The following is a 144,179-nucleotide window of genomic DNA, read 5'->3' as shown; positions in this document are numbered from 1 at the left end:
AGAAAGAAAACACTTATAATGATTTTAGTTTATTCCATTTCGGTTTTGTACCCCCCCCTTCCTTCCTCCCAATAAAAAGTGGATGGTGGTATAACTAATCAACTTTGCAAGGCCTTTAATAAAAACAATTGGTGCAATGAATAAATACAACACAGTCCTGTTTCTTGTCAAACTACATGAAAATGTGTTTATTAAACTTATACTTCTGCAACATGCAAGTTGGATCTACACAATATACAAGTCGACATAATAATCAATGAAATGGAAATATAAAAACGCGAATACATTTAGTTCTTGAAATAGATCTAATTTATGATAATTACAAAATATAATTACATAATTAAAGAGAGGACATGAATAATAAAAAAAGATAAAGAATAGGAATTGAAAGGAATATCAGGAAAATGGGAGCAGAAGTACATTAGAACACATTTGGTAAAAAAGACTCGGGTCATATCCAGTAAAAAAGAAAAAAAATCGTATAAAGCAATGCATACATTTGTAGAAATAATACTGTGTTATTAAGAAAATATATTTTGTTACACTACCAACGAAAATAGTTTGAAAATATTTTACATTCAAATCAGTGTCTTTTTATCAGGCAGGGAAAACAAAATTTAATTTTTGAAAAAAAGGTTTCCGGCAGATTTGAATATCACTATACATAATATTTTTAATACTTTACAAAGAAGAGCCAAAAGGTAAAGAGAGGGGAAATATGAAAAAAAAAACTAAGAATAGACACATGTAGGAGAAAAGTGTGTGTGGATTTGTGTTCAAAATTATTTGCGCTGTTAGTGAGTGTGTGTGTGTGTGTGTGTGTGTGTGAGTTTGTATAATTATGTATGTTTGCAAGTGCATGCTTGTCAAATAAACAGTTTATAAAGAATGGAATAAAATAGTACAAAGCATTAATCAACCATCATCAATCACATCTCTGTATAATAATAGCTGCCCGAACTGTTCACATAAATGTTGTCTATATCATTTTGTCCTGCCATGGAACGGCACCGGCTTCGGAGTTGACCCAGTGCTTGATAAGATTCCTCTGCCTTTTTCCTTCCCTGCTGGAGGTATTGCTGCCAGCGACAGAGATGGTGTCTTGCATGTTAAGGCCTGATCTCCATGCTCCTGGGACGTAGTCATGACCAAGGTTCTCGGCACGGTCAAGCTGCTGGTTCTGCATACCTGGGTACCTTGTCCTCATCAAGTTGTGGAGGATGATGCATGCCGTGACAATGAGCTTGACGGTAGCTGGCTGCTGCTGCATTGTGGTCAGGAGAACTTGAAACCTGTTGGACAGAATGCCGAAGGCATTTTCGACAACCCTTCTGGCTCGGGAAAGCCGATAATTGAAGATGCGCTCCGACTGCGTCATACCTCTAAGATTGTACGGCTTCATCATGTTAGGGCGTAGAGCAAATGCATCGTCGCCGACGAAAAAGTATGGTACATCCTGGTTGTCGTTGGGAAGAGGATCGGGATCCGGGAGGCCTAAACTGCCATCTTCAACACATTCTCTCAGCTCAGAAGCATTGTAGATCTGAGCGTCCGATGCCGATCCCATACCACCAATGTCTACCCAGATGAAGCGATAATCAGCATCTACAAGCGCCATGAGGACAACGGAGTAGAATCCTTTGTAGTTATAGTAAAGAGAACCACTGTTTGGAGGACATTTGCAGCTGACATGCTTTCCATCGAGAGCACCACAGGTATGGGGGAAGTTCCACTTCTCCATGAACTGGTCAGATATGGCACGCCACTCATCGGGAGTGGTGGGACACTTCATCATCTCACCCTTGTACTCTTCGATGATGGCCTGGCACACTTCTGGGATGAGCAGGGATATGGTATTGTGAGGGATTCTCCATCCATAGGACATTGAGCGATACTTGGTCCCAGACGCAAGATGTCGAAGGGTGAGAGCAAGCTTCAGGCCAGGATCGAGGGCATCTCTGTAGGTTGTATTCTGTTTGGTGATACTCGGGCCCACTCTTGTTAGCAGTTCGTCGAACATCTCTGGTGGCATTCGCATGAAATTTTTGAAGGCTGCCTGGTCTTCGTTGCGAAGCTCTACAAGAAGTTGATCATACAAGCCAAACTGTCTTCTCCTTCCGATCCAGGGTCGGACCCAGTATCTTCGTTGACTTTTTTCCTTTCTCCTTCTGGAGACTTGTAGTTGGTGAATAGTCAGTGCCATTAGGTTATGCTGATGTTGGAGAACTGCAATTTTATATTTCAATTGAATGTCAGGATCATCCATCTTCCGAGGTGATTCTTTCGAGGGCTGGAGGAGAAGTGATGAGGAGTTGGTGCCGAATACACGCTAGGCACACGTCAGGTATATGTTAGGAACACGCAAGAAGAACGTTGTGTGCGTTAGAGACATGTTCAGCACTCGTCCAGCACTCGTTCAGCTCGTTCATATTCGTTGCGTGTTCGTTGGAAAGCACGTTATGTGTGCGCCAGTTGTTCGTTCGAAATCAGCCGCCGAACTTGCGACGGATAGTCAACGTAGGCTCAGCGTATGTCTAGCGTTGGTCTAGCGCGCTTTGCGAATGTATGGCGACTTCATGGCGTATAGAGTCATGCGTCGAGCTCTGCGCATATTTTTGAGCATGCTCAAAATATCACGACGCACAAGCGGAGAGCGTCGAATACATAACGTTGGTAAAACGCGCTCGTCGAACGCTTAACGAACAATTGCGCAGATCTAGCGAGTAACAACGCATTGACCAAAACTGCAAAAATTCAACACGTGGGCCATGCGCCCCTCGTGCGTCGCCTATATGTGACCGGGCCTTTATGTGTGCGCCAGTCGTTCGTTCGAAATCAGCCGCCGAATACTCAACGTAGGCTCAGCGTACGTCTAGCGTTGGTCTAGCGCGCTTTGCGAATGTTTAGCGAGTTCATGGCGTATAGAGTCATGCGTCGAGCTCTGCGCATATTTTTGAGCATGCTCAAAAAATCACGACGCACAAGCGAAGAGCGTCGAATATATAACGTTGGTAAAACGCGCTTGTCGAACGCTTAACGAACAATAGCGCAGATCTAGCGAGTAACAACGCATTGACCAAAACAGCAAAAATTCAACACGTGGGCCATGCGCCCCTCGTGCGTCGCCTATATGTGACCGGGCCTTTAGGTACGCTAGTGACTGGTATCCTTTCTTACGCGCTAAACTATCCCAAATGAATCTACCATTTACCACAAGAAAGGATCACTAGTGGTTCTTTAAGTCGCTCTTAACTTATGAACAGCTTTATGAAACACCCACCCGGCATCCGAAGAAAGTTTGACTCCATTTGAATCGGGAAATAGTGTCACCTTTTATATACAAGTATAAATGAAGAACTGTGAGCAGTTAAAGGAATGTATGAAGCCATGATGCTTGTAAGTATTAAAGAAATAAATACGTGGTATCTGCTCTGATACCTGTCATTTTGGTACCTTTCCACTTTGGCATCGCGTAAAAATAGATGGAAATAAATGACAAGCTAAAGAGGGCACTTCAGACAAGATAGAGCCACATTCATACTTCATAGGCAAGAACTGGTGCCACAGTCACAACAACGACACCTACTCCAAACCGACCGACGGTATGCCATTCAAAACAATGTAAGAGCTATGATCGGTGTACAGCCGGTTTCCTAGGTGTGGCTGCATCGCATTGGGAGCGAAGCAGAGGAGACGGTCGAGCCGAGATTTCACCAAGTTTTGCCCCGAGCCGTGCTTTCGGTAAATCCATCCAATACTCCCCGTCCATCAAAGCCGTTATAAAACGGGCTTTTAGGTTTAAAACCTTCCAGCTATCCGAGGATGAAGTGCAGGGGAAATCGAAGGGTCTTTAAACCGGTGCTTAGGAGCCCCCATCGATCGATGGGCCTGAAGACGCAATGGGGTTTTCATGAACATGCATACACACACACAACAACGACGGCTTCATCTTTGCTGATCAATGCGATGTGTGATCAGACTTCTGTCCTAGAACTGCAGCATTTGAGTTAGGCGGCGACACCATTAAAGCAACTTTGTAAACGTGTTATGTTTCGATCTTTTATTTATGATTTGGCAGTATATCACATCTTTTTAAGTGCGATCATGGAATAACATTCATTTCGTTTCTTGTGTGGTACAATACTGAACTCTTGTTTTATTTTTTGCTCTTTATCAATGACAGTTGCTGCTCGTGGACATGATATGATTTGATCGACCGAAATCAAATTTGGATAATAAACTTGATGAAAATTGATTTGATAGGGGGGAGGGGTGTCTAGCGTCGAGAAATAATTTGGCGTGATTATTTTACCCGACACATAAAAAGGGAAACCATGTTTGGTTGATAATTCCAATCAGCCTGTTCAGGTGAGGCATTGGGACCGATGGTATCAGATATGGTGTGGGGGGGGGGGGGGATGCTTCTTTGCAATAATCATTGACTGTTCTACAAAAAAACAACAACTAAAGATTGGATAAGAAAGGGACCATGTTGTTTCCATTGAATATATATATGAATATATTATAATATATCACCACAACTTCACATCTTCTAAAGATAAGGGTCCCGTTTCGTACAGATTTGTTTTATAACAATTGCTCAATTTCAATATCAAATTTACTCTCATCCAATCAGAGCGAATAAATTCGGTAGCTTTAAACTGTTATTGGAAATTTCGTATAACAAGTTTTATGAAACGGCTCCCAGGTCTTTAGTAGATGTGAACGTAGTTTTATGTAAAAATTGGGGAAAAAGCTGAAGAAATAAGTGTGTAAACATATAGATCCATGTAATACAATGATTTAGTACCAATGGAATCACTCCCCCTCTTATTTCGCTGTTTTTTCTCCCTCTGTATATATATATATATATTTGAATATGCAAAATGACGTCATTATTCTATTATTGCTAATCAGAGTCGACTTTGTCATTCTTTGTTTAATCATTCACTTCACTTGCAAATTTGTTTGAATTATTTTCCATTCTCACTTATTTTTTTATTCATTTATTTATTTTTCATTCATTAATTTATTTATATCTGTATTTATTTGTTATACACTTATTTATTCATTTTTTATTATCAATTTTGATTATTGATTTTAATTCATTTATTCTTTTAATTATTATTATTTTTTTCATCATTAATTTTTATTCATTTCTTTATTATTCATCTATCTATTTATTTACTTTTATTTATGCATGCATTTATTTATGTTCTGTTTAATCAGTCATCTTATTTGCACCGTTACATTCTGTAATCCTTGATCTGAAACTGGTAAACGCCAAAAAACCTTTCTTCGCATCGTTCATGTAATTTCCTATAACAATACACCTAACATCCTAATTACAGATTCGAGGCTATACTAACAGGCTTTCTAAGTTGTAAGTTTATCTATGTAGGCTTCTATCGGTTAATAAAGTTATCGTAGTCCGCAATTGAGCAACGCCATCCATCTTTGAGGAAGGGGGAGCTATGTAACGATGTAAGAGGGATAATTAAGTCATTTTGGGGCCGAGATTTAGCCAGTGAATAGGAGCGAGGAAGAGGGGGACGCGTGTGCCCCTATGGGGACCGGGGTACTAGCTACTGCCACCTGTTCAGCTGGTCTTTTATGATGCTAAGGTGGATGGTGTGTGTATGCTGAGAGATGAGAGGGGAAAGAAATATGAATAGGAGATGCATGAAAATAGATAAATAGACAGATATATAAAGAGAGTGCAGAGTATGTAGCTGTGTGTGTGCGTGTGTGTGTGTTTATGAGGATAGCACGCTGAATACAGATAGAAATAGAAATATATACGGGGACAGAGAGATATAAAAAAGACAGAATTATAGAAAGAAAGAAAGAGAGAGACGGTAAAGAGAGGCTGGTAGAAAGACAGAAAGAAAGATAAATTATCTATTCATAGACAGCCAAAAGATAGATAGATAGATAGATAGAGGGAGAGAGGGAGGGAGGGAGGGAGAGGGAAAGAGGAGGAGAGATAAGTGGGGAAGGGATGGGAGCACTACAGAATGTAAAGTAAGAATTTATTACTGTTAGAAAATTTATCCTTAACATAAAAGAAGTTCCTACAGCAGAGTCTCGAGAACACCTATAATCTTACCAGATTGCGTAATCTGACAGGAAATTGGTACCTGGTCTATGGAATCTTACAAATTTCCTTTAATAAAACACCCCTTTTCCCTTTTTAAACAGACCTCTTCTGTTAAATTGCAGAAAAATTCATGTTTTATAAATTTACAGAATGATTCTGTTATTGCTTTCTGCAAAATCTTCTTTTTTTCTGTAAAATCAAGTTTTTTATAACAGTGCAATCTTGTAAAATCTTTTATCATTTACACATCTAATAGATTTAGAAGACGGAGTGCAACTAAAATGCAGAGAATCTGTACCGTAGCTCATTCACTCACACCTAACAATGCTCTTAAAAATGAGAAACCCAGTATAATTTCTTATGTCTTGAATTAAGAATTAAAATTGTGAGATGTCGCAAAACATCTAGTCGTACTTCGTGAACCAATGGACCTTGGTCCATAATATGACCGGGGGTGGTAGCAAGATTATTGTGGGTTAGCTCGTCTAACTGGGTCGCTGTGTTGCTACGTGACTCGAAAGAGATATTTTTCGTTGGCAACACATCGAGATCTTTCACCGCGAGACGAAGAAATATCAAATAGTTCTCTCTCTTACCCCTAGATGTGTCAATGTACTCTCTCCAAAGAAGAAAAAAAAATCTGAGGGGATAAATGCAATGGCATATGTACATGTCATAATTAAAACATTGATATTACCATACTTCAACCAGCAGCGGTAGTTAAGAGCCGTCCGGAGATAATCGAGGGAGAGTGGGGGGGGGGGGTGGCGGTTGATACCCATTATATTTTTTATTGTTGGAATAAAATTAGGAAGGTTCATTCCATAAAATTGCTTTTACACGTGAAGCTTGATGAGAAGTATTTTGAAATCCTGCTCTCGAAGGGATTTTGAAATTGAAATTCAATTATCATTAACAACCCCCCCAAAAATCACTTTTAATTATTTTTAGTATGATAACGATTAATCTGATTGTTTACATTTCCTTTGTTTTATACCGCGGCTAATGTGCCTTTTACCTTCTGTATATTCTTATGTGGAAGGATTAATTTTTATCTTTCAGCTTATAGTATCCTATCTTTCACACCTTCATGGAGTCGCTCTTCCTCCCACCTCCCCTTAAACCCAGAACCCATTCCCTTCTTCTTCTCCACCGCTCCCACACCATCTTTTCAATTTCCTCGGCGAGAGAGTAGTATTATGAGCTAAGCCTGTTGCGTGCGTGCTCTAGTACTTCCAGCTCGTATCCAGTTGCAGAGACGCTGAAAACTCCTGCTCATTTTGGGATATGGAGGCCACTTAATACACGCTCCTGTTTCCTTACCTGACATGGGGGGAAAAAGAGGGGGAAAAGGAGATGCATCCACTCATCTCTGTAACAATAGATGGTCTCTTGTTTGAAGTAGTTCGTTTGCTCCTTGATTGTATCCATGCATCTATTGAACATCCAAGATGGAATTGGCAGAGGGAGAGGAGAGAGAGGGGGGGGGGGGGGGGGGGGGTGAGAGGGAGAGACAAAAAGAGAGGGAGAGAGGAACGAAGAGTGTTCTTCGCGCGCCAAATCCCCAGGCCGCCGAAATACCAGCTGAAGATAATGCATCCGGGACATCCATTTCTTATTCTCTCTCTCATTCACAGTATCGTAGGAAATCAGTGGTTTTCTCACTAGAGGTTTTTTTTTCTCTCCTTCTACTCTAATTGATTGAGAATCTAGTTCTGCTCTGATAACCTGAGTACAAGTATGATGCAGTGTATCCTTTTTAGGTATGAACCACACCATTAGTGCTCGGGGACTGGAGACATGATCACGCTCTAAATTACACCTGCAGAAAAATACTTTCTCCATCTTGTATTGGATATATCATTTCCCGCAGAGATCTCATTGCGAGTTCCAGAAATAATTTCATTAACTGCAAGTTTTTACATCAATGCATCAGCAAAGAATACAGTTCTTTAATATGATAGAATGATATTAATATATTTTTATTGATTTTGTGTATCAACATGAAGAAATGATTAAGTCAGCATTTATTATGATATAGTAGTAAATCCCCTTCAGCCCCCTCGAAAAAATTCCCTCTGAGCAGGGGCCGAGGGAACAGGGGTTGGGGGTGGGAGGACATTATCAGCCCCCCCCCCTCCCACTTTCAAAACCGTTCTGCGGCCACTGCTGAGTGCCTGCCCAAGTATTGTTCCAGCCACCTAATACACCGAATATAGGTGTTGTAAGTAAAGTCATTAACTATGAGCTGGGGACAACCACAAGTGTTGAACCCCCCACCCCCTCCGTGGTCAGGAGAAAATGGAACATGGCCGATACAGATACACCCTCAGAGAGTAGTCAGTGACGTCATTATCGATCTCTGCTATCGCTCGTACAGAGTATCGTAAATGTAACCCATATTTGCCATCCAGTCTGTCATATTTGGATAATTTTTCGATATTAAACATATCTGGTTACCTCCAGGCTCGTGGTCGCCAATTCCCTACCAAGTCGGAGCTGTATCAGAAGCAACATCCTATCTGAGCCCGGTCTCTTATGAAATGTAATGTCCATACCTCCGTCGATTTCTTGTCTATGTGTGCCAGTGTACTTATAGGGTGAACTTTTTTTTTGCTTTGGGACCGGGCCATGTGTACTTTTTGGATGCACTATCATGGTATAACCTACGTGTTGGTTAGGTTTCTTGGTTGTAGGGTGACGAGGGTGGAGATGGTGGGGGGGGGGGGTGTGGAGGGCGATAGGGAAACTGAAATGAGACTCCTCGACAACCAAATAAGAAAAAATGGCAATTTCTGTATTCCATGAACATGATGAACGTCGCCTATAACATTTTTTGTTGTAGTATGTTTACCCGAAACCATGCATCCTCCAAGATTTCGAGATTATCGCGAGACTCGACGAAAGGACATCTGATTTGCCCCCATAACGAGTTTTTAGTAATGTTTTTTAGAGAGATATGGTTATTCAAACACAAGGAATGGTTTATATTATTAATGTGTTTATGTACTTTTTGTTATGATTCATCTTAATGTTCTTGTTTTATTTTTTTCTGTTTAGTCCCTTTCTCCGTCCTCTACTCGGTCTCTCTCTCCCCTCCTCTCTCTCAACTTTCCCACTTTACATTCCTTTTCTACTCCTATTTCTTCTCTGCTCCTTGACCCGTTCTCTATGTTATCCATCTCTTTGTTTTAGTTCATGAACTACATGTAAATCTTGATGCAATTCAATGATAAAGCCCCGCATTTTTTAATACTCTATAAGCATAATTTCATGCTTATAATTTTACTTCGCAGTTAGAGTGAGAATTGACCCGTTCAGCCTCTGCTCCTGGCTAATATATATATGAGTATATACCCATAAATAAAAATGAATGAAAAAAATATCCCTAGTGAATATTGATTTGAGCCATGGAATTATTTACTCCATAACATATCTTTTGTTTCAAGAATTAACCAAACAAGTCCCCTGCGTTTTAGAAATTGTCAAAACGATACCATCTACCGTTATCCCAAATACAGATTTTTGATCGGTTGGCATGACTATCTCTATCTCACGATAATGTTAATTGTCTTTAAATGGATATTTTTTTGTGGAAAAATGGAAACCATTCATGACTGGTGAGGGGGAAACAACCTCAAAGTTGTGGTGAAAAGATGAGCCCCTTATCTCCACCTCGACCATGGTCTTGCCCCCGGGAGATCAGGCGGGCAGTGGCGGCAGCGTGTCTCTCTCTGTCCGGTATTGTGAAGCGACGGTAGGAAATAGCTGGATTTATTCCTAATTGTTGCTGATTGCACTTTCATATTTTCTATAAAAGCACAATACAATATGGGATTGTGAAAAGAAAATGGCGACTGTCTTAATGACTAAGGAACGGCCTGCATTCAAACTAGTTAAGATTCGGAGGATTTTTATGATAGAGTCAGAGGTTTTGTTTTAATGTTGGTTAGACCACTCGGTGAAGTAATGACAGAAAATTCAGGACTTCCACATTTCACATTTTATATAAGGTTGTAGACTCGCGGTGGTATAATGGTGTTGTATTTGTGTAATCAATGTATATTATTTTTTTATTATTTCTTACTTTTAGTCGTTTGCTCCTTAAGAAAACACATTTGATAGCAGCATAATGATTACAAAAACTATTTCGTGTAAAATCTTGCCAAATTATAACTTTGCATTTTATGTTTTTTTCCCTAAAAATAGCAACAGGTTACATTATACGATATTTGTTATTTTGTTTGATTTGCCCTTTTTGTTATATTTCTTTTCATATGTGTTTACTTTTGACTGTATATGGACCCCATCGAAGAACAGTATTATCTTGCTGACAAAACTGAATATGGGCTATCCACCCGGGTTTTTTTTAACGGAAAATAAATTCCATACTTTGCTTTGCTAATTAACACCCCATAAGTCGCTGATGTGTGTATACAGTTTACCATACACTACATGTATATTGAACATTTGGGAGGGAGCGAGGCGTGCGAGAAAGTATAATTGTGTGTATCAAATGTGATTTAAAATGTAAAGGCTGAATATTCGAGGATAAAAATGGAAATAATACACATTTTGAAGACCCCTAATCAAAGATTTCCACGGCAAAATATAACGTTTAAGAAAATTGTTGAGTTCTGTCCCCTGATGCCCCCACCTGTATAATTTTGTTTCCTATTTATTTATCACCGCCCCTCGTTCGGTTTTTAATAAATTTTCTTTAACATATGCATTCAATGATGTAAATTGACCCACATGTCTCCCCATAGAAATACACCCTCATTCACACAAACACTTTCTTTTAAAACAAGTGCACATGTTACCAATAATGCATAAAGCATTTCCATTTATTTGAAATCAGGATAAAAGAGCATTGTAGATTAAATACCTTTCTCACGGGCATATGTGCCGCGGCCGGGGATCGAACCCCGGACATTCCATGTATAGCCAGGCGCCTTAGACCACTCGGCCACGGCACCTCTACACACACAACACCCTCCTTCACCCCCACACACTCAAGTATGTTAAGACAGTGAGCTTAATTAGTTAAACAATTTTGTCAGTGTTGATATCTTCAAGTCTCATCTTAGATAATTTTCTCAAAAAGTGATTTTTTTTAATGCAGAAGACTGGTTTGTATTTACCTCGTTCATTGTGTATGGACAGTGATTCCTATTTCAATACATTTCGCATTCATTTCTCTTTTGTAAAATCGAGACAATTTTTGGCGTCAGACAATCTGGTAATGTCATTAAACCGATATTGGTTCATATCCCGGCCAATTACGCTGCACTCGGACTCGAAGTGAGATATTGCAATTAGCACGAGGAAGCGATATAAGATTGTGAATCATATAATGGAAGAGGTATAGAGATATGAGAGATAGAGCAGGAGAGAAAGAGACAGAGATATATAAATAGAGATATAGATTGAGAGAGAGAAAGAGAGGGAGAGAAGAGGGGGGGGGGGGGAGAGTGGGGATGGGTATTTAGGGGAGATGGAGGGGGGGGGGATGGCGAGATAAGAGATAAGGGGATGAAATAACGGTACTGTCATTAGTGTAAAAATGTAAATAAAGAAAGAACAGAATGTAGAATATGGAAGAGAGGAGAGGGAGAAGGAGAGAGAGAGAGGGGGGGGGGATAAGTAATTCTGTGCGGAGAGGAGGGGGGGGGGGGTAAGGGAGTGAGAGATACAAATGGAGAATTGATAAAGATGAAGTGTGTGAAAGAAATGGGAGACTCTACATGTAGAGCGCCTGCTAATAAAAGAGCTTGCCTGTTGCCCGTGCCTCGATGATGAGACGTTTAAGACATTATCGTAATTACGGAACAACGATTGCCTCTCAATTTAAGTCGCATTAAAAGCTATGAATCTAGATACATGGATTTTAGAATGGAATTTGATGTCTTTAGGTTCACTTACACTTTAAATTGAATATATTAATAGAGGAATACGATTAATTCTTAGAGTGAAATTGCGTTTCTATCCTCCAATTTTAGGAAAGGAAGATGTATTACCCCAACAAAAGACATTAAATGTCATTAGACCTTAATTATGTGAAAATTGTAAATTAGTTGAAAGTAATTGCTCGAAATATCGTTTTGCATTCAAAAGAGTCTATAGAGTGAATTTTAATGTAAATACATCAAAAACTATTGGTTCTTTTAAATCTTGGGTGTACTTTATTATAGTTTCAATAACATTCATATGGCGCTCAACTAAATCATGCACGGCATTTCTACAGGGTAATTTCATGCCATAGGCTCACGTGCTATATTTATTCATTTGTTTATTAATTTTGTTTTATCTATTTCATATTATGTAGGATTGACCCGTTTAATACTAAAACCTGCTTCACATTGTTCTTCTTGACGCAAATACCGTAACAAAATTATTTTTAGTATGTGTACATAACGTAGGACTTATTTTGTGAATCTTGATGAAATGACTATTCGATCTATATTGAAAAGCAAGACCGATTGGAAGTGTAATCCGATCTGTTTTTCTTGGCGAAATATCGAGTTATGAATGTTGTCCAGAGTAGCGGCCGCCCCTGAATCGTTAATATTCCTACCACAGATTTGATATAGTCAACATTGGAATAAGGGTTTTTTTCTGACGAAGATTTGATGCGCAAAGTCATCCGTTTCATGTCGGTTATGGGTTAACTGTCTACTGTTCTTTTTGTTGAAAGGAATAGAAGACAGGTAAATTAAAACCGACTGCATGGAACCGGATGATTTTACTCATCAAGTCCCCGTCAGAATAAAAAAAAACATTCCTTATTTCATCGGTCAACATGGAAATTTTTGCACGATACATTTCGTCTAACAGTCAATAGATTAAAGATATTTTTGTGTATTTCAATTCAATCCTCCTTTTTACAGAACCCTCTTTATAGAAACAGACTCTCAATACAAGAACTCGAGATGCATAGACCGGGAGGGTATCGATACAAAATTTCCCGCGGGAATAGGAATTCCTGCTTTGCATTTTCATTTTTTATGGAAAGCCGAGTAATACCAATACCAAATGAAAACAAAATTCATAAAATCCATTGCCGGGCAATGGTGGGCCACCCATTTATCTCAATATACTATAAATTCAAAGTTGAATATGTCCATGTTTAAACATGGACATATGAAGAGATGGACAATCATCGCTCAGATAATGAATTCAATAACAGGTGACTGTTATTGCCATCTGAATAACATTCTCTTTATACTTTATACTTTTTATACTCTACTTTGGTCCTATATCGTTTCCATGAGAAGGGACTGAAGCAGTTCGTGATTGGAACTTTATATTTCACAGATTGTATGCGCAGTTGAAAACAAATCACTTCAAAACATGGAACATCGACGTGCAGTTCTTGTTTACCTTTGGTAATCTTAGTTCCATGTGTTTCATTTGGGAAAATGTCTGCATATTTTAATGTAGAGGCAAATTTGTCATCGATTGTTAACCATTTGAAATTCCATTTTCCAAGTTTCTCCACAATATTCCACATTATACGTGGCACATAATGTGTATAGATCGTGTATCTCTCAATATTATGGAGGTCCTTACGTGTGTCCGGATCGAATAATATCATATTCTATATCACAGAAATCGTCTGCTTCTCAAGTTTGCTGCTCCAAATATGAAACATGCTGATTGAAAGACACTAGCTGAAACAGGGTATCAGCCAACAAAACCAATACAGGGGAAACTGATCCGTCTTTAAGTGATCAGATACGTCTTGGTAGTCATGGCAATTGCTATTGTCACATCACCTGTATGTTCTTATTAAGATGCACATACCAGGTGACGGTGACTATCATTGGATCAAAGAAATGCTCGCGTTAATCGCCCATGGCTTAAACAAGTCATGAAAAAGGACATTTTTGACATCTCTTTAAAAGAGTAAAGATTGCCTGTTTGACCAATTTATTATAAGGTTTTCATCCGAGGAAAAAAATTGGAGGTGGCCAGGCAAATGTGCAAGCGAGAGAGGCGAGCAAGCAAAATTTTGACAATTGGTGATCTTCCCTCTTTGTTTTTACAGATGCATTGCTATTTTGTCTAAGAAACCGGGCATGGTGGCTCAGCGGTAGAGCGTCCGCCTCATGAACGGGAGGTCGTGGGTTCGATCCTCGGCCGAGTCATACCAAAAACTTATAAAAATGGGACCTTCTGCCTTCTTGCTAGGCTCTCAGCATTTAGATTGGAGAAGGGTAATAATAACATGTTATGTTATGCAGGGCCCGCTGGTAGAGCAGTTTCCTAACTGAAGTGGCTACCCTGGGTAAATAAAACGTTATTATTATTTATTATTAAAGCCATGAAAATGTAGAATGGAGAAGTATCGTTGGAGGATGCGGTACAGAGGAATAGATTTGGTTGGTCAAAACTAGTAGATTAAATAATGATAATAATAATGATAATAATAATAACAATAATAATCTATTATAATCTATCTAGAAATAATCTATTCCGAGGCACATTGTTCTTATTATTATTACCCCGGCTTTAGCTCGAGCTGCCTATCAGCGCTCAGTACATTCAAGGAATTAGTTCTGCCGGGCAAGAAGGAACAACATCAAACTTCCACGATTATAATTATTTGCATTACCCAGAACGTTCCCGTCATGTATCGTGTTCATTGTTGAATGCGTGAATCACCATTACCATCGACAGTTTGATGATTTCAATGTTGGTCATATTAAGAAAAATTTGTACACATTCCTGTTTATCATAATCACGGTGAGCATGATCTTGAGACAAAGATCACGGGGACACCGGTTTCATAAACACTCAAATTATTCAGAGGGTATAGACAGAGGATAATCATCAACAGCCCGAAGGAAATAAGGAAAAATGTAACGGAATAAAAACAAATCTTGTAAAGGCAAATTCCGAAAAAAGCGGGATATTTAGGCTTCAGGAAGTAGGATGAGCATGGAAAATTGAAAAACCTATAGGAGACGGGAAGAAGAGAAAATGAAATGGAATGAGGAGCTCGGAACACCTGCTCAGTTCTCAAACGTCTGTCCTCGATGTCAGGTTATAGAAGACCAAGAGCGGGGGAGAAGGAAGGAATTAGGGATAGAGGGGGGAAATAAAGGAAAACACTCTCGCAAATTGTATTTGCTTATCGACCGGTCGAGAGCTCTAGATGGAGAGAAATAAAGATGGAGGGGAAAGTGGGCGAGAGAGAGAGAGAGAGAGAGAAAGAGAGAAGATAATGGAATTGATAGATTCCTCTGCTGGTATTCCACAGGTTAAAACTGACGTGATGCCGCACTAACACGCTCAAAAAAAGCAAAGCAGTGAATCATTTTGGATTACGATATCAGGAAAGGTAGAATCGGGCTTATCATGTTTATTGCTTCGTTTGTGACATGATTGTCTAATATAATATTATAACAGCCGACGGGAAAGGCGATGGGAGACCTCCACACACATAATACCTAATGCCAAATTCATCTTGAGCAATTACTTCCGATTCGAGAGGAATGATAAATGGGTCAAACCGAATCGACATTATCATTATCTGAATAATTAGAATCATGATGGATATTTTTTTTAATATTTGTTTGTCCATCATTTATACATTAATCAGCGCTTCCAAAGAAAAATAAGGGCCAAAATAACGCATCAACTTGAGTGAAATTGAAGATTACAAAATATGTACTTTAAAATGGTAATAATAAAATGAAAATCAAATAACAGGTCATCGGTACTAGATTTTTATGTAAAATGCACTCATGACCATTGTTTATGTATAATCATTAAATATCCCAGTTTGTGACGATGACGATTTATCTCTTTGTTTGTCCATACAGGTATTTCCAAGTAAGATCTATATAGGCCCTGTCTAGATCAGAATACTGCCATGATCAACAGCACATGACTTGAGTTTCTGTACTTTTACTCCAGCTCTGAAACCCGTACGTCGATCTCAGCCAACATTTAAAAATATATTCTCATATCATGTATAATATTCTCGATTTGATACACGTATAGCGCCTCTCTTAAGAGCGATATCTAAATCTCATTTAGGTTTGATGCTACGTGCAAAACAGAAATTAATCAAGTTACACTTCCATGAATCAGCGTACGCCACATGAGGACCCCAGGGATATTGACAGAGAGAAAGGTGGAATAAAAATGTAGGAGGGGTGAGAAAATCAAGGATGGCAGGAGAATGAGAGGGGGTGGAGATAAAGAGAGAGAGAGAGAGGGGGGGGGGCGGAAAGGAAAAATTGGCAAATTATTTGATTTGAAGGTATGAACAAAGATGACTACAGCATAAGTATTTGAATAAACAATTAGGAAGGGTTTGGAAACTGTAGCGTCAACAAATACATTAAAAAATCATGAATATTGTGTATTAAGGTAGTCGTGGGCATTCGCAGACCAGGAACGAACAACCTTAAAAAAAATATATGACAAATCGTAGGTTTTTAACAAAGGCCCATCACTTAAACAATAATACCGGCATTATGTTATCAGTACGGATATAGAGCGACATACATTTAAAAAGGTTAAGACTATGCATGAATTAAGCAACTGAAAATTTTAGCAAAAGCCAGAAGAAAACAAGTTAGAACGATTTGCTACATTTATTTAACATGATAAACCTCCACTGAAAAGAGTTATTCTGGTCCTAACTGCCCCCACATATATCCAGGCCTGCACGACTGTGGCGTCTTAATCCATATATTCCACAGGTTAGCTTGCGGCGCCAACATCGCGCGTGTTTGCTAACAGGTAGTCGACGGACAAGCGAGTTAAGAGAGGGAAAGGGAGAGAGAGGGGGGGAGAGAGCAACGAACGGACGATTTAGTGTGTGCCAACACACACACCCTCACCCACACACCATCTCGCACAGTCTCAGCTGTGGTACAAAGTGAATAGCCTTGTAAATTATCTAACTATCACAGGGCAGCGTTAACTGGTATGTCATATTTTGACTCCATGTATCGTATATTGTTTTGATTACAGGGGTACCTTGACAAAGTCGTCATAATTGTATTACATTTTCCACAGACAAAGAATTGTAAATTTTCCCATAATAAAGAAGCAATACACACACTCACAAGCACACAAACATACCGAAATGGAATCACAGCTTAATAGGGCTTGAAAATGAATAATTTTTCCATAGAAAAAGGATCATATATGAAATGAGAATAAATCATGGGAAATGAAAAAGACAAAGCGTAATGGACGAAAATCATTACAAATAACGAAAAGAGAAATTGAAAAAATAATGAAAATTAAATTATTTCATATATCTAATATTTTCATGTTCATGGTACAGAGATATAAAGAGAGAGAGAGAGAGAGAGAGAGAGAGAGAGAGAGAGAGAGTGCGAGATTCAATTGGTTAGATAAAACGGAGAATATATCTGCCTTGAGCTGTGTGTATACGACAGACGGTAAAGTAATTTATAGGTGAATAATTTACGCGCCATGGGAAATGCGTTGTCAAGAACCAAAAGTGGAGTGTGTGCGTGGAGGGGGGGGGGGGGGGTGTCTGAGGTTGATAGTGAGCAGTGGACAAAGTTCAGCCGGACCTAAAACTTTTCAAAATGGTACTCGAAAAGGAGATATTATAATTATGTTACCTTGGTTAGCAAAGAGGTACAGAGAGAGAGAGAGTGAGAGAGAGTGAGGGGGGATCGTGTATATAGTATTTAATAATCATTGTGATACTCATGGAGATATATTAACACATTCCTCAAAAACTGCAATTCTAAAAAAAGGTTCCCCTTATAACTATTAAGAACAGTTATTACAAGGAAAACGTTTTCATCGAAACCCCGACTCTTTGGCGCTTTCAAAAATAAGTTCAACACTTTGAGAGATGACTCAAGATTCGTGTTGTTTGGCAAGGTGAAATTCGCTGGAAAATCCGAAGGTGACAAAAGATGTGAAGGTATAAGAGATAGGGATATAGGAGACCGATAGAAAAAAAAATTAGGATGTTGGCAAAATTGGGTATACAATTTTAAGGTCCAGTCGTCGAACCCTGGTGCGGATTCCCCCAGAGAGCGAGGAGTTCACGGTGTTTCGTGATGAAGGTTCTACACTCTGTTGCGTTTGGAAATTACGGCACGAAGCGGAGCGCATCTAATACCCTCTGCCGTCTTCACCCCGCCGCTTAATCACAGCAATACCAGTTAGGCAAGCTGCAACCTCACGTGTGCTCAGTGATCAGTGATGCGCAGCTCACACACTCTCTCTCTCTCTTTCTCAATGACACGGGGAAGAAGAGGGGTTGTGGGTGATGTGACCAAAAGGGGGGGGGGGGGGGAGATGTTGTTGTTGTTATCATTTATTTCATATTAATCTCTTTAGCCCAGAGTGAAGTTTAAAAAAAATGTTACAGGACAAAATTTTAAAAGCATAGAAAAAATATATTAATTGTACGTTCAAGCCTCCTTTTGTGTAACTATATCATGTAGAGTGTATACAAAGTATGAAAATACGATATACAAAAGAAAGGAAGGATTTCGGATACCGAAGAAATTTTACTCAGAGAAAAAATGGAGAGAGAAATGGAGACATCGAAGGGTGTGTTTTTGTGTGTGGGGGTTATGAATATATTTTTTGATTCATTTATTTGTCTTATACAAAGTCTTTTCAAAGTAGGTGGGGGGGGGGGGGCTTACCATGCAAAAAAATCACAATCATATGGTCAGTTTTACGTTTTTGTACACGGTTTTAGAAAAAAAAGTGTGTGTGTGTGTGGGGGGGGGGGGGGCTGAAGCCCCCGAGCCCCCGCTTCCGAGGCCCCTGTTATAGATAAAAGGTTTGCCCTTGTCAGTTTTGAACAATTTTTCTAAGGGCCCTGCGAAACGAATGCAATAGACATAACATACAAAACGGAAAAAACCCCGATTATAAAACATCTTCGTCCAGCTTATCAATACTATCGATATATTTTACTGATATTCAAATGATAATTCTTTAGAGGAGCTAGATACTGTAAGCACGATGATTGTATTTAAGATATGTGAATGTGCTGTACATTGACATAATCATAATCATGATTCATTATTAGAAGAAGGAGAAGCATTTGGCAAATAGCGTAATCTAAGGTAGATATTAATCAAAATTTGGTTTATAAACAGTCTCACATTATTTGAGAGCATCATCTACGCGTAGTCAGCAATGTTGTTACCTATTCCTTTTAATTCAAGGAAAAGAATAAAGCGAGTGTATTTGTATGTATGTGTGGGCTTGTACTTGTACACCCCCACACACGCACACGCGCATCCACACACATGCAACAACGCACGTCGATTTTTCTTTCTTATTGTGTGTTTAATGTTTTCTCTTTATCTAGAGCTGTCATTCTTTTTCCATATTATTTTTGCCTCTTTTTCTCGCTCTCTCTCTCGGATTTATCTCTCTACCTCGAATGCATCACTGTCTTCTTTCTGCATATCGCATTAACTCTGTATTCCATTTCGTGTGTGATGTCAACTGAGCCACCAGACGCATCTCCGTTATTTTCTGCGAAAATAAGTCAATTTCCATTAATTTTCCATCATCACTGGGTTTGGAGATCTTAAAAACATTTGCCTCGGGACTGGTAACAATCACATCCGCGCAACATTCATGATATCATTCCTTTCTCGCGAATGTGTCATTCATTGAACAGCCTCGAAGATTAAACCTGAGTTTGGCGTCTGAGAAATTGGTTGATGGCTTTCCAAAGCACATGATTATTTTCAAAATATCCTTGAAAATTGAAACATTACCATGTCATGCACTGTCTACAGCCGAACAGATATAGTATGAAATTAAATATCAAGTTTGAATGTGCATAAGGAATCCTTTTTTTTCTTGCTGATAAAAAGAGGTCCCAATCGAACGACATGGGTCATGATATATCATTTCTAATTATTAGAAAAAGATTTTTTTTTAGCTTTGGTATCATTAACACCTACTCATTACCACGATCAATAAGTCCTTCATTTCTACTATTTTTAATGTTACTTCTTCAAAAGTTGCTTCTGCTGCTGCTGCTACTATTTCTACTACTACTACTACTACTACTACTACTACTACTACTACTACTACTACTACTACTACTACTACTACTACTACTACTACTACTACTACTACTACTACTACTACTACTACTACTACTACTACTACTACTACTACTACTACTACTACTACTAGTACTACTACTATTACTACTACTACTACTTCTATTACTACTACTACTACTACTACTACTACTACTACTACTACTACTACTACTACTACTACTACTACTACTACTACTACTACTACTACTACTACTACTACTACTACTTCTACCACTGCTATAACCATCATTACTATTATTACTATCGTTAATGTAGTAATGTTTATTTTCTATATTAAAATTTCTATCAGTATCATTTCCTATTTCAATCATCAATTCATCAATATCATTACCGTTAATATTATTATCATTACGATTTCTTACCTATTTCAATCTTTTAAAATTCTCGTCGTCCTAACAATAATGGTTTTTATTGTTTTTATTGAAGGGTTAGTAATATCATTATGGTTTTTAATTTTGAAATCTAACATTGTGAAAGCTAATGAATTAGAAACCTGATACGATCATGCCTTGACATTATGACATAAACGGGTTTGTTTCGTCATTATTTCCCACGCCTGGCAAAGGGAAGAGGGCAATAATCTATGATGAAGGCTGACTCTCCTTGTCTGGTAATGTCGTTCAACACACAGCAGGAATTGGTATCAATTCCAAAGCTTTTTGCCTTAATTTGCCAGATTTTATCATGATTAGTGGTATGACGTCACGGTAAGGTGCATTTGGAGGAGAGAAGAAGAGTCTGAGGAGAGAAAAAATTATGAAAAAGACAAAGAAAAATGGAAACAAATGTAATAGAGGTATACTCACAAAGAAAAAAAAATGATAAGAGAGCGGAGGAGATGAGATGAGGAGGAAATGGAAATAAATAAAGAAAGATGGGGAGAGAAGAGAGAGAGAGAGAGAGAGAGAGAGAGATGGAGAGATGGAGAGAGCATTAGCCATGTTAGCCGTTGATATTTTTCTCAAGTGATTTATCATATCAAGAACTTCAGTATTTGTTTTGATTATACTTTAATTACTATATGTTTCATGTATATGTATATACTTTTTTTCTTCTCCAGAACATTTGCAAAAAATAAACATTATCAGAGTCAACTCAGGAGACCATTTTCATGGCATAGAGACCATATTATAAAACATACGAACTATGTGAACGTTAATTGTCCAGAAAAATAACGCAATGAACTTTGTTAAACTTCTAATGTTGCGTTAAGTTACAATTGAATTTAGAACATTCAAACAGGAAAAAGAGCATCCCCGCGAAGGTTTTTGTACTGTAAGGTATACAATGAACGAATAGAATAGCCTGGCACACAAGAGTATGACAAGATACATAATGCACTGATTTCAACAATTCAGATGAAAATCTTCGTCATCGGAAAAAAAGTACGATGTAAATCAATCTTCATCTTTATGCCTCTTCGTAATTAGATCAAGTTCATTCAAAAAATCTTTCAATACAGTGCTCCAACAACACAGGAGAAAGGGGATCGCAATTACTGGACGAAATGCCAACTTGTAGAGCAGAGAGATCAATCGGGGAATGCATTATGCCACAGCATCTCTCGAATAAGCAAGACAGAAAATAATATCAAAATCCCAGAAATCAGCCATCTTGAATGCATTTGCACTAATGAATTAGTCGGCGTCTTCAGTCATACGAAAGGAATCACGTGATTGAAATCCTGAATGAAGTTAGACGTCAATTATTCCTTTGGGTCGCTCTTAAGAACCAAGAAGGAGCAGTAATAAGAGATTCAACGTGCCGCATTCTTGTTTTTGAAGTCAAATGTTAATCAATGCACATATGAATGCAAAATATTGTCTTGCTAATTGTCAGCATGTCAAGGTTTTAAGCCATCAAAAACATTTTTTTTTTCTGAAAATGCTCTCGCTAGTTCTAATCAAAGGAGATTTAGGAAGTCATTTTGAGAATTCGAGAAGAGGAATAATGATCAAGGCAAAAAGTACACAGGTCTCTTACTTGATGTTTATTTGAAATCACATAGGAAATGTACGTTATTGGAAATGTATGTCAATAGTTCTTTTTCGTATTATCCTACCCTCATTTTTCGTAATGCCTCCCTAATAGGGAGAGCAGTCTACTCTAGGTTGTAGTCCTTTTTCCTTCTACTAAAGAGACAAATAAGGGTCGAGAAAGGCAAAATTCGGTACGAGTATTTAACTACATGTTATGCTCATAATGAATCTGTACTTTTTGTCGTGCATATGATATCATCGGTCTTTTATATGAAAAACTTTAGCATGCATTTTTCAAAGATTGATAAACCCAACTCTTTTCGATGTGGATAGGAAATATAAAAAAGGTACGTGTGAATGTCTGTTGATTCTTATGGTTTGCTTCATTCGAGATTCTAATACCAGTATAAACCTCTGCAGTCAAGCGAAGACAAACCGTCGATGGGTTGAACTAGGCGCCCCTCTCTTTGTTTTGATAAATGATGAAAACACTGTTTTGGATTGATTAGTTTATTGTTTACGTTAAATAATTATGTTTAACATTTTAGCGTGCTTCATGTCGTCTACCTATTTTGGAGCACATACGATCTCATCGCCAATGTCTATACCAGTTCATTCTCCACGCGCAGCGCATGAGGCAGCGGCTCTCCGCAGGAAAATCTCTCGCGCCATCGGATGTTAGTTTAGCTGTCAGGTGGCGAAGCTTTAATTTGGTACCTCTTAATTATTCACTGGTGCTAATAGTTCTCATAAAGAAGCCCCGACGCACTGGCGTGTTAGAATCGGCTCAAGGAACCGGCGTGATTCGGCGAGGCAGTAGCGGCAAGTATGATAAGACCATGGACCTGATACACACTGGACGTTCGTTGATGTGACAGCGCTTTCCTGAAAGTCCCTAACCTAGTAGCCAAACGCATATTGTCTTATGTCCGGGGAACGTGTTCACCTCGAGCGTTAGAACCCACCAACGCGGACCAGTTTTCATTATTCTATTTTGTTTAATCGTTGATTTAATTTTCATCTAGGTCATTTCTTCCGTTTTCCCGTTTTCAACATATCAGTCGCCCCCTGCCTTGCCTGCCGGCAAGAGCTTGAACGATAACAACTATCCCGCTTCCATCTCCTTGAACACACTGGCACTGTTTTTAAGGATTTAATTCTTCGCGCGAAAAATGTATCGTCTGCATAGCTCCTATCCGTCCGTGCGCGCGCTCCAACACGCGACCAATCGTACGATACCTCTAAAAAAGGTGACGATTCACTATCCGGTTTGATTAATAATCATGCAACCCTGTGGCACCCTTCATATCGCAACAACCGCAAAAAATGGGAACAATATTGGATGACGGCCGCGGGCACATATTTCCCCCTTTCCCATTCTTCTCTTCTCATCGAAAAGAGAGCTGTTGCTGAGCTGTGTGTGTCCTGTTGATGTTGTTGGATTAAAGAAAAAGTTACAGGTTGTTTTGGAGGTTGTTTAGGGTAAGTGTGCCATCGAGCACGCGCTAAAAAATGCCTGCTTTCAACTGCTGGCATAAGACACCAGGCAGACGTTTCATGGGGGCGTCGAACATTCGAAATTGGAAAATAAAGCCGGTTACAAAATGTGTGTAGGGGTGTGAGGGTGAGGGCGTGTGTGTAGGCCTATGTGAGGGTGTGTGCGTTTGGGTTGTAATATGTGTGTTTGCTGAATGCTTTACATGGATCTATTTATTTTATGAAATAAATTCGATGGTGGATAAGACGCGATCAAAGTAATATTTTGTTCATTGTTTAGAATACAATAAAAACAATAAGTTAGGGGCTTGCCTTTTGTACAAGCTTTTTTTCGGCAAGACCCTCCGTTTTATTCAAATGTCATCTGAGATAACTTTATTTATTGAATTGTGTTCCTTAAATCTATGATAATGTTATATATGTGTTATATTATGTTTTGTAGTATTTTCGACCTTCTTATGTTATGTTTATCATATTATGTACAATTGTGAAACGGAAATCTGTGAATCAAATCAAAATAATAATAATAACAATAATAATGATTATTGTTATAATAATAGTTACATTTACTTCGCGCTTCATGTATGTAAGTTTTTATTACCCCGGTCATTGTATCCATCAGTGTTCCCCGTATAAAGTACATCATCCCGACTTCCTGGGGATTACCCTGGACAGACAACCGTTTTTTTTTTACCGGTGCACACATGCTAATCTAATGTCTTTCACGCCATCCCACCGGGTACCCATTTAATACCTGGGAGGAGAGTGGCCAACTTGGATAAAGGACATTAGCGCCGTGTGGGATTCGAACCCTCGAACCCTAGTTCAAAAGACTTGAACCACTACACCACAACACGAATATCGCGAACCTTGGGAAGGATCACCATTGGTACGTGTCACGGAACAACGGGGAAAAGATAAGTCACTGTAAGTAGTGCATGTGCATGTTTGCAGCTGTTTCACCTGTGTGAGGGGGTGTGTAGGAGGGTGTGTGTGTAAGGGTGATGTGTGTGTGTGTGTGGGAGGGATGAAAATAGACGGAGAGGAATGGGTTAGTGAAATAAAAACAGAGAGGGGAAATAATTTATAACAAGGCTGTCGATTAGGCCTACATAAAATAGAAGTGAGTTTTAAAAAAAAGGGAAAGCGAAAATTAAGATGCAGAATATATAATTGACCTGTCTTTACTATTTCCAATCTTTACCAAAGAGCGACATAACAATTAACATTGATTGGGAGATGACACTATCATATCTTAGCCAGATTAATCCTAAGACGCCGAATCCATCTGTTGCTATTATGAGAGAGACATGGCGATAGTTTAAGGGAGGACGGGATAGCTAAGGGAATGAAATGTTTTGTTCATTTGCCATGTTTGCAGCATCCGTACTTGATCTCTAAACGATTGTATTCAATAAAACTTAATTAGTGCCACTAGGAGGACATTAAAATCAATCAATCTATTTTTGTAACATATGGAACATACATTTCTCACAATATTTCCTTTAAAAATAAATTTCCGCTGTCATGAAGCATGAATAAAATATAAAAAAAAACTTATATAGACCAAAATGAATTCTCCTTTTGGGTATTGGAGTTGTAATGCTTAAGTGGTTTAAAAGTTTCGTTGATGGCCAAAACCATAGTGATAAACCAACCTGCACGATTATTCTTTTCCATTTGCATGCACATGCTTATACGTTTCTCTTATGATCATCTTTGCTCTAATTAGTGATGAACATTTCTTTTCTTTTTATTTCTTTTTCAAATGGCTTTTATGGCTTAATGTATTAATTTGTTGTTTTTTCGGTATAAAAAAGTCACGACAATGTTCCGCTCGCACCAAGAGATTCTGTCAAAACCAAAAGACCGTCATCCCCCGTGCATTTCTCTAAAATCCCTTATGAAAATGGGTTGCTATCATAATGGAGTGCTATTACCCTGTTGATTGTAGCTTAGTGAGGCAGACTCTAATCCCGTCACTCCATGTATCCGGCCCAGTTTTCACCCTTCGCCCAATCCTAATATTGCTCGAGAATGAAAAAAAAATGTAAAGAAAATTCATAAACCGCTTCAACTCCCAGACTTGGGGTTGCATATTTTCAATTATAGATGCTCAACTTAATACTTTCCTTTCATCTCTGTATACATTGTCTTTACGCCCGATTGAACCGTATGAAAGATCAAGGGTTGATTAAGCGGTCTTGACATTCATAACTTTATCCCCCCAATCCCACATATCATGAATATTTCATGAATGTGTTCATCAAGTTGAAATCCATTCCCCCAAAAAAAATGTCTTTGAAAAACTAAATCCATATATTTATGCAGTGTTCTTGGTTAACGTGTCGTTGCATTGGCCCTGTCTCAAGCATTATATGCCAACCATCCCCCCCCAAAAAAAACCCATCGTCACTCGATAATGAATTAATTTGCACTACATGCCAAGACTCAGTTTCCTCATAATGACGCTTTGTGCCGTATACAACATGTTTTTTTTTCTGTTTCCGCAAATCCATCTAAATATCTTTTTCAAGTAATGTTTAGTGCTTTTGGAGGTGTGAGGATAAAAGAAATGTATTGTGACATCATCATACCAACACCAAAATCATTATCAAGATGATCGTCACATCGTCATCATGATTATTATCATAATTATCATTATCGTCATAATAATCATCATCATCGTCAACATCATCATCATCATCGTCAACATCATCATCATCATCGTCGTCAACATCGTCATCATCGTCAAAATCATTATCATCATCATCATCATCATGGTCATGATAGTCATCATCATCATCGTCATCATAATCATAATTATCAGCATCATCCTCATCACCATCATTGACTTGCTTAAAGTTACCATTTGACATGTTTAGGATAAACATACTGTATGCTTCGAACATGATGATCCTTGCGCTAGGATCAAAAGGATGAATGTATCGATATATCTATTGGTATTTCACCTTTTTTCACAAAAACTCTACTTCTTCTTAATCTTAAATGTATAATTCAGATTAAAAAGTAAAGCTCATTTTGTCTCAAAAATGGTATAAACATATAACAATATGAAAGTTTTACATCATTAGATTTAAGGGAAGCATTTCTTGATAATAAAAAATCTTGTGTCTTGTAATGTCCATTGTATCCTCTTTGCGGGTGATTACTAAGCTTCTTGATTTTTTTAACTTAAAATTTTCATAAAGATTTTGAAAGTTTTCAGATGATATAGGGTGATCATTATGCATTATATATGATATAAATGATGTCTACAATTGAATTGCTTTGAACAATATGTTCATAAGGTTATTCTTCAATAAATATTTATCATGCTTCGGAGCATTCTGTTCTTTATAAATGAAAATTAAATCACAATGACATAATTTACACAATCTTAAGAGGCATTTAGATATTGCATTAAAAAAGTTACCTCTAGTCATGCTTTACGATCGATTTCAATGCCTTTTTTGTCAAAATTAGCTCTGTTCCTGTTTCTGGTAACTCCCGTAGGAACTCGGCAGGACAGCATTTCTGCTGGTAAACGTCAAGCTGGTATATAACCAATTACCTATGAAACATTTTACGTCTAAGTTTAGTTTCAAACGGTATGGAAGACTTCTTTGTCCCCGAAAAAAGGTACGTAGCCAAACCCACATTCTTTGACCAACTGTCGGGTGTTATTCAGCTAGTCAAATTATTTGACGGTATACTATCGGGGGTGGAAACATTGCTGACCTTCTTGTATAGGGCGTTGGCCGAGCTGGTATCGCGTGACCCAAACGAGGGGAATTACCTCTAAAACGTGTTTACATACAAAATATTACCTCTTTGCCTATTCTCAGTTACACGCCCTCCTCTATCCCTGTGCCCGGAGTCTAATCTGCTTATTAATTTCATGAATACAAGAGAAAGGTTCGATGGCCAGTGGACAAACCGCCTGGCCTGTCCGAGGTATAATCAGGGAGTTATACCCCCTTTGGTCAAGTGTAAGAAGAAAAGAACGAGGACAAAGAAAATTGGAATGATTTTTTTTCCCAGGCCGGCGTTGCTTATTCTTCTTGAAAGTGGATAGGCATAAATCGACGGAGATTTCGTCTCTGGTAAAAAAAATGAGGAAATATTGAACAAGGAAGATATCAAGTTTTATGATGACTGATACATTTTTCATATAAAAATATCGTAAATCATGCTTACAGAGATAAAGGAAAATAATTTTAGCGAATGAGGGTGCTTGACTTCGCGCTTGCGTGCATTGGAGCGTGTGTGTTGGCGTGGCAGGGTGTGTGCGTGTGTGTGCATGGGTTATGTTATGTTGAAGCTTGATGTAAAATGGGATGCAATGATAATACATGTATGTTGATTTCTGTTTTCCTGCAATCATTCAGTCATTCAATATCAATTATTATCAAAATACATAGAGGGTTGGGGCTCAGTTTAGTTAGTTTTTTTTTTTTTTTTAGATATAAAAGTATATTTTTGAGGAATTTAATTCCACCCTTATTTGCTTCAGTTTTGGGTAAATATTTTTTGGGAGAATATCCTTGTTGATATAAAATGAAGATTTGTCATTTTTTTGTATTTATCTTCAGTTTATGTAATCCATCTGAATGAAATCCTTAATAAAATCATGTTTAAAAAAATGGGTGACAATATGAATATTAGTTGGGTCACTTGGGCGGTTTGCATGAAGTTGAAAACGGGGGATATAGAGAGATAGAGAGATTGGTTGTAGATATGACAAATGTAATTTTATGTAAACAATTACCAACTGAAATCAAAGTAGACGAAGTAAAAAAAAAGAAATACCGATGAAACACTTTCGCGACAAACGTTAACTTTATTCTCGTCAATTCGTGCCACTCCTATAGTATACACAAACATTGTAGAATGATATGAGATGCTAAAAATATTGCACGTGTATCGTCCATTTCTCTATAAAACAAACACATCTTGCAGTACAAAGTATTTATTTGCGGAAAATAACACATACTAATTCCCTTTACCATATTCATATTCCATTTCGCTCGATATCCAGGAATGTTCGAATTGTCAAATTTACAGGACGACGAAAGGCCCTATCGTCATTAGTTAATCAACGACAATATCGATATCAATGATGATAGTGATTTGAATTGCAATAAAATAAAGGATAATAATGTTAATAACAATGATAATGATAAGAATAATTATAATCAGGGATAATAATAATAATACTATTGATAATATTAATAAGAATAATAATTGTACTTCCAATATTTCTACTCCTAATACTGAATGTAATAATGTTTATGATGAAAATAGCAATGAAAATAATCTTAGTAATTATAAGGATAAAAAAATTAATAATCATAAATGAGTTTTATCGCACTTGTTTAGTATTACCTGCATCCAAAACTGCCAATGCATCATATCATAGTTTCACTGGTATCATAAATAATTTCTAAAGATCATTCATTTATAGAATAGTCAAATACTTGATACAAAGGCATTCTTTGGTTAGTTTCAATTATACCCATTGGAAAAGTGAGAGCTGATGTGGCTACTTGATTTGACTCAATTTGTTTGTAACTGAAGGGATCGAGACACCAAGAAAATTCTGTACCCTCAATGCGTAGATAGCACCACCCTTCTGCCTGTTAACTTGCACACCACATGAACATTGTGCAAATATGTACCCTTTCTCTATCGATTGCACCCCATTTTGCACCTTAAATGGTACAAGGTTGAACCTTAAACGGTACACGTTATACGGTTACACCTTTAAGGGTTCCAAAAGATGCATTCAAAAGCGTGTTATTTTTTTACCTTTCTTACAGTAGAGGGTCCAACTCTGCACCCTTTACGGGGCAAAGTGTTGCTATAAACTACACCCCTATGAAATAATAAAAAAAGTTTCTTCAGTTGCAAATTAAGAAGATCTATTTGAAGGGTGCAAAATTGAACATATTCCCAAGTGTGTTCTAATGTGACAATTTTCTTAATATTGTTTGCGAATTCGATGCAAAATTTTGGAAGGTCCATATCGATATATGATTTTTAATAGACTGTATGGAGGAATATTTATGACAGTTTTTCAAATATCATAATGATTTTATTATTTTCATAAACGAAAAACGTTCTCAAGCTATCTGGATATCACGAAATATTGCTTTCTCTTTGCTTAAAAATACTTTACATACTGGTACATTTCAGCTTCGAATGAGTATCAAAAAGTATGAAATATTATACACAATATTTACAATCAATCATTTGAGAATAAAAACAATCTTAAACTTTATCGATTTATATAGATTTAGCTTAAGTAGCTGTCTACGTCTATCTATCAATGTGCCCCGTTATTTTGGGTCTTGGAAAATCGCCAATGTGCGTTGCAAATAACAGTGCAATGGGGACATTTATTGCGTTTTCTGCAAAATGACATAAAGAAACACATTTGCCAATCATGAAAAATACAGATCATAATTTACACCAAATCACTTATCACGCTATTATCAGGCCCGGAAATTCTCAAATATATATATACATATTGAGTCACATGCTTTTGTACGATTTTATTACTTTATCATGAAACAAGTGGTTTTTTTTAGCAGTTTGGGATAAGAAAGTTCATAATTTTCAAGAAAGTTATTTAAATTATATAACATATTATTATTGAACTTTGTGCAAATTATGAAAAAGTGATTTCACTGGTATTATTGTTCAATAAAATTTGTATATGTCATTGGATCATGCTAATTGTAATACTGTAATACGTTGGAAGCATACAAATGTTCACTTATCATGAGCCAGAGTATCATTTAGAGCTATTGATGACCATCGCACACTTCAAGCCCGAGTCTGAACTCTCGACATCATTGACATTTGATTACCAATTGTGAAACGTCTTATTGATTTGTGTCATACATTTTCTTAATTAACTGCGAGCTACCCTTTTTAAATATGCGACATAAATAGGCCTAAATAAAATCAAGAAAAGACTGCTTAGCACATAGTATTATACACTGTGAAATACGATGTTAAAGGTACCAACCATGCCAACAGTCCATGTCTAACTAGACTTGATCTGGACGTTAGTACATTAAGTTTTTTTTTGTTTGGAAAAACCCTACTTACATTCACCCCACACACTGTGCACACACCCACACACACCGACATTTCACTTCCTGTTCGTGAAAGGAAGTGAAAAGACGGTGTGTTTACACTGTTAGAGGTGAATGGGTGTAGGGTTTTCCAAACAAATAACTACTAACGTCCAGATCTAGCCTAGTGCCTGACAGGACTACACCCTAGGACGTTTTCATGCACCATGCAGTTTGAAAAAAAAAACACACCAAGTAGTGTAGTGTTAAAATTACAAACATAATCAGTGTGTAATAATAACACCATTGAGTGTTGACGCAACCATTAATGTTGTCACTGGTGTAAACTGCTTTTATGAAATGTCGTGCACATTTGACACCGCTATTCTGTTTTTGCAGTGCTTGGTATTCAAATGTTTATAAACTTCTTATAGCGAAATTTCAGTATTTGAAGAAAGCGATGCGTTTTTAAATATTTTTTTACATACAATTATCTGCTGAGATGATTGATTTATTTCATATTCTATTGATATAATATTTATTGCACAATGCTCTTAATACAACCCCTGGTTGTCTACAAACTACTATGTTTATTGCTTGCATACTCGTCTATCGGAAAGTTAGTTTCCAGATAATTACATTTACAACACGAATTATACATAATAGTAACACTGAAAAATTTCAGAAAAAAAATGGAATTATGAATGCCTTCCATAGAAAATGATTATTAATTGCACCATCATAAATATAACAATTTATTTGATCAATGTTGAAAAATACTTTGTCTCATTGATACATTACCGATGCTAATGTCAGCAAACATGTCTAAGCTGTATCTCCTCACTGAAATATTTTCTTATAAAATCTAGTATTCGTATAAAAGGCGTTTGTTCGTATTGGATTGTAAGATACTTATTTGCTTGTTCCATTGTTCTCTCCTAATTTGATCACGTAGAAATGTTTCCATCGACCGATATATTTTCAGCATCAGACAGGGGCGACGGTGTACACGTCATCATGTCGTCTCTAATCTCTCCATCCAGTTTGAAGCAGGCCGATTCGTAGTGTTTGTTCAGATATGACTTGAGGGCAAACGACTTGTCGCAACGCTTGCACTTGTAGTTCTTGTAAGCCGAATGCGTCTGCATGTGGGCGCGGAGGTTGGAGCGGTCGGCGAATGCTTTGCCACAGTGTGCACAGCCGAAGGGCTTCTCGCCCGTATGTGAACGCATGTGGCCTTGGAGCAACCAGGGACGGCTGAAGGACTTGTGGCAGACATTGCACTTGTGTTTCAGGTTGTGCGTAAGCACGTGCATGGCCAGGGCAGGCATACTGACGTACACCTTGCCACAGACCTCACACTTCTTGGCAAGATGGCTATCGAGGCTGCGATGGGTTTGCTTGTGCCTTGAAAGATTGGAAGAGGTCGCGTACTGCTTCCCGCACTCATTGCACTTGTATTTAGGTCTGTTGGCTACGGCGGCTAAGGATCCATCTATCTGGCCGTGCTGTTGATCAATACCTGGTCCGATCATCCCACCGCTGCCACCGTTTTGTAACGCGCGACGGCGTGATCGTCCGTCCGTTATCAAAAATGCTTCATAGGACAGAAAAAGCTGTCCTTTGCTCTGAACACTGAGGATCCCGCTGTCCATGTCAAAGTCTCTAGACGTGGAGTCTGTAACGGTTTCTGGTGAGCTTGGTAGAGACGGTGGTTCTTCATGGTGATGGTTGAGAAGGTTGGTGATCATCAACGGCTCACTCGGAGGGGATGACGGTGATGGAGTGATGTCATGGATGTACCCTGCATTGTGTGAGAAAAATAAAGGTGTTGACAATTACTCAATGACATACCCTTTCTATACTTCTATCTTTTTTCAACTTATATCTTTACACACAACTCGAAAGTTTTGGACCATGGGGTTTAATCAGCCTGAAATATAAAGTTCATAATATCTAGTATCCCCATTCCTTATGTACTAGAAACCAAATATTAATCGAGTTATTTTAACAGATTAAAAAACTGCTCGAAACGAGCATATTGAAGAACAATTATTACCTATTGCTATAGATTGCAAATAGAATAGTTCAGTTTGCACTTCATGAATTTTCCCCTCTTCATTTACACTTACTTTGATATACTGCTTTTATATTCTTAAAGTCGTCATAAAATTATGAAATACAGTCAGAGCAGATTTAAAGGATTATCTGCCGAAGAAAGTACAGGTACATTTGCACATAATGTGTGTACTGGAGTCCATAGACTGCGGGGAGCTCAATACGCCTGCTAACATGGCCAACGAGTGAATTTATTTCATTGCGGTGGTGCACCATACATATGTTCATTTTGCACGCCTGATTGGACTGATATCATTAAGGGAGAAAACCGAGAAGGAGATTTGTGAAAGGAGAGCCTGACAATCATTTTTTCTTGAAGTATGTTTGGCTGCGGTCAGAAGAAAAAAAACCTGTGGAGGGCTGCCTGTTGTGGGAGTTGGAGAAAGCAAGGAGCTTCGAACAGAAGCATGCTGCGCCTACTACCAATAACAACCGCATCAATAAGGATAATAGTGCCTGGTAGTTAATGACGATGTGAAATAACTGCACTTCGCTGCTATGTTATTAATGTAATGAAACATGTATCAGAATTAAGGGAAAGCATAAAAATGGGTTAATATTAGTTTCGATAGAATGAGTGAATCGAGCAATTGTTATATATTGGATTATTTCACTCTAACCCCCCCCCAAAAAAAGTAATCCACTTTATATTGTTGTGAGATATGTCCGTTTGTTATTGGGATATGTCATGTATACATGGATTCATGGATATAGAAAAGCAGCTTAAGATGGGCAGAGGCGAAGTTAGAATATCTTATTAGTATACATTACAATGTAGAGAAAGGGAATGGAGAGAGAAAGAGGGGTGGGGTGGGGACATCGATCTATTGGGATAGATTATGGAAGAAAAGGACATGAAATAGTTTGTGAAGCTTGATGCATAGATTGGGAGGATAGGGAGATAGCAGTAGGCGGATGATGGATGTAGCTGGGATGCTAACCTTTTCCCTCCAATTTGAGTTCGCCCGAGCGTGAGGATTGATCAACGAGCTTGCCCGGCATCCTTTTTTCATTATTCAAGAGACTTGTTGCGCGCGTGCTTGTATCGCCAAGCAAATACAGGCATCTGCTGCCCTGGGAAGATCGAACTAATGCCTCTTCCACCAATTATAGGTGGCTCTTCTTCTACACCATGACTACTTCAAACAAGGTCTTGATGTGAGGATGATTCTAGAGTCCACCTTCCTATCATGTTTACTTCCATTCTCATTGCATTCCCACTTTCCCCATTCTGTCTCCATCTCAACACTCAACGTATCGCTTTGCACGGAGAACGTTCTTACGAATCGTAGGCTACGGTCACACCAACGATACCATATCCAAAACCGATCGATGCTTTGCTACTGAAATCAACGTAATAATTTCGATCGGTCTGGAGTCGGCCTCGCCAGTGTGACTGCATCGGGCATCTCGATCTTTGGACAGCTGTTTGGAGTTCGGTTTATAGTCCCCAATATATATACGCATCTTAAAACGTATTATGATTGCATTGCAAACAAGACGAGGCCAAGAATGCACTCATTCACATAAATGTAACGATATTGTGAGTCATACCTCATCTTCCAAGGCTTTGATGTGTTTTTTTATTGCCTTTTTCGAAAAATATAGTTCTTAACAAATTAATCATGATTTAAAATCTGGCTATAGATTTGAACCATGTTGGAAACCTTGTGGATCATATAGAAGCAACATCTTTTTTCCATAATTTATGTACTCATTTATCAATCGCAGCGAAGACGATTAGATATACAGAATGCTGAAAGCATATAAATAGTACAATCAAATTCAAATACTTAAGTGTGCGTGTGTGTGTATGTGTGTGTGTGAGAGAGAGAGAGAAGGAGGATGAGGGGAGAAAGTGGGTAAAATATAGTATTCATGAATTATTCATGAAATGAGATAAGAACTAGAAAAGAAATCGATCAAAATGAGAAAATAAAGAAGGAACAAGAAAAAACAATGGAAAGGAATATGACAGGATCTCCCAAAATGGAGAGGCGAACAATGATGTGACTAAATACTGTCGTCAACAATATGAACGAATGCATTAAAATTGTTTGAAAATAGTAATTTTACTTCTTTTAAAATCTTTGATTAAGTAATTAATCAATGAGCTGAAATTCACGAACACGCAGAATGCTGCTTATAAATTTACCAAGCAATAGCCATTTCTGTTCCATGTACACCAGTCTCCCAACTTTTCTTGTTTTCCCTCCATTTAATTATAAATTTAATCCAGTTTTCAATACATTAAAACACTCGCCATCCCCGAAGACAACCACAAACAACGATATATAGAAGTGAAAAAATATATTGTTCCCTGCTTGCTTTCCAATACGTAACGATATAGGAACTCTTACAGATTATCGATACATTACTCGCAGTACACTAAATGATTTTATATAATATTTTTTTTTGTTCTTCGCGACCACATTGTTTTGTATTTCATGTATGTCAGAGATGTAAAAACAATAAGAGTGAAAAATCAGACGTTATAGAAATGAAGGCTGGGTTTACGCTTAATACCGCAAAATATGAGAGCCAAATTGCTCACTCGAACCGAGAAATCCCATATTCTGCTCATAATACATCCATTATTAGTGCGCCAATGCAAAGCTAATGACGCGTAACGAAACAAGATGCTTTTTCCTTTTTAATCGTCAGTTTGTCAAAGCATCCTTTTGCCTTCGCATATTTTAATATTGGGACCCATGCGGTCATCTACTGTCAATTTTACCCCCACTCCGCCTTTCTTCTGTAGGAGTTCAATGCTCTTTGACCACATGTCTGATTGTTGGCAATTCAGATGTAATTGGGGATAATCGCAAGGATTTAACTAGTTCCGTTCATAAAGACCAATGTCCGTCTGTTCCAATATTTCGGTGGGCGGCAGGTTCAATAGGCGTTTCATAATTATTAAGGAATATGTTATTGGGTGGCACACAATCGCCTGTAGAGAGGAAGCCTTTGTTTTATTTTTGAGAGACAAGTTTCTCTGATTTCTCTCTGATTAACTACGCAATTAATTTAATTCTAATGTAAAAGGCCTACAACGCAAGACAACTTGATTTAAATTTATAAAGACGTTTTCTTTTGCAAATCAAACACGTCATACGTAGTCATAAATGTTCTAGTAAATAAACATGAATCCGAAGTGCTATATTTAATAGTTTTCGAAATTATCAATACAAGTTGAATGATATTTTACCCCATTGTGCCCGCATTAATTTAAATTATAGCCCTTATGTCGCTTGATAGATGGTTTAAGAAGAATTTCCCATTTCACAATACAAAATCCTATTAGCCCGGAATACACCACAGATTATTTAGAATAAATACATATTTAGAATAAAACCGATGTTGTTGTCTTTTACCAGTTAACACAATACTGGTTTCGTTTAAAAACCTATTTGGTGCACCCCTAAACTGCCGAACCGGTATTGCTCAAAAACTCTGATTTGGTCACATTAAAGATACCGGGTTGCATGGGGTGATTTACTGTAATTTTGTGTGGTTGTTTGTGATCTCTTTTGCATGATAGTCATTTTCAAAGACTTTGTCTCCGGTAAAGTTGTGGGTGTACCAGCTTCATAAGTTCGCCATTTAACAGACGCCGCAAAATGACCGAGTCTACAATGCTAATGGGGTGTCACAGAAACGTACGATTGATCGTAAGTCAATCTTAGGTCCCCAAATCAATTGAATGTATGGCATTTCATTGCCAATTTGCAATTGATCGATGGTCTCCTTCTTGCAGCAACAAGTCTAAATCGACTTGCTTTAGGTAAAATCGATCCATCATATTTAGATTTGCATCCGAATTTTGAAACTGATTGCAAGCGTTTTCTTAAAACGCAAGCGTTTTCTTAAAACGCCCCCGTCACATCGGCTCCACTGGCCGATGGTTTAAGGTTATTTCCAATGGCGTGCCATCGGTCGCTTTGGGGTTCGTTCCGATGGTGTGGCTGTTGCAATTAGCAACATGGCGCCAATTCGCAGGCAGGTTGCTACACCCACTCCTAATTGGTACTTCCTCAAAACAAAGAGACGGGCCTACGCAAACCAAGTAGTTGCCGATATATGATAACTGGAACATGTTCTCTTTGTCATTTGGAGCATGCAAAGGTTGACCTTTACATGATAGCACGGTTAGTGGCGCATCTTATCTTCAAGTATCTTAATTTCCTTGGCGAGACTATAGTTCATTGCATATTCAAGGAGAATAATTACTGCTAAATTACATATTTTTTTCTTTAAAGCTCTACTTTTAGCAATACTGATGTCTTGAAATCAGCAGAGATGTGTTCCCTTTTGCAGTTAAATTAGGAAATTAGATAATAGGAATTACATAGTTTCGTCCGTTCTCGTTTCATCTTGGAATAGAATATGAAAAAACCCCGCATATTAATTATGCAGCGATTTTAACAAACAATTACTTCAATAATCAGAGATATTGGTTGTCTCTCATGTGTTCTTCTTCTTTTTTTCTTCACCATCTTCTTCGCTAGCCTGTATTCTTTCCATCTCACATTCTTTCGTTGTCTTCCATGAGACAGCTTTCGGCAAAGCCTGACGAATCACTCAGATTTAGTGACGTCATCTCAGAGCGCAGGTGTGTGCCATACTACTTATCGTTAGATCCCCCATCTCATGCACTCTTCCCGGCTCTCTATACCGACTAAATAATCTTTCTCTTTCCTTATCTTCCCCATCTTTTCAGAAATATTTTATTTTCTCATTATCTTTCGTCTTCTCCTACTCCCTGCCATTCCTTTTTTTCCTCTCTCTTCATCTATCCACCCAAATTCAATGGACGGCTCTCGGAAGATGGATGGGGGATCAAACCTGTACACACACTTCCATCGTGCCAGGTATAAATGAGACACTTCCAGTTCTATTCGCATACCAATCTATAGTCGACATCTTTGTATATACTGGTCTCCCATCTCCCGTGCGATCCATATTTGCAGTATTGGTAGAGCTTTCTCCGAATCCCACCACTTTGACAGTCGATAATTCATTCCAAATATTTTCTACCCCCTTTTTTCTCTCAAAACGTTGAAGGCTAAAAATGAGTTAACCCTGTTGATTGACAATGAACTCTCACTGCCCTTTGCTGTCCTTATAGTCTATCTTGGTCCATGTCTATACTGATCCGTTTACTATAATTGTTGTCCTTAAAATAACCCTTTCTCTATATCAATCTCTTTAATATTAGAATGATCTCTCATCCTCTTCCCTTGGATCCTCCCCTAACATAAACTGTTTTAATTTTAAAATATTATTGAATGAAAATGTGGTGTGATGACATTTTATGAAATAGCAATGCAACATGTGTAATTACTTAAATGGAGAAAGAAGACTTTGGTCATTATTCAGCATTCTTTCCTTGCCAAACGTACACATGACATACAAGTCATAGAAATGATAAAAATAATATTAGAACTTTTTAGTGAAATCACAGCTGTAGTAGGTAAGCAGAAAAGGAGGCTTGCATCGGGGTAGTATATGCATTGTTGTTTCGCACAGCTGTGTTTTAAAAAACATGGTTATTCTCTAAGGAAGAGGCAAAATTACAAAATTATCTTCCCTTGGTCTGTTTTTATCCTGGCACGATCTCTAATCATGATGCAAGGATGACATTTCTAATAAATTCTGTATCTTGCGGCCACAAAACCGTCTTTATTGCTCTTTTACCCCACTCCTTTGTATAGCATTTCATGTTATCTTATTCCTTTCTTCACAGAATTTTGCTCCGCTACTCTGCCCCGGTCCCCAGGGGGACACACGACCTCCATTTATATCAATTCACCCATCTTTTTTTTTATCTCCGTTAATTTTTGCCTGATTTTGTTTTGTTTGCGGCAATGGAGACGTTCGTAAAGAAGCAATTGAACTTGGACAAATTTCTGTTTTGAACCCTTTCGCTAACAACGATATAAGATGGAAATTAAGTGCGAAAGAAAGGGCGGAAAATAGAAATGATAAGAATCGAAAGCTTGCGGCTGAGAATGCCGTTGATGAGTGCACGGAGAGGTTTTTTTGGGCCGCGAAAAAATAGGAGCCCCATCTTGGGTTACATATCTCTCGTCTGATTTGCCCGGAGGCGGTTTTTGGCGGGAAAAGGAGGAAGATCGAATGAACAGAGTGGAGTGCCATTAAAAGCAGACTACTTGTTGAATTCAACCGTGCCGTGTCGGGGGCGAGCCTGTGAGGAGACTTGATTTACATACCAAGACTAGCGGCGGTGAAGATGGGTAACTGGGAGTCATCACGTGTTGCAGATGAATTAAGAGATAACAAGACGAACATGGGAATATGTTTTTGCTTTTGAAACTCAACCAAAAGGCAAAAGCAATAACGGTAGTGATGTTAGATTACAGAAGCGTAGTATAACAGACCGTGTTACAAAAATGTTGGAAAATCAATATAGGCTCCTATCATGATTATTGATTGGAGAAACAATTTTGAATGACTTGATTTTTCGAGAAATGTTGACCCTCCTGCGATAATAAAATAGAAAGTATCACATAAAAAGCATAATACCTATCAAAATGATAGGAAGACGCTCGATAGGAAGTTTAAAATACGAGAGGAAACATCTGACCCCCTCTAGTGAAATGTGAAATGCTGAAATATTTCTTCATTACCATTAAACCACATAAAATTGTCTTTGAAAAGTCAAAATTTGAAGGAAAATAACAATCGAACGTTTTTCCTCTCTTCATGGAAGTTATTCCTCACTTCTACGAGCAGTTGTAGTCCGATACGCCTCCTTTTCCGTTGGCGTTTATAAGGACGCTCTCTTTTTGTAAGATGTGACTCTAAGTGTGTTTATAACCCCACTTGTAAGGGGTCGACCGCAGTGGGTATGTGGTTTCTTTGAAAAGAAATTTCCATCTTCTATATTTTGCTTCAACAGTAAAATAAACTCTGGACGATGATGTAAAGTCAAATGTCCTCTTTCATTCTGCTCCCTTCTACTTAGCCTATCTTCAGAGTATAATAATGAATATATATGAGAAATAAATCGAAGGTCACGTGAAGAAATATTTTCTGCTTTTGCCCAATCAAGTTATCGGCGATGCGCATCCAGTATACGCAATGTTGAACAATGATTAAAATAATGAATAATTGGAGTGTTTTTAAATTAAGAATTAAATATTCATTCTCGATTTGACCTATATACTTGAATTATATGATTTACACCTTATGCGAAGATTTTTACGGCATATTGCTTGCTATAAAAAAAAACCCACCAAAAACAGAATCGAAATTTGCGTTTTCACCTTTTTTGAACTGTCAGTCATGCGATTGGACACGACAGGTAGTCAGTGAAATCGAATCCCTTCGTATTAAAGAATCGAACACAATGATGAGGATGTAAAAACATTTTACACCCTCAGCAAAATCAAGCTATGTTTTTTTCTTTAATTTTCCTGATTTAATTGTCTAGAATCTTTCCAGATATCAGCCGCCAGATTTTTTTTTGGAGTACCCTTTCTCAAATCGGTTTCACTCACTGATACGCAAAAAATATTATACACCCTCAACAGTTAGTGTTTCTACTAGTTTGCATCAGTTTGATTTTAGCCATCATTTACACGAATGCATTGGGATGGATAATTAAGGACCTTAAATCAATGTTAATACTTTGAAACTAAACATCAGTCTGATAGGTAAATACCACGCTTACCAGAAACTTGAAAAATCATATTCAATATCGAGAAGTAAAGGGGGTTTGGAGGATTTTTTAATTTTTGAGAATGGATGATCTTGTCATCGACAAGATTAATGTCCATTAAGACAATATCAGTAGAGCCATTAACATGTTTACTAGATAACATCTTGAACAACTTGTTTTTATAAAAATAAATAATACAGCATTGTACTATATTGTATTATAATATAAATTATAATTTATCATTTCAAAGAATCATAATCAAATTTTCTCATTCATGAAAAATATAAGGGCTATTCAGACTTAGACGTTCTTCAGTAGTGATCAGACTTTATTTTCTGACCGTGCCAAAGGGTATTATCAAAATAACAACCTTCCCATATTTGATGCCCTACTCGACTGTATTCAAGAGATAGGAAGAGGAGAAAACCCTTACAGATTGTAAAATTTGATTACCGCACTCAATTTTTTGGTTAATGCCAAGGGCAACGTGAATCGTCTCCAGAAGTTCCTCACCTCTGGATCTGGCCAGCGCACAGGTGAATTATTCGGGGTGCTAATTTTGATTAATAATGTATTTCTCCACTTTCTCTCTTCTCCCCCGTTGCCCTTCGGATTAACGGGGAAAAAGAAGGTCTTTTATTTGCTTATGGATCGTGCGTGCCAATTTGTGTTATCGTTGACTTCTCATTTAGTGGCGGAGAACTCCTGATTAGGCACGGAGCAGGAGAAGCTATCAATGCGATGCATTGCCATGCGCCTTTCCACTCGAAAAGAACAAGAAGAAAGATGTCATATCGCATAAACACGAGATCAGAGGATGTGAAATGGCGGGGCAGAGTAAATTTGTAGTAATATAACACGTAACAGATGGTAATGGGTAAGCTTTAACCTCTTAATTATCAACGACTGGTAGTAAATTGCCCCACTCATTCAATCTCTCGTAGAGTAATTAAGTTATTGATTTGAATAGTAAACTGTTAAAAGCAACATGAGGATAACATGGCTGTCGATGTTTTTCTTTCTTTCAATATGTTCAACATCCAAAGTCATGATTTATATGTATTTTTTAATTTACCAATTATAGATTACCTTTCGTACTTCATCCCTAATTTCTTTTTTAAAAGTCACGTCGAATTAAAGTTCACTTAACGGCGCACCGTATAGTCATGGTAATTGACTGCAAAGTTCAATAGTCTATGAATAATTCTTTTAGCGTATATATATAAAATAAATGAAAAATAAACTAAGTAGTTTGCCCTAACCCTAAGATTCTACTATCGTAAAACCATAATCACTGAAAATTGTGCAAAGAAATAGTCTGTAAATGGTTTCCCGAATCTACATTTCATTCAGAGATGACAATACATAGCCATATAGAACTTGCAATGTAAAAAAAACATACCCATAGAGTACACAAACAAATATCAAACTTGTATTTAACACATTAAGACATAAAAACCACAAACTAAAACGCAATACAGGATTCCTTTGAAAAGACATTACATTATTACCGGAAGTTTGCATTTTCTTTTCTTAAATATAGCCCAGTATTCTTGCCTGCCTTTAAACTTCAAATATATTAAAAAATATATTTTACATTAAAAGAGCGAAGCATCCAATATAACTGGAACATATTTGAAATAAATAACAAAAAAGCAGAGCAATATCGAAAATGATGATAACTGATAAATATTTACAAGTACCATCATTATCAGTGGTCGAGTGCATACCTGAATTATGGAAATTCTGCTATACATGTAAATCAGCCAACTTTGAAAAACTTGTGATTTTAAGCATTCATATAGACCTAATCATTGACACAAATATTATTAACGTGTGTATTTTGGTGTCATCCACGTCTTAAACTACGGGAATAGGAATATGCCGTAAACTGAGCTTGAACATGATTTTATTTTTCATACAGCAGATGCATTTTATGCAAATTATTTGGCATATTTAGTAAAAAGAGCACTATCAATGGATCTATTTTTTTCGTTCATATTTTTGCTGCCTCAAATACAGAAATAGGAAAAGACAACTTATTTTGATAAAGCAAGAATGGGAGAAAGTGGTGTGTTACAAAATGATAATCAATTACTCAAAGAAAAAATATAAAAATATTGAACTATGGGAAAAATATTGAAAAAATACTCTGGTAACAGGTAATAACATTTTCGGGTTTATTCACGATTTGTTCGCACCAACTATTTTGAACATCGAGCTGGACACTCAAATGATTGTTGTTCCGTGTTATTCAAACCTATTGCCGTTCTTCATATATAGTCTAGATTGTCTTACTTTACTTTTAATTACATGAGATTACTATAAATTTGTCCTAAGGGACTTACAATTACAAGCTTCGCTTTTTAATAAGTCCCTCATTTTCATTTTCACATGCTAACTGTAATCTATAATTTGTCTAATCATCAAAATGTATCTGGAACAAAAAGAATTGTATATATTCCATCTATTTCCTACGAATTTGTTAATTAATTATTGAAGTATTCTTATGACACTTATTCTGTTTTGTACATTCATACATATGTTTATATGTTTGTTATCAGAAAATGGAAGTGAAATAAACTAAACTGAACTGAAACTGAATGATTTATGATGATGTGCAGATGATACGTTTCACAAGATTTGAACATTGTATTATACTATTAAGATCAAATACATACCATTGTTGACTGTGACGCTGACACCATGATGAGGCATGGTAGGGCTGCCTGGGGTTGCTGGATAGTAAGGGTCGATATCCCGGGGGCACAGCGCTGAACATGATGAGAATTTGGTCTTCTTTACAAGGAAAGAGCGAGGCATCTCGGCGAATGTCAGGCAGGATAATTACCGTGTAAGAAGACACTTTGGATGAAGACAACAGTTTTGTTTTTGTTCCTTTAAATCAGGTTTAAATGTCTCGAATCTGTTTCTTCCTTCAAAACTGGAACTTAACCCTCAATCAACCCAATGCCATCATAAAAAAATCTAATGGGTGCTATTCAGTTTATCAAGTCAGGAAGCACGATTCGGTGGGGTTTTTTTCTCCTCGAAGAATTTAGACAAATCGTGGGATGATTAGACATTAATTATCAGACGAGATTGTTGTTCGCTATTATGTCATAAAATCACCGCGGCACTCACGCGTTACAAAGGATTCGGCTATCTGCGAGCTCTTCCTTGGATATAATACGTCCACATCTACTGTAGCTAGCAGAGCATTGATTGTGGGCTAGAGTGCATGGGGTTGAAGTACGCACCAAGCGAAGGTAGCACCGATCGCTCACTCAATGATATACATCACACGAAACTGCCACTTTTCAGCTGAGATACCATAATTGAAGTATTTATCAAAAAGATGAATGAATCTTCTAAATGTCCGTGGCTGCTTCGTAGAGCTGGGAAGGTTTCTTTACGAGGTGAGGGATAGAGTGTGCGGTGTGAGTGAGAAGCACGTTCCAAGGAATGTTGATAGGGTATGGAGATACTGGCAGGTGGCAGGCGACGCTCTAAGTACGTCTTCGCTAATCCATCTAGAAATTCAGAGTCCCGCGAGAGAACGAGAGCCTACTTCGTCGGCGCAGAGTAAATTGCTCGTCTCGCTGCTCGAACTACGTCGCTTATAACTGTCACGGGCTAGAATTTATGACGGGAAGATAACGCAGATGAAAGCAACGGTAAGGGTATTGAGTTGATGGGGGCCCTGAAATCATGTAGTGCTTGACGGAGCGTTGTAAAAATAGGCTATCACTTAAATTGGAGAAATCTGATGGCAGGTCTTGGCGTTTCTAAGCAAGAGCTTCAACTTTGACAATATCAGAAGCACGAAATATGATCATAAATTGAAATGAGTTTCGGATTCTGCCAGTGTTTAATGATGTTTGATCATATCTCACCTCTTTTGAGTTTGTCCTCTAATGAGGTGCTAGCCGCCAGTTTGTGAAGCACTTCATGTTAAGTGGTCGGCAGGAGGGAGAAGGGTCTGGAGGACTCGAAAACCAGGACACTGACTGGCTTGCGATTTCCCAATATTGGCGGGATATTACGACGCAGACGGTAATACACACTGAAGAAGAAAGTCAGGCAATCGAACGCGCGCGTGTGTGCGCTTTCACTTCACTCCTACAAGTGTTCAAGTTCAAGCGATGCCGCAGATTCTCGGCCGACGAGGTGGACCAACAGACGGAGAAGTGCTGCTCTAAGAGAGGTGTATACATGCCCAACCTTTAAGTACGAGCGCCTTTCAAGAATGACATCACAAGTACTCCAGGGCGAAACGGACGACAAAGGCAAGGCAACCTGTATTGCTTATTGTTTTGGCACGAGCGAGGCACGCGACGATACGGGGCTCTTGGTCGGCTAATGAGATTAAGTCAGGTCGATATGAATCCACCATTTAAAGTGGGTAGACCTTTAAGGCCTCGCAGAATCGCGCTCTCTGATTGGTAGAAGACCACTTGCTTTTTGTTGGAAGGGGGTGTGGCCTGTGACTCCATTCATCACCTCTACAAGACGACCTTCATTGTGCAATGTACGTCTTGACATCAGTTCGTTACATTGGTGTCGCATCATCTGGCATCTCCGTCTCTATTTAGGTACAACACCAAGGAACAAAAGGTTCCATTCCATAAGGAATATTTATAACGGTAAAGGAGCACCAATATGCTCCGACTTGATCTTATAATTTCTTCACAGTCAGTTCCTTCCTACTTCATTTTAATGAATAACTGTTTAAACGTTGCCTTCAGAGAGTCTTTATCACGTTATTTTTTTTTATAGCTAAATTGATCTACATGAAAAAAAAATATACAACTTATCTTTTGAAATCAGTTCATTTTAAAACGACTATATTTAATTTCTTGATATCATACCATAAATATACAACATACATGTAATGTGATTATCATACATACATACATCATTCGAATTTTCCGCTATTCGTTCTGGGGGATTGTCACAGGGAGAGAGAGAGGGGGGGGGGATAAAGGGTTGTAACTGCCCATATGATATTACAACTATTGAGAAGAAAAAATGATAAAAAAAGAAAAGAGAGAACAAAGGAGAGCTGCGAAAATAAAAAAAGTACATCTATAGGTCGTCAAATATAGTATAAAACTACTGTAGGTTGTCATGCTCCTATCAAAATATCACACTTGTGCCCCTTCCTTCATGCGTTCACAATACAGAACACTACTAATAGGGTGTGTGTGTGGGGGTGGGTGGGTTAGGGTGTGTGTGGGGGAGGGTGTGTGTGTATGCTCTCATCGAACTATCTACCAGATTTAATTTTCACCACTCCCTAAAATATATTCGTGACATTTATATACATGATTCTAAAAACAGGACAGAAGGTTTTCTGGAATAAATAAGGGTTTTTTTTCGAGCCACAATTGCTTTAAGCTTCAAGCAGCCTTATCGATTCAACAAGTCATTGTAATCATTCCATTCGATGCCCCATCACATGTTGATATTGATCGTATAATATACACATATGTCTGTCTTGTCACTCACTCGACATCTTGTATTCATAGTCATTGGTGATTAGTTTCATTATGCTTCCATAAAAGAAGAAAAAAAATCGTCGGTATGAAGAGAACAAAGAAACGTACTTTTCTACATTGTGGCATTATTGTACTTTTCAAGCATAATACATTTAGATACAATTATATTGATAGGTATATTAAACATGCTCATATTTACTGATATTACTTACAAACCAAAATGTAACTTAAAAAACCTACCTACAACACAGACTCTCATTTTTCTCTGTACAGAACAATCTCAGCATGCTATTTCATTTTGCATGAACAGCAGAAACAGCAACTTGACATTCAAACCATTATTGTGACAAATGTTTTATCTTTATTCATAAAGAAACGTCGCCAATAATTATGCTCGTTATGATTTACCCGAGGAATTGTAAAAGGACCTAGTTGTATTTGTTCATGGGCTAATAAGAGTCTGCGAAGCTGTCTAGCTTAATCCCACTTGACACCCTTTCTTCTTAATTAAGGCGTTTTCGCAACGAATACGCAGACGCTCTCTGGAACGTAGAGAATCTATTGTCAAATGCCGTTCATGAGAAAGCAGCCTTTGTCGAAAATCGGTGAATCAAAATCGCAGTGTCGTCCTAGAATCTGGAAAAAGGAAATGTTTGCAATTATTTGTCAGCTCCGAATCTTGGGACGATCTCGGTTCACTAATTTTCGACAAAGACCTCTAAGCTATTATTGCGATTTGACCGGCAGTTTCAATACGTTTACTATGTTGTAGTTGCGAAAAACTTGCTAATAACATGTTGTATTACGCTTGGTTTAATCCTATTTTCAATATTGTCTGATCCTTTTTGCTAAGATGACAAGGAAGCTTTCTATAAGATTTGGCATAAATTTTATTTCCCAGCTTTGTGTACCAGTTACATCTAATCAGATTTTAATTTTTGTTTCTTGTTTGATATATTCATAGACATATTCGTACTCCAACGTCATCAAATATTCATAGCAACAGGCGAGTCTGACTAGCATGATAACATAGCACCACAGTGCAAATATACGGCGTGTTTGGTTGTTTGCATCTGATTTGCTTGATTTATTACGGATAATTAGACCCTTCAATTTGGTGTCAGTCTGCAATCTAAATGATTATAAGGGTTGAACGAGGCTAGGTATGCATACTTACCGTCGTGTGTCCCGCGGCGTTGAGATAATAGAAGCGTAATTGATGAAACAATGCCCCAGGTTCATCAACAGATGAATTGAAAACTGACCCGTTAATAAAATATGTCCCTGGTTTCACGCGATATCAAGGCAAAGCACGTTACACTCGATGTGCATGCAGTCAGTGGTTTAATGAGCCAAAAAAGGGGCACAATTAATGGCATTAGATGAAAAATAAAGACGCGAGCAAGCAAATATTTGATATCTTTAAAATGAAAATCTAATTCGATTTTGACATGATATTTTAGAAAAATCACATGTCACCATATTTCCTTTCCTTAGCCTTCATTTTCTTCTTATTTTTCTTTTCTCGGTCGTGGGTCGTTGTTTAATATTGAAAAATTTCCAAAACCAATTCACAAACCTGGCTGTTTGAAAATAATTTTTGTTTAAATTATTTAGACTGAGACGTTCATCAACGACAAGATGTGCAGCTTTGAAGACAATAACCTCAACCGAGAAGAAGATCTCTTTTCGGTCATATCTCGTCATTTTTATGAATACTCCTTGTCTTCTCGTTAGCATTTCGTGTAAGGACTTATCAGACGTTTTACCCGACAGGTCCTATTTTATCTGACAGTTACCATAGTAACACTGCTTCTTAGCCAATCGACATCAAGGAAAGTTGTCAGATCTGACAACTTGTCTAACAAAAATGTTGATGATTTGTTGTACTACGTCGATATTACACAGAGTGTTGCAAACTTTCATCTTACCTGATTACTGAGTGAGCTAGTATGATGAGAAGACGAATTTGTTTAAAAACGAATTCTTTCCATCCCTTTTCAAAGTGGTCTTCAATTTAGTTAGCTTTGAGCGTGAATGTGTTTTAATGCAAGTTTGGTAATTGTTCACCATTTTCGAAGCTGCGGAACGCAGTCAGAAAAATGGGAACACAATTGAATTATCGGTCCATTAAAATTGATTTACAAAGTTTTATTTCCATCATTATATCATCCCCAATGAGTTGTTAATTTTGTGTCTGATGTCATAGATTCACAAGTCTTCGTTTTTCATTTTAATCGACGTGATTTTGATTTTTCAAAGAATATACTTTGATATGAATTTATGAAAATAGTGTTGCAAACCTCGGCGTTTGCTCTACCCTGTCCTCTCTACCCCACTCACGATGCGTTTCACGTTGTCCTTTGTCCTCTCTATTACCGTATTATTTTGTTTTCATTGTGCCCCCATGTTAATTGCTCTTCTGTAATATTATCCATGAAAATGCATCTATCTTCCTTAAAAAACAAATTCTACTATTTCCGCCTTGCTTTAGCTTTTACCTAGTTTCCTTGTGTACTAATCAACAACTTGCATTTAACCTGTTATAATGGCCAGTGTTTTCACAAACTTTTTCGTTTTTTTTTAATTTTATGAAATACACTAAACATGCCAAATAAATTCTTTAATAATTATAATTCTATTGAATAAAACCGTTTTTTGGTTTTTTATGACTTTCGTTTGCATCATTACTACACACTAAGACTTATATGACTAGCGACAGTGCTCTTTGAATTTTAGTTATTACTGACTTAAATGTTGAGAAAATGATATACATATACCTAAGGAAAAGAACAAAAAATAAAAAATAACATGACAATGATATCATGGATATTAAGATAATTTTGGTGGCTACTAATGTTACTAAAATATCAGTCATGGTTCAAGATTCAAAGTTAATAACCATGTATTGTACAAGATGTTATGAACATAACAACACAAATTAATGCATATACAATCCATATTCTTTTACAATAACTCTCCTCGTGCTTTGTCATTCTTCTATTCTCTCTTTATTTCCTTGTGTTTGTCTTTCTTTCTTTCTTTCTTTCTTTCTTTCTCTCCTTTTTCGTACTCTTCCCCTTTTTTTATTCCTTCTTTATTCCCCCTTTTTCTTTCCTACTTCATTTGTCATTACACTTGTTTCTTTTCATTTGGACAACCGAACTGAATTCCATAACCATCCATTTACTTAAATTCATGGTTGATTTTTTACCCGTTTCGTGATCATAAAGGCCGTCCTCTTCATCAGACACCAGCTCAAACAAAATCTCTATTACGCTCTAGCTTTAAATATGCCTCAAAGGAACACTACACGGAAGAAACTTAGCAGCAAGATGCTAATTCTAAAAGCAAAATGTAACGATGTAATATAACAGTATAAAGTGACGACAAGGAAAGTGTCGAGGTTATATCGGCTACGTGATAAGCTTTGGGTATAATATTTGTTCGCTGTTTTCAAATTTGTTTTTCTGTTCGTTCATTTGGTAGGGCTTAGGATGGGGACGGAAAAGAAGCGCAATTAGCGCAGACTCGTTAAAGTGTGAACGAGTATTGTCCATGTGTGACCTAATCTGTATACATAGCCCATGGGTCGACAGACAAAACCCATGGAACAAGAATGGAGATTGATGCATCTCGGATGGTGACATATTCAGTAAAATTAACACATTCTTTAAGGAGATCTTAACGTTTACATCTTAACTGTCTCAGAATGATAACTGAAATATTTCGTTTCATTATGAAGCAAAAGGAAACAGTACATTTACGAAATATACAATATAAGCATAATTTTGGGGTTTTTGGCTCCCCATAAAATTAGCACAGAGTTAGACCATGTTCTAAATTAAACCTGACTTCAGAATACGGGATTTGTGACATCATAAACGAGCAGCTGCCCTGTATGTTATGCAATATAGAATGCATAAATTTCAATTTTCTAATGGTTCGTGGTGACTTATTTTTGTTTTCTTTTTAGGAACTGGTGCGAAATAATTTGTCTATTGATATACTGAATGTACAGTAAAAATCATTTAAATTTTCTGAGAAAATGACATTACATTGATTTTTCAAAACCATTTGATATGTAGGAAAGTTGCTCGCATATGCTGTCCTCACAAATCAAATAATTAAAATTCTAATAACTTTTTCATTCCTTGATAGATTATTCCCAAACCTTCGGCAAAGTTTTGTATTATTTTTTCCTGCTATTTTTACAATCAACTTTTTGTCAAGGTGAACTTCCTCTTAATTTGGCATGGGAGTTTTAATTCAAGTCTTATGTTCATTTGTATTTTTTTCTTTATCAACAACTTCTCGTTGGGGATGATCTTAATTTTTTTTTTAAACAATAATATAGCGACCAGAGGATCTATTGAGACGTTATCACATCATGCACCCCCCTCCCCCCAAAAAAAACAAGGGGGGGGGAGAGAAAGAGCTCATGGAAAATGACTTTTTGGGAGAAAAAAGGAGGCGAAAGGGAGAAATAAAGGGTTGAAACGACCCATTAAATAGCCTTACGTGTTTTTACCATGCCGTAATGGTCGCTTTTATTGACCGCAGTCCGCGGATAGTGCAGTAGCCCGACCCGCCTCGGGCCGCAGCACTCGGCCTGACTGACACGGGGCGCGCGTGCGATAATTCGATGAACAAACGAGAGGCGTCTTTAAAATAGCAAATAGAAAAAAGAAAAGAAAGACAGGGGCACGCACGCAGGATGGACGAGAAGACAGAATGCCGTGTTTACTGAACAAATGTATGATATGTTGATGCGATTCAGAAAACAATATTGAGGTTCATGCTCTCGCCCAAGGGAACGTGAATTAGGATTTCGGAATAACGACAGGGATTAGGCCTCTGCCACGATTAGGGGATAGAAAGAGTAATTAATGTTTAAGACATTAAAAAGGAAGATCTATTGTTGCACTAACTTATCACAAAATTTCATTCTACGGCGTAGAACGTATATAGATATATATACAGTATATGTATACCATTGTATATAATTGGCATGAATTGCAAATCAAGACTTGAAAGATATGTTTTTTGGGGAAAGTGGAAGTACGCCCATGACGGCAGGTTATTAGTGATGGTCAATCACAGATGAACTTGTTCCTGAGACCAAATCGAAGTTTTCACTAGAATATTATTTCTTCCGGTTGTGTTATATAAATATAAAAATAATTAAACTTTAAACCTTTACTAAAGCATCACTCCCATCGATTTTGTATGCTTTCATAATGCTTCCAATAATCTGATAAATCAGCCCCCTCCCCCTTACAAAGAGTTACAACTGATCCAATCAATCGTAACTCTATGGAAATCCAAGAGTGTCATGATTTTTTATTTCAGGAAATTTTGCAAAATGTCCATTTCAAACAAAGGAGAACAAACCAAATTGTCAAGAAAGCAATGAATTTATGAATATACATCATATCTAGAATTTTTTTGAACAAACATGCATTTTATATGTTGACTTTGCTGGCTTTCCATAGTTGCTATTGATTGGATCAATCGCAACTCTTTGTAAAACGGGCCCATGCATGTATCTGTTTTCGAGGGGGGAGGAGGGAGGGGCACACAACTCTGTTCTGTAATACATTGACCATCCTCATTCTCTCCATTTTCAATTTAAAAACACATGTTTAATGATTTTATCTTGTCGAAAATCTCGACCTGTTTTCGTTTCCCATATATATCAAATCTTATTTCATGACAAAGTTGACCCCCCCTCCCAAAAATAATAATAAATTATAAAAAAAGATGAGGGAGAAATGCTCCAATATAACAATGTAAACATCATCAAAACGTGGAAAGGACAGAAGGCACACAGAGGAGAAAAAAATGAAGAACAAATGAACTACAATTATAATCTTTGGGGTAGTTTCTAGGTGCCAACAAAAACCTATAAGATCAATGATTAATAAGTTAATTTTTCGTTTAGGTAATTTTAAAAAATCATATGTATATTTTCATGCATCTATTTCGCTTTATGTATTTGTATTTGTTTTTTAATAGCTTTAACTATATTTTGTGCAGATTTGATTAGTACAAGGGCGCAGGTCACATAGGCGTGTCTGTAGCTGTATCCCAGAACCCCCCCACACACACACTCATAATTATAAATAGAAAAGACGCATTGTGATCTGACCTCTAATCACCCAAATCTTCCGGGTTGGTAACGAATACACGCTCTTGATGACAAACATAATCAAACACACTAAATTGCAAATTTCTCTGCCTAATATGGACATTTTCAATCTCCAAGACGTAATTAATGACTCACGTGGAATAAGTGCTTCCATTGTCCGAGCAAGAGGACCACGAAGTTGTAAACTAAGAGTTTCAGACACTTCATAGATAAATCCTCATCGAGACGGCTCTGAATGGGATGGACCCAGACGCGTGCATCTACAAATGAATGATGAAAATGGGGTGATGTATATATACACAGCTCGTTGATGGGAGAAAACGTCCGATGAGATCTAACCCAGAATCGGTTGGATTTCAAGCTAAGTCTATACACCAACAGCTAGTTGATAACAAAAAATTATGACTTAAAAAGCATCAACAAACCAGACACTCATCATAGCCGGTTAAACGAATGTCATCATAGCCGGTCAAAGAAAGTTGTTACGTCTAAAATTTTTGCTTAATTTAAGTCAAAAAATAAATCAACAATGCCTCATTTTAGGCCAAAATCGTCAAGAAATGTAATTTATTTAGGAAGATATACCCATCCTTTTTATGATTACAGAAAGTTCATAGAATATCTGTTTTCTTTTGTCTAAAATCTTAAAAGAAATTGCGCTCACAATAATTGTTTACTAAGATACACATCACATTTTCAGTAAAAACGTGCTCAAACTCGCCAGTTTCTCAGGTCCAAATATATATATATATACATATATATATATACATATATATATATATATATATATATATATATATATCGTTTATGAAAATGACCAAAAAATACTTATGATGTCCAGTTTTCAGAAAGGAAAATCAAACACTTTTTAGCTCGCCTTTCGCGCTCGCATCATTTGATTTGTGAGATATGTATCCTCTTCATGGGTCACGACAAACATTCCTTATCACATGAAGTTCGTCTCTTCTCCTATTGATTGATTAGTTAGATATGCATATATGCTCCAAACGTCCAACATTTAGGTCTAATATCCACAATTTAAGCTCTCATCTTGTTTCGCGCTCGCATTGATTTTCATTCTAACGAGATACCTTATCTTGTTCGTAAGAGTAAAGCAAAATGATAAAAACTACAGTATTTAGTTAGGACTACCCAATAAAAAAAAATCCGCTTCTAGCGGCAGACCGATCGGGGAAAATGTGGATGAAAATATTTTTCCATCCTCTCCCCAATGACAGAATCTGGATCCGCCCGTGGAGTACCAAATGTATAACGACTTCAGTCCATATATTGCACTTTCTATTTCAGTATGCAACTGGTTTGATGCCTGTGGGCTAGGTATCAAACTAACACGAGATGAAAAATATAACTGAAAGCCTTCCGATTCATCTCTGCCAAATATCATCAAAAGAACAATTTTCTTCTCGTCGTATCCAGAATGAGTTTGTGATTGAAATGACAATATTTGTGATGGATGCCTAACGTAATTTCACTCATCGTTTGTATGCCCACGCTGAATATCAATGCATGGGTCCAAGGAGTGTTTTTTGATTGATTTCCATTTCTTTTATCTCAAAACCTTTCCCGCTTTGCATTCCCGATGCAGGACATCAGAACATAATTCCCCTATATTTCAAATCCCTTTTTGTTTTGCCTGAGGGGACTATGACAAAACACAAGACGACAACTCCTTTCTAACTGCGGAACATTTCTTGTTGCAGACCGATTTCTGGTTTGCATGCTTCAGACAATTTTGGAGTGGAATTATGCATTCATACCGCGGGCACTTATAAGACTTTTTCTTATTATCCGTGTTATAGAGTAATTGGTTTCGAATAATATATGAACATGATGAATATTGAGAATGTCTGAAAAATCAGCAGAGTACATTACAATGGAGAAGAACAGTGCATTAACAGTTTGTGTCACTGTATGTATATACACATTTCCACCCTTTTTGCTTTGCAAATGCTCCCATAGGGCAGCTTTGGATGGTCGAAATAGAATAACAAATAAAATTAAATCAAACAAGCAACATGCAGGGATTTGTTCAAATTGGATGAAAAATAACGAAGGTTTTATGAATGTGCATAAAAATGTGAAAATGCTTTTAAGTGCTAACCCATGCCAAATCATTAACCCCCCTCCACCTTCATTTTTTTTGCACACTGTAGGTTACATTAAAAAATGAGCCTGATTTTCCCGCCTTTCTTTCTTAAAACGGCATGGGGATTCGTACTCCACTCCCTTTCTTTGGCCAGCGGGCACTGCATGGCGTTGCATGTAGCTGAATGGTATTTATTGATGGTTTTTACCGTGTTTTGCCAGCCCCCGAACCCAGAACATCAAGCGCTATCGATTCCCTCCTCATTTCCATTTTCAGAGCACAAAATCGATACACTGCTAAGAGGCAATCGGACGATCGTTTGTCGGTTAAAGGTTCGTCCGGGTGAATCTCCATTGTTTTTGTTTTCCCCCATTTTTTTTTGGCCTCCTCCAAGAACTTACTATTTCTGCTAAAAATCGTTAAATCAGCACATTTGGGTATTATTCTGTCGTTTTATTCTCCCCATGAGATTATTTACTTTGATGTAAGTCATCAGCGTAATTGTTTTATGAAGAGTCAACTGTCATAATAAACATCTTTACGACCCCTCCCCCCGGAATCAGCATTTGCAGAGGACATTGATAATTGCCCCCAAAAGACCCCAAGTCCCACGGAGAGGATTGTAGATGAAGGTAACCTATAGTTATACTCACTGGTTCAAAGTTACCAAATAATAAGAGTGAATATCCCATATCGTTAAGCCCAACATCACTTATTGAATACCAAGGGAAAGAAGGATGGAAAGAGAGAGAGAGAGAGAGAGAGGGAGAAAGAGGGGGGGGGGGGGGGGTAGAGAGGAATGAGAGGCGGTTATGACCCATGTGAAGAGGGCTTTGAAAGACAATCCGGACAGAATAAAAATGAAATGAGACGGAATAAAATATTTCCTGCTTGCTAAGGTGCCAAATAAACAAGTGGCGACGCGATGCGTTCGCCTTCCCCCATAAATTTGACAAATGGCTAGCAATCCATCTTATTATCTATATTTTAATCTCATTCCTTGTCCTGCTAGGATGTTTTTCCTCAGGTGCTATCCGGTTAAAGAATTCCGAATCCTGTTAAATTCGGGAACTATTAGCCTGAGTAACTGTACGGAGGGCAGTGCACAGAAAGGCGAAAATAGCTCTTACATTTAATCAAGCAAATATTAAAACGGTTTAAAGCACCGGAGTTTCCGTTTGCGAGATCCGAGGTTAATCCGGAAAGTAGGGGGAGGATTGTGGTTAATTAAAGGCACTTGCTGTGCTATGTGAAGAGAAATAGAAGCATATGTCCGCCATCATCTTCAGCTCAATTACTCACTCTTCTCTAGAAATATATACTTCGATCTAATTAATCCACAAACCACCTTTAACCGGATATAAATTGTATTTGAAAGGCCTATACGGACGGTATATAGTTTCAGAAGAAATTGCACCCAGACTCCGGTCAAGCAGACACTTTCCTGCTCTCATAACAAGTTCAGATAACTCGTTTTGAGATTATAAACAGATACGATTTCTTACTTAAAACTGTGCTGAAGAGCAATAAAGATTTATAACATATTATTGATATACCACAACATCTACAGCAATAGATTCATGCAGGTCATGAATTAAAGTTTTGTTTATTTTCAGAAAATAGTTTATAATCCCCATGAAAAATAAGCAACTTTGGGAGCCGATGTCGTCACAAATACCTTAGTATAACTTTTATATGTTATTATTTAAAATTTAAATTAATTTTTCGACTTAATGTACGTCTTGGTTGATTCCTCTTAGAAGAAATATAATAAGAAATACCACAATCTACTATAATTAAGTTAGGAAGTTATTGATTATCGAACCATTAAAATTGAACAATTCTATTTTATTAAAAAACAAAACGAATTGTGAGTTTGTGTATATCATCCTTCATTTGCACACTACACTGTGTGCATGCATATACATGTAAGTGTCAAGTGAAGATAAACAAAGATTTGAAAAGTCACGTAGGTGCTATTTCACTTTGATTTTTATCTATTAACTCATTAGACAACTTGTAGTAGGAGAGACTTGGCATTTTGAAAAAAGTGATAAAGCGATTCTAAATATGGGAAAAATAATTTATATTCGTATGTTTCGTTTTTGAACAATTATGACGTCTTTTCGAAGTTCTTCGAGCTTCTTTTCGAAGCACAGAGCCGTCACTGCCTTAAAGTCGTTTTTGTAGAAAAAAATTACCCATCATTCTCTGTATCTTTCTCATATGGGGTAATGTCTCCAATGCCTTCGACACCATCAATCATGAGATCTTACTAAACAAACTGTTTCAATAGGAAGACCTTGGAGTAATTCAAGAGTTACAGGAAACGATGTGCATTTTTAAATGAATACGAATTTGAATTATGTAATATTTGTAACGGCGTACCACACGGAAGTCTATTGGGCCCGCTGCTTTTTTTATCATTTGCATTTAATGGTTTCTATTTAGAATATGAAACCCCTTATCGTTTATAATGTTTGGTGCTGTTACCAATCTTTTTTTTCACACAAAGCCCCATTTTACTAGTAAAGACAAATAATACAACAAAGTATATCGCGGTGGACAAGAGCTAACAAATATTCACTTAATAATTTCTATATTCTAAAAACTACTTACATGATATTCAGCAATTCTTTGGATTCATTACCATCTAATATTGTACTTGATAATGCTCCATTAAATCAAGTTTTGCACACTTAATTCTTGGGGAAATTAGTTGACAACCAACTTACATAGAAACTGCACATTGATAGCTTTTGTAAAGTTATTTGAATTCGAGAAATATTGGTATCATACCATAATCTATATAACATATGTTTTATTCTTCATTGATTTTACCATACCTAAATTACGGCCTTCTAGTTAGTGGAAATACTCTGCAAACATTAACAGAGAATAATTATATTATAAAAGAGGGTTATTCATATAACTTGCTCTCCCTTTCTGATCCTTTATTTGTTGAAAATAAGATCCTCAAAATAAAGTATTTATTTTTTATACAATTAGGTCGAACTACATATCAATGTACACTGTTAGAAAAAATAAAAGAAGTTCCTGCAGCAGAGTCTCGAGAACACCTGTAATCTTACCGAATTGCGTAATAATCATTCTGTAAATTCATAAAACAAGAATTCTTCTGCAATTTAACAGAACAGGTCTGTTTAAAAAGGGGGAAAGGGTGTTTTATTCAAGGAAATTTGTAAGATTCCATACATCAAATACCAATTTCCTGTAAGATTACGCAATTCGGTAAGATTACAGGTGTTCTCGAGACTCTGCTGCAGGAACTTCTTTTATTTTTTCTAACAGTGTAATGATGACAGTTTACTCTTTAAAAAATTAGAACGTTCATAAGTACCAAACTAGGCAGTCAAATGAATTCCATTAACCTCCTCTTTTTGAACACATTAAAAGTAAAAGAAATACATCAATCTATGAAGGACCTAAATCATGAAATTCCATTGACGGTGTCCCCTTCCCCTTCTCTCAGAATTTGTATATTGAAAGTATATTGAAATCAATTACTCATACCTTATGATCACGTCTAAAGAAAGCAAAAGAAAAAAAATCGTAATCACAGCTCCGGTTAATTTTCCTTATTTTTCCTAATAAAAATTCTTGATAATTTTGTGCGCTCACTACCTTTATATTTCCTTCTACTCTTTTAATGATAATGTAATCCACATACAGCTTACATCTTTGTTTTCACGTAAAAATTATTTTTATTCTCCTATGTGACCTACCACCCCAAACCACCAATAAGTCGCTAGGTAATGTTCTCTGTCAATAGCCAAAATTGCAATTTAGTCTCCAATATCCCCAAAAAGGACAAAATAGCTTATCGGAAAGAGCAATTATTTCTTAATACTGTGAAAATTTGTAGTCGTGCAGTCAAATAAAAGAACAGATACAAGAGTTTCTTGGACACTGCTTTTTTCAGACTGCTTGGAAGTTTCACTGAGATTACACAGTATGGCACATCATTTTCATGCTTGAGTGAACCCCAAACTTATTTCTCTTCATTTTTCAGGTCCTCCTTATTTCCTCTGCATTCAATCAAGTACATGAAATGGTTATTGTTGGTCAATTTTAACATAATTATCATAGTCATTTTAAAGCTTGGGAAATGGATTTTTCAAGCTCGATAAAAATCTCAATATTCATTTTGGACGACTTATTGTTGGTTTTCATTGGGGTGGAAGGTCACATATGAGTAGCCCACGATATACAAGTTCTTAGTGCGCTTTTTCACAAAAATACAATACACAACGCTCTTTTATTGATGTTATATTTTCGGTAATAACATTTATTTCATACATATTTATTTCAACTGTAATGATTGCATATCGTATTGATTTGTATTGACTTGCCTCTATTTACTTGATTTGTATTTTTTTAATGAAATAAATGAAATGAATTTTATGCAACCGTCACACAAAGGAAAGCGATCCCGAATCGGCCAATGATATGGCATTCGAAATGACGTAATTACTTTTATCGGTATTGAGTCGGTTTCGTTGATGTGACTGAGCATGCGCAAACTCCCTGGTACTGCAGAATCTCAAGAAAGCACCGAAAAAAAAGAACAATGGACTTGTAAACAAAGGCTTGGAACACGAAGAGAAGAAGGGGGTGACTCACCCGGGCTGCAGCAGCCCGGCCGGCAGAGTCCCGGTAGTATGGCCTCAGGTGGGCTTAGGATACGGAGCTTTGGCCCTCCACTTACGGGGATAAACTGATAAATTAGGTAAAATATGACGCGATTTAGACATGATTCATTCATTCATGGTCCATCCGTCTCATACACGGTTTTAGGAGGAATTTGGCTAAATTACTTGCTAGAATGGAGGTGTTTTGTTCTCTGAGTTTGATAATGGAGCCAAGAGTTATCTTATTAATTTCATTCAACCGACGCATTGTTGGTTGTTGCATTTCCCCGATCCTTTTCTCTCGAACACAAGCTTATATTTTTATTTTGAAACACACACACACACAAAATAATCTTGAAACATTGTTTTAGTTATTTTGAAGATGTTCGAAATCTTGAATATGATATGGTGACTCAAAAAGTAGTGTTCCCTGGTACACAATGTGACGTGGCTAACTGGAAAACATTGAGGAATTAAGGAATATATATGCGTGTGTGTGTGTGTGTGAAATAAAGGACTTGAATTGGCGGGATTTATTTGTTGGTTTGTCAGGCAATACAAATAGAATAAAAAGTTGTAATACTATTATTTTTTTTATAAAATATATATTATTTATATCTAAACAGGAGGAGTATTACCAACCATTGACGATATACATAAATTTATTTTAGAATATAAGGATCAAGAAAAGAAAATAGCTATTAAAATGGGGAAATTATGGCGGCACTTGCAAAAATGGGAAACAGTAAAATTATGACAAGGTTAAGTCTTTATTTACTTACAATATATGTAATGCTTCTCCCGTGAGCTTGTTATATTCAAAATTGTTAATCGAATTGTTTTGTACTTATAAACATGATTTATTTATGATGAGTGTGAGCAGATCTTTTGGACAGTGGTGTGGGTGTGTTATGTGTTTTGTGTCTGTGTGTTGGGGAGGGGGAAGTTTGGTGTTCAATGTGATTTAAAATGTTAAATTGAAATGTTATGTAATTATTTGTTCATGAAATCAGAATAAAAACAGTATTAAAAAAAGTGTGTGTGTGTGTGTGTGTGAAGGTGTGCGGGGGAGGGTATGTGTGTGCGCGCAGTGGATTTGTGGTGCGCCTACTGTGTGTTTCGCGTACTGTGTGTTTGTGTGATGGGTGTCAGTGTGTATGAGGTTTGAGTGAGTGATCGTAAATCTATGTGAGGGTTCATGATTTCAAAGTTTTCATTTTTTCTTAGTTTTTATTTTTTTAATTGTTTTAGGCATTTCCTTCCATCACTATTTGCTTGCGTGGTTTCTTTCAACCAGAATGAAGATTTATGAATTAATAATTGTTGTAATTATTTACCTTGTGTTTATGTCATGTATTTTGATGATATCCTCGATAACGCATGTTTAATAAAGTTTATTCGGGGTGATGATGGGGACCTGGTACTGTGCTGCAACCTCTCCGTCCTCATCCCTGTTTAAAGAAGCCTTATTTCACCGAAAGCTAATTTACCAAAGGTCATTCAACCATCTTTTTTTTAAAGAGGAGATAGCTAGCATCTGCTAAGTACACTCAGTGGTGTACAGATGGGGGAGGGGGAGGCTTGGGGCGCTTGACCCCCCCCCAAAAAAAAAAAAAATCACGACCAAAAAGGAAAGGATAAAAATTAAAGAGAGAAAGGTAAAATATGAAATTATTTTCTGAATATAATGTCTCATCATTATATTCATTTTCATAATTTATTACTATTATTATTATCATTTTTACTATTATTTTATTATTATCATTGTTATTATTATCATTATTTTCATTATCATTATTATTATTGTCATTATTCATATGATTAGAATTATTATTACTAATAGTATATATTCAATTTTGTAATTAAAAATACTTCTTATCCATTACCTTCTCCCCAACATGCCTTCTGCCATGTCTGCATACAGGTACAGACCCAAGTTCAACTCCTCTTGTACTTTGCTTCAAACCCTGCTCTTGCGTCTCCTAAAACGATGGAGCCTTCACCTCACGGGAGCGTATCGGATGATCAGCTGTGATGACGAATGAGAGCCGATCATCAAACACGGCGCTGGTCGATGCCCAGTTCTTCGATGAAACACGATCTCGTCTGAGCACCAACTTCTCAAACATTGTCACTTTCTTGCCTTTTCTGTGTTGTTGTTTCGCCCGGCTTGATCGACAGGTCAGGAGTTCGATCTACTTACTGTACGTGTTCTGGAACCAGTTGAATTGATTGACAGGAGGGGACCGTCATTGTGTCTTGACTTGGAGTAAAATCTTGCTTGGGATTTTGCTGTATTGAGCGGATTTGACTTTTCAATTAGACATTGTGTTAAAAGGTTTTTTTTTAAATATCACAAGGATATCACCAAATGCATGTTTTACTAACCGTGTATGAATACGGCAATTTGAATTTGACAACACTTGTAACTCGAAGAAATATTTCGTTTACAATCAGAATCAAATCCATTTTGTAAATCCTAGTTACCGTCACTGAAAAAAAACACATTCCAATTTATGAAATGTTAGTAAATCTAAAGAAATGCCTTGCAAAATAAACAACAATTAAACAAATCAAAATAGTGCTCTACCAAGTCTAACAAGTTTGCTGAAGAAACACTATGCAGATCCAAGTTTGTTATGGTATGATAGCTGTGAAATACTTTGTTATTTTTTTTATATTTTTGTTTCCCCTTTAATTGTACATAATTTATTATTTCATATCATATACAATTTAATTTCATTTATATTTTTGTATGTTTATTGTTCCTTAAACCATGTATATGATGTATGGTAAATCTTTTTAAATATCTCCTTGGTTTCAGTTCACTAAGTGCATTTGCGTGATTACATTAGGATAAAAAAAATTGACTCATTGCCATTTTTATTCAAGTTTATACCCATTCTACATCCTGAAATCAATTTTTATCAATCTACATTGAAACCTGTAATGATCATTTATTTTACTAATAAACCAAACTCATTCCGAAACCCCCATCTTTACCTCTCCTTCATTCATCTTTTTTAAAGATAGTACACTGCTCCACCAAATTTACATGAAAATACTTCTTACATACATTCTTAGTCGTCGTGGAAACAAAGAAATGCAACTACATGTATAATATTAGAAATCCATATGTTTCTCAGAGCTAATCATTTAATACGATTCGTTTTGATTTAATTTGTAATGCTTCTTTGCAATCTGCCTGGATTACAACAAACGCCGAAGGCGATCTCTTTTGGTCTCTATCTCTCTCATCTAAACCCTTTGTCCTTTCCAAAACTGTGGCTGGATTTGGAACTCACCAAATTTGTCCTCATTACTACTTAATCCAATTTCTCTTACTACATTTGTGTACAGCGTCTACTTGAAGAACTCTCTGGACAAAATTAACCACAGTTTCGCCTTTAAGTGCCGTTTCAAACACGACGTCTTCACATTGTGGAAAGGAAATTATTCAAATCGCATTACCTCATTCATCTCTTTTTTTGCCAAACCTGAATTTGCCAAATTTCACAAATTACCCCCCTCTTCATCATGTTCATTTTAGTTCCATCTCACCGTTTCGTTTGTACCAAGACCGACCAGCCGCAATGGATTCGCTGGGAATATCCATCCGTATTGCCAAGTAAATGGGTAGACACCATTTCTAATTTGAAAGTTCATTTTCCTAATATTTGTTCCCAAATTATATATAATATTCAGATTTTATTATAAGAAACTTTGGACTGTGGATTATTGTGTGTGTATTACCGTTATTTCACATATCAGACCAATATGGGGTTGTTTGTGTAATAAAGATAACATGACTCATTTACATGACGTTGCTTTGTTGGTTTATATTCCTTGGTCTGAACGCAGTTGGTCTAATTTCCACTACGTATAAATAATATAATTACATCGTCGCATGAAAATTTGGATCATAAACAATATTATACCGAGGTTTTTTTTTTTACCTTACTGCTAAGAAGCACGAATGCCTTTGAGCAAGCAACCAGGGGACAAACGGCTTGAGGTCCTCTCCGAGGGACCATCTGGCATTGGCGGCGGAAGCCAACAATTTTAGGAGGGGACAACCCACAAAAGAAAGGAAAAAAATAAAAAAAAAGGTTCTCAATCTAAAAATTTTAGGGGGGACGAGTAGGAAAAAAAATTGACAAGCAAAAAAAAAAAAAAAAGGTCATCAACTAAAAAATTAGGGGGGGTCCGTCCCCCCCTCCTCAAATTTAGGGGGGGACACGTCCCCCGTCCCCCCCGCTTCCGCCGCCTATGCCACCTGGTAATAAGGATAAATGCCTTACCAAAGGGCCCTTATAACGCACCACTTGGGAATCGAACCCGGGTCATCGGAATCCGAAACCCCCGCTCTATACCGACTGAGCTATCGCGCCTCCCCAAACAGTTTGTCTATAGACGAAGATGTGTTCGACCAAGTGGGAATAAGACGAAGTGGCTAGTTGGTGTGATTAGACCGAATGCTTAGTAGATGGACTGGTTGTAAGCGAGCTGGGAATAGACGAAACGGAAAGTTGACAAAGGGGATGTTGACCAATTGACAATATACCATTTTTGTTGAGCGCAAAGCAGATCGAAACTATAGGCGCCGCTTTTCCGACGGCGTAGGCGGCGTCGTCGTCAACATTGAAGTCTTTCCCAAGGTTAAGTTTTTTTTTTAATGTCATCATAACTTAGAAATTATATGTACCTATTATATGGAACGTGGACATAAGGGTAATCAAGTTTCACTGAGTAATTTCCTGCCTGAGTTTCAGGTCATATGACCAAGGTCAAAGGTCATTTAGGGTCAATGAAGTTAGACCATGTTGGGGCGAATCCATGCTTGAAATCTCAACCATTTGCACAACATTCACCTTTAATTCACCCGTAATCATTTTTATTGTTGGTTATAATTTTTTTTCACATGACTATTCAATAGAACTCTATCATTTTTGTTGCTCAAGCATTCATCTAAGAGACTAGAAATTGCTGTGGAAATATCCCGTACGGCACGTATGGAATCATCCATCGGGGGGAAATCAACATTGAAATCTTAATAAAGGTAAATGCTAGTTTTGGTAACGATATCAAAATGAGTTCGTACAGAATCCAATGAAATGACCACCAAAGTGTCTGTTTTTATAAATAAAACGCATGTGCCAAAGGATTCTGGAAGAAATTGTGTAATTGCTGAGAAATCAGCAAATAAGCACAGGATTCGGGTAGAGCTAAGCAATAATTATACACTGTCCCACGTGCGCTTATCTGTGTTGGGGATCTTCGATGTGAACATTAATTTTTTCAGCGTAGATTGGCAAGATTTCACAACGTTCAGTTTATGTTACTGTACCAGATCTAGATTCTCGATGATATTCTGACAATTAAACCTTGTTTACAGACTTTCTCATGAAATCAGTGTTTACTGCAACTACTGGAATTTCTATTTAACCTTTTTAAAAGTCGTCATAACTTTAAAGTATACTTGGACAAGAGAGTGAGTAATCAAGCATTATTGATCGTTTCATGTTGCATGATTTTGGTCAAAGGTCATTGAGGATCAATAACTCTGACCATGTTGTATTTTTTAAATTGAAATGTCATTACTACTTTGAAAGTTTATAAATCTAATTCATTAAAAAGGGAACATAAAAGTACTAGTAATCAAATATCATTGATCGTCTTGCTCAAGTCTTAGTTCTTTAAATCAGTACTCAGCTGCTTTAATGAATCGTGCAATGCAGGCGAGAAATTCAAAGCGCTCCACTTGTTAATTTTATATTTCGGTTCTGATACAGAGAAAAAAAAAAAAGAAATATTAAAAAAATCATTCTGAACACTTATAATATATCTTCTCTCTCTTAATGTTTCTTAATGAATAGGTCATTCGTATAATGTTGGGTTATAAAATACCCATTGAGGAATTTGCAGGAATTGTCTAGCATCTGTTGAACTATTAGGTATTTTTTGTCTACATACACAATACAGTGTAGGATCGTATGTTGTCCGTTTAAATTTTGAAAATTTACTGAAGAAAGTGTTTTAGTGTCATTGAGAACGTGATTTTCCATTTCCTTTTTTAAATCTAAAATTGCATGAGAGCCGTAATGATTGCATAACCAAAGCTTCAAGCATAAGAGACATTATTCCGGAATGAACACGGACATCTCGAGACTTTGGACCGTCCTTAACGAATTATCAATATAGAAGTAAGGCGAGACAAAAATGGAGAGTGAAAGTTTGAAAGACATCGGACCAGAAATAAAGTTACTGCTCTTTAATTTTTAACATCTTTGTACCAGGGAAATGGGAGTAAAGAATGGATAATATTGTACAGAACATTACCCAAAGTATTTTAGTCAGCGGTTGTAGTGCTCCTTTGTATTTTAACCCTTTGTCATGTTTGCACCTAACAAAGATTAAGTTCTTTAATTCGCGAGCCAGCCATGGCGCACAACGTCATGAATGTCTATAAGCATAATTTCGAAAGAGATCATATTGATCTGCGCACGCGCGATGAAGGATCTGCGATCGATTCAGTCAATATGACAATTTCGTTAGCATAAAGCCAATCGATTCAACACGCGCGACCAGATTAAAATTATAGACATAATTAGTCTGGTACTTGTTTGGCACCACCTGTTGTAGATGTATTCATATTCCGACGTATTTCGACTTTTGTCAAAATACATTTTTTGGGGGTATTTTGTACTGACATATCTCCCCAGCATCAATTCCGTGCATTTTTGCAATGATAATTCTTTACTCCGTATCTTAATTCATCAAGACCAAGATATTAGTAAGATGTTATGCATGGTAAGTTCTTTCCGAATCTGGAAAAAGGAGGGTTTTTTTTCAAATAAAACAAAACAAAAATGAAAAGCACCCATGGACAAATCCCAGTCGGGCTACTTAATTGCACCTTTTCACCACTACGGATCTGACCATTAGTGGGATAAGGTTTCTGTTTTTAAATAAAGATAAGAGAACTTAGACATGCATAGACATTAAAAAAGTGTGTGCTTTCTTGATGAGTTCCCTCTTAAGAAGTACATGATGCCGCGCCCAGAAAGTTTAGTGAATATTAGGACAAATGAATCAATAACAGAAGAAAGAAAATAAATTCCGTACGCAAGGGATGTATACGAAGATGGGGAAAGATGCACATGGAACAAGTATATTATGCGTCCATATGCTGAAAGATATGCTCTGATTCTTATCATGTCAAGTTAATCAAGACCAATTATCTTGACAATTATACGAGATGGATGATCAAAGAACGCACCCCAAAATCATACTGAGAAATAGGATAGCCAAATTACAAATAACAGAAGAAAAGGGAATCTCTTTTTGTTGTTTGCCGTGATTTCAACTGCTGCTTCGTCTTCTATTTCTTCGTCCTCGTTTGGGGGATTGATCGATTGAATGACGGGGTAATAGATTTGAAGAATGGACCCAACGCCAACGCAAAGTGCGGAATGATGGAACGCACAGAACATCGGAGGATGGTCGCCCCTCTCGCCACGTCGCCCCCGGGCTATGTCATCGGCGGCCCTTCTCTGCGCGAGAATGGACAAGAGCGTGCGCCATGCAAATTGTCCATTAGAGGCCAATATAAACTGGTCGAAATTGGTTGAAAATCTCGTGTCATCGCTTTAAATGAAATATGGATCTTCCGAGTCGTGCTTATAGCAAAATCGTTTTCGGATGTACGTTATGAAATCGAAAGAAAGCATTATTCTGCCATGGAGCTATATTCTGCGCATCTAGAAGTGCCCAGCTACGAGTACGGGTGAAACTCCATCCCTCATTATGAATTCTCGTATAGACTTCTTGCCCATTTCAATTGATATCAGCGAATGAGCTTAGTTTGTAAAATTGATTAATATTGTCTCGAGATAGGCCTCTCACACATTTCGGAATCTTATATAAAAAGTAGAATGACCTATCTTATCATTACGTTTGAGTGTAATCACCTTTCTCTAAAACAAGGATATACACACATATCAACAAGTATTGTAGATACGGAAGGATCCATAACAAAATTTGAAATTCAAAGCTAAACATTCATAAATCGAAGTATCAAAGTATTTCCCTGAAGGCTGTATAAAATACTGCCCCGCTTTGGGGCAGTATTTACCCAATGCGGGAAGCATATTGTCTAGTAAGGTAAAACAAAACAAATAAGCAGCAATTACTTTAAAATGGGCAAAATTTACATCACACTGGATAAATAAAAATGCCCCAAAGAAATGCCCAATGTTGGTTGGACGCATTATTACCCTCATGGAGCACTTTTACCCAATAGTTTTTAGAGTGTAAAGTAAAATATGAATGTCATACAATCATATAAATGAGAATATTGTAATTGAATATATTTTAAGTGTCTAAATGGGAATGTACATTTTCTATTCAATCTCCCAATGCTGATTCAGTAAGTGCCCCCGTCACACTTATTCGGAATCAGCATTGATCAAGCAGAACCAGCCGGAATGAATTTTTTTCAAAATTCGAGTCACATTCGGGAGGGAATTTCGAATTGATCTAAATTTGTAAAAATGCCGTTCGATGACCTCAATGCTCTTTGAGTGATCCTCAGTGCTGACTGACGTTGCAGCAACAGCTAACCGTGCTTTTATTCCATTCTCCCACGAATGCGATTGGAATACTTCGAATGTTGTTGAAATGTCGTCAGATTATTTGGAATGCAGTCAGAGTGCTGTTGGACTGCACTTTGAATGCCGTTCGATATTTTTCCAGTTCGCATGCACCTCGAAAGTTTTGAGCATGAGCAAAACATTCGGGCCGGACACAAGAACGGACCCGAATATTTGGAATTCACTCAGAATGCAGTCAGAATTTTTAGAATGCACTTCGAATTTCCAGGAATGTGCCAAGAATTTTCATTCCGACGGCATTCCGGCTCATTCCGCCTCTAGTGTGTATGTATATGGACTAGGAGTTTTGAGTAAACATAAACATATTTGGGGGGCTTTCATGAACTAATTGGAAGATGATCGTGATTATCATGATTATAGTGCTATCACCAGGAAAGACAAATTCAAACTAAGTGATGTCATTGAAACTGATACAAGTTTACACGGGAGATAGTAATTTTGTCAGAGAAACAGTCGGCAGATAGACCACTTTCTTACCTGAGAAGGACCCGTTTTGTGCCGTTAACAAGTGACCCTTTGCCTTCTTACAGGTGCCGTATCTCGTATCAGTGCCCCGAGTTATTACCCAAGAAAAGTGTCTCTCACGAACGTGTACTGTGCCCCTTTCATCTGAGGACCCGTTTAATGTGTTAACGAGTGCCCATTTCCCTTCACATAGGTGCCTGTTCTTCATATCAGATAACTCTTTTCTTGCCCGATGAGCGCCCGGTTTCTTAATTTAGCATTAAGTGCCTCCTCTGATTGCACAATCCATTTTCAAAATACGATTTGTTCCTTTCAATACTTCTTTTCTTTATAAGTGTATAATGAAATTCACCCTTTAAAACTCTAATTAAATGCCCTATTTTAATATGCCCTTATTTTCTTTTCATAAATGTGCATTTCTTTCCTAGTTTGTTCAAAATGTTCAATCTGTTAATGTTCGTGTGGCGTCCCTTTTCCTTTGGAATAATTGTTCTTTTTATAATATGACTCTGGAAAATACATTTTAAAATGATGAATTTCACATTATAATTATTTCAGGGAATACGAGGCTGTTGCTATTCGAAACAAAACGCTGCGCAGAGGAAAACGTAAGAGTGTTGAATACGCGCAACTGAAATGTTCAATGCGTGTCACAAGCAGGACTTCAGTCGGAAATGCGTCTAGTAATCCGAAGAGACAATCATTCTTTTCATAGCCTTCCCTTTTGATAAAAGGTAAAATTGAGTAGGCCTGTGTAAAATATTCAACCTTGTATCATTACTTTCGATATGCCAGTTTGTTTCTTATGAATGTATTGTCTACTATGTTTTGTCCTTTTATTTTTATGCTGAAATGAAGCGGCTCGAATTAAAGTAATCTATTGAAACTAATACTGATATTGAGGAGATCTGGATAAGTTAATGAAATTTAGCCAGCGTTTGCAATACTGTGGCAAATTCCCATAAAGAAACAATATCATTGGTAAAAAAAAAAACAAAACAATATTCTCATTTTATATGTTACTACTTATGAAGGAAACACCTTGTAAGCATAATCCTACGTGCCTTTATTAGTTTCATGAGTCATGCGAGTGGTGTAGATAAGTCTTCTTTTTTAATTTGTTTTACGATAGCGCCCTTTTTAAAAGAAAAGTTGCCGTTTTTTCCCCGGCCCTTTTTTCCCTGTACCCCCGCCTTTCAACTTCGCTCCGGCGCCCCTGAGGAGGAGGAAGAAGAGAGAAGTAAAAGAAGAAGAGGAATAAGAAGAAGAAGAGGAATAAGAAGAAGAAGAGGAATAAGAAGAAGAAGAGGAAGAAGAACAGGGTGGAGAAGAAGAAGAAGGAGGAGGGGGAAGGAGGAGGAGGAGAAGACGAAGACGAAGAAGAAGAAGAAGAGGAAGAGGAAGGAGAAGAAGAAGAAGAAGACGAAGAAGAAAAAAAGAAGAAAAAGAAGGAGAAGAAGGAAATGAATGATGAAAAGTAAAAACAGATTTGAAATCAAAGAAAAATAAAAAGACCGCCGATGCAATGGAGAAAGATTGAGGAGAAAAAATAAGAAACAGGAAAAAGTAAATAACAGAAAAGGTTGTTTATAGAGTCTTGTCTCTTTGTTGACATGTCAGGTATCTGTAGTGATGTCATCCCTAAGGTTCGTAATAACACAATAGATCTATGACAGACAAGATGACACACTGGGGGTTGAATTATCACCGCAAACCGTAATTCATTTCCCCTCCTTTTCCGAGATTGATGGTAAATTACTGTTCATCCTCTCAAGTCCCTAGCGAAGCATTTCACCTCCCAGATATGCCGTGGAGAACTTCTCCCCGAAGCCTTTAATGAATGCAACAATGCCCCTCTAAAGCCATAGGAAGAGCTGAATGGAATGATCATGAAAATCGAAAACAAGGGCAATTTTCTTCTAGAATGTAGAGAGATTAATTTAATGAGGAGACGGAGATAATGTAGTGGATACATCACTCATCTAAATGCGTCGTACTTTTTCGGGAATTGCTTCGATAAGAAAGTGTAATTGACAGATTTTGAAAGAATTATTGTTTCTTTGTGTCTCTCGAAGCAGAATATAAAGTAGCGGAGAAGAATGCTCAAAGAGAACGGTACGACTCGATCTGTTGTAAAGCACTGTCCTTAATCATCGCGAGATGGCGCAATTTCTTTTTACTTTCTCTCTCTCTCTTTTGGAAAGCCAAGAGAACGTTACTATCTAATCAAAACACCGAGCATGTGTAGTTTGATGATGACGTCATTATGGGGAGGTCCTGGCAAGATGAGATTTGACCAATCATGTCTAATGATTCGTAATCAATGAATGACCTCCTGTCTGATTTGCGCTACCTCTCAGAATCAAGTGTGTGTTTCGATTAAAGAAAAAAAAAAAAAATGCAAAATAAATAATGTGTGAAGTCAACCCCATTTCTAATTAGAATACTCCTCATTATTAAACAAATGTAAATATTTTGTGAAAAAACGGGAAACTTGAAAATACCAAGAAACTTTTTTGTACTGCTATAGGCATTCTGAATTGTTTCTTTATGTCCAAATCAACTTTTAAGGGTCGACCAACAAGAGTTTTTGTAACCTTGCAACCAGTGGAACTCAATTCAAAAGCGATATTTAAATTACAAAAAAACCTTCTAAGGTAATAAAATCATTATCGACCATTATGAACACACAAACAGGTATAGAATTATTTTTTTCATCGTTTTGTTCTTTAAAATGTGATCACAGAGAATTATGCATTCTTAGGTTATACTAATTATCGTAGTAAATTGTTTGTCTTTTAAAGCAAGGAAACACTTAGTGAATTAGGTCGATATCAATTAATGAGCATTAAAACTTACGAAACATACCCCCAATTGCCATGAATGTTTACTGATCATGACAGATTTAGAAAAAAATATATATTACATTAAATTAAATATCAAATGCGACCTGCCATCCTCAAACCAATAATAAGTCGCCCAAGATGAATTTCGAGGTTTTCAGTGTTTATATCGAAAAAGCTCATCCTAAGCTTTAAAAATGTAACTTGCCAAAGACTTACAAACATGACTATATTTTGCATGTTACATATATAAACTTGTTTATTTTATATATGTAAACAAACGAGAAAAAAAATCCACAAGAATATCTGTTGTAACTGAAGCACGTTAGGCTTTGTCGCCGCTACGGCACCATAACCTACAGCAACAAACTGAATACTATGTGCGTGTGTAAGGGTGTGTGTCTGTGGGGGGGGGGATGGGTGTGCGTCGCGCGCGTGTGTCACTGTCATGCCTGTGTGTTAGATTTAGGAGTGGGAGGTGTCCAGAGACAAGAACTTATGGTAGGATTGGGTCACCAAATGCACATTCCGATTCAATGGCGAGATTGTAATTGTTTCCCTGACCTCCTTTAAACTTGCTTGTTACTATTCGGAACCATCCAGTCTCTCCCTGTAAAAATCAACACAATAAAAATGTCAAGATTCGTATGGAGCAACTATTATAATATAGTTCTAAGCATCTTAATTATTGTTAAAAGCAACTTTATTAATACAGTTATTGCACGATATTTTTACATGGAGTTTACAAGCTTAGTTTTTTTTTCGTGTTTGTTTGTTTTGTCGTTTATCATTGACACGCGAATAGCTGTGATCTCATGAAACCCTTGGGATCAAATCTTCGGTTTAAGGGTCTTTCGCTGCCAAATTACAGGTACACGTTTCGATTTCCAAATGCTTTTATGCCTTCAAGGTAAAGTTCTATACAAATATATTGTACACACACATTGGGGAACAATTACCTTTTTTTTTAGATATCACATTTCCATTAATTCAGTGTCAAACGTGATATTTGTTTTTGATGGTCTTCGCTCTCTTCCTGAATAACCTTTCCGTTTCATTTCACATTTCTTGGCAGTTTTTTTTATGCTTACCTAACTTACGAATTGATCCTTTCGCCCAAATTAGTATTTTTTTAATGAAAATATCAAATGGTAGCATATATATATGAAACAGGCCTCGTGGTGAGAGATTTTTAGATCACTATGTCTACTCTCCATTCTATGTGACAAATTTCCATGATCATATTCGTATATGTACTGAGAGAATAATGTTCAATAAAAAATAGATGAATAGAGGCTTCATTACACATACTTTTTGAAATTATTCGAATTAAACATGAAATTAAGCACATTTACCCATGGAGTTCCCCAAGAGTTTCTTGCGATCCAGTATTCCACTCCCGTGCTATCAACTCCCCAGCCAACTACAGAGACGATATGATTTAGCTTTGAAAAATGAAGAGACACGGATAACAAAATAGATAGATACGTGAATGCAAATATATTTTGAATATTGAAAGAATGCATATACTTAGATAAATAAGTTAATATTCAATAGGAGTATGAATGGGGTATCATCGAAATTATGTGGACACATGAGAATAATTATAAGCGGCTTCAACAGTTGTGACATAATCCAAAACTATCTTGGTGTGATTAAATTGGCTATGGATGATTTTATCAAGAGGTCTATGCTTTAGTTTGGTTGGTTAGTTATTTCTTTAAATATTTGTTTTATATTGTAAATGTTTTTTTTTTGCTTCATTTTTTGAGGGGTTGGTGGTATTTATTTTTCCCGTTTTTTGTGTCATGTACAATTCGTTTGAAAATCAAATGATTATAGAACTATTGCAGTATTTGTCTGCGAAGACTGGAATAGATGCTTTTCATGACGATGATTATGATGACAATAATCGAGTAGTTGGTTATAATTATCATTTTCAAAATCTTAAAAGGATTTGAATTAAAATCTTTATTATGCATTCAGCTGATCATTCGCAATAACATTTTGTTCATTCTAAATCCTTTTAATTTAGAGTGAAGTTGACTTCAAATGGAAATAAACCGAAACTCTTTCTAATACCCCTTTCATATTGCGATTTTCCGCGGCGAACTTCGCCGGGGAAAAATGAAGAGGCCAGTTTGAAAGGGGTATAAGAATTCGTGACCATAAGCATAATATCCTAATCACTTACCAAGGGCTTGGTATTATATTCACTATACACGCCCCCAGAATAGTTGTGAAACATCGGACTAGCATCGATGCCGCAGCTGATTAACATAAAGGGGGGGGGTGAAAAAAACAATAGTTTATGAATATTTATAATAGTAAACAAGGAGTGTTATTTTTTTAAAAAAAATAAAAGCTTACTTAACGACAATTTTGGTAGCTATGTAGTCCACATCAGCGGCGTATTGAGCCAAAGATTTTGAAGGGGGTGGGCAGATATGGCGGATGGAGCAAAAATGTCTAAAAGATGCGAGTGAGCGACACAAGCGAGCACAATTCTGACCTTATTTGATAAAAAACCTCTTTTGTGGGAAAGATTTTGACACTATATACCGGCAGAAAATAATGTAAATATTTTATTATTTTCCTTTCCTCTTTTGTCATTTTCTCCGATTTTAAAACATTTTGTTCTGTCAATCGAGGAATTGCGCCTTTTTATTTGTATAATTATACCGAATTCTAAATTCAAAGGGGAGTGAACTGTGTGCAGTCTCTCATTGACTGTGTGTTATAAATGCATATTCTAAAAATATACGTTTTCAGATATCTACTAATACTACAGAGAATAAATTGTCCTATAATTGTATTTGTATAAAAAACTAGAATGTTTTGATAGGAAAAGTAATTGTTTTGCTAATTGGTAACATAATTATTGGTGTATAAATGTATTGAGTAGTTAATTAGCATGCTATCATTCAAGTGGGTCTATATTACTAAACTACACTAGCATTATGGGTCAGAAAGCTGGCCAGGTATGAGTAGTTTAGGACTCGAGATGGCGTTATTGGTTCGTTACTGCTTTAAGATGTTTGTGTGGTAGGGAGTGTGAAGTGCGGTTGGTGAGCGAAAGATATATAACCTTCCTCTTAAAGATCAGAGTTTCATGAAAAAAGTATAGTTTATTTGATTTGACATAATTTTGATATTGACATGACATAAATATTGAGGTAATTTTGTTCTATATTATGCACTTTTATGTTTTTTTTTTATTATATTATGCACTTAAAAAAGTCATAACATTTGACATAAAAACATTTACGTGTCAATGTCTTGAAGAAAATGTAGTTGTATTGTTTTGAGATAATTTTGATATGAATTTTATATGCTTTTATTTGTTTTGTTTTCTATATGCGATACTTTGTGAATATCTTGTTTTGTGATTTTTGAAATTGTAAAATCATATAAGAGGAAGAAATGAAATATCATTTAAAACAAAAAAAAATACCTGATCGGTCCAGATTGATATATTTCTGCCATCATTTGATCACGCCCGGTGAGCCCTCCATAGTCAGCTACCTTGTAGATGGTATAGTTGGAGAGCTGTGTACATTTGCCATCGGGGCTGCATGTTCCGCACTGGTTCAGTGGATTGCATTCTGCATGCATGGAGCAGTAATATGAAACAAAATGTTTATGACGTAATCAACGAGACGTTTAGCACGGGCCCATATTTCAAAGAGAGAGGGAGAGGGGAACACTGAAAAGTGAATAAAAGGATAATTTTAATTTTGATATTTGCAATGGATATGAAATATTGTATGATTTTTATTTATGCACCATTTTCATGATTTAGCATTTTCAGCATTTAAATATAAAAAACGTATGAACAGAGATCAAATTTGTACTGGGGTTATATACCAAAACACAAACAGCCTCAAGGGTTCCATGACATTTACTCCGGCGAGAATTGCTCCGATTGAAAGTCTGCACGTTAAGCCACACATAAATTCTAACCCCCAAAGCTAATCATCATCTTACCATTATTCTGAACAAAAAAACTCAATCCTAATAATTTTGAAAGTGGGGGGGGGGGGGGCTGCATGGCCATGCAAAAAATAACAATCAAATGATAATTTTTGTTTTTGTAAACGTTTCTGGAAAAAAGTGTGTGTGGGGGGGGGGGGCTGAAGGCTCCTCACCCCCACTGGTTCCACAGCCCCTACTCCAGATAGGTATACGATACCTTGGTCGATGGCTTGGTAGTTGTTGCATGTCTCATCGGGTATCCCATGCTCATGGGCGTACTTGTACACACCGGTATCGAAGCCCCCGTGACAACTGCCGGCATTGCCGCAATCGATCACGTGCTGAGCAGATAGATACGCCGATGGCCACGAACCGTTGCGCATGATGTTAATACGATCTTGAGCAAAGTCCACAAAATAAGGGTTAGGAAGCGAACGGAGAGTGGCGGGGTGGAGAGGCATTGCAGAGGAAGAAAACGAAAGAAGTTATTTACAGAAAGTATGTTGAATGTAATTAGTTTCGTTTTGTGACTTAAATGCATGTTGATTTTTGATATGCTAAAAAGTAATATGGATCCGAAACTATTTTTGCAATTTTCAATTGATTTCAATTAATTTCTTCTGCTTCCATTTTTCCATTTTTTATATTTTTTGTCTTCTTTTGCTCTTCGTCTTCTTCTCCTTCTTCTTCCTTTTCTGTACCATCTTATTCTTCCTCTTCTACTTTTCTTCTTTCTGTCATTGTTATTATTCGTATTACTATCATCATAATCATCATCATCCTCACCTCATCACCATCATCACTATTATCATGATAATCATCATCGTCGCCATCATTATTTTCACATGCATTGAAAATCCTCCAACATGTACCAAAAGTAAAGTCACATTGTTTATATTTCTATACCTGCAAGTGCGCTTGTTGACCCCATAGCCCAACAGGAGCCGCAGAAATGGGGGATATGCTGGTTCCTTGTGGGACTCACATAATTCTTTCCATCCACATTCCGCCAGTCCCATTGTGTCGGGAGGCTACTCAGGTCCATTGACTCATAGGGGCGAGGATATGATCTTCATGAGATTGTGATAATGAACAAGAAAGAATAACAGTAGGAGATTAAATTAAAAAAAAATCAAACAAAAATAATAAAACCACCATTAAACAAAAACTAATTTACTCAAATATTTATATTAAGGAGGGAACTTATATTTACTTCTCTTAAATTTCCTTGATACTGCAGTATGATTCTCAAATATTTTTCGTTTTTATTAGCGATGAATGAAAATTATTTGACGGAGACGATAAAAATAGTTTGTAGTTTTAAGACAACATAATTGTATACAATTTTAATTAATCATATAAAGCCCATTGGGACTAATATCAAAAGTGCATTATAAGTAATGATAATAATGATGATGATCAATAATAATGATGATAATAATAACTATATTAATGATAATAATAATGATGATTATAACAATATTAATACTAATAATAAAAACGATAATAATGGTAATATCAAATAATCTTAACAGTAATAATAATATTAGCAATGATGATAATAATGATAATGATTTATAATAAGGATGAAACACAACTAGAATATCGCACCTGATTGGCTTGACATCCCGTGCTTTCTCTGGTAAGTAACATGCTTCAAACTTAAATGCTGAGCAGACAACAGAACAGAAGGAAATCAGAAACAGCAGTATTAATTCTCTTTTAGACGCCATACTACTATAGAAATATGCGTTCAGCTCTACGAGTGATCAACCAATACTTAGACGACTTATGTATACAAAATGTATGAGTGAATAATACATTAATTATACTGTGTAATAGTATTAATTTTGAACCCTGCCCTTTGTTATTAGACATTGGTCGATCGCCGAAAGCTGATAACATTGGCCTGGTTTACAGTTTCTGATATGATTTACACAAATTGCAATCTCGTTTAATTATCCAAACTGTGTTCATAAACATGTATCTGTGCACTACGGGGGGGGGGGGGCGACTGCCTTCCTTTTATTTCTAAAGTAGTTAAGAATAGAAAAGAAGAGGAGGGGGAGGGGAGGGGGAAAAGATGAAGAAAACTGAAAAGATATCAGGTTGTCATTTGGAGGGTCGTCATTTTTTACGAGCAATCTGCTCATATAATGACAATCCTTCTCCTGCAAACTTCAAAATGACGTTAAAATTATTTGGTAGTAGATCATATTTGTTTAGAAAGACTTTTTGTTTAGTCCATTTTTTATGATTTATGCCCACAAACCACCCAGTATATTATGTATTGAAAATTGTATTATATACGAATGTTATGAATGCAGAAGAAAACAATCAAATCAAATCAAATTAGCTGTCAAAAAGAGCGGTCTGAGTCCCCTGCGCTACCCCTATTATTCAAGTAAGAAAGATGACGTCATCTTTAGGATGTCTTTCCCCTAATTAAAGGGGAAGTTCACCCTGACAAAACGTTTATTGCAAAAAAAGAAGAAGAAATAATAAAAAATATTGCCGAAGGTTTGAGAAAAATTCATCATATAATTAACAAGTTATTAGAATTTCAATTATTTGATTTGTGACGTCATATGCTAGCAGCATTCCTACATAGCGAATGGTAAAAAATCAATGAAATGTCATTTTCTCAGAAAAATGAAAATGGTTTTTACTGTAACGTTTGTATATCAATAGGCAAATCATTTCAAACCCGATCATGAATAGAAAACAAAATTAAGTCATAAGGAACCATACAAAATTTGAAATTCATGCATTTTATATTACATAACACATGGGCAGCTGCTCGTTTATGACGTCACAAATCCCAAATTTTGAACTCTAATAACTTTCTTACTCTTTAACAGATTTTCTTCAAGCCTTCACCAATATTTTTTACTATGTTTTCTGCTATTTTTACAACAAAGTTTTCTTTAGGGTGAACTTTCCCTTTAAATTCCCTGGCTCCGCCCCTACCCCGACCATTAAAAAAGGGATTTAACCAGGAAATTCAGCAGTAGGCCTATATCCCAGTGGAACCAATAAACCCCACCAGACTATATAAACACGAAGAAAAATAAGAAAAAGATACACAAAAAAGAAGAGGGATGTGAATAATTTTGCCCATTTAGAAATCATAAGTCGGTACCATAGTCAACTTGACAGAACACTAAAGGTAAAACAGCGCCATCAATGTTGCCGCGCAGAGATGGGGATCAGGAGATCCCATGTTACGGATGAGATATCACTTTCATGAAGTGGAATACATAAGGGAATAACATCAAAAGGGTCCTTATGTGAATTACCTTGAAATTTAATGATATCATTGCATGCTCATGAAGCATAATGGTAAAGAACTGTTCTAAGAAGAATAAATCATAACGTCATGCAGTAACTTATCAAGTACAGGTAAATGACAAAATTAAGTCTAATTATTGGTTTAAACCTGACGTAAAATATAATGTAAAGCGATTTTTACTGAATTGAAATAAGTCGTGGACTCAGAAAGTAGATGTAACAGAAATTCTGTTTCTGTTTCTGGTAACTCCCGTATAGGAACTCGGCAGGACAGCTTTTTGTTGGTAAACGCCAAGCTGGTATAAAATAAATTACCATTTTGTTTGTATAATGTAAAGCGATTTTTCTTTACTGAATTGAAATAAGTCGTGGACTCAGTAAGTAGATGTAACATAATTTCTGTTTCTGTTTCTGGTAACTCCCGTATAGGAACTCGGCAGGACAGCTTTTTGTTGGTAAACGCCAAGCTGGTAGGAACTCGGCAGGACAGCTTTTTGTTGGTAAACGCCAAGCTGGTAGGAACTCGGCAGGACAGCTTTTGTTGGTAAACGCCAAGCTGGTATAAAACAAATTACCATTGTAAATATAATTTAAAGCGATTCTTTTTTACTGAATTGAAATAAGTCGTGGACTCAGTATGTAGATGTTACATAATTTCTGTTTCTGTTTCTGGTAACTCCCGTAGGAACTCGGCAGGACAGCTTTTTGTTGGTAAACGCCAAACTGGTAATAAAACCAATAACCTAGGAACATTGTACGTCTAGTTTAATCAGTCACTTGGCTGACATTATAGACGACATATTGCTCGGGGCCTTTTTATCAAAGTGAAGAGCATGGCAGAGTGGGGAGTCGAACTTACAACCTTGTGATTATGAGTCCAATGCTCTAACCACTGGACCACACGACCCGATTTACTGGACATGCTTGAGTAAAATGATTGCAAATAAAGCGACTAAATTTTACTTAAAACTGCCAAAGTTTTGAATATTTTTTTGAAATGCGGCAAATATTTCTCACTTTTATCAATTAATTTCAACATGTGTTTTTTTTTTACAGTGAGTCTTTTGGGCGGCTCACTAGCTCCATCAGTCTAGAGGGAGGACTGTCGCGGAGAAGACGTGATGTCTTCTGGAGTTTGAAGACCATCATCTCCCTTGGGCCGCGGAATGGTTTTGAAAGTAGGGGGAGGGGCTGACCATCCAAAAACACCATCAGATGGTCATTTTTTAAGACATTTTTGTACAAGGTTTAGAAAAAAGTGTACCTGTGTGTGTGTGTGTGTGTGTGGAGGGGGGAGGGGCTTCAGTCCACCCCACTCCACCCAGCTCCCCTCCGGTACCGTGGCCCCTGTCTCCGACATCTATCCATCCATCGCTTCGCATATACCTGTATCTATATTGGCGTCAACATTTAGGAGAATGGGGTGTAACAATGAATTTTCTATCAAGGAAGAAAAAGTGGTATGGATGTAACAAAAAATACAGAGAGAGAGGAGAAAGGAGAGAGTGAGAGAGAGAGAGAGGGGGGGGGCTCATAGAGGTGGATAAAATAAGCTGGGGTAGCTCCTAATAGCTTGGTCGAGATCCAGGTCGTAAACTATCCCTCTTGTATCTAGTAAATACAAATGATAATAGCAAGCTAAAACAAACTCGGGTCTCTTTTATGTCTGCGACTTCCATAAAATCTTTGGCTCGCCGGAGGCCTGAGCAATTTGTTGACAGAATTCTTTTTATCTTCACGTGTTGACTTAGATATTGATATTGTATATAGTTTCGCAATCTGCGAAATGCGCCGACATCATCCGTTTATTCAGTTCAATTTTGTTTAACCTCAATGTTTGCATGGAAATGATTTTTGAAATATGCAAATAAACACGTCAAAACTCTGGCTTGGACTGTGAGAGTTCTTAGTGCTTGTAAAAAGCAGGGGCCATGGAACGATTTTAAAAGTGTTTGTGTGTTTGTGGGGGGGGGGGTGGTTGATTTGTTTCCGCTACATTTGAAAGATATTCGTTTTGCACCCAGTAAATACATACAGTATCGTGTGCTCAATATTTGAAGAAAATGAAATAGGCTTCCTAAATAGGATAGTATAATAAGGAACTGCGTAAAACAACCACCCCCTAAAAAGGGGAAAATTATTAACCCTTTCATTTAATATTGATATCGGCAGTATTTTATTGCCGGCCTTTGCCTTTTGTGTCGCTTTGTTTTCGATTTCGATGGCTGCTGATACAATTCATCACGCAGCGTGTCGATCTGAAAATGTCTCAATGTAAGATACCCACTTTTAATATAAGGAACGTGATTAAATAAATGAATAATTCAAGTCTGCAACTCAACTTTAAACATCACAATAATTTGATATCGTTTGTCCGATCTTGATGATTTTATTGTTTACTCAAGATAATTCCAGGAACGCCAGCAGTGTTCGAAAGCACAGTATCGTATTCCTAATGACAACATATCTCACTGTGATGAAGTGCTTTAAAAACCGTATCTATGAAAGCCAAACAGTGCTATCTATTCGTTACAAACAAGATGATAAGCCCCCGTCAAACTCGACTGTTTTATGATTCTGAAAATTTGCCTCTTAAGATTGAAAACAAATATAAATCGTTGAATTACACGATCAATGGGATTTCGACGTCATATAAACAAGCTGGGATGACGATCGTGTATAAATTATGGATTTCATGTTCGTCAGTATTCAAGGCGGTGTGTAGAGGGGGGGGGGGGGGCGAGAGATGGCCTGGTAATGATGTGATCTTTCCGAATCTAAAAAAATAGAAAAGTTTATCCTGACAAAAATGTAAAGTAGAAATAAAGAAACATTGATGAAGGTTTCAGGAAAATCCATCAAAGATTAAAAGAATTATTAGAATTTTAAGTTATTTGTGAAGTGAAAATTCTCCGCGAGCAACTTTCCAATAATTATAACGTGTATTGAAAAAAATCAATGAAATGTCATTTTATAAAAATTGAAAATTCGTTTATTGTACCGTGATCAACAGACAAATTATTCCACACCCACTAATGAACCATTGACAAATTGAAATTTATGGATTTTATATTATAAGCTATATGGGACAGTTGTTACTTCATGTTCCTGTTTCATAAAGACTTGTTATAATAAAAAACTCGCAATTGATATAACAAATTTACTATTAGCCAGTCAGATTGAAGGATTTCCGTAGTTTTTAACTGTTATTGCAACTTTGTAACTTTTAAGAAACGGATCCCATGTTGTAAAAAATCGAAATCTTTATTTTCTAATAACTTTCTGAATCTTTGATGGATTGTTCTCAAACCTTCACCATTTTTTATCATTATCTTATATGATTTTCTTTTCTTCAGGGTGAACTTCCCCTTTAATAAACGGGTAAACCAGAGTTACGCAACTAAGATCTCTATTAAATTAAAGTACTTTTAAAATATAACCTTCCTCCTTGGTAGCTTTTTAACTGTTATTGCAAATTTGTTATTATAACAATTTTTATGAAACGGATTCCATGTTGTCACAAATCAAAAACTTTCTAATAACTTTCTGAATCTTTGATGGATTTTTCTCAAACATTCACCATTTTTTTAATCATTACCTTTCAGGTATTTTCTTTTCTTCAGTTAGACCAAAAGCTTCACGGGGATGATAGTAAAATGTCAGAAATTGTTGATTAAATCCCCAGAAATGACGGTTATTCCTGTCTATTCTTCAGTGTGAACTCCCCCTTTAATAATAGTGTAAACCAGAGTTACGCAACTCAGATCTCTATTATATTAGAATACTTTTAAACATCATTTTTTGTACCTTCCCTTTCTTCTCCCCCCCTTCTTTAAAATCTACGTTACTTCATATGATTTCGTTGGTTTGGCTGTAGCATATCTTAATGAAAGGTTGTATAAACTTTAACCATATAGAGCTATTAACAGTAGCTCCATGCTTCAACTCATTAAAATACTTTGTAAAATCATTTTTCGTAAATCGTCCCTGTCCTTTTAGACGACGATAATGCCCACTATATAGCACTCTAAGAGTGAGCCAGCGTGGCGCCATTGTGTCACCGTCGCATTACCTCCTCCTCTTGGCAGCATCGACATGATATCCATTAATTGAGGAGGAGAAGGGGGTGACTGAGGGTCTATATGGGAGGGAGAATACGAGCATTGAACAAGATTGCTACAGAAAGGGCACCAAGATACTAGTAAAATAAATCATGATCATTAATGAGCAAAAGAATGAACACTCATTTTGTTTAAACAAAGCATTATCGATTATCGATGTATCCCATGCCATACCAATACATGTATGCCATTTTCAACTCCATCTTACGCATGTTAATATTTCATCATCACATATTGCTTAACTTCAATAATATTAAATGGAGTTATTGTAGTAACGGTGTTCTTTATCATATCTATGTTTATAATTATTTTACATTATGGAATACAAAGATAAAACCCGATATACCGCACCTAGTGTTATACATGGATGAATCTACATGTAATTTCTTTCACAGTTCTTCTGATATATAACAATAGCAAAATATAGTGCGAAAAATTGAAACCCCTCAAATTTAATAGTAAACACAAGCAATCACCTTGACAGAATACGATTGTCAAGACACAATCTCGAATAATGCAGTTAAATGAGAAACATCATCGGCCCCAAAATCGGAAGAGAATCATAGGAGACCCCCTTCTATCCTCGCGCCATATTTCGCTCTTATTTTGCTATCTACATCCCCTTCTCCAGCTATCAATCGCTTTCAACCATCAACCTAACAGTTCCTTTACAACTTCGCGCTCCATGGAAGACAAACTTTTTTATCTGAAGCTCTTGACCCGAGCGAGATTTGGCGGGTTCACAGATGCGACGTAGAGCCAGGCCTATCTCTATCTCGGCGGACGCCACGGCTAGCCTTGAGCAGAGAATCTGCTGTATATCAACTCCGCGGCAATTACCGAGACATGTTTACACGTTTTAGAGAAATTATACGAGCTTTTGCTATCAGGACTGGCTTAAGTGGGATCAGCAGTAGCAAGAAACTTCCCGCCTCTTCAAACCCCCTCCATTCGTTCGGAACCCCATCCCCTTTATCCACAATTGTCCTATATGATTTTGTATTTCCCATTCGGGACGTGGGGAGAAACAAAAGTAAATTCACATTTACTTAAAAAAGTTTAAGAAAAAAGGAAAAAAAAAACATTTTCTCGCAGTACAATAACCATCCAACGCAAAGCAACAATAAGGCCGCGAAATATTTTATGTATAAAGGAGCATGGAACCTCAAACCAAATGTCAAACCAAAAATGCAAAGTCTTAATGGAAAAGCATGATAATTGCGCCTTTGGTTATAAAACGGGCAAGTAATAAATCATATTCTGTAAAATCAGAAAGCACCGATTTAGATATGAAGTTTAAAAATGTTCTTAATATGCTTCTTTGATGTGAAGGGGTCCATTTCAAAAAAAGGTCAAATGTGTCAAAACAAAAGTGACATTACCTTTTTGGTGCAATCTCGGACACAATTTAGGTGAAAAGTACCTTTTTGTTCTTAATTGCATCCGGATATAGTTGTACCCTTTGAAGTGCAAAGTGTCATTTAGGGTGCGTTAATTTTTGGGCTCAAAAGGGGCAACCAATAGCAAAATGTATGACTGCACTTCTAAAGGATACAAATGTAGCAAAATTTTCAAAGGAGTTCCAGCTATTGCATTTGAAGGGTGAAAATTTGCTAAATCGGCATCACAGTTAAAGAAAATATATTTGAATTCCAAACAGAAAGTTTGTTTTTGTCTTTATACTTAATAAAGTTGCCAGAAACATTTGACATCTTTTAACTTAACACTGCATCTTGTAAAATAACAACATGCCATGCCGGTTTAACTGGTTTCAATAGTTTCATTCTCCTTTAATGTTTGTTAATAATGTCATGTTCATATTTTGCTATTAAGTTTAATAAAAAGGTGAATGTCATCATAATTTTTAAACGATTTCCAAATAATATACACATATTTCACATTATTTTTCATCAGTGTACATGTTGTATATTCTGCTTATATTCCTTGACTTGTATATTTGTTTTGTATTATTGTGCTCTCCTTGTCTTGAACAAAATATTGGCAAATGCCAGTGACGTTCTAATAAATTCAATTCAATTCAATTCATGTCGATGCAATTTATTTATCATTTTGTTCTCGATTGTAATTATCAAACTGTTGTCTTGCCTGTGTAATGACGGACACGTGTCATGCCCATAAAGAAAGGTGTGTATTTATCTCCCTATATTGGTGTAGTTACGCACTTTTTCTTTGTGTATGGATCCTCATGTTCCTCACAATGTAATCCCAAGCTCCCCCCGGCCAATTCCCGTCCCCCTCTCCCTCTCCCCCTCCCATCTCTCACGTGACCATTATCATTCTTTTCAAGATTCTACACAACACTAATTCAAGTTAAATATGTCAACGACCTTCCAGTTGACAAGGGGAGAATTTTCACTTCACGACTTCTCGACGCCTTCTTAAAGCTCCCATTTCTAAACACACCACTCAACAGCTAATGTTTGACGAATACCAGGGTTTCTGACATAGAGTTTAAACTCCTCAACAAGATATTCAAAATTTCAGTCTTGTTATTCTTGAAACACTTCCACTTTTGTATTTTCATTGGCCATTTAATTTCAACGCTGAATTTCCTCTCGCGTTGGTGAATCCTTTTAGAAACAAAAGGCTGATCGGGATATTGATCATTACAACCATGACAACGAACTCACTGTAGAAAATCATGCCTATATCGTTCAGCTCTTCATCCATCATGTCCATTCGTTCTTCTGAATTCGTGGGGCTGTTTCAAAGGTAAATTGCGAATTCGTCTACTGCCAACTCCTCCACTCACCACATGGTCTACATTCATTTAGTCTAATGCATATTGGACCAACTGGTTATTAGACGAATTGGTAAGTGGACGAACTAATGGTAGACCAAATGATAGTAGATGAGTTGGTAATTAGACGAATTGGCGATAGACCAATTGAAAATAAACTGTTTCAAAGGCTGATCATACGTCACACATGTGTCGACGAATAATATGAACCATATGAACATTTTCTTATGAGCAATCTGATTCTCAAACGTTTTAATATACATCGGCTGAAGTGGTAATATGATGTGAGCAGATCGAACCGAACTACTTTTTTAAAGACAATTCAGCTCTAAAAATTCTTTAATTTCTTATTAAGCAGAAAAACATACGCCACTATACTAGTTTGTGAAGCCATTCGTAACTTACAAATAACTCATGAAACAACCCTTTCACCCCTACCGTTCCCCCTCCCTCTCTTCTTGATTTCCCCATAATGAAAGCTTCTAGATCAGCTTTAAGCAAATATTTCACGACCTATTTTGGTTCTTCTTCGACTAGAACTGTGCAGTTTTAGAGGATATATAATAATGAAGGGGTTCAGGAATTGTTACCTTTTAAGCTAAATTTCCACATCCATATTAAAAACATCAACTGAAGTCTCAAACCACTCAAATATAATTACCAGTTCCTTTTGATCCTTTATTCTTATTCATTCCTGTCCAACAGTATCAGAATGGTAACCCCCCCCAAAACATGGAAAAAAAGGTGCGAATAAAAAAATGATGAAAGTTGAATACAGGAATCTAATAAATTCATATCATACCAAAATGTCATTCTCATCCTCATTGGCGCAATATGCAACCCTAATATAAATGGCGTGACGAGTTAAAAAGAGGGAAAACCCTTGCTGTAGTGACGAATGGTGCGTATTTTTTTCACAAGAAGTCGAAGACGGCCGGGTGCCTGAAACAGGAGCATTTTCTTCGTTCTTTACTTCTCCTCATTCCCCTTTGCCACTATCATACTATAGCAAGTTATTGGACGTGCAACCCCTTCTTCTCGCATCGACGTGAAAAAAAAACGCAATATGATTATATTAATATCAATATCACCAATTTATACAATTGAAGGTTGTTTACTGTTATAGTGGTATTCTCCAGACCTTTCTTTCTCAAGGAACCCAATCGACATATTCTTTGCTTTTTAGAAATACCTATGCATGGTAAATCTGAAATCTCTACGTTGCTTTGAAGTGATTTGAAGAATGAAATGAAATTTAACTTTTACTTTATTCCCATCTTCTTCAATATTTCTTGTACGAGAGCTTCTTCTTCATTTCATTTTAATAAAATAAATTGTTAAACATCTTTTTTGGAAATCACAATCATTTATATCTGTCACATTATAAAAGTCCTTGCATCAGAACAATAATCGTAAGCATAATCATGATCGTCATGGTTGAGTGGTAACAAAGTTATACTCCAAGGGGGAGGGACATAATTTGGAGAATGATTTTGGAAATAAATGACTGAAATATTAATTTCTCGAGTTTGATTTTCTTGTGCATATAGAACGAAGAGCGAAAGAGATAGGATGTGGGATTTGACTCTTCTGCACCGTGGGCGACCAATCGTCTGCGACAACCAAGATGTGATGACATAAAGCGCAGGATCGCCAAATAAATCAGAATCTTGCTAAGATGTAACGAACCTTGAAAGAAAGAATGGAAATGGCTGTGAAAGTGGATGTGCGAGTGTGTGTTGTGGGTTGATGCGAGAGAGAGAGAAAGAGAAAGAGAAAGAGGGGGGGGGGGTAGGCTGAGGGGTGGGTGGGGATCGAGCAAAGACGGTTTCTTCCAGTTGTGTGGGCCATCATGAGAGTGGTTTACTGCCCTGGCATCACTCCTGATAACCACCTTACCTTTTTGAGATTACCCAGGGGATCTTGGGGAGCATTTTCACGAAAAGTTGTGCCGGTGATTTTCACCAACATGAGTTATAAGCTACTGCAAATCCTTCCCTCTAATTGGCTGAGAACAAATTGGTCGGTGAAAGTCATTGTCATAACTACTCATGAAATGCTCCCCTTGTCGTGAGGAGTTGTGGTATACGCTCAATGAGAAATCGAAAATAAGAAAGGTCTAGAAAAAAATCCTGAGTGACCATGCGTTCTCATTTTATCCCCTTTCGCCTGTTTATTCATTTCAAAACAAATAAAAGAAAATATCAAATTTGAGTATTACATACATAGAAGCAATGCATTTTATATTAGACAGAACAATCACGTTCATAATAATAGTTTCCAGGGGTCGCGGACTGCGGGGGTTCACCCCCCACTTTTTAATTACATATGTACAAAACTGTATATTATTTTGATGTTTTTGCAAGTTTAGCAACCCCACACTTTCAAAACCGTTCTATGGACCCTGGAAATAAATTGAGTAAAATTTGTTTTATTCATTTGTTGATTAATCAATCAATCAAATTAATCGTTCTATCATTTTGTTTATTCTATATCAATCAATTTATTTTTCTTTTATTATTTCAAGTCTGGTAAAGACATTAATTCATTGAATTCATTTACCGTCATTCGTAAATATCTTATATTTTTAAATATATCATTTTTTTATATAAATGTAGAAAGATTCACTTTTCATGTTACTCCAAACTTTTGAACATAGTAGAGGCAGAACCGCCTCTACCATGTTTAAAAGAATATAAAACAAACAAGATGATAGGATAGAAGGAAAAGAAAAAAAAAAGAACAGAAAAGAAAAAAATACAAACGAGAAAAGAACAGAAAAGAAAAGAAAAGGGCAAGGAAAAGAAAAGAAAAGAGAAGAAAAGAGAAGGGAAAACAAATGAATAGAAGAGAATGGAAAATAGAAGAGATGAGAAAAGAAGAGAAAAGGAAAAGAAATGAAAGGAAGAGAAAAGAAAAGAGAAAAGAAAAGAAAAAAAGAAAAGAAAAGAAACGCAAAGGGCAATTCCATAAAATGATTTCAACTTTTGTGTAAGTCCGACCCCCATGTTTGTCAAGTCACTTCATAAAAGAATAAAAGAATATTACAGACTGTAAAAAGAACAAGAAATCAGAGGCAGACAATTTCATGAAGGTTCCACGGGGTCGGACGTACACATTTTATGGAATTGTCCAAAAGAAAAGAAAAAGAAGAGAATAAAAAGGAAAAAAAAGGCGCGGAAGGTATAGGCTTCAAATTGGTTACAAGGGGAAGTTCACCCTCAAAAAAAAATAAGGATAGCCGAACAAAAATTGGTGAAAGTTTGAGGAAAATCCATCAAAGAATTTAAAAAGTTATTCATTTTTTTTCTAAATTTGAGACGTTACGTGCGAATAGCTTTCCATGTATCGTGAATTTTAAAATGAATGAAATGTCATTATCTAAAAAAAATGAGGTTGGTTGTTATTGTACTTTCATGATATCAATAGACAAATCATTTTACGACCACCCCTAAAAGGAAAAGTATTTAGTCATCATAAACCCCCCATTAAAAATATGAAATGCTTGCATTTTATATTGCGTAATATACGGGGCATCTGGTCGTATGACGTCACAAATGAAAGAAATAAAATTCTTGTAACTTTCTTTACCATGTTAACCGTTGTTGGAGTTTTTCTCAAATCTCCATCAATAATTTTATTTCTTATTTTTTCCGGGTATATTTACAACAAACTTTTGGTCAGGGTGAACTTCCCTTTTAGTTGCTGATAAGAAGATCACGTCGCTGTTGCCATGGTTGTTCAGACGCGGTCGGCTGAGTCTTGGTATGGATTTTTGATGGCATACCGTAGAAAACATGATATATGCCAGGCATGCCAGGGTATGGTATAGTCTCTGATTGTGTCTCTTGGCCCTATTAATAGTGAACTTCATTTGATAGCTTTGGTTAAAAAAAATATTGTTGTTTTGCATGCGGTATGTGAAGATTGAATTTAGGTCGATCACTTGTCAGTGTAGTGCGGAGTTTTTGGATACAACCATGTACCATGAAAATATGCTGCAGTATTTTATTTTATTAATTGATTATTTATTTATTTATTTATTTATTTATTAATTAACTAATTTATTTATTTATCTATTTTGTTATTTATTTATTTACATATTTTTATATTTATTTATCTATTTATTTTTTGTATCGATCTGTCTAACATCTATCTATCTATCTATCTATCTTTCTTTCTATTTATTAATCTGTGACATTTATACAGGGGGTACATCAACAACTTGCTGGTCTTCCATGTGGCCCTGTCAAAAGCAACAACAACAACAAATATCAGTAAAAATACAGTAATAAACAATATGTACAGGCACATATAAAGTATACAAATGTGTATGTAAAATTTGTACTTTGTATCCTTGTGAATTACTTTCATTTGATAACCATCTTTCACCATTTGAATCAAATTTTTGAATTTATATTTGAATTTAGAAAATGAAATAACACTGCATTATATAAAGTAAATTTGAAAAAAAAAACACATATCAAAAGTGAGAAATGATTAGCAATCTAAAGGAACACCAATTAATGTTCTACCGCCAATTGCCAATTTTTTTAAAGTGAATTTTAGCTTCAATCTCTCAATTCGTATCATTTGAATTAGCCAATCAGATTCAATGTCTCATACCGTATCACTGAACCCCCCATGTTACAATAAAACAATGCAAACTATACATTATGCAATCAAAATAGCATTTTTCTGTTTCTGTTTTATGGTAACTCCCGTAGGAATTCGGCAGGGCAGCATTTTGCCAAGCTGGCATATAACCAATTACGTCGGAAACATTTTACGTCTAGGTTAATTAGTCATAGTGGCTGACTACAGATATTACTCTCAGGCATTTTTTCAATTAAAGTGGAGGCATGGCAGAGTAGGAATTCGAACTCACAACCTTTCGATTATGAGTCCAATTCTCAACCACTGGACCATACGATCCGTGAATGCAGGATCAAGACAAATAATTGCATTGACCACGTGTGCCAAAAAGTAATATCCTAAATGGCATAAAACCATAAGATAAAGCCAAGGAAAAAAGTTAAAAAGAGCAAACCATATCCCCTGAACATGCTGAATGTCATGATAGGAATATCATATAGTAATATCTATTTTGTTTATTTTCGGTTTTTCGGTTCCATATACGGTTCCATATATGGGATTGTATAGTTGTTTCATACACACGTATACCATTGTTAGTACATGTTTAGAAGCGTGTCATTATTGAATTGATTTCAAAGAGAACAAATGAGCAGAAGAAAGAAGTTTCATTACTCTATCAGAGAGGACCGTTGGATGGAGTGAAAAGGAACAAGAGAGGGGCACATCCAATGAAGGAAAATAGAGAAAGAGAAAAAGACGGACAGAAATAGGGGAAAAGGAGAAATTGACTGAATAAGAGGAGATGGTGAGACAGAACGATAGAGGTGAGATGGAATGAGAGAGAGGGAGAGAGAGAGAGAGAGAAGGGGTTAATTTCGTATGCCAGTTGTAAATCAAAACCGGCCAATCGTCAGGCTCCTTTGCCTCTTGAAGGCGTTGAAAGAGGCCTGACCATTTAGCGTCAAATTGGTTCTTGACTCTTATTACTTGTCTAAGAGAGAGGGAGGAAGAGAAGGAGAGAAGAAGAGAGCACTAAAAGTTTGTTTGGAGAACTCGGGAGCCAGTTAAGTGGACTATACGATCAAAGTCATTTTTCTTCTTTATGAGCCCCAGTCCCGCGCAGACGACATCCTGAAGGTTTTTTGGTGCCCAATTTATCGTTCGCTTTCGTCTCTTCGTGACTAGTCCAATCCCAAAGCTTTTGAAGTCAATTGGAGCCCACCAACCTAGTTCAGACTTCATGGACTTGGTGTTGCAGCCTTCATGATGCCACTTGTCATCGATACTTTCAAGATTTCGTCATCGTCTTGTTCGATTTAAAACGTTCTCGAGCAGCTTAAACGCCAGTCCCTTGTCAATTTTCTTCTGTCACTCTAAGTATGGGATACAAGTTTTCTAGTGTTTTACATTGTGTTTTCGACGAAATAACAGAAATATACTTTTACAAGAAAGTTTGATAGACCTTGCGTTTTATTCATCAGTTCACGTTTTGTACGGTGTCGTGGACGAAACAGAATTAAAAAAATGTCTGATAGAAAAGGAACAACTATTTTCAAAGTGACATTTTTCTTATAGAAGTTTAGTTTTGCTTTGAGAATAATATCATCCGATACAATTTATTTTTTGCCAAAACTTATTACAAGGGACTGACACTTATCAAATCCCCCGCCAGCTGACGAACTAAAGATTTTAATTTTTCAAAACTCTTCTTAAAAAGGCGATATAAATCAACATTATTGACGATAAGGATTGATAGACTTATTTTCTTATATCGACATCAGTCATATCTGTTCTCCAACTTGGGCAATAGATTTAAGAAAATACAATGACAGGCAAGGCGAAAATAGACAAATTCAAGTCTTTTATCAGAAAAAGCGAGACTTCGGAAAACTTGAAAACTTCGACGGATAGAGACGGCGATGGGGTGGATAAGAAAGATGGAAGATTGAACGGACTGTCGGCACGAGCATCAGCTTTCTCAATCGCATCCCTCATCGCAACAGATCCCGTATCTTCCCCGAGTGCGGAGGAGAGGGAAGGGGATGATTCGGAGCACGACTCGCTCTATGAAACTGACGTTGGTGTGTACGGAGGTGGGTACCCTATAGAATAATTCAATTTCAACATAATGCAATATGGGAATGCTTCTTGGGAAAATGTTTGGTCCATCTTTGATATGATATTTCATTGTTACTGATTATTTGACCATCTTTCTTTCCTCTTTCAAAGTCAAAAGTGTTGTTATTTCATATACTAATGGCAGTGTTTTTCTGAAGTAACTTGGAGTTGGAGTGGATAAAATGTCGGGTAATTATGATATTAGTTGTAACAGAGAGTTAATGAACTTATGATCACTAGCATTATTGCAACACCGATTCGCACCACGCATTGGCCATATTGACCAGCAGGTCTCGCCCCACCCGTTTTGGATTTAATACCTTTTTACCACACTGTCTTGATCTTCATCTTATAAGAAAAATAGTCCTATGGTTCTTGGTCCAAAGTCCAATATCTGAAGTAACATCATGAACACAATCATTATTTATTCAATACGGGAACTAAATTGACTAAGAAATACAATCAATTAGGCAACATACCAAAAATTTCGAGGTAACTTTTCGAGATTTTTTTTCCTTTAGTTGAGAACCAAAATTTAATACTTTCATCCAACTTAGGTGAAATTTCATGATCGCAAAAAGACAACCCCTTTTAGTAGTGAATAAGGGATTTTGCTGTTCATATTTTACATGTTTTCCTCAATAGACAAGCTAGACATAATTCTTGTTGAGTTGACACCAGATGACATGGTGAGCACCGCAGGGAACTAGCATGTAGGGATAGTGTAATTGTGATAAGTGATAAGTAATAGGTGAGATTGTAAATCAATCCAACTACTGTATAGTATTAAATAACTGCCTTAAATATCATACCATAATGCTTATTATTGCTATTATAATTTTATTTTCATTAAATTGTTTGATATCAATCAAATATTGACTATCATGACTATGGGGCTGTAAAGTTTCAATGATGCTGAAAAAACGCATTGCTCCTTTTTATACTTGATTTAGATCTAGTTTTAACATGTCGAAATAAAGTGAGTATTGTAATCCGTCGTATATAGACATGGTCAAGAAAGATAGGGCGGGCAGGTGCGGTTCTGGGGGTGGGGGGGGGGGGGGGGGCTTTGGGAACTGAAACCCCACAAATCGCTCAAGCCCCCTCAAAAAAATCGACCAAAAAGAGAAAAATAGATATGTTTTGATTAACGCAGTATTCCATTCGTGCCGTCAATAGTGCTCTAAAATCAAGGTTTTTACTATTCAAATTCTCGCTCGGTCGCTAAACGCTCCATCGCAAAATAACATATAAATGCAGAATATATCAGTGTTCTCTTAAAGTGCAGATATAGAAAGTTAATGATCTCCTACAATATAGTAGACTGCCTTCAAACTTTTTTTTTCAAATTAACCTCTCCACATACTTCACCCTTTACGAATATAACAATACTAATGTCATAAAATTGAAGTTTTGACTCTTAACCTGTCCGTGTTTTGTCAAAAGCGCTCCGAATTTTTATCATTATTTAGGATATCTTTTAAAGAAAATGGCTGTGTCGCTAAATACTCCCAGACTTAGGCTAATTATTTAAAAAGTTTAAACAAATGTTTAAAGTCTTAATTCAAAAAACCATGCTTAAATTATTGATAATTAAATATTTGAATTTAAACTTTATTGTTTAAGATTTTAAACTCTTGTTTAAAATGTTTAAACAACTACTGGGCGATTCACATAATAAACCGCTTTGTTTAAATTGTTAACTCTATTGTGTAGACTTTCTTGTTACACAGGCATGGTAGAGTAGTGATCATTGGGTCGTATTCTTTTGCAGCCTATAGCATGTTGAATATCCCATTCAGTAATTTAACGATGTCGCAGATGTACATTTACTTAGAAGTTCGTAAAGTGTTCCAAATGCTAGGTTTTCACGTCAAAATTTTCTCCCCGGTCACCACATTCCCTCGAAATGATATATAAGGGGTGTCATTGACATTAGCACCGCATCTCCTGTCATGTTATCTTATGCTCTTTCACGTGCAAAGTCTCAAAATTTTGAGAATATCGCTCTAAAAAAAAAAACGCCAAGAGAGTGTAACAACACAAATGTATTTGATAACCAGACCCGCCCACCCCCCTCTTTAAATGCCCTAATCTACATTTATAACTTCCATCAGGCCCTGGTTCATGTAAAAGATTACAAATTCTCAAGCATTCTTTTAAATGCGATTTTTTTTTCGCTCGGTTGCTAAGCTCCTTCGCACAATATCATATTCTTTATAAGGAGAGGGGGGGGGGGGGATAGCTGTTGGGTCAGTTTTCATAAGGCTAACCACAATAGGCCATTTTCATTGTATTGAAAAAAAATTCTGAAGCCCCCACACCCCACCCCCTATTTTGCGCCAGGAGAGAGGTAGACATTTTTTTCAAATTAAAACAGATTATGTGGTGTGTGCAAATGGATGAACAATAAAAAACAAACCCATATTCAGGATGTTACGTGCAATCGAACAAAAAAAATCCAATTATTTAAGAGCCTGTATTTTTTTTGTATTATACCAAACAGAAATTTTGAATGTACGAAAGATGCACAAAATTATAGAGATCTTAAATATCTGACGCATTTATAATGAAAACCAGGGACAACGGACTGTCTACAAAACGGGACTCCGGAAAATAATAATATTTGACATTGAAATACTATTCCTTGCTCATTGATATACTTATCAACATATTAATGACACGGATGAGTTAACATGGATTAAGATTAAATAAAAATGATTAAGAAGTGATCAATATATTGCATTTATAATCTACGTAAGTATTCTACATTTTCAATATTTGACCTTTATTCAGTTCTTTCTTTGTTGTTTTTTTTGTTTAATCTACTGAATATGTTTAATATGAGCGAATGAAACGTGCAAGTAAATTGGAATAAAGCTCGTAACACAGGTTTGTAACACCGGCTCGTAACCATGGTAACACCGATAATGATTACTTTAATATTCTTAAATGATAGACCAATAGTATTGGATAAATATGGGTGAGTGAAGCAAGCGAGCTTTTTAAATGAAATAAATGACAAATTCAACATTCATTTAACAATTTTTTCACAAATGATAGATATTGTATTATCAAGGGCATTGTACCCGATCCCTATTCATTTTTAAAATAAAATAGAGTAACTCATCTTATATTTAAGATATGCTTTTTAGTAAATTTCACCATGATTCTGGCATCTACAAAAGCAACATAATTCCAAGCAGTATTTCGTTTTCTGAATACGAAGGTTTCAACGACTGTACGGTGCAAGTGTGGTCTAATAAAGAAAGCGTAAACGCAGTGTTCATAAAAGTGTTTTTTTTATTTGAATATATTTCACTTGTGATTTAATAACACAATCAGACACATCGATTTCATATATATACGTTATTATTATAGTTTCGTTGGGGTCAAAATGAATCATAAATGAAAATACATAAGATACGAAAGTGGCTTACATGGCATGGGTCTGCCGCTCGCGTGGGTCGTCACAAAAGACAACCTTTGAAAATTCATAACTTTGTTAGTCTGTGATGACTTTTCTAAAAATTGATGATTCTCTTATTTAATCATGTCCGGTTGGACCCCGGCCGGTCTATTAAAATACACTCCTCTGTTGTTTTGGTCCGTTGAGGAGTCGTCGGCTGTATTCATGCATGTACCTCCTGAATGTTATTCAAACACGTTTGATACCGGCGCCATGACTTTCATTTCATGCATTCATTTCACCCAGAACTATGCTCAGAATTTTAAAAATTTCCATCCTCTTTGCAACCAAAATGCTGCATGTGCTTGCAACCCGGTTTGATATTGCTTTTCTGCCCTGTTTACTTTCCCGAAAAGTGGAACCGGGAGATCGAGCTAATTGTTACAACGAGGGTTATCGAGTTACTCTGTCTGCCTTTACCGCCCGTTGAAAAAGGGTATACTCATTGCTACTCAAACTTCACTTGAATATTCGTTTTAGATTGAGTCACGTTTCTTACTTCCGACTTCTTTACACCAGGTCTCATGTTGTTGTTGAAATACGTCGTAATTACATTCATCAAAGAGGCAGATCATTTTCAAAGACATGGTGAAAAGTTAGATTGGACAGGAAAAAAAAACGCTCAAGCGTAGAGTTCAAAGTCACCGCAACTTCAAAGTAGAAACTGCCCGCAAGAATAGAATGAACTGTTTGCTGATTTAATTTGGTAATACCGTCCTTAATATTTATTTTTCATAATGAAGGTAAGGCCGTATTCATGCTTGAAATGGGAGAATCCTCATTAAAGAAGTCCCCCCCCCCCTTAGAAAGGATCGGCACATAATAGAAGTCTTTCACTGCATCTCCCGAGAACGAGGGAACGCGGCGAACCGATCTTAACAATTGCTCTTCTCTCCAATAAAACGTATTGATAAAAATCTTCGTCAAAGAACTCCCCACCCCCAAGAAAGCAGAGTAAGCGAAACAATCAATCTTGCAGTAAGGAGACTTTTTAAGCATCACTGGCGTACAGATATAAGGGGCGGAGGGGGGGGGGGAGTGGCTCCCAAAGTTTCACTATCAAAAAAAAAATAAAAAAAAGGAAAAGGTAAAATATTGAATTATTTTCTAATATAGATTCTATCAAATATATATTTTTGTATTTGCGAAAGTCTTGTTCGCTCGTATCGGCTTTGAACTTTTGCTCCATCCGTCATATATGCCCCCTCAAAATTATTTGGCGTATTACGCCACTTGAAATCACAATTGTGAATTAAATTAGGATTGAGTGCGCTTAATTTATGAGGTTAGGGATACGAGAAAAGAATCGGCACTGAATAGAAGTCTTTAACAGCATTTACTGGAAACGAGGGAGCGCTGCGACCGATCTAAAAATAGCTCTTTTCCAGCAAATTCAGTGAAAGTATTCTGATTCTGAACGTATGCATTTAAGTGAAAGGGTAATGTGAGCGGGAAGCAAGAACTTAAGTGTTTGTTTTCTTACACCACTGATACTTAGCTTTCTAAACACTCTCCGGTATCTTTATTTTTTTTATGCTCGTCAATTAAAAGGGTAGGAGAAGGGGGTGGGCATGGCCCCTGTGCCCCCTTTCTATGCCAGTGATCTTAAATATTAATCATTTTACAGTCCTAGATTTGTGGAATGTATTTTTTTCTCTTTTTTTACTCAAATATATACTGTTTACAAATGAAACAACACTCATTTAGAAAACAAACAAGAAAATGTGCAAATACAACATAAAACCTTCACAGACGTATTTTGGAATTGAATTTTTAATGGATATAATATTGTTCATTTTCTTTGTGATTTCATGAGTGGGCCGCTCAGCAAACCAAGTGGCAAAGCTTGCAATATCAAATTAAACATGTTAAAGGTTGCGCCTCACAACATGCCTGATAGTTCGATCGTCTTGAATCGCTGCAACCAGTTTCTTGCACCTGCTCGGAGGAGAACAAAACCAATTTCCCCTCACGAGAAATTAAACTGCAGGAAAAACTGTGGCACTTAATGAACTTGTCGCATTTCACACAGCTACTTGCGACTAATATTGTTCTTCTTACAATTTTTTAACAATAAGAAGCAAAGATTGCACGCGCCTACGCGGATTTCGATATTTTGAAGTACGTGATATTTTAAAAGTACTTCTGTCACTCCCTCCAGATGACCAATATTTATTGTGCAATTAGTGCTGTTGTCACTTCCTACGCTAACCATGCAAAACCGAGAGAATTGATTTTTTTGCGGGGGGGGGGGGCTAAAACTAATCACCATGGTAGATTCAAATCTACATGTCCATTACACATCCATCACATTCCACATCATCCGTAACTGTGAAATAATAGATTCTCCGATTGCGCATTTTCACGAAAACATGTTTGGCCAGACTGGGGGAGATAATAGGCGAGAAAGCACCTCGATGGGAGCGGTGTATCTTTTCTTCCAAGCACGCGTGACCTTCGCTACAAATTATGATATTATTTCCTACTTTTTTTTTACTGAGCATATTGACTTCCTCTCTTAGTTATTGACTTAGTTCAAAGGGATTCTTTTTTTTTCATTCCTGTTTATGGTCGTGTTGTATAGTTTCATACTTTCTCATTTCCGGCAATCCTAGAATACAAAGGAAATGTATCCCGAATGAGCATGCCTAACCCATCCCCTTCCGTATTCATGGTATTAGTCCATTAATAATAAAAAAAAAAATAAATAAAAGATTAATTAAGATTATTTGGTTATGATGATGATAAGATATCGGTTTTGTGTTTGGTTTGAAACGAACATATGTCTTCTTATGTTATTCTATTTCGTATGTTAGACATGTTAGTTCATATGCCAACGTCATTTGAATATCATTGTGATCCGTTACGTCATGGATGTTTTGTTATGTTTACTCTGGATGAAAAGGATCAATAAAACATGAATTACAAAAAATAAGATATTAGTACGTCCACTTATTCAAATTAAATGGCCTATATTGAACACTAAAAATTCCTGGAGTTTTCCGAAAACATCCTCCAAATAGATATATACAAAAGTAGGCCTAGTTGTTAATTCTCTCGTTTTCTGCTATGTTTAAGTTGTTGAGAGATTATTGGATCGCAATATTACATTTTGATTTCTTACTGAAAAAAATAAGGTAGGGAAAATAATTTTTTTTCTCAAAATAGACTCTCGAAATGGGCCCTGAATAAGAATCTTCGATTTCAGATTACCCTTAATAGACTTTTCTTCATGTATCCCCATAATCTTTCTCAAACAACATATATGTAGGGGTCCCATTATTTGGAATAAGATCCCTCAAAATATCAAGCAGTGCAAAACCCTTCAAAGCTTTAAAAGACATTTAAAAATACATTTCATGCAGAAAGTCTAATAGATACAATTGTATACTTTTGTTATGTTTGTTGTTCTGTATTTCCTTACTGCATTTGTTTTTTAATTGTGTTGTTTTGTGTTAATTTCAAGATCATTAACTTATAAGTTCCTTGTAACTTTTCAGTGATCCTTCCACTATTCTTAAATATACTCACTTTTGTTATAATGTATTTTTATTGAAATATTTATACTTGATTTGTATGTTTTTTTATGAAGATTGTGGTAAATGAAATTTCAATTTCAATTTCAAAAATTAGATGTTGTTTTTCTTTTTATAAAAAAGGTTGAAATTCACATCTTACCACGTACTATGCCGTTTACAGGACTTCATTTCTTCTTGATATTGTCAATTTTTATATCATTTTCACTGCACATGCGTGTATCGCCAGGCCATTGTTTTTTTTTTTTTTTTTTTTTTGGGGGGGGTGTTCTTTTACATCTGTACTATTTAGAACAAATCCTACATAATATTACACGAAGTCAATGTAATCTCATCATTCATTGTGATATCATACATTGGTTACGAATCGCGTTTCCACGCTCCGTGTATGCATGCATGGTTTCTCCTCAGAGTTCATTTTACTATACCCAGCCCCCTAAAGCATGGGCCTACTAGCAATCTTCGCTCCCGATTCTTTGAAAAAATTGACTCCAGCCGAGCTGCCTGCTCACCTCAAAGTCAATACATTCAGCACAATGCTGTTTAACATGTATCAAATGAGCAACGTTGACTCTCTAAACTTACCATGTAAAGAAAGCAACAAAAAGTCGGAAACACACCTCTCAAAAGGATCATCGGGGGAAAAGCCCCGAAAAAAAAGAGTATGAATGGAAATAAAGTATCAGATGTTTCAATCCTTCATCCAATCACCTTCGATTTAAGTAATGGTTGTACTTAATGCGGATATTGTGGACGTTTAATGGTTTTTTTTTATGCTTAAGTGTATTTTCTTTGATATTGATATGCGGAGAGGGAATTGTGATTTCATTTATTTGCTTGATAAATCTCAACACGGGACTAATTTCAGTCGGCAAACAAGTACAGTGTGCCTTCATTATTGGTGTCAAACACTTCTTTCCATTATAATAAAAGTAATTTGTGAATCATAGAGTTATTTGCTATTTCCCAAACAGGCCAAAATATTATATGAGTATGACACATTGTCACTTCGTTAACCTGAAGGAAAATTGAAAAGCGTGGAAATGATTTCATTGTCGGTAGAGTCCAAACTTGTGAAAAACAACTATCTTCAAACAACACCGCTGTATAGAGAGCAGTGGCACATAGTGTATTCTGGTCAGACCTAGGGTTACACCGGAACCGAATCAGCTGCGAATTTATTCGAATACACGTATTCGGGTGGCTTGGGAAGTATTCTGTTCTTCCTCCACGAATGCGAGAAAATTCGGGAGGGATTCGGGAACAGTCGAATATATCAAAACATCCGAATCAGGCCAAATTCGGGAAGAATCGGTATACGATTTTTTTCGGGAGGATTCGGTGTTAGTGAAACCCTATATTTAGTAAGAATTGACATGCTAGGGGAAAGGCATGATCAAAGGAGTGACTCCTTCATCTCTCGCTTATTCTTGATTTGAGGCATGAGATACAACAATCATGACAATGGGCAGAGGCGTCGATCCTGGGGGGGGGTGGGGGGGCGATCGCCCACCAATGAAAATATTGGGGGGCAAACATATCATTTTGTCCCCCCCCAAATAATTCCGGATATGCATTAAAAAAAAGAGATTGTAATGTTCAGCAAGCGAGATTGAGATACACAACTCGTTCTTTATTTAAAATCGTGCTCAAAATGTCCGCTTTTCAGATTGGAATATAAAAATTTTCAGCTCGCGCTTCGCGCTCGCATTATTTCTGTAGCAAAAGCCAATACTTTTCATGATTAAATAGGTGAATGTAAATGTCCCGTTTTCAGTTCTAAGCCTCAAAAGAATTCCTGCTTCGAATTGCAATTATCTTTTCTTGGATATATATCTTGTTCTTTATCAAAAACGTCTATTAAACTGTCTTTTTTTCAGATCGAAATATCAAAATTTAAGCTCGCGCTTCGCGCTCGCATCTATTCTTCTCTTAGATACAAATGTTAATCATTGGTACCACAAATGCTTAGAATATCAGTTTTCAGGTCAGAATATAAAGAAATTTCAGCTCACTCTCGGCACTCGTACTATCTGTTTAGTGAGATATGTATCCTCCGCATGTGTTACTACAAACAGTCGTAAACAGGCACGCTTTTCCTGTCAGTATACTAAAAAAAAAAATTAGCTCGCGCTTCGCGCTCGCATTAATTTGATTGTGAGACACGTGTCTGTGTCTCATGAGTCATATATATATATATATATATATATATGTGTGTGTGTGTGTGGGTAGGTATTTTGTACGATCGAACGCCTTTGGAACGTTAATAATTTTGCCCCCCCCCAATCTGAAAAATGGACCGACGCCCCTGACAATGGGTATCTTTAGGATATCTCGTTGATTTTCCCTAATTGATATTTCCCTTTTTCATACTGGTTTGATTTTAATTACCTGACTACTGGTACGGCCAATTTAATTTTTCTCAAGTATAATTACACATACATTAAATCAGTGTATCTCTTAATTGTTTTGCTATTAAAAGGTATAAAAAAGGGCAAGTATTATTTTTTAATGAGATATATTTAGTGATGCAAATTCGCATAGGCCTAATTTTATAAAGGCGTCATGGTTTCGCAAATGCTTATTTTGGAAAGTTCAAGGACTATTTCTCATACAGATAATGTTGAAGCACATAATTTCATATAAATATATTCATAGCATGTAAACAGGTTCACACTTAACGCATTTTTGTGCCCTAAGTGATTAATTCCAATATAAGAGACGGCACCATACATACGTAGAAACTATAATTCATGCGTCATTTGGTCATGTATTTAATGGCATAAATGATATCTACCATCATGACCTTGACGCGTGTTTCGGGTTTAATAAAATGAGTTTACAATTCTTTCCGAGTCTTGGAGGAAGAAAAAGGGAACTTAAGTTTATGTTCTTTTCCTATCGTCAATGATCGGTCACTTTGTATAAGTGCACAATTTGTGAGAAGTAATAAACGGCTATGCTAAACGTGACGTACAAATAAGTGCCTACTTCAGGCACACTCCTCCTAATGATATGTGTCCATACAAAGTTTTGCTTAATTATTATCTGTCGTAGAAATTTGCTTTTGAAAAGTCACCGGAATAATTTCCTATCTCATCGTTAATGGCAAAACTAAAATAAATGTCTGTAATAAGCAGGGGCAGACCCGGGGTGCCTGTTTAATGGACACAACAAACAAACGAGGTTGTTACCATGGTTTCATGATCAAGCCATTTTTTCTGTATTTTTCGTCTTCTTTTTCTTAAATTCCTCTTGATATTTTCATCATCAAATGACAAATCAAGGAATAGTTTTCTCCTTTGCCTTGAGTTGGTGCCCTTGTCTAATTTACCATTCATTCTCTTTGCAGGGAACCTTGAAGAAACTAGATCCCCAAGAGTCCAAGCACCAGGCGACTGCACTGCACCAAAACGCCGGCGTGTCGCTCTTCCTCATAGTCGAAGAATTCGATCGCAATCGCACGATACACCACACACGGCACCAGCTGGATTAGAATCCAGTCAGAGTGAGATCGTCATCGGAAGCCAATCACGTGTTCATCCAGGGCCTGATAGGATTCTACACGCCGAGGTTCACGATCATGTGGCAGTCAGCGACCACGCCCAACGTCCAGCACATGAGCAGATGAAACAGCAACGTCACATCATCCAACGCAATCATCGGCAACCTCAACGTCAATTTCATCATCCGCATCATTACCATCATCACAGCCTGGTCTCTCTTCTACGCGAACCAGTAGCGACATCGTCGACGACGACATTTGAGCGTTTGGGGATCTTACGACCGGAAGCAGGTTCCCCTCAGAGGAGAGCAAACCAAGTTTGTAGGAGTTGTCACGATGGTGCAGCGTGTTGGGAGGAGATGGCGGGGATCGCTTGCAAACTTGAGACAAAAGATCTCTGGGATCGTTTTCATGAACTTGGCACCGAAATGATTATAACTAAATCTGGCAGGTAAAACAGCTCTTCCATCCATGTCTCCCAACTTATAATAATGTCGCCAATTGAGAATGATTATTATCTTATTTTCGGCATTTTGCAACTAGTTAGGAGATACAGTTGTTTATACACGATAACTTTCCCTTATACCATTGCCCTGGGGAGCAGGAGCACTGGGGGTGATTCAGCACACTAAATTTTTTTATTGGGGGTGCAACATGTATTATTATCTATACAGGTATTCTGGAAGATGTGTGAAAATTGAAAAATGTAACCAAAATGATCTCCATTTTTTAAGTGACCCCCCTTTTTTAATTTGCTTTTCAAATTTCTCTGGACCAATTTGAACACCATTTTGTAGTGAAAACCTCTTATTTTTTCCGAATCTCCATCAGCACCCTGCACCCCCAGTAAAAAAAAATCGTTCCCAGAGCCCTGCCATATACATTGATTGTAAACGGTCCAATTGACATAAAAAAACAACTTGGAAGAATGAAACTTACTTTCAAATGCAATAGTTCATCAAGCAGAAAATGGAGGAAATTGAAAATATTATTATTATCTTGAACATGTTTCATTTACATGACTATACTGTTTTTTCAACCATTTTTGTCAGACGCATGTTTCCAACTCTTCGGGTCTCATTTGTTGGTTTGCATCCCATGTCATCTTACTCCGTGTACATTGACGTCGTACCATTAGATAACAAGCGGTACCGATATGCTTACCACCGGTCATCCTGGCTAGTAGCAGGCAAGGCCGACCCGTCATTGCCCCCGAGACTTTCCCGCCACCCCGACTCGCCCTTCACCGGAGAACAGCTGCTTAAACAGTTCTTATCATTCGAGAAGGTCAAGTTGACCAACAATGAATTGGATAAAAATGGACATGTAAGTATGGAGCATGTTGAATTTGTAGGAAGGAGGAGAGGGGGGGGGGAGAAATTCCACGTATAAGTAGCAGCAGCAGCTGTAGTAGTAGTAGTAGTAGTAGTAGTAGCAGCAGTAACAGCAGCAGCAGGAGTAGTAGTAGTAGTTAGTAGTAGTATTAGTAGTATTAGTAGTATATAGTAGAAGTACTACTACTAGTATAGTATCATTAATATAAGCATAATCATTTTTCTTATACTTATCATTGTTTTTTTTACATAATTTCATGTCATTTCTTCCAGCTAAGACCTTTTATAAGTTTTTCACCCCATCCCATTTAACATTATTTAATAAAATCTGATAATTCGCTATTGAGCAATACAGTAAGATGTGGAGTGCCCAAGGGCTCTATACTTGGTCCCCTTCTGTTTTTGATTTACATAAACGACTTGCCAAAATGTTCAACCTTATTAAATTACATATTATTTGCAGACGACACCAGTATTTTTCTTTCCAATCCTGATCCAACTCAACTTATCAATACCATGAACACCCAATTAATAAAATTACATCAATGGATGTGTGCCAATAAGCTGATTTAAATGTAGATACAACTAACTATGTAATATTTGGTATACGTAAAATTAGTAATAACATCCCAAATATTTATTATAATCATCGTATTATTAATAGAGTGTCAAGTACTAAGTTCTTAGGTGTTATTATTGATGATAAGTTGTTTTGGAATAATCATATAAGTCATCTATATCGGAATTCTTAGAATATTATCATTTTTGCCCAGAAATATTCTCAAATTATTGTATCATTCTTTAATATCTTCTCATTTAAGTTATTGTTCCACAGTGTGGGGCTTCTCATCAAAATATAATCGTATATTTCGTCTACAGAAAAGGGCACTAAGAGTTATAACTCATTCTCAACATTTACATCCTTTTTTTCCTCTATTTTCCAAAATGTATATTCTTTCAATCTATAGTATTATTTCTTTACAAACTGGTTCTTTCACGAATAACCGTTATCATGGTAGTATACCACCGTCACTTTTAAATGATTTTATATTGAATCGATCCATTCATTCCCATAATACACGAAATAGATGCAAATTTCATCCTCCTCTGTGTCGAACTGAGCTAGCCAAATCAACCATTTTTTATCAGGGCCCTATACTGTGGAAGAATCTCTCTGTTAAACTCCACACAGCAAAGACATGTAAACTTTTCAACTTTAATTACAAACGACACTTACTTTACACTGAGTAACCCCTTTCTCTTGACAAATAATCATAGCCTCTTGTTTCTTTCCTCCTTCTTTCCTGTCCTGTCTTATGCAATATGGATGTATTTTTATGATTATGTATGTATTATGTTTTATGTATTATGAATTACGTACTATGTGCGCTTATGAATGTTATTTTGGGCCATCCAAACAAGCCTGATGAGCTTTCATTTGGTCCACCACTATTTTAAAATGTATTTGTATATTGCTTTGTATATATTTTAATTTTGTGGAAATAAATGAAATGAAATTTGCCAAAGGGAAAATAGAGAATGGGCGATTGCAAAACAAGAGAAAAAAACCAGGGCCTACACTCTTAAAATGTTGGGAAAAATACTGTCCACACAACAATTGGTTAGAAAAATTTGTCTAGCTCTGAGTAGTTTTCAACCAATACTGTGTAGTTTTTACCCAACACACACATTATTGATTTAAAGCTACCCAGAATTGGATAAAGTTTTTAACCAATTATTGTGTGGATAGTATGTTGCCCAACATTTTTTAATAGTGTAAACATCACAACATACGCACAGAGCAAAATTCGAAATATGCGGAAGTTGTGAACATTAAAGATCAAACCAACGATAGCTTGAATATAATATCATACGGTACATAGATTGGTATTTTACACCTAGATAAATGGAGAAAATAGAAGAGTGTTCCGAGATGTTTATATACAAATAAATTACTAGTCAAATCCCGTGAACATCATACTCAATAAGTATTTGATTTCATAATGCTAACTGAGGCGATGCGATTGTTCCCATATAATCATGCTCCATATACTTTCGCAGCCACGCAGGAGGTTGCTCTGCAAGACGAACATTCATTTGAAGATAAAATACGATCGCGTCGTCGGGATCGTGTTTACATAGAAAGCATTTTGGTTTTGAATGGCAGTGCAAAGGTCGTACAAATTTCAGCACTCATTGAGCAATAAATTATTTCACTTTTTAACAGTCGAGAGATGATACGGGGAAACATGATGGACCTACTGAACTTCGTCGATCTACCAACTCCTGTATACATGCCATATTCACTTGTGTGTAGATGGGGGAGGGGGCGGCGCTCGGGTTGGGGAGCTAATCTCCGAAAAGTTCTACTACCAAAAACAAAGGAACGGAAAAGAAAAGAAGAGCACTCGAATATGACATCATTTTTTTGAAAATATTGTCAAAATCTACAAAAAATAAGATTTGATTGAAAAGACCAACGTTGCTCGCGATTCTTTTTGAGGGGTTATTTCTTTTCCCCATTCGCCTTATCGCGCTCTGCGCTCATCATTTTTATAATTCAATACGCAACTGTCTACATAAATTTATAGGATTTTGTTTTGTTTTACTCATATCATTTCTACTATAACATCAACCATTGATACATGCCTGTCGAAGGCGGTGAATATGAACAGAGAATAGTTGTAAAATTGAAATTTATTTCCATATATTTTATTTTGAATCTGGTGAAATTTATTTGGGTTATACATCGAACTGTCAAAAATGGTATACAGCCCCCCCCCCCAAAAAAAAATAAACAGTTGCAAAATATGTAGTTGTCAACCTTTCTCGTCGAATTTCAATGTTATAATGTTGATTATCATTAAATACATTTTTAATTGAATGGATCAATCAAATTCTCACACTGAGGTCAATTAGTGTAGCAATATTCCTGCCAAAAGTAGTTTTATCAAAACTCATCAAAACTGTTTCTAGGAAAAAATTTGATAGTTTTAGAAACAAAAATAGAGTTACCTTTCTTGTCATTTCTTTTTATATTTTGTATACATTATTGCTTAATATACCGGAACGACGTCTCAATTGATGGATCAATAAATAGTTTATAATAATTATTTAAAAACATATATAGAAAATTAAGGGCACAACCTTTTCAATTCAAAAGAAATATTCCATTGTTTCTATTCGGAGCATCCAATATGGCATCTTACATTAACATTGCTTTACCATAGCTTTGTGATTCACAGTAAAATGCTGCTTAAAATATTTTATACAAAGATGTTTACTCTATGAATTTTACGGTAGTTGTTTAACCATGAGATTAAACAAGCGTTTAAAACGTTACACAACAAAGCTTTTCCTATTTATATTGAAATCTTCTATAAATGAAGCATTGATGTTTAAAACTGTTAAACAGCTAATTCAAAGTTCATATAGCAAACAGCGTTGTACAAAATATTAAACATCACAGATTCCAGATAACAAGGACCCTTTTCTTAGCGAGGTTGATATTATACCAAACACTGCGTTATACATTAATTTTGCAGGTCATCTTGAATTCGATGCATCGCTACCAACCTCGGATACACATCGTGAAAAATGTAGCTTCCGTTGATAGCGATGATGACCACCGGGAGAGCAGCGACACGAGCCACGACGTCAATGGTAATGACATGGATGAAGTCATGAACGCTTGTCGATCAAGACCGCAACACGTCCGCACTTTCGTTTTCTCCGAGACATCATTCACAGCGGTGACAGCGTATCAGAACCAGCTGGTGAGTATAAAGGGGCAATAGTGAATTCTTGTCAAAGAAGATTATAATCTATTTATTTATTCACTTACTTATTTATTTATTTATTTATTCATTCATTTGTTTATTCATTCATTTATTTATGTACTTATTCAGTTATCTAATTATTGATTGATTGATTGATTACACAGTACTAGAGTAATGATTTTAGTTACGATTTGCTATATCAGTTGACCTTGTAAAAAAGAGAGATGCTGAAGATAGAATTGTTGGATATGGGGAATGTTTATCATCTTTTTCAAAGGGTATTGAAAACATTTTTTTCGGATTACGTAAAATTTACATAATATGCATGAATTAAAATTTCACTTGGGGTCGTTTTTGTAGACCTAAAATATTTGAATATTCATTTTCATCCAAATAAAAATCAGGGAAACACAGTTTGATCAGATAAATGAAGTATATGTGATCAACAAGATTGTAGCAGCACTACAATTGAAAAAAGGCATTATTATAAAGTATACAATCAATAAGAGACACGCTTCTTTATTGTTATTGATTTTATATTCCTTAAATGCTAACACTGAAAAAAAAATGAAAATAGAGAGTCCCACTAATAAGCAAAGGCTTGTATTTTGTGGAATCCTCAAGCTAATTCAGTCAGCTAATGGCATCTATGGGAAGGCAATAGAACATAATAATTGCCAACAGAGACAATGGCACAGAATGCTACAACTGAGGGGTACGAAACCTAACATAATAAAAGAAGGCAATAAATCTTCATAACGAACAAGAAATCTCCATGAGATAACGAAGTGGAATCCTAAGCAAATATCAATGATCCTTGATAAATGATCTATGACCAGGGCTCCGTAACACAAAGGTTTGCGATTAATTGCAAATACGAAAGAACCGCACTGATTGGTCCCTGGTCAGTATTTCAAACCTAATGCGCGTGTAACATTGATAGTGATTGGTCAGTTCATTTAGCGATTGATCGCTAATCTTTGTGTTACGGAGCCCAGGACGCCGTTTCATAAAGCAGTTTGTTTAGAGCGACTTTAAGAACGACTGGGGATCCTTTCTTACGCGCTAAATAATCACCAATGAACATTAATGGTGAATATCATTTACCATAAGAAAGGATCATCAGTCGTTCTTAAAGTCGCTCTTAACTTACGAACAGCTTTATGAAACACTTAATTTGCCTAACGCGTAAATATATTTGTTTACTATAATCAAAATGTGTTCCACGTCATAATTGTGTTGAACTGCACTATTTTCCATCATTTTTCCATCATTTTCCATCATTTTCCATCGTTCATAATTTACCATCTGAAAATGACGAGTCTTTTGTGACTAGATGAATAAACCAAATCTTAGTTTGAACAGATTTATCAATAAAATAACTGTACACTTATTATCTTATTCTTTCTGCTTTACTCTTATACGATGAAAATGTACAAACAAGATTAATATCAAGACACTCATTCATTTCATGCACCAGCCAATGACGAGAGCATCTAGACATTTTTTTTTAATTCTTGTAGGTGATCCTCATGTCATAAACTGGCTATCTCTTTTTTAATTGACTTTTGTGTCAACCATGATATTTTCATTGTATTTTATTATGAACTTGCAGGGAAATATGATAAATGAAAGAAAGAATGAATGACTGAATAAATGAATCAATAACAAATAAATAAACAAATTAATTAATTAATTAATGGAATAAATAAATAAATAACAAATAAATAAACAAATAAATAAATAAATTAATTAATTCATTAAATAAATAAATAATTTTGCATTTCCGTTAATGCCCACAATCATTATATTGATTATTATGGCAAATGAACGCCAACATTGACTTCGTCAATAAAATCCTCACACGCGTCCCCTTGAGCGTGTGAGATCTGAGATACCTGAAGCACGCAGTTTGACAATTTCGTCTCTGCTATTTTTTCACAGATAACGAGATTAAAAATCGACAGCAATCCCTTCGCAAAAGGCTTCCGAGATTCTTCTCGGCTTTCAGAATTTGAGAGGTAATTTCAATTTTGTAGTCCTAGAGTTGTAGATAAGTCGGATATGAACATTTTTCTTCGAAATTTGGATTGCATGTTATGCAAAATGGACAGTGACATATTGTCAATAAAGTTAAAGAAAGTATTATTAATGTATTTCATGTTTGGTCTCTTCGTATTCTCTCTTAAATACATTTATCTTTAATTATCTTATCATTACAAAAACAAATATTCACACTGTGTCTGCCATGCCCAAAATCAACAAGAGGTGCATATGATAAGATGATAAATTCGTCATTAAAAATCGTATGGTTACATCTATAATGAAAGATGATTGGTTCTACCTCAAATTCATTATGCGGGGGCGTATCAAAACAGGTAGCTGTATGGGAATGCCATAGGCGAATAAAAAAAATGTTGGCAGCGTATTATGAATTCTTCCAATTATACAGTCTAAACGTGTTGTCTACCGTTGCACACCCATTAAAGGGGAAGTTCACCCTCATAAAAACTTTGTTGTAAAAATAGCAGAAAAAATAGTAAAAATTATTGGTGAAGGTTTGAGGAAAATCCGTAAAGAATAAGAAAGTTATTAGAGTTCAAAGTTTTGGATTTGTGACGTCATAAACGAGCAGCTGCCCCATGTGTTATGTAATATAAAATGCATGAATTTCATTTTTTTATGGTTCCTGATGACTTAATTATGTTTTCTATTCATGATCGGGTGTGAAATGATTTGTCTATTGATATACAAAAGGTACAGTGAAAACCATTTTGAATTTTCTGAGAAAATGACATTTCATTGATTTTTTACCATTCGCTATGTAGGAATGCTGCTCGCATATGACGTCACAAATCAAATAATTGAAATTCTAATAACTTTTTAATTATTTGATGAATTTTTCTCAAACCTTCGTCAATATTTTTATTATTTTTCTGCTATTTTTACAATAAACTTTTTTTCAGGGTGAACTTCCCCTTTAATGGCCTTTCCAGCTTTGCGAACTTGCACTGGCAGGTACGATGTACAATAAATCTATAATATTTGGAAAGAGAAATTAATAATACATGATATTGATGTTTTTTATAATACACATTCAATGTTATCACGTCATATTTGCCCACGATAGGGAAAAGGTTGATATCTTGATGAAAGGTCATACCTACGCCCGTAATCCAACCAGTCCAACGAGAGAGGGCGTCCTTACCACTATGTTGGCGGATGGAGTTCCGAAGACTTTCTCACTAGGAGCATTAGCAGCAGATGAATCTTCGTGTAATCTACAATTCATCTAGACTCTCCCCTCTCCTTTCCGCTGCAGAGACCACCGATTCGGAGTAAGCAGCTCCCGTATTTTGAAGTTGGGTTTAACTTAAACTCAAAAATCACTAATAGTAGCATATTTCAACTCATTTGGCTCTCACATCATTCATAATGTTAATGTTAATGTCTAAGAAGTATAAAAAGATAATTTTCTTCACCATCGATGAATCAGGAAAGAGCGCAGCAAACATAAGAAGCATACAACTTAATAAAAAAATTGACACTTTTGGCTAATAATTTTAGCGCAGAGTTAGACCATGGTCTAAGTTGAACCCGACTTCAGAATACGGACCAATGCTTTTTGTCAGAATAGAAAAACGAATCTGCAGAAATGCGAGTTAGTGTAGATAACTGTACTTCCTTGGTTTAGATTTATTCATGTAACGCAGCTAGCTGGTTAGCTGATATTCAAGAAAAATCAATGAATTTTTATGATAACGGTCATTCGATTGTATTATATAGAAGACTCGAGTAAAAGAATAATAGCCTATTATAAATCGCACTGATTAACCTGGACCTTAACTAATTAGAAGGAATGATAAACAAGCAGACGGATGTACGTGTAAAGTTTCAATGGCTAACACAATTCAGTTTATCCCTCGAGTAACATGGATTTAATAGCAACGTTATAAAAATACAATTTGGCATGAGATCGCGTGTACATTCGTTATAGCGGATGAGATCATCCGAGCATCCCGTGCTTGAACTTTAATCGAACGTATATTTTGCAGAAAAAAGGATGAACTAACAAATGATATCTCTTTCGTTATTACGCAGTCGGACAACCTACCATATCTACTTTTGGTGACCATCTACTCCCGCCTTCCACATTATACTATGGCCCTTTCGGCGAGCATCTTCTGTTTCCGGGTGAAAGTTCCAATATTCCTGTGGGACTACTTCACGGCGGGAGTCAGGACAGAGATGGCGGTAATCACAGTTCAGTTAGACCAACGTTGATCAATGATGGACCTGACTACCGTTGGAATCGGTACCAGTCTTTGCTTATGAAGAGTAATGTTCCTCATTTACCTCAAATGTTTAGCAAATCTTTTCCCGAAGCACCGTTAGCGGCCTCCAGAGATGGGATGCAGTTCCGACGCATCGGGCGCCATCCTGTCACCTGATTTTAGTAGCCACAGGTTGACAAGCAAGTAAACTGTTCGAAAACATCAGCAACATGGGCTTGTTTTAAGGCAATAGAAGCTTTAAGCTTTTTCTTTTACCTTATCTGGTTGAAAGGCATCAGTTGTAGACTGTAAAAAAATGTAAATGAAAACTAATGTTCTGGGGGACGTGCATATCACTTGCTTAAAATTACCTTCAGACAGATCACTCTTAAATGAGATTTAGTCTGATCGTTGACATGATCGGGGTTCAATCATGTCGTATTTATCATCGATTGGGAAACGGCATGCATGAAACTCTAGATGGTATATTCTTGTTACGCCATCGCGAATAATATTTCTGTCATAGATGTCTTAAAATTGATCAAATGGATGACCGCATATTCTTTGAAGCTCATGATTTCCTGTACGATCTACTATTTTTGTTTTGTAGAGTGTAGCAACGCGGGAAACTGAGCATGAATAAAGTCGACTAGTTTCCTTGCCTGACATCTCAACTTGTTCTTACCAAAGAATGGATACCCCCCAGCGGCCCACATCACTGTAAAAAGATATTGGGTAAAATTTCAACCACCACGAGGGTAATTATATGTCCAACCAATTTGGGACAGTATTTTACCCAATGCGGGAAGCTACATTGTCCAGTAAGGTTAAAAATAAGCAGCAATTACTTTAGAATGGGCAAAATTTCCATCACACTGGATGAATAAAAAAAATGCCCAAAAGAAATGCCCAATGTTGGTTGGACACATGATTACCCTCTTGGAGCATTTTTACCCATTTTTTTAGAGTGATGTGTTTTGCCGGGATATACAGGCAATGTACTGACAAGAGTGTTGCTTGCTGTACTTCACTCCAGCAACTTTGTCATGTTTGTATACAAAGAACACAGATCAGAATGAATTATAATTAAATCACTTAGCAATCCAGCAGTGAACGTGAAAATCGATTGATTTTGAATCTCCGACGTAAATCATTTATACATCATGTACATCTAGAAATTGATATAAATAATAATACAGGATATGTATAGCGCACGTATCCACCTTGCTAGGTGCTCAGGGCACTCCTATATTACCCCGGCTATTAAAGCTAGTCTACCGATTCCGGTGCGCGCAGGGGTTGAGTGCAGCACAATGTAGGTAAATTTCTTGCTGAAGAAAAACACGCCATGGCTTGGAATCGAACCCACGTCCTTCGAATTGAAAGGCGAGAGTCTTAACCACTAGACCACGACGCTCCCATATGTTCAAGCATGTAACGCAAGTTTTGCGATATATTTTGTTTCAACATTAACTTTAATATATATTTCACATGAGTGAGTAAAACAGTTCGACGAAAGGCCTTATTCGGTGAGCGGAATCTAAGTTTTGTAAGTGAATTTAACGATTCTAGAAAGATGATTTTCAGCCCCGACACCTCAATCACTTTACAGTGGTGTTGAGGAAAGGAATGTAAGACACTGTCGTTTCAGATGTGATGAATCTTCCTTGCAGACTTCTTAGAGTGAGCGAACGAAACTAAAAGTTAATTATTTTGAAATCAATGGTCAATTATTAACAAAAAACAATCTATGTGGGTCAAAAAATAAATTTTGCCAGATGTCACTGATTAAATGCAAATGTGATGAAATCATTTATAATTACTGTCTTTTTTATTCTTCATAGGATGCATTCATTGTAATAGATATTAAACCCATGCCTTGGTTAGGTGGTATTTGTTGGTCACATGTATACTAGGGATATTGCGCTTATAATAATATGCTGAAATGCATGTAGGGGTTGAAGACTAGACATTTGCAATCGTTCAGAAGAAGGTCGTGTCAAATGTACATTCACCGGTAATTATCTTGTTTATGGTGGCCTGTCAACAGACGAACAAGATAATAATAGACCATTCCTGCCTCACATAGTTGATTTTGTTTTTCACTATATGTTATAGCAGTTGTCTTTTATTAGGTCAATAAAATTGCAATAATATCGTGCATATGTGACTGTGTAATTTTTTTTTGTTCACGGACGTGTGTATCAGCTGGTAAAGAATGTATTTTCATTTTGTAAGCATCGGAAAAATCATAACCCAGGACTTGAACTAAATGCACTACAACGCTGAGTTGTATCCATAATTATGCATCAATCAAATACATTGTTTTTTTTTAAACAAAATGTTTGTATTTAATAATTTAATTATTCCTTCATTTGCTTATTTTGCCTTTTTGTTTATTATTTTCCTTTCTTTCTTTCTTTCTTTCTTTCTTTTATTCTTTGTTTCTTTCTCTTTCTTTTTCTTTCTTTCTTCTATTCTCTATTTCTTTCTTTCTTTTTCTTTCTTTTTCTTTCTTTCTTTCTTTCTTTTCTTATTTTCTTTCTTTCTTTCTTCCTTCCTTCCTTCCTTTCTTTTTTTTTCTTTCTTTGCCTCCCTCCCTTTCTCTCCATCTATCATTAGATTTGGATATAGATTCGAATGAAAATACACACAAGGAGAGAATAAGATTTATTAGTATAAACAGTTCTACATTTTAATTTATACAATAATACATTCGAAATGATTTGTTCATTTCGTTTGTGAAATCTTGTGAATGATCAACATTAATACAGAGAAAGACACATAAAACTGCGACTATCCCGGTCGTAACTCCGGTCAAGGAGGTCCTAATCGTCAAATTCGTAAAAATTGAAATATTGTATAATTTAAACAATAAAAAACAAAAAGAAATAGTGAGTGAGTGACATCATCGACTCCCTCATTTGGATGTAACTTGCTCGTTCATATAACTATTTCGTTGAAAATAAGCGAAACTTTGAAATGTCATAACTTTCCTAATTTACATCCGATTTTGATGAAATTTTCAGCATTGTGCTCTTCTGATTTTTCTCTATTGATTCAAATCAACATTTTTCTGATATGGACTTGACCTTTAAAAGATACCCTTTGTAAGAGTTCTAGGTACTATAAAAAAAAATTTGCCACAACTTTTTAGGGGGATTCCCGATCAGTGTAATTTCCCGCCGAGCGTCTTTTCCTTCCAACCCTTAAATTTCCGCTTAGACAAAACGGGGGGGGGGGGGGGGCTGGTCATTAAAATCCCGCATGCGGTGAAACCTTCGTTTTGTAATCAAAACCTGTTCTATAGTTCAACGCCCCTCAAAGTTAAAATAATTACCCAAAGGAAAATTAAATGGGTTGTTTCTACGACAATACTGGCGGTGATAAAAACAGTGGAAATCCGAACTCAAACTCAATGAAAAAAAAAATAACCACAATATATGTCCAGTAATCCATTTTTTTTTTGGTGAAAGAACGGCATACTCCTTATCAAATCTAAAGCACCAGGAATGTGTAAATGTAAATGGCGAATATGCATATTCATCATAATACATATTATAAACAGTACATTGCTTTCTTTCGTCCATTACCTGAACAAAAAAGAAAGAAAAGAAACTAAATCTTGCTAGATACGTTAAAAATGAAATTACATTTATATAAAAAGACATAATATACATAGTCAGGACTACTTTCTTTCTTTCTTTCTTTTTTTCTTATTTTCTTTCTTTCTTTCTTTCTTTCTTCCTTCCTTCCTTTTTTTTTCTTTCTTTGCCTCCCTCCCTTTCTCTCCATCTATCATTAGATTTGGATATAGATTCGAATGAAAATACACACAAGGAGAGAATAAGATTTATTAGTATAAACAGTTCTACATTTTAATTTATACTATAATACATTCGAAATGATTTGTTCCTTCGTTTGTGAAATCTTGTGAATGATCAACATTAATACAGAGAAAGACACATAAAACTGCGACTCTCCCGGTCGTAACTCCGGTCAAGGAGGTCCTAATCGTCAAATTCGTAAAAATTGAAATATTGTATAATTTAAACAATAAAAAACAAAAGACATAGTGAGTGAGTGACATCATCGACTCTCTCATTTGGATGTAACTGGCTCGTTCATATAACTATTTCGTTGAAAATAAGCGAAACTTTGAAATGTCATAACTTTCCTAATTTACATCCGATTTTGATGAAATTTTCAGCATTGTGCTCTTCTGATTTTTCTCTATTGATTCAAATCAACATTTTTCTGATATGGACTTGACCTTTAAAAGATACCCTTTGTAAGAGTTCTAGGTACTATAAAAAAAAATTTGCCACAACTTTTTAGGGGGATTCCCGATCAGTGTAATTTCCCGCCGAGCGTCTTTTCCTTCCAACCCTTAAATTTCCGCTTAGACAAAACGGGGGGGGGGGGGGGGCTGGTCATTAAAATCCCGCATGCGGTGAAACCTTCGTTTTGTAATCAAAACCTGTTCTATAGTTCAACGCCCCTCAAAGTTAAAATAATTACCCAAAGGAAAACTAAATGGGTTGTTTCTACGACAATACTGGCGGTGATATAAACAGTGGAAATCCGAACTCAAACTCAATAAAAAAATAACCACAATATATGTCCAGTAATCCATTTTTTTTGGTGAAAGAACGGCATACTCCTTATCAAATCTAAAGCACCAGGAATGTGTAAATGTAAATGGCGAATATGCATATTCATCATAATACATATTATAAACAGTACAATGTTTTCGTCCATTACCTGAACAAAAAAAAGAAAAGAAACTAAATCTTGCTAGATACGTTAGAAATGAAATTACATTTATATAAAAAGACATAATTTACATAGTTATGACTACTTTAGACATATAAAAAGAATGAGATGCGGTTGCATAGTTAAGGGAGGGGAATCGCATCTAATAACAATGCTTGAAAATATTCAATAACGAATAACAGACAAAATTCTGCAGGATGCATATTTTCTCGGTAATGTTCTTATATTGAACGTACAAAGGCACCAAGAAAAGTGCCATGGTTTATCTGGAAAACTAGGTTCGTGTCATAAGCAGTATTATGAGCGACATATTTAGTGTAATTAATGTTAGGGATTAAATTGCTACTTTCGAACCATGACTTCTGCGTTTCAGCCATTTTCTTCTACTTTTTTTATAGATCAATCATGGAAATTGAAAAGTGACCGTTTCAAGAGCCAACCACTGAATATGACTTGTGTGTCGTTTTTTGAAATAGATACCGACTCTCAGTTTCAATTCAATTCGGTTTTTTTTACGGCAAACAGAAAAATAGTTCATTATCTGTTATGCGGGACCCATTGTTCATATGGAAAGAATTGGGTCACATGTGCCCCATCTCGTGTATATATGGGCCCATTGTACCAGGTGTGTATCATCTGGGCTGGAGATGGGCACTTCCAAGTGGGACCCAGATCGGCTAATATAAGGGAACCATCTGGGTTACAGCTGGGCCTATATGTACATGATGTACCAGATGAATATCATCTGGGCTGCAGGCAATTTCTAATGGGACTCATGCAGATGGGCAAAAATAAATATGTGGGACCCATCTGGATTATAACTGGGCCAATACTGGCTTAAACCTTGTGAAATATATCTGAGCAACAAAAGGATTGATACCAAATGGGAATACATATGGGTTATATAATTATGGGGGAAATATAAGTTATCCCTTATGGGATAAACATATCCGGAAAAACCTTTTACTTGACGTACATTTTTTTTGGTTTAATTTGCAGTTACATTATTTTGTGGCTGTTTATTAAAACAACAGTTTTTGTCGCTATGGTTAGCGAGGACTTTAAATCATTTTGGGGGTCTTTTGTGTAAAATGATAAAGAATCCGGTGTGTAAATCCTTGGCCTGAAACTAATGAGCGTAAGAAATAAGCAATGTGTAAGGTAAGCACTTTTGGTAATTAAGTAGGACAAAATATCTTGGACCTGTGACAAATTCCAAATAAAACTGGAACTTTCTTCCGCAATTATGCCTTAAATAACACGGTGAAGGCAGCATGGTAATAGATGGTTACAATATTGCTTGGTGCCTGTCTCGCATAAAATATCCTCCGAACAACCCCAATTGGCCTCTGTCGTCGTGTACAGTGTTGCATTGAAAAGGCGCCCTCTAGTGACCTCTCCTTACACGACGGATGACGAGAATGATGACGACAAAAGACGCAGCAACTAACGTAATGGCACCGGCGACGAAGAACGATAGCGTGTAACTACCAGATATATCACGTACAGCTCCTGCAACGAACAAAACATGGTGGTATTAATTGCTTGTATGCGATAATGGAGAGACAAAATTTTGTCGACATTGACAACAGGAAAAGAGTTCATTATAAATAGTAGTGCTTTGTTCCTGAATTTTCAACACCATGACTTTAAGCAAGGAAGGGGAGGGGTAAGAAAAACAGCGATACATTCCTATTAAGGGGTATGTGACAATACATTGTTAATATCTTTAATTTTTCTCTCTTCCTTTCTCTTTGGAGATTTCCCCCCTTTCTTTCATCGTTTACCCTATTCACTCCTCTGTTTCACTTCTTGATATACCACAGGGGTCGTCAAACTCGTCATCATCCCACACCCTATCCCGTCGTGCCCCTGAGTGTCCCCGCTATCCATAGCCTACCTATAAAGAACCCTCCTATGCATCCTGCAACACCCTCGATGAACATGAGCCACCCTGCAGCCTGAGTTCCAGCTCGTGGGTCAAGAGTTCGCTGCACCACAAGGTTTAGAGAGATGATGGTCCCTGTCCCGAGCCCAAACAATGCCGAACAGACGAGCCCTACCGCGTACTGCTCAAACACGGCAATCCCGAAAATGGCACCAGACATCAACAAGAACACGAGAAGGTACAACTGGAGAGGCGTCATCCAACGCTTGGAGATGATGATACCGTTTAGGAAAAGGCAAATGCACTGAGTGATGCCGGTAATTGATAAGAGCATGGCGCCCTGGAGGGACGTCAACCCCCTTTGAACCCCTGCCGCCACGATGTACTTCATCGTAGCAGTGTTTGCCAGGGACCACAGGCAAGCGACAACGAAGAGCAGTCCATGGGTGATGTTTGCTATGACAAAACTGACCGCCTTGTCCCGTATGCTTGGTCTCCTGCCTAAATGTCCATTCACATTCCCTTGTATTGGAATCGTAGTGATTTTTCCGTCCACGTAAACACTGCGCAAACCGACTTCGGGACACCCTGATGCATGGTGCGTTGGTTTGCTCTCTTTATCATCCAAACGGTGACTGATCTTAAGATCATCATCGGTCCTGAACGTTACACCCGTACATCCATTACTTGCGCCTTGAAGTTTATATTTCCCCTTGGACAAGGATGCAGTAACGTTCCCCTCCATATGCGTCCTGTCACTTGGTGTGCAACTTGATTTCGATACAAACGCCTTCGACTCTCCTATGTCATCAGAGGGCCTCCTCGGCTTCCTATTGCAAATATCGTCCTTCATCAGAGCACCTGTCACCATGGTATTCAGGGAGATGGCTGACAATATGAACAGCGCGCCCCTCCATCCGTAATGATCAATGAGAACTCTGATGATAGGAGGGAATGTGAACAAAGACACCGAGACCCCGGCCAGCGTCAACCCGTTAGCTATGGCGTAGAAAGTATGAAAGTTTCTTCGGACGGTAACCAGAGCTGCTACATAGATCATGGAACTTCCGGTTCCTGTCAAGTTCAGAAAGGATAGAAATCGAAATTATTGTTGTATACTATATTTTTAATACGAGTGAGAAACTGGTGCCGATGTACGAAATTTAAGTATAAAGTAAAAAAATAGATAAAAGGAAAAGCTGATGTTTTGCCTTGAAAAGTCAAAAGAACAATTCATACGAATATTTTACATTTACATAATCCAACAACAAGTTGATTAAAATAAAAGAGATAAAAAAATAACATCAAGGGATTCAACTAAATCGGATTATGATAATAAAATTTTTGCTTATTTTCCCCACAAAACAGTTATACACAGCGCAGGGATATGCAAATGAAATAGTTTATGATGTCACTCACTTAATACGGACTCATTTGTATTTCACTGTTTGAAATATACAATATTACAATTTCTGTGCAAGTTTTGGCCCTCAAAATAATTTTCAGTATATACACTGGTGCTAAAAAGTTAGCGAACCCCACCAGAAGATGAACATATTCAAATGTTCAATTTCTGCTATGATGTTTTAGATAATTGTGAGGTCAGATGATAAAATGTTACATTCAATGAAGTTTGTTTCTCCTGGCTCTCTGAACATTGTGGTGTTGTCTACATTCAACACTCGGCATGAAGGAGAGCATTTTCTGGTGGGACTCACTAACTTTTTAGCACCACTGTACACGTATATATATACATATACAGTGGTGTTAAAAAGTTAATGAGCCCCACCAGAAAATGCTCTCCGTCATGCTGAGTGTTGAAGGTAGACAACAACCCTACAACCCTGGGTGGAGGTGTGTGCGTGTGTGTGTGTGTGTGGGGGGGGTGAGGGTGTGTGTGAAATTTACCCGCAATGGCTGAGATGCCTAATCCGACGGTAATAATATTGGTTGCCAAAGACGCCATTAAGATTCCCACGCCATTGATCAGACCTCCCGACATCATTACAACACGAGGGCCAAGTTTCTTCGTAGCGAACGATGCAAAAGGACCTGGGTAATTAAATGAAAAACAACAAGACAAATATTTATTAATATACATATAAGGGTATCAAATTGCCAACTTCATCAAAAGTTTGTTTACTTATCAGCAGCCCACTATGTGGGAGCGGTATGATTGTGTTTCATATTATTTTGATGAAATAGGGTGGAGAAAACATACTTGAAAAAAAGTTTTTTTCTATTGATTTTTTTTAAATCTATTTCGCTTGTACCATAGCAATGGCGTAGTTAGTCACATTTCTTCTAAGACGGCCGCGCGGCGTGTCGAAAACAGCCGTTTAACGGCGCAGTCACATTTACCATATGACGGCTGTACGGCGAGACTATGTTTCCCGGCTATGTTTTAACATTTGTTGTACTACCTACAAGTGGTTTGAATAAAATTGAATGAAACGGCCGCATTCGACTCGCCTCAGGCCGCCGTCATGGCCGTAGGGGCAATGTGATGCAGCAGAAATAGTGGCGCCTTCACTACCACATACACTACGTAACATCATTCCACTGTCCAGTGGGTTTTCCAGTCTTGTTTTTGGGCCGTTTGACACACCATTTTGATTTGACACACATACGCACACACAACACACACAACTCCCACCAATTCCCAGACACACATATAAACAAGAACGACAGGGCCACGACAGAAGGTATTAATTAATGCGTTTGTTTTTAATTTATTTAACAGACCGCCCTTTCACACGGTAAAAAAATTCGTAATTTGAATGATGATTCCAGTGAAAAAAATAAGGCTACTGATGAATATTTAGCACGTGTGAAACCAAACGAACATGATTGGAATCACGAACGCCAATCACAGTCACGATTGAAATAGCAATCATCATTACAATGATGATTCAAGATTCACGTGTGAAAAGGCCTTTAGATCAGCTTGAATATCTTATTTTACATTCTATTATCCCTCAAGTTAATATCAGCTTAAAGGTCAAGTTCACCCCAGAAAAATCAAATTTTCACAAAACAGTTCTTGATTCAGTGATTTGCAAATGAGAGAGTCGATGATGTCACTCATTCACTATTTCTTTTGTTTTTTATTGTTTGAATTGTACAATATTTCAAATTTTTACGAATTTGACAATTAAACTTCCTTGCTTGAACCACAAAATGTTGAAATAATGGAATTCCACCTCTTCAGGGACCTTGTTTCACATCACAATGAGGGAAAGATCAAAATAAGGAAATAGGGAGTGGATGATGTCATCGGTCCCCTCATTTGCATACCGAATAGGATAATAATCCCTGTTATAATCATTTGGTAATATTAAAGTTTGAAAATTATGGTCAAAATCAGGAACACTTATCATTACAACTTTCATTATCATCTTCAGGAGCATTATTATTGCTCTTCTTATTGTTATAATTGTTATTATGATAACTATTTAGTGTTATCAATTGACCTTTCATTATCATAATCATCAATTGTAATTATGGTGACAACTATAATAGTGATAACAAAGTACGTGGCACTATCAGTACTGGCAATCACTGTCATTTAAACTCCACAACAATATATATTTTTTTTAATTTCAGAATAGACTATTGAAACTACAAATTAAAAAAAGCCTTGAAATGTCAAAAATCCTCAGGCCAAGGCTTGAAAGTGCAAGATCAAGGTTTTGAAACAGTATAGACCTTAAGGCGCCTTACGGCCAAGGCCTACCGTCAAGGCACTTCAACACTTGGACGCCAAAACAGCTTCATGGAGGTCATGCACTTTACGAGTAGAAGATCAATGTTTATACATGTACATCTGAAACAATCAATAGACTGGATGACCCTTCCGTCCTTTGTTATCGTGTCCAGCGGAAATTATCCGACAAAAACTGGAATGAATCAAAGGCCATACTGCTGGACAGGGTCTGCTCCAACAAATAGTCATTCTTAGACAATAGTCATACGCAGTTGCCCACCCCCTCGAAATTTCGTAAACTTAGATTTTATTTGGAAATTTTCGCAAAATCACCCAGGGTATGCACAGATTTTAAATTTCCTTTATGCCAAACCGCCACCCTCACCAGCTTGGTCACTTTGCTTCCTCGTTTTCGAGTAATTACGAAGAAAATTTTTAAGGGATATGCTCCATCGGGGGGGGGGGGGGGGTTCTGCGAATGGACATAATCTTGACGGTTGCCATAGTAAACAGACAGCTGCTCGTCAATCAATTTTGAAGAAGCCTAAGATATATGTCTAGTTTTCTGGTTGAAATATTTAAAAAAAATCCAGCTCTCACTTCGCGCTCGCGTCAATTGATTAGTTAGAAACCAATTTGTTCACCGTTACATAAAGTGCTCATAATATCCAGTTCTTATAGGCCGGAATATCAAAAATTTCAGCTCGCACTTCGTGCTCATGTGTAACGTTTCAGATATATCCATCCTGTTCATAGTTAAATGAAGTGCTTAGAATGTCCGGTTTTCAGGTCGGAATGTAAAAAATAAAAAAAATCAAAAATATATCATGAGAAACCAATTTGTTCACGGTTACAAAGAAAGTTAAACGAAGTGTATCCTAATCAAAAGTTATGTTTGCGCGAGCAAGCAGAGCACGCCAGCAGGCATGTGCTTTGCCTGCTGTGTAAAGTTACGCAAGCCCAATCTTAGTCAAACCAAAGACCTTATAATATATTACTAGACCGAAAGCTGCGCGCGCGTTCAACACAAAACAAATGAGATTAGGCTCCGCCTACCGCGATCATTTGAAGACAAAAATAAGCCCTCATTGACATTCATGAGCGTAAATATATTCATAATCCGGCCTTTTCATTGGCTAAGAGCGTCATTTATATGCGGTTTCCCCGATTCTTTGTCATCGATACTAGTGGTATCGTGTTACAGAATTAATTATTCATTTGCCTCATTACGTCATCTAATTTATTCATTCTGAAACTTTTCTTTCCACACATAAAATGGACCTACGAACACCACTGCACTCCGGTGAGTACGTATAAATTGATATAACCACATGAATTCAGTGGACTATTTACAGATTTCACACTGTATTTTGTGATCTTAGGTTATTTTTTTCTACCAAATTAGAGAGTTTGCTATCATTCTTCTGTTAAAGGAAAGCAGAATTTGGTCTTTGAAATTGAAGTTACCGGTAGATTGTCATCGTCGCCCAGTGCAGCCTGTATGTTGCTTCCAGTGTTGCGGTTATGCCGCTGTGTTAACCACATGTAATGTATTTTGTACGGGCTCCTAGCCGATTGGGCATCGAGAGAAATTCGGGCCGGTTTGGTTCACCTCCAATTAACAAGGACCAACCCACGATTGATTAAAACAAGAAGAATGAAGCTTCTTTTTGTACACTGTAACGTTAGATCTAGAGGCAGATCTGCATCTATCTTCAGTAGATCGAGACCCAGTCATGAATAAACTGACTGAAGTGGAGTGTGGATGAAGATATATTGACTGTCATTGTGTCGATCCTCACTTTCAGTTTCAGATATCAAATTTCAAATTTATTTTGCATAACTTCACTGTCTTCAGGCTTCTGCATTTAGCCCCCACCCATTTTAACTTACTGTTATTTATAAATATAGTTAGACTCTGTCTTAGAAATAACTAGACCAAAAGCTTCAGTCTCTCTATTTTGGTTGTTCCGCTGAACTGCGTTGGCTCACTCACGAATAGTATACCCAGTTGTTGTGTGTCCGGACGATCAATTTTAGAAAGTCATTTGGAAGAATTTACAAGAGAAGTTTCATCAATTTTTAGTGCAAAATGCTAGGAAATATTATAGAGAACAAAATAGAAGATGATTACTTCCATTGAATTCGTATTTTTAGTGTAATCCAAAGACGAAAAAGAAGGCTTCAAAAAATTAAAGTGTCCGGACACCCGACCCCCCCCCCTATCCTAAATGTTAGAAATTGTTGGATCTAGTGTTGCTTCTTATTATTTTAGACTTACTTTACTTTTCATCGATGTTTTCTAATTCTAGGTCAACCTAATTCAAATCTAGTCATCTAAATTATACTTTCCCAACCCGCGACATTACCCCCAGGGCTATGATCTAGGTCTGTAATTTAGGCCTAGGTCTGGGCCTAAACGACTCCATTTACATGTACGAGTATGCCTGTCAGTGGACCAAGGACTAGATCTAATCTTGGTCAATAATGGCAATGAAGTTTAAACTTTTAGCCAGGAATAAAAGTCGAGAGTCAAACATCAAATTCATATAGGCCTAGATCTCGGTTTAGAACCAAATCTTTACTTTCTAGGTCTAGATAGATCGAGAGTCCATCGTTACTATCTAAATCTAGACCTACGAGTAATTTAGATACGCGAATGCTGTTGCACAGCTCTGAGTCTTGGACTAGATCTATACTTTCTTACAAGTAGATCTAGACCTAGTGCATGAAATGAAATTTTGTTAAAGTCAAATGAATAAGATTCGGAAATAAAAAGATGCAGATGTTTCTTTTTTTTGGGGGGGGGGGCAGAAATGTGAAAAAAATTAGAGAAACCTAAAATTCAGAAAGCGAGGGACAGAAGTAACCAATATTACCTATGGCCGTTTTGTGCATTTTCTAAAATAAACTTGAAGGATGTCATGCAATTCTTGTTTTGATGAAGGTTTTCACATTTCAGCTCTTACCCAAATCCCTCCCCTATACATACATATCACTTCTTATTATTGTACTCTCTTTTCTTTCACAAACAGGTTGAGTTTGAAGAACAAGAAAAACAGGTTGAGTTTTAAGGAAAAGAAAAACAGTATAGAGGTCTACCTACTAAGTATATGGTTCAAGATGATGATCATAAGTGCATGCATCATTTTGCACATTCTCATCCAGGTATAAAAGTTAACCTAACCCATTCAAAATTACAGATACATTACATGCATTGAATGTTAACCATGTTTACATTAAATAAAAATAACCTGAGCCACAAAGAGGTAGGATCTGTACTGAATATACACTTCTTAAATATACAGGCGCTTGAGTCTAAAGTAGAACCAATGTCAAAAGTTATGTACCTTGGGCAAATTTATAAAATAAGGTCATGTCCTTGATCTACTAGTAATTAAAATTGCCTTTTTATTTCCTATTTGTATAAACAAAGCAATATTTATTTTTCACCATGGAAATTGTCAAACGACATCATCCTATTAGACAAAATGTAAAAAAATTGTAAATCTACAAATATGAAATATGAATATCACACTAAAGAATGTAGTTGTAGTTGTAGTTTGACAATTTCCATGGAGGTGATCGATGATGATGAATAATTGGTGAAGTAGGCCAAATAGAACAGTGACTGGAACACAAAGAGAAATACAAACTGCAGCAGTTATATGAGTGAGTGAGTTAGTGATTATTTTTGATAATGGAGGTTGTTCACATTTTGGGGGCAACAAATAGACCTGCCTTTGAAAAACCCATTTCAATTTTGTTTTTAGATTATAGTTAGTGTCGTTTTTAATTACAGATCAAACTATTATGTGCAACAAAACATATCAACTTTAATTCTGACTATTCATATAATTTACATATGTTAATTTATATATTCATATTTACAAGAAATCTCTGACATTTTTTCAAAGAGTACATGTAGTTAGAATGGAGAGTGGTATGTTAACTGCAGAGAACATGTTTAAGTGATATGCTTTATAGAAGTACAAGTTTATGATTAGTAGAAGTAAGATTTCCTACGTTATGTGTTGAAGAAACATATATATGCATAGTCTCACTTCTTAAAACATTTATGTTTGATAAATCATGACAATTTAATTGATTTTCTTTCTCTATTTTTTCAATCTGCAGGACTGGTGTAACAGACAGTGACAGATGTTTTCATTCAAGAAATCCAACAATTCAACATTGAAGACTTAGGAACCACGTGATGAAGATGGAAAAGGTTTTTTTCCAAGTCCAATTTAAAAAAAAATATTATCACAACCCAAATTCATGACGTATGAAATTTCTTAATGATTTTTATTGAAACTGGTTGCAAAAAGAGAAGCTATAAACATACAAATAGGAGTGGCGGATTGAAGTTGAAATTGGGGAGGGGGGGCACAGGGAAAATGCTGTTTTATGTGAAATTTTTAAAAAGTTGCGAGCGAGCAAAATTTTGACATTTTAAAAACAAATATCCAATTTTGTGATAGATTTCGACAAGATATTCAAAATGATATTTTTCACACTTTGCTTTCCTTTTTCTTTTTTTCTTTCTTGGTCGTGATTTTTTTTTTTTTGGGGGGGCAAGAGCATTGGCGGCCTAAGGCAAAAAATTTAGGGGGGGGTCCACCTGAATTTATCCACCTAAATCTTAGAAGGGACCACAAAAATTTACAGAAAATGTTGTTTTCTTGTTTCAAAGGGCACTTGTCATGGTGACCATAAAACAGATCCTTCTCAGGTGAAAGGGGCACAGAACAAGTTATTTAGGAGCACTTTTCTTGGGTAAAAGGGGGCAGTGATTTAAGAAAGGGCACTTTCAATAAGGCGAGGGGGCACTTTGTAACACTTGAAACGGGCCCTCAGATGGAAGGGCACAGAACACGTTTGGGGGGCATTTAGGGGTAAAAAAGAAGGAAGAGCACTAATTGGTATTACCTAAAACAGATTCTCATCAGGTGAAAGGGACACAGTACACGTTCGTGAGGTGACATTTTCTTGCATAAAAAGACACTTTTCAGTGCTTAAAAAAGTAGGGGGAATTGTGCCCCCCAGCATACAAAAACAAATTTCTTTTGGTTCAAAGTATTAACAACGCTTAAGATTTTTTTTCTAGATAATTAATAAAATTCACCACTAACCAGAGAATTCCTTCATGTCTTTCATTTGTGTTCATATAGTATTTGTACAGAGCTAAAATGAAAGGGATTTGGAATTGGCAAAATTCAAAATGAGACGGAGATCGAGAGAGGAAAAGAGTGATGAGAAGTGGGTCGAAAAGAGATGAGAAAGAAATGGAGGGGCACATAATTATGAAGAGATAATTTAGAGGGGGTGGTGAGAGAGCTGATGTTGGAAGTAGGAACAAAAGGGGTGGAAGAGAAATAAGACGAGATTTTTGGAAACCAGGAGACAGATAACAAGTGGGAAAATAAGAAGAAAATATATGAAAAGTTAAGTTGCAAAAGGGGCTAGGGCCACTCCAAGAAAATCATTTTTTATTCTCCCATATTGCAATATTCTTATGCGAAAATGAATTTTCATGATACCCTACCATTAGAAATTTAAAATTGGGAATAAAAGAAATCTACTTATCTTCATATTTTTTTAAGATATTATTTTCCAGAAAAATTATGTATGGACCTAACCCCTTTTGAAAAAAAGTGAATTTTCTTTTTTTAGTTCACCTTTTTATGGGAATTTCAACTTTTCTATGGTATCATCTTATAGAGCTACTAAAAATCAATTAAGACATAAAAATAAAATTCGATTAAAATTGGACCTAACCCCTTTTAAAAGTGAGCTCTTCATATGTAGGAGAAAGGCGGCACAAAAGAACATGAGTGGGAAAATGATTAAATGGAAAAAAAACAGAGTAAGAAATGCTGGAGAATAAAGGGGACAGGAAACATATTGAACATGATAAACTGGGGCCCGTTTCATCATGAGTTACAAGTATGGTAACTACAAATACCAATCATAATCAAGGTTATCACAATAATAGCGATGTTTAAATAGCTCAGTGTAATTCATTATGAAACGGACGCCAGAAGAAAGCAGGCACGGGGATCCATGAAGATTCCTCTTTTTTTTTACTTCTCGAAATTTGTAACAAGAAATGACTCTTTTAGTGGTGAAAGTTATTTTTTCAGTATTCATACTCAACCAGTGAAAATGAATACCATCATTGTAATAACCATGATTTGCCCCCCCCCCCACCTTTTTATTTAGAATCGCGACTTGGTCTACTCTTTTCATCTTCCCTTTAGAATTAGCATAGGCCTATAATAAGACGCAATACAAACATTGTTTTGTTTTTAAGTGATATCGCTTGTGATATCGATACTTTATAAAGCGCAACGTATCGTCTCAGAATTGCGCTTGCTTGATACACTGAATCATTCGCGTCACGAGCGCGTAACAAAATGAATACATTAATGAATTTTCCAAGTTGACCTTTGTCATTGCGCTGATGTGCGTATTGTCTAATCGCGTACAAAACCACAGTTGACGAGGGAGCAGCGTACGAAATTAATATTAATGAGGGCTTATTTTAGCTTCTAATGGATTAAACAAAATGGCGGTAGCTTCTGGGGCCTGAGTCAAACTATGGGCGAGCAAGCAGAGCACGCGAGCAGGCATGTGCTCGGAGTACCGGTACTGGTTTGTAAAGTTACGCAAGCCCGATGCTGAGCGGTCATGAGCAAAGTAAAATGACCGGTAATGATTTTGAGATCATGATGTGTCATCCACATCATTGTCTTATCCAGGGACATGTCATTTTGTTCAGGTATCAGTTTAATTATTCTCATTATACCTTTGAAACATCCCCGAAACCCTTGACTGTGGCGTACAGGGCGTAAAACTGTTCCAAAGGTCCAGTATGCAATTCTTACCAATGCCCTTGTTGATATCATTAATTCTTGAATTTGTAAAGCAAAACTCATAGAGGGCAACAAACATAACATTCCCATCACTATAGTGATATTACGGTTTCATGACTAATATACTTTAAACAAAAAATCGGCAGGGGCGATGTAGTGTACCGGCAGTAAAAAGAACTATGTGACTTTCGTGAATAGTGTAACCACATCGTGCACGTGATAACACAATGATTGAAAACCAATGATAACTGATCAGGAATAAAATCCAAGAAAACATTGGATGATTTAAGATCTTGTGTAATGCATTTAATATTTGTGTAATGTATAGTGTATAACGATATCCTGTTAATTAAAATGAGATCACCAAAATTTGAGACTATAAAATTCTTTTAGTCTCTTCATTAAAAACAATCATTATTGTTTGGTTGGGCTATTGATGCTTTTTACAATAATCTCTTCTGTGTTACTGGAAAATTTTAAGAAAATTAAGAGAATATAGTATATTATATACATTACCAATGTTCATCGATGATCAAAGGTGACTGTCAATCCATTGTTATCATATATACATTTTTGGGACCTTCGCCTTCCGCAAGAATACAGACGAAAAGGGGGTCCCCTGATAATTAAAAAAATAAGTTCTGATTTATAAAAATGCGTTAAAGGGTAATCCTTTCTAAATGACCTTATTCCAATAAATATAATGTTGTATGCACATTCATGTCTGAAGCGCTTCATTCTAAACGCGAAGCTGAGTCGAATCCAATTCGTTTTTTTTTTCAATCTGCATGGCAGTTTTTTATTCCCTTATCCATTCTACTAGATTAATGTCCTTATAGCATTTGATTGATTTTCTTTAGAAATTGATGTCATTTCTCATTGATTTAGCAAAAATGGCAACCTATGTTTCACATCTTTTTTTGATTTTCAATTGTTTAACGCGTTTTCTTCTTCAAATTATTCTTTTCGAAATGTTTAATTAAAAAGATTAATGAAAAAAAAAGCATACATTCAGGTACAACTCTGATAATCAACCTGTTTGCGCTGATGATGTAGAAGTGGAATGTTATTTTATAAAAAAAAAATAAGAAGAAGAAATAAAAAGACAATAAAAAATGTGCTTCATTTCGTTTACCACTAACCAAAGCTTTAAATATATATATATATATATATAAACTATTTTTTTTTTAATCTGGCAGTTTTCCCTAAGCCACTCTTCTAGATTAATGTCCTTAGGATTCTAGCATTTGATTGATTTTCTTTAGAAATTAATGTATATGATTTCATCTTTCATGAATTTAGAAAAAATGGCAATCTACGTTTCACATCTTTTTTTTTAATTTTCAATTGTTTAAAATGTTTTCTTCTTCAAATTATTCTTTTCGAAATGCTTAATTAAAAAACGTTAATGAAAAAAAAACAAATTCATGTATAACTCTGATAATCAACCTGTTTGCTCTGATGATGTAGACTGTTAGATGCAGTAGTGGAATGTGATTTAAAAAAATAATAATAACAAATAAAAAAAACAATAGAAAATGTGCTCCATTTCTTTTACCACGACTCACCAGTGTCTAGGGTTTCTTGACAGTAAAATAAAAAGAAAACATCTGGAAAGCAGCAAATGTAGACACCGGATACCTATTTCCTCAATTTGTTCTTGCTTGTTAGATTTTTGAAGTAAAAAAGTAGGCCTATCCTTCAAGTGTTTGGTTTTTACACCTTCAAAACAAATAAGTAACGCGACATGATATACTTTCCCCATGTTTTGAGATGCACGCACGTATTCATCTATATTTTGGGGGTCAACATTACATACATGATGTATATTTAAACCGCATACATTCGTAATAGGTTCGTATTTCCGAAGGTTTGTAATTCCGAAGATTCGTAATTCCAAAGGTTCGTTAATTCGAAAACGAAATAAGATTCGTAATTCCGAAGGTTCATTAATTCAAAAACGAAATGAGGTTCGTAATTCCGACGGTTCGTTAATCCGAAAACAAAATGAGGTTCGTAATTCCGAAGGTTCGTTAGTCCGAAAACTAAATGATTAACGAACCTTATTTCGTTTTCGGACTGACGAACCTTCTAAACAACGAACCTTATTTCGTTTTCGGATAAACGAACCTTCGGAACAACGAACCTTATTTCGTTTTCGGATTATCGAACCTTCGGAATAACGAACCTTCAGAATAACACCACAAATGTTCGGATTAACGAACCCTTTTACGTTTTCGGATTAACGAACATCGAGGTATAGGCAATTTACGTGTTTCGGAATTACGAAGTGTAACCATTTAAACAACCGATGGTGATATAGTCTTTGGCCCGTATTCTGAAGTTGGGTTCAATGTACACCATGGTCTAACTCTGTGCTAAATTTATGGAAAGCCAAAAATGTCATAATTTTCCTTACATTGTTAATTTCTCATGATTATTGTGCTCTTTTATAACTCGTGAATGATGAAAAATTATCAATTCCATTATCCTTCCGAAACAGTTAAGAATGATTTGAGAGAAAATGAGCTTGAGATTATACCGTTATAGATTTAGTGGCTATCCATAGTTAAACTACAACTTTGAACCTAAGCAAGGTTTCCACTTTGGCGAGTTGGAGTTGCGAGTCATACGCGAGCTGCGCGAGCTCTAACTCGCCATAGCTCGCACAAGCTCGCGTGAAATTTACATTTTTCCTGGAATTTGCTTCAGTGACAAAAGACTCAACATCGAGTTCACTACGCTCGCTGTACGAGTGAACCGAGCGCGAAACGAGTCAGGCCGAGCTTAGTATGAGTTGCGGTGACCTTTATACGACTTAAAGCGAGCTATGAACGAGATATCAAGATTTTGTTACGAGTGATAAGAGTTTCATACGACCAAAGGACGAGATATGCACATTTTTGGCACTCAAAGATGGATGCCGGCGGCGTTGGCGTCAACACCAAATCTTAACCGAAGGTTAAGTTTTTGAAATTAAATGGCATCATAACTTAGAAAGTATATGGACCTAGTTCATAAAACTTGACCATAAGGTTTATCAAGCATTACTGAACATCCTTCTTGAGTTTCAGGTCACAAGACCAAGGTCAGAGGTCATTTGCGGTCAATGAACTTAGACCATGTTTACTGAGGGAATCAACATCAAAATCTTAACCTAGTCTACGGTTCAGTTTTTGAAATGTCATCATAACTTAGAAAATATATGAACCTAGTTCATGAAACGTAGACATAATGTTATTAAAGAATATAAACATCCTGCTTGAGTTTCAAGTCACATGACTAAGGTCAAAGATCAATTAGGGTCAATGGACTTTGGCTAATTGGGGTATTTGTTAAATTAACATTATAACTTTGAACGTTTATGAATCTGATTCATGAAACTTGAACATAAGAGTAATCAGGTATCACTAAACATCCTGTGCGAATTTCAGGTCACATGTCCAAGGTTAAAGGTCAATGAACTTTAGTGATGTTCGTGTGATCTGTTGAATTACCATCATAACTTAGAAAGTTTATAGATCTGATTCATAAAACTTGGATATAAGAGTAATCAAGTATTACTGAACATCCTGTGAGAGTTTCAGGTCACACGACGAAGGTCAAAGGTCATTTAAGGTCAACGAACTTTGGCCATGTTGGGGGTATTTGTGGAATTACCATCATAACTTTGAAAGCTTATGGATATGATTCATCAACTTGGATATTAGAGTAGTCAAGTATCACCGAACATCTCATGCCAGTTTCAGGTCACATGACCAAAGTCAAAGGTCATTTAAGGTTATTGAACTTTGACCATTTTGGAGATTAATACTATATTGCTGTCATAACTTTCAAAGTTTAGATACAGTTTATAAAATGTGGATATAGGGTAATCAAGTATCACTGACAACTGAAGTCTTAGGTCACATGATAAAGGTCAAATGTCATTTATTGTCAGTGAACGTAGTATTGTATCATTGTATGAATGGTGTTTTGTGAATAATTATTTTATAGTAGTTTTCAAAGTCAGCACTGCTACTATATTGGATAGCGTGATGCAGGTTAGACTGCCAGAGGCGCTCCAGTTGGACCTTGTCTAGTTTGGTGTCTTGTTCTTTTACCTTGGCTCTGCTCGTCATTGAACTTTTCTTCCGTTTCAATTGTCTCTTCCTGCACTTCTTCTACCCTTGTTTGAATGTCATCTTCATTCGCTGTTTCCCTACCTGAATGGCCACAACTCTTGGATCTTTTGGATCGAGGTATAATTCTCTCCTTATCATGTTGTTTAAAGTTGTAATAATGCAGTGGTAACAGCCTTTTTAAAAGTAATTGTACATTGCGTGGGTCAGTTAAAATGTTCACTTTAAAATAAACTCCCTCCTCAGTTTTAATAAATATCAATTGTTATTAATATCAATGATTAGGTCATCTAATTTTCTTTAAAATGATACCCTACATGATATGATTATGGTTCACATGGAGGTGCAGTGCCTTGAAATGTGGGGCAAGGTCAAAATTCAAAATTAAGTTGCAAAGTGACACAATAATGAAAGTCACTGTTCCTTTTTCCGTGGTGATGAGTGAGTTTTTTAAGCGGTTTCTTTTGAGTTTGATCGGTAATCCCGCCTCGGCTTTAGTAAATATCAATGTTAAATTAATATCAATGAATAGTTCATTTAATTTTCTTTAAAATGATACTTTCCATGATGTGATTTTGGCTCACATGGAGGTGCAGTGCTTTGAACTGTGGGGCAAGGTCAAAATTCAAAATTTGCAAAATGACATAATATTGAAAGTCACTGTTCTTTTCATCCATGATGATGAGTGAGATTCTCAGCAATTGTTTTCATGCACCTTAACATCAACATTCAAATGGAATCAAACATACCTCTGCGCAAGCAAACACACAACAAACAAACATAAACCACAAGAAAACATTATGAAATGAAAAAGCAGGGCCAATTGATTTTCATCTGTATTGACACAGACAAAAGAATCATGTTCTGTATTGACCCTCCATGATTATTTCTGCTCGTTTTGCAGCTTTTTACTTCAAACTTCATCCAACACTTCAATTTTGCTCTTTTTTATGACATGATCATAACAAGCATGGGATCATAAAGGGAATCAAATGATCTTTTGAAAGATATCAAATATGCATTGTGTAAAATTTGGAGTCGGGAGAAATTAATGGCCAAACTCAGATTTCCAAACTTTTTTGCTCGTTTTGCAGCTTTTCAATTCAAACTTCATCCAACACTTTTGAATCCTGCTCTTTTCGTGATGACATGATCATAACAAGCATGGTATCATTGTAAAGAAAATCAAATGACCTTTTAAATGATGTTAAATATGCAATGTGTAAATTTTGGAGTTGGGAGAAATTAATGGCCAAACTCAGATTTCCAAACTTTTTTTAGGGGTTGATATGTGGGGAAAATATAGATCACTGGACATTTATCATCCGGTCGGCATGCCTCTGAGCCCTTGCCACGCACTCGGAATAAACTCATTCGAAACTCGCTGTAACTCGGGGTGCTCGATCTAAAGTCGCGCTAATCTCGTGGGCACCTCCACTTGACTCGTAAAACGATCGCAATGCTCGTATCTCGCTCTTGAAAACTCGGAACGCACTCGCGTATACTCAGATGTGGCGAGTTATTACGAGTTATTGTGAGTTTATCTCGAGCTTCTTACGAGTTATTACGAGTACTGCGAGTATACAACGAGTTTAGGTGAGTTCAGCACGAGTTACAGCGAGTTAGCAAAATTTTTGAACATGTTCAAAAATTTTGAAACTGCTCACGACTTCAAGGAGAGTTGTCCCGAGCTTGAACGAGCTCCGCCGAGTCATGCCGAGTTGTCGCGAGTTATCCCGAGTTTCATGGTGAGCTTTATGCGAGTTATCGCGAGTGCCTCATTTTGGCAACTCGCTAGAACTCGCCATAACTCGCGATGTTAACTCGCCAAAGTGGAAACCTTGCTTAAATCAAACCCGACTTCAGAATATGGGTCATTGTCTCACTTCATACATCGTAAATGTGATTTTCTCGGTAGGAAATATAAAGTTAAAAGTCACCTTTACACATGCAGAATAAAATAGATAAGAATCCATAATGTTCTTTATTTGATACGATAACTCTCTTACTCGCTATTTTCAAAATCTGAAATTGTAAAATAACAGGATTGGGGTTATATAATTTGGGATAGTTCCTGCCTTTGTCTTCTGTATATGTCATCGTGCATGCTATTCCAGATTATAAGTTCGTAACCCTTACAAGTAAATAGACAATTATCAGGAACCAAGGCTTAATCAGTTTGTTTATTCTAAGAAGGTGGATAAACAAAATTTCGAGTCACCCTAGGTCATGTAATGAGGGAAATATTCGGAAAATTGATATATATAGATGAATAAATAAAATGATTATGATGATGATGATAATAATAATAACAACACCAATAATAACAATATTAATATTATTATTACTATTATCATCATTATCAGTGTTGTTATCATTATTATGATTATTATGATGTTGTGGTAATGATTAAAAAGAGAACGAATTATTTACGCATACAGGGTATCCACGTCTGTTAGGAAACTATCGGGCCACTTTGTATGTTATGGTATATGTGTGTTATCCGTCAGTCCTAGAGCCACAACGAAGGATCCCAAGTTGGGGTCCTTATACAAACGAAACATGTTTGCAAAATGAATTATACAATTGTATCTTTTTATGAATATGAAAAAAATATTTACATCTTAATTGACATATTAATGTCAACGCGTTTTAATTGCTCTACGTTCTGCATTTTTTATGCCAATAAAATTCTGAATATTTCATGAAAATCTAATTTTGTTTTGTTGCTCTTTTACAATTTAAATGATAACTACAAGAACAAAATATAACGGGGACCTATTTAACTGATAAGTTTAAAGCAATTTCTTTGGGAAAGTACAGATTTTATTGTACAAATAGTTTAAAGATAATAAGCATGTATGCATGGTGACGCCACAAATGTTTAACATAATGGAGTTCTTAGGCAGGCAAATAATAATGATGCGAATCAAATCAGATTTTGGAAAATTAGCATTTATTGCTAATTATTTAATGGTATGAATGAAGTACAGCATCTCCTGAGAAAAGATTCCGCGTCATATGGTAGGTTTTGAAATCTTAAAAGCCCCCTATCATTCCGCAAATGATATTACGAGGAAAGCAAAAAATACTTGCTTGACCCCCCCCCCCCCCCATTCACCCGTGTTCCTCTGTTTGTACGATAACTAACAGCTGATCTTTGTAGGTTTGCATGGTGGAGTTTATATCGTGGGGAGAGTTTATGGTTCAGCATGTGTAGTATAAAGAAGGGAAATGAAATACAGACAGATAGATTGAAATGGAAAGACGAGAAAGGATGAACAGAGGAAATTAGAGGACTATTTTTTTTCTTGAAAGTGAGTGAAGTCCCCGGGGGGCGATTTCCATTCACGAGTGGATACCATGCGCGACTATGGAGTCTCGAAAGAGCACCCTAAACACGTAATTTCCATATTCTGAAAATGCACCCCTTAACAAGTATTGGCGTGTGAAACCCTACCCTTATCAAGTATTGGAAACAAAACGATACTCTTGGCAAATATTCCCTGAAATGAACCCCTAAACAAGTACAGGAATATTTTATTGTTACGGGTCCTTCGGTTGTCGGCTTTACCTTATTTTGTTTAGTACGACCCCACCTTCTACACCTCGCACAAATCAGACTCTAAGCACGAAGTGTTGGCGCAAAAAGGACATCCTGTATAAAACATTTTAATTTTGTTTTATCATCCCCGCAAATTTGACCCTAAATACGGAATTTTCCTAGCGAAATAGATACCCTTTTTTCATTATTTTAGTGTTTTTGACACCCTTATCACGTTACGTACGTTACGTGCGGTATCGTGAAAAAGACATCCTTTTTACGTGTTTTTTTGGTCGCGCATGGTATCCACTCGTCAATGTAAGTGCCCCCCCCCCCCCGGTGAAGTCCTGGAAAGGACTGTAAACCAGATGAAGTGAGCTGAATATGAGTATCAATGGATTGAGTAGTAGAAGGATGAAGACAATGGTGAAGAGAGGTTACTCGACGTTTCTTGCGGGTTGACAGTCATCCTGCCCGAAGCGTAGACTAACCTCTCTTCAATTCATCCTGCTACTTCTCAAACCATCGCTACTCAAGCCATATTCAGCTCATCTCATCTGGTTTACAGTCTTTTCAGGACTTTACTCACTTTCAAGAAAAGAATACCTCTAATTTCCTCTTTTTCATCCTTTCTCTTATGTCCATTTCACTTTTTCTGCCTGTATTTCCTTTCCCTTCTCCAAATTACACATGGTGAACCGTAAACCTTCTCCATTGTGATAGCTGACATTTACTTACAAGTGAGTCCAAAGAAGAATGCTTCTAGAGAGAACATCCAGCCCATGAAGGCAACACTGGAATCAAACTCCTCGAGGATATCATCGAGGAAAACAGCAAGACTCTTCAAGAGTCCTCCGGCAAGAATCTGGCTCAAGTGACACCAAAGGAGCAGCATCCACGGAGACTTTACAGCGTGCGATGATGGAGTGGGTCTCGACAAAGGTTTGTCGAGCACGGACAAATGGGTCAGCGAATCAGAGGGGGAATCGGTCAGAGAATCGGCACTTGAAGTAGAAGATTGATTCCAGGAAGTAGAATGGACGGATGATGTGACAGAGCAAGACGCTGGCAAATTTGAAGACGATGTTGGTAATCCATTTGAAGTGATTTCTTCTGATGTATATATTTGGTCCATCGTCATTTTTTCGAGTTTATTGTTACTACGCGAAGCGATATTGGAGTCCTCGCACACAATTTCTTCCCGGACGACACCCTCAAGATATGGAGAGGCTAAGTCTTGCCCGCTGTCGCCATCGCTATCTAAGCGTGGAAGCAACGAAAGGAAAAGATCCACGGTGTCTGATGAGGACTCACGCGCATACGACGTAGTTAAGCGATTGTTCGTCCGGACTTCGGGAGCTGTTAGGCTTTCACTTGAATCGGACACACTTAAACAATTATCGTTTGAGAGTTTCTCATCGCTGGCTGCAAGGTTCGACAACCGAGAAGAAAGAGACTCTGACGATTGCATTGAAGAAGCTGACGAAGACATAGAAGTTATATTATCATTACCGGCTCTACTTTTCCTTAACTGTACACTTCTGTGCTTCTCCCAATGTAGATGTTTGTCAAGCCCGGATTCACCCTCCTTGTCGACATTGGCAAAAGGCATCGTGATTGAAAGCGGAGCTGGTTTAGTGAGATCTTTAGGGCAATCAGTTCACATTTAGCTGTAAATGGGATGACAAAGAGACGGAAATACATCAGTCGATTTGATATTCATATTTACAAAGTGAAAGTTAACATGAACTTATCTGTGACATAACGATTCAATCAGCAGCATATACAGCAGTCCAAATTCCACTCTCAATACAGATAGCGATCTCAGCTGTTAATTGCACGAGGACGGCAATCCTTTGTGAGTTACGTGCTGAAATGACATAATGATATTTGGATATCCTCCTTAACCTTTCAAGTAGGAGATCGAGAGCTAAGAGATATCTTCTATGTGCTTCCTTGTATATCTTCTAAATAGGAGTTTATTAAATAATTACGACAATGAATACTTTAATGAGGAAAAGAACATTTGAACGAAATTTATGAGAAAAAATTGTCAATGACATCCATTCTGAAACAATTCAACACACCATTAAGTAATCAAGACTCCCAACAGTCGTTAATCCCTCAGAGCGGAGCAATAAAACAATACAAGGATCATGTTTCTTACAAACACAAAATAAACGCCTTCATTAAACTCTATACTGAATGACCAGGATTTTATTCTCCACGAAATAATGCTGCCGGTAGCGAGGAAGTCGATGTCAAGTGCTGTACTGAGTAAACCCTAATAAGCCGGTTACCCGACGTGATGATATCGAATCCATCCAAATTGTTTTTTCTGACCTCTGCTTGACAATGGTTGGACTTTGTCACTCGGCCTCTTAAAACAGACAACATGTTGATTTACCCTGGGAATTAACTCCTCAATTGTTGGCACATTTAATACAGTCCTCGATCTTTTAAAGGGGAATCCAGCTTGGTCATAAAATGTTGTGTTTGAAAGCTGAGAAAAATAATAAAACAGAATGGTGAAAGTTTGAAAGACATCGGACAAGCAATAAGAAAGTTATGGCTGCTTTAAAATTGAGAGACTAAGACTCTAGATTTCAAATTGGCAACTGGTTAAGTAGATTATGACCAGGGCAAGGACTACTTTCTCATAGGCCATTTACTTAAAGGACAAGTCCACCCCAACAAAAGGTTAAATTGAATAAAAAGATAAAAATCCAACAAGCATAACACTGAAAATATCATCAAAATCATATGTAAAATAAAAAAGTTATGATATTTTAAAGCTTCGCTTATTTTCACATCACAGTTACATACACATCCTGGTCGGTATGCAAATGAGGGGACTGATGAAATCCCTCCCTATTTCTTTTGTATTTCCTTGTATGAAATATTGTAATTTCCCCTTGTTGCCATGTGAAACAAAAATTTATTTATCTCTTAACATGTAAAAGAACCGTTGTTTTAACATTCGGGATTCAGTCAAGTTGATCATTATTGTTAAATAAAATAGATTAAAAGTAAATGAAACATAAATAAAAAAAATAAAAAAGCAAAAGGAAATAGAAAAATATATGCTTAAAAGAATAAACAATAATAAAATATTCAGAAATTAAAAAAAAAGTAGATTCAAGCTTGGGTATATATTCCGCAGGGACAGTCCTGCGGGGGGTGGACAGGATGATTTTTCAGTTTTGAACAAAGGGGAGAAATTGAAGAAAGGCAAGAGAGAAGCAATGTGTCAAACAGATAATCAATTTCGTCACCCTCATTACGAACTGTCCTTATAGGCCAAATTTCGGATTTTTTAAAACCGATTTTCAGAATTTGGTATTTTTCGAACGTACTGATGGTCACCCTCAATCTGTTAAAGTTTCAAAGTCTGAAAACGAGTGGTTACGTGATACCGGAATGACGTTATTGTGTCTTCAGTGCAAATATTGGGATTTCCTTTACCACGAATCGTCTTATCCTGTTACTATTATTATCATTATCATTACTGTTATTATTATTATCATTATCATATTATAATTGTTATTATTATTATTATTATTATTGTTATTATGATTGTTATTATTATTATTATCATTATCATCATATTTTTATATAAAAAAGTTTCACATCTGTATGCAAATTGTCATTGCTTATTAGTTTGTATTTTTGTTATAATTACTGCGGTATATTTTACTGTTTTTATTGGTCGAAGTTGAGCAAAAAGTGTGAAAATAAGTAAATGAATTTGATTCTGTCTAGAGGAAAGTTTCTTTTCAAATTTCAAGGCCTATATAATGTTTTTAAATAAATACCAGTATGACTATAGATACTAAGTCAATTCAAACCCGACACCTGAAGGAAATCTACAACTAATGGGCTGCTGCAGGGAATTTGCAAGTCGTTATTAGATCCCAAATTCATTTATAATATTTGCAATTCGGAATGCGAATCGGATCTATCACTGGTCAACTTCTTAAATTAACAGATATTCAGAATTGATTAATCAATTCAAAATTTGTACCTGAAATTGACAATCGATTTCAAATTATGTGTTGCTACAGCCCATGAAACATAGGTAGTCTCTTCCTGATAAATAACCCCCCTAAAAAACACAAATAAAAAACTAGGAGGAATACATTGAGGGCGAGTTCAGGTATCCGTCATCACCTACGATTAAATTATTTTTACGCCTCCAATGATTATTATCAAATCATTTTGCCAATGTCAGATCTTTAATTTATGATTTATGGTCTATAAATAAAAAATTTCATTCACTCTGATTTGATTAATTCAAGTATAAAATATTTAATTGATTGATTGTTGTTTTTCAGTTGATATTTATCAATTATTAATTACTCATTAGTTCCTGTATTCATATTATTCATTTATTTATAATTTTTTCATTCATTCATTCTTTTATTCATTCATTTGTCAAGTAATACATCTAAGGGTCTTTTGGTACTTCAATTGACTGTTTCGTGTGGGTGATTTTTAAGATCGTTAAGATTTCACTCAAATAGGAATATATATTTTGATTAGACGGTTTTAGCTAGCATGCGTATAACATCAAAATATACTTTCGAACAAATACAGGCATATACTATCAAGCACATATATTCATTAATATTGTAGTGGCAATGTACATATTTTATAACGGGAGAGGACGGTTCATGGTGAAATATCTTTTACGCGTGAGCGCATTTTGCCTTTACCACGAAATGGCCTTAAGTTTTTCAAGTTCATTCAATATTAAAGAAAAGTATATAAAATGATAGGGGGAAATATCCGTAAAATTAGGACATTATATTGGTTGAATCGTATAGCTTGTAGAATTTAATCTACTTTAATCTAGGGAACAGTAAAGCCTTTTCGTTAAAAAAATAAGTGTCGCACCATTGACTTTGTGTACATTTAGAAAGCGCACAGTGACATCGGACGGTTGGTCGTAAAGAAGTTAAGCATGTACATTTAATCTTTACCACGAACCGTCCTTAATCTTTGCAAACTTGTATTCAATGCCATGAAAAATTAAACGCACTGCAAGAAACTTAAAGACCTCAGCTTTCATTTAAGATCATTCATTATAAACAATTTTATTTTTGAGGTGCAAAAATGATCGTTTGAAAAAGGCGTTTTCTGCAAAACTATAACTTTAGTTTAAAAAAAAACCGCGATAAGGCCGGTTCGGAATAAAGGTGACGAATTGAGAGAACATAAATAGATTCCCTCCTAAATAAATTCATAAAAGGCACCGCTCCTGCATTCAAACATGATCCGAGCATGCCGAGGACATGGTATGAGATTAAAGTGATTTAGCAGCAATGTCAACATGAACCGAGTGAACTCCATGATGTAAAAGCATGTTCTCCGGCAAAGACATTCCCTTAGAAGTCATGTCAATGAATCTTACCGCGCAAGTCCACTGAATTGCCAGGTGCCCCCCCCCCTCATCTTAGACTGCCCTGATATGAGTAAATTGCCAATTGGTGTACATCAGCTTTGCCTAACTTCCGTTTCCCCTCATCCCACATGGTGTAATTCAAAGAGTTAAATACGTATAACTCTATGGTGTAATCCTAGTTCGTCTACCAACATTTAGTCCATAATTGCAATTTATTAGCACGTTCACCATTTTCAAGTACTCTATAGGCCTACTTATTTCCGCCTATTGTTCAATTTTCATCAATATCTAACATCACTTGCAAATCTTGCATGATTAGATTAACTGTTTGAGTTGAGTTTGATTTGTTTATTCACGGATAAAACATAAAAGCCTGCAATTCAGCCAAAAAGACTGCTTTTCAGCAAGGCCGTGATTTAGAATAAAATACAAGTTTAAAAAACATCAAACATATTAACATATTAACATATAACTGTATGAACCAAACTTTCATTCAGACAAAGTAAAAGATAGATGATTATAAGATGTGTAATAAGACCAGCTGAAAATTAGCCTAAAATGAAAATTAGACTAAGTGGGTATCAAACCAAGCGCTACAAATGGTAACTAGACCAAATTGAGAGTAGAGAAAATGTGGTATAAGACTATCTGAAAAAATAGATCAGGGCCCCGTCTTACAAAGAGTTACGATTGATCAAATCAATCTCAACTGTATCTGCATAGTAAACAAAGAGAATCATACTGAATCTTGAAGATAATGATGAATGATGAATAAATATAGAGAATATTTTGAGCAAATTTACATTTTAGATATTGACGTTGCTGGCCGTCCATAGTTGTGATTGATCGGATAGACCGCAGCTCTTTTTGTAAGACGGAGCCCAGCTGTTTAAGATCCATGCAGTGAACATAAGAAGCAATTCTCCAAAAGTACTACCCCGTCGTAAATGTATATTTGATCATGATTAATTGAAAGATACCACAATACCTTTGACACCCTTAACATAAAACATCGGAAATGTGCCCGGCTAATTATTCAACAAGCAAGAGCTCAGTCTCTAGGTCAACGTTATACACTAGCGTACCTAAGGGGGGGGGGGGGTAGGGGGCAGACTGCCCCCTGACGAAATCCTTTAATTGTGGTTTGACAATTTTTTTGGCGGACGAATTTGCCCCCCCCCCCCCTTGGAAAATCCAGGGTACGCCACTGATGGCATAGTACGAGGCCCAGCTGTTTAAGACCCAGTGAACATAAGAAACATAAGAAACATCTGTATCCTATTAATGTATTTGATCGAGGTTTGCAAAGTCCTAAATCATAAAAAGGAAAGACTCAACTCTGAAATGCTACTCAAATTGGTTTAAAACGTTTACCACTTTTTCGGATAAGTTTAACAATACAATCCTGTCTAGCTCGCCTGACCTTCTAACCAGACAGAATGATGGAAGATCTAAGCGAAGTGAACTCCAAAATCATTTACTTGTTAAACCACTTGGCACTTACTACCGGACACAGTATTGCAAGTATTAATTTCCGATGAGGTAATGACTTGACATCCACCTAAACAATACTTCAACTTCTTGCAATGCCCAACCTTCTTATTCGAATCCATGCCAAGAGCGTCATTCATCAAGAATATTGAGGGTATATGTCTTCTTCTATGAACCTAACATGTACATATCTAAACCCCTCAAAAAGTTTGGAAATCTGTGTTTGGCCATTAATGTCTCCCAACTTCCAAATTTACACAATTCATCTTTGACATCATTTAAAAGATCATTTAATGCTCTTTAAAATGATACCATGCTTGTTATGATCATGCCATCACGAAAAGAGCAGGATTCAAAAGTGTTGATGAGGTCTCAATTGAAAAGCTGCAAAACGAGCAAAAAAAAGTTTGGAAATCTGAGTTTGGCCATAAATTTCTCCCAACTCCCGATTTTACACAATGCATATTTGATATCAATCAAAAGACCATTTAATTTTCTTTAAGATGATATATACTTGTTATGATCATGCCATCACGAAAAGAGCAGGATAAGGTCTGAATTGAAAAGCTGCAAAACGAGCAGAAATAGTCATGAAGGGTCAATACAGAGCATGATTCTTTTGTCTGTGTCAATAGAAATGA

The 144,179-nt window shown here is 36.5% G+C and overlaps 4 protein-coding genes and 1 pseudogene across 4 annotated transcripts; 1 reads left to right on the top strand and 4 right to left on the bottom strand.

The window, feature by feature from the left end:
• Positions 1 to 979: 979 nt before the first annotated feature.
• LOC121409756 (protein ALP1-like) lies at positions 980 to 2,203 on the bottom strand. Its single transcript, XM_041601661.1, has one exon. The coding sequence runs from the start codon at positions 2,201 to 2,203 to the stop codon at positions 980 to 982; it is 1,224 nt and encodes a 407-aa protein (XP_041457595.1).
• Positions 2,204 to 31,585: 29,382 nt separating this feature from the next.
• On the bottom strand, positions 31,586 to 45,049 carry LOC121407923 (transcriptional repressor scratch 2-like). The gene is made up of 2 exons (XM_041599167.1): positions 43,262 to 45,049; positions 31,586 to 32,582 (listed from the first exon to the last, which is right to left on the bottom strand). The coding sequence occupies exons 1-2, from the start codon at positions 43,401 to 43,403 to the stop codon at positions 31,726 to 31,728; spliced, it is 999 nt and encodes a 332-aa protein (XP_041455101.1). The 5' UTR covers positions 43,404 to 45,049; the 3' UTR covers positions 31,586 to 31,725.
• A 28,104-nt stretch (positions 45,050 to 73,153) lies between these two features.
• On the bottom strand, positions 73,154 to 76,686 carry LOC121409755 (cathepsin Z-like). Its single transcript, XM_041601660.1, has 5 exons — positions 76,558 to 76,686; positions 75,853 to 76,016; positions 75,164 to 75,343; positions 74,426 to 74,576; positions 73,154 to 73,241 (listed from the first exon to the last, which is right to left on the bottom strand). The coding sequence occupies exons 1-5, from the start codon at positions 76,677 to 76,679 to the stop codon at positions 73,154 to 73,156; spliced, it is 705 nt and encodes a 234-aa protein (XP_041457594.1). The 5' UTR covers positions 76,680 to 76,686.
• Positions 76,687 to 91,540: 14,854 nt separating this feature from the next.
• LOC121409754 lies at positions 91,541 to 112,120 on the top strand (annotated as a pseudogene).
• A 3,820-nt stretch (positions 112,121 to 115,940) lies between these two features.
• Positions 115,941 to 138,786, bottom strand: LOC121407922 (monocarboxylate transporter 13-like). The gene is made up of 4 exons (XM_041599166.1): positions 137,382 to 138,786; positions 120,303 to 120,446; positions 118,407 to 119,468; positions 115,941 to 118,018 (listed from the first exon to the last, which is right to left on the bottom strand). The coding sequence occupies exons 1-4, from the start codon at positions 138,253 to 138,255 to the stop codon at positions 117,894 to 117,896; spliced, it is 2,205 nt and encodes a 734-aa protein (XP_041455100.1). The 5' UTR covers positions 138,256 to 138,786; the 3' UTR covers positions 115,941 to 117,893.
• Between the last annotated feature and the right edge of the window lie 5,393 nt (positions 138,787 to 144,179).

This window comes from Lytechinus variegatus, chromosome 2 (assembly GCF_018143015.1).
Source record: "Lytechinus variegatus isolate NC3 chromosome 2, Lvar_3.0, whole genome shotgun sequence".
In the NCBI taxonomy this organism is placed as follows: domain Eukaryota; kingdom Metazoa; phylum Echinodermata; class Echinoidea; order Temnopleuroida; family Toxopneustidae; genus Lytechinus; species Lytechinus variegatus.
The sequence above is the reverse complement of the archived record's forward strand: the minus strand, read 5'-3'. Positions and strand labels throughout refer to the sequence as shown.

What these genes read in the sequence shown, in the direction of transcription:
- LOC121409756 (XM_041601661.1), bottom strand. Translation starts at nt 2,203, where the DNA reads ATGGCACTGACTATTCACCAACTACAAGTCTCCAGAAGGAGAAAGGAA.
- LOC121407923 (XM_041599167.1), bottom strand. Translation starts at nt 43,403, where the DNA reads ATGCCTCGCTCTTTCCTTGTAAAGAAGACCAAATTCTCATCATGTTCA. An exon ending in CAGCGTCACAGTCAACAATG is followed by an intron (nt 32,583 to 43,261) that starts GTATGTATTTGA and finishes CACACAATGCAG; the next exon opens with GGTACATCCATGACATCACT.
- LOC121409755 (XM_041601660.1), bottom strand. Translation starts at nt 76,679, where the DNA reads ATGGCGTCTAAAAGAGAATTAATACTGCTGTTTCTGATTTCCTTCTGT. An exon ending in CGGGATGTCAAGCCAATCAG is followed by an intron (nt 76,017 to 76,557) that starts GTGCGATATTCT and finishes AATCTCATGAAG; the next exon opens with ATCATATCCTCGCCCCTATG. An exon ending in TATCAATCTGGACCGATCAG is followed by an intron (nt 73,242 to 74,425) that starts GTATTTTTTTTT and finishes TATGTTAATCAG; the next exon opens with CTGCGGCATCGATGCTAGTC.
- LOC121407922 (XM_041599166.1), bottom strand. Translation starts at nt 138,255, where the DNA reads ATGCCTTTTGCCAATGTCGACAAGGAGGGTGAATCCGGGCTTGACAAA. An exon ending in ATTCTTCTTTGGACTCACTT is followed by an intron (nt 120,447 to 137,381) that starts GTAAGTAAATGT and finishes TTAATTACCCAG; the next exon opens with GTCCTTTTGCATCGTTCGCT. An exon ending in AGGCATCTCAGCCATTGCGG is followed by an intron (nt 119,469 to 120,302) that starts GTAAATTTCACA and finishes TGAACTTGACAG; the next exon opens with GAACCGGAAGTTCCATGATC.